Genomic DNA, 127,852 nt, shown 5'->3' with positions numbered 1-127,852 from the left:
GATGAGCTCGCCCCAGCCCTGCGGCACAAGGACACGAGAATGAGAGCTGCCCTTGCACTGGAGAAACACGTGGCGATTGCACTGTGGAAGCTGGCTACTCCAGACTGCTACTGATTAGTCGCTAACCAGTCTGGAATGGGAAAGTCAACCACTGGAGTTGTGTTGACGGAAGCGTGCAGGGCCATTAATCACATCCTGCTCCAAAAGACCGTGACTCTGGGCAATGTGCATGACCTTGTGGATGGCTTTGCACAAATTGGCTTTCCTACTGTGGAGGGGCGGTAGATGACACACATATTCCAATTCTGGCACCAGACCACCTAGCCACCAAGTACTTTAATTAGAAAAGGGTATTTCTCAATGGTTCTCCAGGCACTTGTGGATCACTGTGGGCATTTCATGGACATTAATGCAGGCTGCTCCGGAAAGGTGTATGACGTACATATCTTTTGGAACACTGGCCTTTTCAGGAAGCTGCAAGTCGGGACTTTCTTCCTGGACCAGATGATCACCATAGGGGAAGTTGAAATGCCCATTGTTCTCCTCGGAGACCCCGCCTACCCCTTAATGCCGTGGCTTATGAAACCATACACAGGGCACCTTCACAGCAGCAAGGAGTAGTTCAACAGGCTGAGCAAGTGCAGAATGACTGTTGAGTGTGCTTTTGGCTGTTTAAACGCCCACTGGCGCTGCCTATATGGGAAGCTGCACCTGGCCAATGACAATATTCCTGTGCTTATCACCGCGTGCTGTACGCTCCGTAACATTTGTGAAGGGAAGGGTGAAAGCTTCACTCAGGGCTGGACCACTGAGGCTCAGTGCCTGGAGGCTGAATTTGAACAGCCAGAGACCAGGGCTATTGGAGAGGGGGCAGCATGGGTCCAGAAGGATCAGAGATGCCTTGAGGCAGCAATTTGAAGTTGAAAGCCACTAATATTTGTTACTATGCACAGGAGTGCAGCGCTTGTAGTGCTAGGAGGTGATTGGGACTGGTGCAGATGATGCACTATGAAGGTTTAAGAAAACTGTTTGTTGCTCTGCAGGGTTTGCTTTCAAACCAACACAATTCTTTTGTTAAAAAACAACAACAACCGGAGGAGAGAGACAAACAAAAAAAACCACATCAGCACTGAAGGGGATGGGGGAAGGGAGGGTCCCAGGAGGAGGTGGGGTCCTGGGATGATTAAAGATTTGTGTATGTCCAGGTATCCTATGCAACCTTCTCCTTTGGAGTACAGTGTAGCGGGTACAGTATTTCAGCAGGGCTAAACTGCAGAGGGATGGGTTTGAGCATACTGAATTCTGGGAGTCTGCAGTGCTGGACTGTGATGGGGGAGGCGTGGAATGCCGTGGGTACAGACTGAAGCCAGGAGGTTGATAAGAGTGTGTTGGCGGGGTCTGGGGGACGCATGGGAAAGAGTTTTGTGACAGCAGCTGCAGGGTAGGGTGGGCGTGGAGCTGCTCGGTTTGAAGAGCTAGTCTGGAATCCGTCCGCTTGGTGCTTCATAACATTTAAGAGCTGCTCTGTGGCTTCGTTCTGGCACACCGCGTTCTCCTTTCGGTCCCTCTAGTCGCTGTCCCGCCACTCCTTCAATTCTTGTTTTTCGGCCGTGGAGTGCATCATAACATCCTGCAGAAAGTCCTCTTTAGTTCTTTGTGGATGCTTTCTAATTCTGTGCAGCCGTTCAGCCGGTGATTAAGAGGGAGGCTGGGCTCCCAAGGTCATATCTGTGAAGTTTAAACACAACATTTTACAGAAGCAGTATTGTTCGCAACACACAGACCACGGATTCAGTGATTTAAAACACAGCCACTATTCACTTACCTGTCACTAACTGGCTGACCCCAGGCAAGCACACATAAGCCACAAGACCCCCAAAATGGTGAGTAACTGCAGGAGAAATCAAGTGTTCCAGGACTGTACTGTACACTGGGCACTTGGCAAGAGCCAGCACTGGGGGGGGGGGGGAAAGCTTTATAATCATTACTGTCCCCACATTTTCCACCGGCAGTGTTCATTATGGAAGATATCTTGCTGCTGAGGGTGAGCAGGGAATCAAGGGAGGATCTTCTCCAAGACTGCAGCTTCCACCCTGGCACTTATGCAGCTCGGCTGTATCCAGCAATGGTCCCCCCCCGCTCCCAGGTGATGGCAGAGTGGCCCAGGAAAGTTACCCTTAATGGGGCAAGAAACAAAGCAGCTCTGCCAAAGAACCCGCAACAGCAGATTGCCCAGTATCTCCATGAAAGTTTCCTGGAGATCTCTGAGGGAGGTTCCTGTGAAGCGAAGGAGTCAAACACCCTGTTCTGCTGCTCAGCCTAGGCATAGTGTACGCGCATCATACAGACACAAGTCTGCTTTCCGCAAACCTCCTGCCCCCAACAAGTCGCTTCAGTGATTCCCAAAATCAAATACACTTACCAGGGGCCTCCTCTCCTGTTTCCACTTCGCCAATCTCCGACAGCTGCGACTGGCTAGCCTCCTCCTGGGTAGAGGAGAGCTCCTGGCTGCATGCATCTCTGACCTCTGAGTTCTCCTCTGCCTCTGGGTCCCCCTCCACATCCTCGTCCAAGATTTCCTCCTCCTGGCTTGGTCCACTCTTGAGTGGCAGACGAACCACCGAAGTATCCACATTGGCCTTCACAGTGGAGGTTGGGTCTCCATTGAGTATCGCGTCCAGCTCTTTGCAGAACTGGCGGTTTGCCTCCTGCACCTTGTGGTAGGCGTTCCGCAGCTCCTTCACTTTGACCCTGCACTGCAGTGTGTCCTGGTCACGGCCCCTTTCTGACATGCATCGTGAAATCTGTCTGTAGGTATCATAATTCCTACAGCTGGAGGGCAGCTGGAACTGGAAAGCCTCCTCTCCCCAAATGCTGACGAGGTCCAGCAGCCCAGTATTGCTCCAAGCGGGGGATCGCCTGGTGCATGGAGCAGGCCTGGCCACCAGGAAAGATGCACTGAGACCACTGCATGCGTCACCAAGCAAACAGGAAGGGGACTTTCAAAATTCCCAAGGAATTTAAGGGGTGGGGCTGACAGTTGGTCACCTGAGGGCAGGGCAGTAGAGTTCAAACCGACGACTAGAGAGGCAAGAACAGGCATTGTGGGACACCTCCTGGAGGCCAATTGCAGCGCTGTAATCAACCAGGGTGTCCACACTGGCACTGCGGCGCTGTACCCCTGGCACAGAAAGTCGTACATCTCTCATCGGGGTGCTCCCCTCGGGATTTACACCGCAGAAAGCTGCTTTACTGCGCAGAAACTTGCCAGCATAGACAGGGCCCTACAGGCGCCTTCTTCTACAACATCCAAAACATATTAGTGTATAGTAGACGACAGCCGTTCTCTGCTCTGGCTTAATTGCAACCATCTATGGAACACTGTCACAGACACGATAAGAAGAAAGGTGTCAACAAACTGGAAGGAATTCAGACAAGAGCAACAAAAGCAGCTCAGGACCTGGAACGACTTATGGAGAACAAATTGAAGACTTAAAATTGCTTTGATTAAAAAAAGGGGTTGGGACAGAGATTCATAGATTACAAAGCCAGAAGGAACCGTTGTGATCATGTGGTCTGACTTCCTGTATAACACAGGCCACAAAACTTCCCCAAAATAAGTTCCAGAGCAGATCTTTTAGAAAAATATCCAGTTTTATTTAACAATGGTTAGTGATGGAGAATCTGCCATGACCCATCTGCAATAGTGTAGGGGTACCGATACCAGGAGCAGAAGGGTATTACTGACAGTGGCAAAAGGGAGTGAATATCAGCATGAACATTGACTGCAAGTCCAGTGTCTAATTACTATGGGGTCTAGCTACCTGCATTCCTGTGAACCTCCCCACACTGCAGAGAAACCAGTCAAAGCCTTTAAGCCAGGCACAAACTTCAGCTTTTAAAAATTTTGGCAGTTTTTAATTAGAAGGTGACTTAAAACTAGTCACTATTTTGGCAGGCTCTGCCTTCCTTGACAGTTAAACAATGCAAGACGCTTCCTCAGTTGCTGTAGTTTATGAATTTTATTAGCACAGTCATGGCACCACTTAGCACTTAACAAGCTTTGTCCATGGGAGACTCTCTACCTGCATGAGGGATGTCTCAGCCCCAATTTACAAATGGGGAAATACAGGCAAGGGTGTTAAATGATTTACCCAAGGCCACAGAATGAAAGAGCCAGAATTAGAATGCACGATTTCCTGAATCCCACATTCCTGGTTTAGCCACTAGACCATGTAGCTGCCCTCTCAGACCCTTAGCCACGTGATGTTTGAATTAGCAGATTGTAGGAAACATGAATAACTTTACATCATGTGTGGGTAAGGTATAAAATACTAATGAAGAGCATGAGGCAGGTAAGAAGTGAACCTCTATGATTAAGTTCAGTGACATCGCCAAGGTGCTGTGTGTCATCTTTAATCCTCTTCCTTCCCATTATCATTGCTCCAACTACTAAGGGGCAGACAAGTGCGAGATGCAAGACTTATCCACTTGTGGCTGAAGTCTGGTCTACAGAGTTTCCATAGTGGTATAACTTTGTTGGTTGGGGGTGTGATTTTTAGTGATCGGTTTTACCAATATAACTAAGTAGGGGATGCAGTATTACTGGAATAAATGTGCTTATACTGGTATAGCGTATTCCCTTTCCCATACAGGTATAATTAAAGCAGAACAACTTGGGTGTAGACAAGGCTCAGATGTCTGGAGAAAAATAACTTCCAGACAAAGAAAAAATGTAATTGTAAACCAGGAATAATCCTTGAGAAAGTGTGTTTCCAGTAGGGTCCTGCAGGGAGTGGTTCTTGTCCCTACGCTATTTAACATTTTAAAACAATGACCTGGAAGGAAACAAAATCATCACTAATAAAGTTTGCAGATGACAAATATTGGAGAAGTGGTAAATAATGAAGACAGGTCACTGGTTCACAGTGATCCTGATCACTTGGTAAACGGGGCACAAGCAAATAACGTGCATTTCAATATATACACCTAGGAACAAAGAATGTCGGCCATACTTACAGGTTGGGGGACTCTATCCTGGGAAGCAGTGACTCTGAAAAAGATTTGGGGGTCATGGTGGGTAATCAGCTGAACATGAGCTCCCAGTGTGATGCTGTGGCCAAAAGAGCGAATGTGATCCTGGGATGCATAAACAGTGGACTCTTGAGTAGGGGGAGAAAGCTTATTTTACTCCTATATTTGGAAATGGTGCTACCACTGCTGGAATACTGTGTCCAGTACTCTCAGTTCAAGAAAGATGTTGACAAACTGGAGACGGGTTTCAGAGTAGCAGCCGTGTTAGTCTGTATTCGCAAAAAGAAAAGGAGTACCTGTGGCACCTTAGAGACTAACCAATTTATTTGCTCACGAAAGTTTATGCTCAAATAAATTGGTTAGTCTTTAAGGTGCCACAAGTACTCCTTTTCAAATTGGAGACTGTTCAGAGAAGAGCTACAAAAATGACTGAAGGTTTAAAAAACATGCCATATAGTGATAGAGCTCAAACTATTTAGCTTAACAAAGAGAAGGTTAAGGGATGACTTGATTACAGCTTAAGTACCTACATGGAGAACAAATATTTAATAATGAACTCTAGCAGAGAAAGGTTAACGCGATCCAAGGGCCGGAAGCTGAAGCTACACTAATTTGGACTAGAAATAAGGTTTTTAATGGTGTGAGTAATTAAGCACTGGAGCAATTTACCAAGACATCACTGACCATTTTTAACTCAAGATTGGATGTTTTTCTAAAAGATCTGCTCTAGGAATTATCTTGGGGCAGTTCTGTGGCCTGTGTTATACAGGAGGTCAGACTTTTGAACCTGTGATCTTTAACATAGCAAGCCTCTGAGTGCGACCCCCCCCTTATAAATTAAAAACACCCTTACAAATGCTTGAGGCAAAGCGGAGTTTGGGGTGGAGGCTACAGCTCATGACGCCCCCCCCCATGTAATAACCTCAGAACCCCAAGGGGTCCCGACCCCCCAGTTTGAGAACCCCTAGACTAGATCACAACGGTCCCTTCTGGCCTTGGAATTTATTCCATTTTCATCATCTCCCACAGGAAGTGATTGTGGTCCCATCACTTGCTGTGTTTAGAACGGCACTGGACAAAACAAGACCGTGCTCCGTAGGGACTTTCTTTCACTGCTGGCCTCTTAGGCCTTTTCCATCTCTAAGATTCTTCCATATCTAGCTTGCAGAGGCCACAGTCAAGGTTCAGTTTTTCCTCAGTGATACCAACACCCAAGCAGCCCCAAGCACCATTTCAGGAGTTTAATACCTCAGCGCCTCAAGTGTAGAACCCTGAACGGCAAGTGAAGAGGAAACCAATGTTCAAATGGACTCCTTTGTCATTCTGTTACTGCATGCTCTTAAACAGCTTTGGTTTTTAATGTAGAAAAGCTTATCTTACAATGACGGCTTCTGAGATGATCAAGACGTAGTGAATTAAGAAGTCTGCTCACCAGATACCTCGAGGGTCAGTACACCCTGATTTTGGTCAAGACATGGAAACCAGTCACTGCACTCTGGGGCAGTTTCTTTATCAGAAACGTCTTCATTATTGTCACAAATTTCAGAAGGGAAAAAAGTGTTTCCTTTCAAAACTAATAGACTTTGGCCCATTAGCCAAAGCTACATTCTAATTGTCCAGTTTGGCCTTTGTGATGATGTCACAGCCCAAATGTGCCTAGTTGTGACCTCATCACTGTAAAAAAAATGCTTATACCCATTCTGTTAAATGGGCTTGGTGAGCAGGGGAAGAGAATCTTTAACATGAGCTTTCATTTCTGGCCATGAATCTAAGTTTTTTTTTTCTTTTTTTAAAAGGATTAAGTTAAAGATCTAGACAAAATGTATGTCTGCGTTCTGATTGGCTCAGAGGTCATTTGTATAGGTGGCCTGACTTGTTCCTGTGAATACATGCTGCAGCCAATCAGAATGCAACATCTTGCTCACGTGCTTTACTTAGTTAAGATTCCATACTAAAGTAGTGCTCCGAGGAGGTCAAACAGAAATTTACCAACCTCCTACATGACTATTTTGAACCCATCATAAGCAATGATTTTTACAACAGTGTGAATTCCTGTTTAGTTTGTTACTTGTCAAAATGGAAATATTACAAGGAAATTACCTTCACTTAGGAAAGAAATAAGGATAAGATTTTGAAGCTGAGAGGCCAGTAGTAGAGGTCAATATATCGCAAAACAGAGAAAATGATCTTTGTATATTAATGCTGTAAACAAATTGACCAGACAACATTGTAATAAAACTTGTTTATTCTTTTTAAATATCAAATTGTTTTTTGCACATCAATTTTTTCCTGGAGAAACAGTCCCCCAATATTAAAAAAATCAAGTCAAATAAAAAAAGACTTATTACTGAGGGCAGAACGACATCCCATTACCGGATTAACGGATCTTCCCTCCTCAACACCCAGCTGCAAGAAAAACCACATATGTTCAGCCCAGAAGTGACACAAGTGCAACCAGCTTTAGGATTCCTGAGTACGGATTCCCTCAAGTGAGTTTGCAAATCCCTTAAGCTAAAAAGCATCAGTCAAATAGGAACCAAACAGCTTGACATGGAAGAGATGGAGAGCAGGGAACTTTTGCAAGTGGTGCCTGGTTGACAGCCCTGAAGAGCAAAGTTCCACTATCCACAGACAGTTCAGCATAGGCAGCAGCATTGCAGGATTCCCCCCCTCCCCTCTTCTGCACCATCCTCTTCTGCAGACAGGCACTGAAAACATTCAGATGTCGATAGCTTGGTAAGCCCTTGCCCCATTTCATAGAACACTGTGCATTCAGCTTTAAATATGGGAATGAGAGAATTCCTTCAATGGGAACAATGGTTACTGACAGAGGATTTCTTACACAAACTGGGATTTTTATTAAGAAGCTTCCGATTGTTCCTGTATTCCACATTAAAAAAATTTTCTGTGGAAAATTTATACATTTCACAGGGAGGTAGTAGGAAGGGGACTGATGGGTCACTGTGTTGATGGGTTTGCTTTGGAGTTGAGTATGGGGATGGAAGAGTAGGAACAGTCCTATTTACAACACAAGGCATATTATCATTTGGGTACTTTACCCAGTTGTTGATGTACTGAGCAGGGCCCCTGGGCAAAGCGCTGTGTAGTACCAAGGCCTAACAGCACCCCCATGTCTGCTTAAGGTGGTAAAACCCAGATTTTTCTTCAGAGGTTGTCCTCAGGCTGGAGCAGCCCAGGTTCTGTGGGTCAGGATTGAGAGGCATTGGCAGAGTTTGGGGTGTGGGGAAACAGATAAGAGAAATATTCCCGCTTGGGGTAACTGCTCTGAATGGGGAGAGGAGGATTGATGCTGGTCAAAGGGCACAAAGAGGCTCTAATCCAGATTGTTGTTTAGGAACAATGTTTGAACTCAACAGAGATGCTGCATTGGGTGTCAGTCCTGGGGCTGCCACATTAGCTCCCTTAAAGACAAACTGAAGTTATGACCTTTATCCAGCCCTCTAAGGAGAATGGTATTTAGGTTCTGGAGCCAGCAAGGTGAAGAGGAGGTTAAGAGAACATCCCAGGGATTGGCAGGTGCAAGGGAAGAAAACAAGAGGGCTCCAAATCTGAAAGGGAGCCAGGCTAAGATATGCATACCCCACCCCATGGTTTCTCTCTCTCTCTCAACAGGGATGCTGGGGTTGAGTGCTGGGAGGTCACAAGTAGATGTAGAAAGAGGATCCTAAGCCCACTGGATGTCCCCTCAAGCCCCTAGTTCTGTAAAACACCTAGCAGCATGCAGCACACCTTAGTCTAGAAAGAATACTCTTCAGTTACATCACCTCAGACCCAACGGGCTTTACAAACCCTTCCAACATCCTTGCTAAGTGAGAGAAATGCCATCCCATTATACATATGGAGAGGTTAAGTGATTTGCTAAAGGCTACCAAAGACTTCCTGGTATCTTGAGTAAGACACAGCTTCTCTGGGCCAGTTTTCTTATATGTAAAATAGGGAAAACGTTTCCCTCCCTCACCAGGGTGTCACAAGATTTAACTCAGTTATTTGCAGAGTTTTAAGACCCTTTGATTTAAGGCACTAAATAAATGCAGTGAATCTGGAAACATTCCCTTTCGATGCAGGGAGTAGTTTACAAGGCCCATTCAATCTTTGGTGCCTCTACTGAAACTATCAACAAGTGCTTAATTGCAATTTGGCAATGGATAAAGGCCAATGAACAACACTGAACACAGACTTTTGGAAAATACCAGCCCGAGATGGGTCCACTTCTTGGCAAGAATTAAGAGACAGTCAAAGGATTACCAGACAAAAAAGAAAATGCTCTCCAGCCTTGCCATTGCTCCTTTTCATCTTGCCTTCCACTCCAGCTCCCAGAACCAGCTAGTTCTCAGTATATTCATACCCATCCTCGTTAGCTTCTGATGAACTCAGATTTGATCATAAAGTTGACTGTACAGTTACACTGCAGTCATGTGTTCTGTCTGATGTATGCAATGTTAATTAGAAATGATGCTTCAATCCTCAAACAAAATACTTAATTTGTGCTATTTGGTTTCAACAGGGTGGATTCTAATCCCCTCTTCAAGAGTTTGGGGGAGGAAAGTCATCTGCATTGTAAAAAAATCAAGCCTGAACGCCACTGACCTCTTTTTTTTTTTTGGAGGGCGGGGGGGGGGGGGGGGGAAGAAGGGGAAAGAGGCAAAATCTCTCCTCTGAAGACAAAATATATGCAGTCTCTCCTATCACTGTCATCCAACAGTGATTCCACATCACTTTGTACAGAGGTAGAGTACTGCATTGCAAAAGGACAGGTGCTACACATTAAAACAGAAGACAACAGTTCTTAGGTAGCACTCTAAGGAAAAACAACCCTATGCTTTCTACTGGATTAAGAAGATTCAAGTAAATTGTTTTAGAATCAAACTTTTTTCAAGTTTTATAATTTTGTTTATTGAATCTTTTTCCTTGAGACAAAATTATTCAGTTCTGTTTATTCTCTAATTTAATCCAATTGCATAGCTCACTCAAAGCAGTTCCATATAATACAGACCTTAAACGCACCAGGTTTAGATGGATTTTAGGTAATATTTGCAGCTATTTTACAGTTTTGGGGTCACGCCTCTGTTTCCAGCCATTTAGAGAAAGTGACACAGGAAATTTTAGCAGTACTGATTTGCGTTTATTTTCTGTAAAGCATGGGCAGAGTTCAAAAACGTAAAAATTTAAAGACTAGGGTATATGACAGAAAAAATAAAACTATCAAAGCAAACTGGCTGATGCTCTAAAGTTTCATTAGCATAAATTGTGCAGGTGCAATCTGTAACTCACTATGGCCATAAAACTAGAACCTTCACCCGGCCTGTGCAAAGCAGCCATACCATCATTTAGCTATTAGCAATTGCTTCTAAAAAAGTTAACATGTAAATCGGACACGGGTATTGTAACATCAGATGACTAACATCTGGTGTTTTAAACAGTGGGCAGTAAATCAAGCTGTGTGCCAAGGGCAGCAAGTTCAGCTCTAAGGGCAGACCCTCGGCTTGCGTCTTCAACTGAGCTATGACAGCTTATACCAGCTAAGCATCTTCCCCAAGAAGCTCCCAATGAAGTCCATGGTGCTGCAAGAGCATACCTAGGAGCAGAGCCTGGCTGTTTGGACTGAGAACAGTCTAGATGGGAAAGAAAGGAGCTTTACTATTAGCTACTGTTTGTAGCGAGCTGAAGCAGAGGCAAATAGGGATAGCTTCATAGATTCCAAGGTCAGAAGGGACCATTGTGATCATCTGATCTGACCTCCTGTATGACACTGGCCATAGAACTTCCCCTCAAATTCCCACAGCAGTTCCATTTGACCAGAGATGTTCTAGGATATGATAGTACATCTCATTTCCAAAGGCCCTTTAGAAAGGGTTCTTATAAGTCAATTCTACAATAATGACCCAAGACACTACAGCTTACCACCCGGGTACTGCTCACTGTAGAATACTTCATAAGGTGCTTATTGCCACCACCTGCTTCTTATCAAGGCTTTAGTGCTTGGTAAAAATCCTGAAACACCAGTATTTCCTCAAGAAGCCTTGAGCAAGGTTTAAAAGAAATCATTTGATGTTTCCTAGGTTCTATGGTCACAATTCTTGTGAAAGCTCTATGGGGTGTTCACAGGACTCCTCAAAGCTATTCTTGACTACATTACCCACTGGAAAAAAAAAATCAAGTTATCCCTCACTGCCATCAGGGACTCCCACAAGTCTATATATCTGACTGAATATATGTGGTTTATAAATCACTCCCCTGAAAGCCCCCAAATGCACATAAGCAAATATTCTAAGCAAGAAAAAACAGGGACAAGTTCAGAGCCCCAGACAAACCCAATGTACATAATGTGCTGAGAAAATGGATTCTCAGTCACTGTGGACTCACGACTTCAGTTTATTTGTCTCAAGCAGGAAGTCAGAGATTACATTTTAGGTGAAGCCACTTCAGAGATTTGCAAATGGGACAGGATTAAGGTTTCTACTCACAATTTGGTATCACATTTTATCATGCTTTTCCCTCTTCCCCTCCTCAACAGTGTCATGAACCTCCATAAAGCAGAAGAAAGAGTCGTTCATTCCCATGAAAGCACCTGATTCCCTGGAATCAGGCTTTCCTGAGCACAGTCTCTGCAGGTCCTAAAAAGACAGTTCTTGATGAGAACCTCCTGAAAGGCTTCCATGGTTGTAATACAGAAGCCAGATCAGTGCCCTAGTTTCAAGTTGCTTTACGTGGAGTGTCTTCACCTATCACATGGTACTAAACTGCGATCCACTATGAGTTTTTGCAGTGAAGATTTCTGCAGTGAATATCATAGCCTTTGCGTTTTCATTTTAAAAAGGGCTGAGCGATTGATCACCCCCAATCATTGAGATAAACTAGTGCAAAGCAAATTTCTTCAATCCTTTAATTATACATCCCTACTCAGTGCATAGAGAATCCATTCTCTTAACAGTTACAGTATATACCTTTGTAGGGGACTGAAGCAAAAGGAGAAAAGCCATAGCAACAGATGCAATTAAGAAATTGTTTAACAAAACAAATTAAAAGGTATCTTCTTAAGAAGGCTTCCCCCCACCCCTCCCTTCTGTGTGGAGGAAGATATGGGCAAATCTATAAAGGGATCAAATATCCTTCATTAGGGGAAATGAAATAAAAGATTAACCCCAGGATATCTTTAGATTATTTGCCTTGTCTCTTATTTTTGGTAGCACCAAATTTTACCTCCCTCCTCCCCCTGCCCCACCATGTAAACTTTAACACGCTGGCCCAATAGCAGAATACATTTTGGGAATCTAGGCATCAGCTTTCAATGCACAAAAATGTGAAAGCTTTGAACATCCCTGCAAAACCTTTTTGGATCCGGAACCCTGTGAGCATTGACATACCTCTAGTAGCTGCTACAATTCTTCATCAGCATCAGATTAATATCAGATTATAAAGCACAGTAGTGTGATCACTGGTACAATTCCAAACAGCTTAATTGACAAACTTTGTTTCAGTTTGTACCATATTGAATTCATAGCTTGTGTGCCTCTCCTATAACAGCACATGCTCTGCACTGCCTTGGGGATGCATGTACATGCACATTCAGTTCATTTCGCAATCTGCTTTTACCTGAATGGGGTGGTGGTTTTCTCAATGGCTTCTGCTTTTTATTCATAATATCGGAGCTCATTCTAAAATCATACAATTAAATAAAAACAATTTTATTCCAGTATGCACCATCTTAAGGAAAATTCAAAGCTAATGTGTTTACACAATGCCAAGACTTTTCTTTTAAAAGGCCCAAATTTAACGCATGACACACACACACAAGAGATCATAAATTACTTTGGCTAAAAATAATTTTTTTTAAAAAATCTGACAACATTCGGCTTGCAGCTTACTCTATATAATTTAGATATGTTCTTTAAAAGGACGATGGAGCAGTCACGCCATCTTTTCCATGGTCATGTAGGAACTACAATATTCTTGGCTAATAAAAAGAGAAGAGCAAGGTTTGCATTTCCACCAGCTTGCTCCAAAGCTTCAAGAGCTTCCCGCACAGTAAAGCCAGCGCACAGAATCTGACTAATGTCGGCTGCAGGGAAAACAGGCAGCGGAGGAAGTCTGGAGTGCAGTTCCAGATCACTGACTGGAGGGCAGAGCAATGGCTCAACAAGTCCACAGGGTGGCCTTGGATCTTCAGGATTTGAGGAACTGTCAGTTATTTCAGACACTTCTGTTAACAGGCTCTGAGCATCCTTAGGAACATCTTCCTCCACCGTGAGCTCAGGTGAACGTGATCTGTCCAGCTCTAAAGTCTGACTGGCTGGAACTTGGTCATTTACTAAACGTTCAGGTAAAATTTCTGCCGGCTCAGTACTCTGTAGTTGATCAAATGTTGCAACCGAGCTCAGAATGACAGAATTACTCTTACTCGAGGACTTCTGTATCTCTAGAGCATCTTTTTCAACAATTGACTGGCTGCTAGTTAAAACCTTGATGCTAGCATTTTCTATTCCCATAGCATAAGATGGTGCCCCTGCTAGCCCCTCAGGGTTCGCATGTTCAGGCATCACCGTATGAAAGGAGCTATTTAGATCCCCACTCTCTGGATCCACACTTTCACGTTCATCATCAGAAAGCTCCTTGCATTCCATTTGCTCTTCAAGAATAGTTTCTGGCTGACCAGTGTCTTCTTCAGACATAAAAATGACAGAATTTCCTTTACTATTTATAACCAAAAGTTCATGAAGCTCCTTCAATGCTGCTGTTAAAGATAAACATGGCTCTTCAGTGGATGCTGCTGTATCACCGTTCACCTGATGAATGTCAGGTGAGGAAGAGCTATCTTCAGCTGATAAATTAGGTAACTCAGTACATATTGCAGTCATTTCAACATTGGTTTCAGGCTGCAGTAAATCACTAGTGGAAACTGGGTTACTCGAAAATACAGAGAAGGAGGAGTCATGCTTTGATGACTCTATTTGCATCAAAGAACAATCTACATTCAGACAAGATCCACCAATCTTCTTCGCTTGAGCGTTCTGTTTCCTTGACAAGTTATGCCCTGTGATTACAGACTGCTCAGCTACATCTGTTTCCATGAAGATTTCTGTATGTGTACAGCCACAGGATGCGGACATTGGGATATTGTCGTTTCTACACGATAGCTCTATCTTCTCCAGGCCACTTTCTCTTCTCTCAGCAAGAGAGTCAACGGGTGATTCCGGCTGGATGTTCGTAAGGCCTTGCTCCCCCACAGCAGGTAACTCAAGGCCACTGACATTACAAGGATATTCTGGCTCGATTGGTTCATTCTGTTTATCCAAACATCGTTCACTCACTGGTTCTTTGTATGTCTGAAGATCCAAAGGAAACTCATTCATTTGGTTCAGTTCCAGCGGTTCTGAAGGCAATGATACATCTAGAACCGCCTGCTGCCCACGCTTGCTGGTGGTGTCAGACAAACTGCTTTCTCTTGTCACTTCCATAGGAGATTCCAGACCATGGGCTAGTTCTTTAGCATTATATTTCTTTAGACTGTCAGCAGCCACTGTTTTTTCAAGTGTATTCTGTGAAGGTATAGTTGGACTATGACAGGCTACTGCTCCAGTCTGGATAGCATGGTCATTGTGTGCTGAATGAGCAGCATGATCAGAAAGATTCTGTAACAGAAGAGGGTCTGGAGCTAGCTGGCATTCAGCTGGTGACTCCAAAGACTTCACAGCTGTAGAATCAATTATCTCTGCTAGACTAGATTTGTGTGAGCAAATTGAAGCAGGGGCAGAGACGGAGCGATCAAGTAATTGATTTGTGGGATTACAGATCTTGGAACTTAGTCCTGAAGAATGGACTGGACTTTTAAATCCATCAGAAGATGGTAAAGATGGCATTTCCAGTGAGGTAGTTTCTTTATCACTATTCTCTATACATGGATAGAAAGAGAAAGAAGTAGTTAGAATTATAAGAGCTATTACATTTTCACGTAATATAACAATTTCAGAATACAGGCTGTAAGGACATTTTGTATATCAGTTTGGTATGCCATTTCAGTTTGGTAACTACACCTGAAGTGCCACTTTCTCATGAATATACTGTGACTAGATCAGATGTAACAGCCCTTCCACAGTTCTTTGAATAAATGCGAATTTGGTAATTAAATTACAGGGGCAGATACATTATTATGGGTGAGTATGAGAAAGACTGGATGAAACCAGGTTGACTTTCAGATCTCAGATCTAATTTGCTATGATCACAATTAGAAGAGACATTTTAACTAGTAAAGCCAGCAAGTATAATCTGAAGTAATTGAGAAAAAACAGAAAATCCTATGATTCCACATACAGAGTCACTTTTCAGAACAAAAACATGCTAAATTTAAAAAGTTAAGATCCCAACTTCTCTTCCACCCATCCCCTCAAACATTACATACAGCCCCTTTAACAGGAAAATGTCCAGGGTATTGTGTGTGGTTGGGGGGGTTAGCTTGTATAGCTACTTATTGGTTTGTTGAAGTTTAAAAGCAACTTCCATAGAAGTTTATCCTTTTCCATTTGGTAATACCTGCTCCCTTCCCCTAGTCTTGTTGTGCTTTGTAAGAAACAAGATGATCCTTTCTTTGTCTGGATATCAGCAAAGATGTGAGAACAACAGCAAAGAGAAATACCACAGAGTAATAGAAAGCCACTGTTTATTATTTGTTTTCATTTCTCAGAGTGGTGGATAAAAAGCAAGATATTTAGAGTTCAGAAAACATTCACCATCAGATTATAACAATTTTAGAGTAGAAAAATTGTGGACCTAAATTACTTGACAGCTTCTGTCTTCATTCAACATTTATTTTCTGTTCCAAGCTACTGATGTCTGCCATAATAGGAGGAGGCAGGTGGTTGCAAATTCACCTCTGAGCAAAGTCAATGAGTTCAAAATATCTATTTTCATGGTGATAAAATAAGCAACCTGTAAAGCTTTTTAATTACAGAACCCAAAAGGGCCTCTGAGAAATACTTGCAACAGTACAGAAAGGCTACATAGTAATACAAAAGATATTTAGCATTTAATCATGCAATTCAAATACAACATGCTGAATAACAACGTTCTCCCAAGGGAGTCTAAGTTTTCAAGGTGTAATAAAGTAGTATGTGTATGATCTAATTGTCCTCAAGACACTTCAGATTAGTCAGACAGCTTTGCATAATAAACTTACTGCAAGTGCTTAGGTACTGCTGGGCCTTTAAATAAAAATCAATTGCTATAAGATGGTCACGGCTTGTTTGTTAAACTCCGCACACACAGCCATTACAAGCTGAAGTCGTAGCCTTTCAGTTAGGTAGCTTAACATAACCATATATTTAACCAGGTTTCTTTATATTATTTATATCTTTATATCTGTTGTCAGATAAAGCCCAACCAACCAGGGGCCTATGGTTGTATATTGGTAACATGACTTGCTGTCAACACCAAATTAATTTCTTGCTTTAAAAATCCAAAATTAAGACAGATATGACCGTGCAGTGGCCTTTCACCTCAGGAGACCTGTGTCTGAATCTTAGCTGAGGACACCCATAAATATCAGTGTGATGGTGTCCTTCTAGTTCTTGTTTGTTACACTGCAAAGTCACCACGCTGTTCAATGTGACTAGCCATCTCTGCTCAAGAGTTTCAGGTTTATGCACCATGGGTGCTGTGGGTAAGAAATGGGTGCATTTGGAAAGTAGTGCAGGAAAGCTCATACACCTATTAGCCCCTCCTTTCCATGAACAAATGGTTTAAATAAATGTTTAAATGAGGAAAAAGAACACACTACAGGTTTGTTATATTTAGATAAAAGAGGTGGAATGTTTTCATCCTCTGAAAGGAACGAGCTGTCAGTTTCACATCACATAAGTTTCTCCACAATACTGTTTAAAGCAAGGTTAGCCCTGCTGCTGGCAGTGTGAAAGTTGTAGCGAAAGCTCATAAATGGGTAGCTATAAATACCTGGTCTGTGGCCCACTCCAGCTGCAGTACACACACACTACATGCATCAAGGCTTCTGATGTTCTGTTTGGATTAGGAAACACAACACACCAAACTTGTATTAGCAATTCAAAGCACACAACATGCATGGTTATAGTCTGTGACCTCTCTCTCTCCCCTCCCCCAGTTTCTTCCAATATATGGTTCTGAACAAGGGAGCTCCTTGTGGTCGCTGCCTTCCAGAAGTTCGGCTGGCCATTCCGATATAAGTCTGTTTAGGCACTTTGCCATGTTGAGTCAAAAAGGAACTGCTCTTCAATCAAGTTAAGGATTTTACCGTACCGTCATTTGATCAGTACGGAGTGCAGGAGAAGCTATGTATTCGATAAAAATACACAGCACAAGGCATGTTTAACGGCACGCTAGCTCACTGTGCACTGCTGAAAATACACAGCAGGCACGTTTCAGAGAAGTTGGAGCTGGGGACAGTGCAACAGTTCCTGGAATCTGCTGCCAGTTGTCAGTAACTTGCTCTGTGCCCCTGGGTACATCACTTACCCAGTATGTACCTGTATCCCCATTTTACACATGGGGATACTACCAGCCTCACAATGGGTGCGTGGCCTGAAGGTTATAAGATTTAAGATCCTTGGGTGAAAGGCACCAGAAAAGTGTGCAGTCTGAGCCAGCAATACTTTTTCAGAACACCACAGTGACTGAACAGATGTAGCCAAGGGTGAAATATGACTAACAGCAGCCTTCTTTGCGCAGCGGGGAGGATGTCTCACATCAGCTGTGGATTTGGTTATTAGTAACCTCAGACAACAATTTCTATTTATCAAGAAAGATGTATTACCAACAAGTTGCATTCATTTATTTTTGCTAAGATTCTGTGTAAACGTATCAGCTCTCAGGCGCTTGTCAAATTTCCAGCATGACCTTCAGTGTGACAGTGAGTGTCCCTACCCTAGATCACATTAGGATCTCTCTGTCCAAGTTTCCTATTTCCAATCAGCTATCCAAAACTTCCAGCTGCGCTGCCTGGTTTGTCGTCATCTGTCTCTCCCTGTGCACAGGTTCCAAAACTCAGTGGCCTTTAGCAGGACCAGCAGGACAACTGAAGTAATTAAGACACACTGAATTGCTTTCCTTCATTTAAATCTTCAAAAAGTCTTCCTCCTTTTAAATATATAATTGGACTGCGTTCTGCTGACTGAACATGCTCATGTTTGCACCTGGGATTTGCCAGAAAGTTTATTATGCCTGTCCTGTAAGAAGTCTGTTTTTGTCTCCTCGAGTAACTGTTTCCATTATTTTCCATTTAGATCAAGCTGGGACGTGGAGTCTCAAAAGAGGATACATTGGGCCACTCCTGTTCTACTGGTTGCACATCTGGTCTTAATGTAACTATGGCAACAATTTTGTCAAGTTGTGATTTTAAGAAAAAACATTTCTGTAAATCATTCAGCCTTCCACATTGTCACAGTCTTTCACAGGGGGAGCAGCGAGGCCTGTGCAACAGAATGATAGTGAAAAACAAGACTGGGATTTGTGTGTCTCCAATTAACACTACACTCAGACCCCCATCTGCACAGCCTGATTCTTTGAAAGGGGAAGGGGGACAGGGTCATCCCCTGGTGCAGTGGAAGGTGATTTTGTTGACAGGGAATCTGTAATAAGGGTCTAATTAGTCAGATACATCAGGGAGTTGTATCCATTTAGACAACAGAAGTAGCTGGTGTCCTGCCAGACACCTGAACATGGTTATCAAAGACCAAAGACATGGCAGAATCTGCAGAAGGATTTGTTTTCTAACTCCGTCAAGGAAATCAATACAATTAATAGGAATGTACTTGTCTCCAGATAAAATGCACCATATTTGATAGGGTTTTCCCTGTCCTGGAAAGAGTAAGGGCAACATACGTGATGGGACTGCCTGTATACATAGGCATTCTAGATGCAAGTACAGCTATATAAAGGGGCAGATTACTTCTCTATACCAGTGGTTCCTAAACTATGGGCTGGGTCTCCCAAGAGAGGCACGGGAATGTGTCAAGGGAGGCATGAGATGTGTGCTTTTTTAAAAAAAGAGCTCTGGCTGTCAGCCCTGGGCTGCTGGACTCGTGAGGAAGGGCCGTGCACACCCGGGAGGTGGGGGATGGGATAAAGGGGACAGCTGGAGCACCGCTGCCCTGGGGCTGACAGCTGGAGTATGCCACCCAAGATTGGGCTCTCTTCCTCCCCACCCCCCAAAACCTCAACAGGAGGTGGTGGTGGGGAACTCCTGCTCCCAGCCCTGGGGTGGCAGCAGCAGCAGCAGCGCAGAAGTAAGGGTGGCAGTGGGGCGCTAAGTCTCCTGTGACAAGTGATATTGACAAATGTCACTTTTCACATCTCTAGCCTCACTTCTGCACTGCTGCTGGCACAGCCCTGGCTTCAGAGCTGGGTGCCCAGCCAGCAGCCGCTGCTGCTGCTGCTGCTTTCTGCTCTGCCTTCAGAATATATGTACTTTGGGGGTAGGGTGGGGGGTTTGCATAAGTGATTACAGACACAAAGAAGGGGGGGCGTGAGCAAAGAAGTCTGAGAACCACTGCTATTGTTAGGTTTTGTTGTAGTTTTGCTGTCAATATCCTAAAAATCTCATTGATTACAGGGAGTTGGCATCATCTGAATCCAACAGGGGAGAAAGCATTGTGCATGGCTGGAAGAGTACAAATTCTTGAACAGAAATGGAGTTCACATGGAGAATCTGGTAATGAATAAATAGATATTGTCTATGCAGGACTAATACCAGGATGACACTGGCATCTAACTCCAAATTCCAAGCCTCTCCGAGGTGGGTCTGAAAGGGTCAAATAAGGCTCAGGACTAATTCAGGTGTGTTCAAATGGGAACTTTACTGACCTAATGATGTACAGTGTGATATCTGGCATATCATGAACCAAAAAGGAGTCAAAATTCAAACCACTATAAAAGTACACAGGAGGTCCTGCAGGAAGATGAGTCTTTTAGGGCTGAACTATATCCTCTCTCTCTTTCTCTCTCTCGGCTTTCTTGGTGCCATCTGCAAGCAGCTAATATTTTGGAAAGGAGGAGGATGATGCAAGAGTTAATATTCTGACAACTCAATATGTAGCTAACAATTGCCTAAAAATGTGAGGTTTGTCACATGTCTAAGACTCAGTAAAATCACTCAAAACAAAACCAACCTGAAGTAACATTTTATACATATATGTCAGAGTGTTCCAAAAGTGCTATGGAACAACTAGAGATGATCTGTTCTATTTTAAATCCCTCTGTTAAATCACTCAGCTTCCTTCAGAGCTGAAACGTTGTGTGTTTGGTCTCAACCCCCAAGGTGAGACTGTTGGCAAATGAACAAACAGCTGAGCATTTTTAATTATATTAGCACAAAAAATGCTTTCGATAGTAAGTTATAGTAACTCTTTTGCACTCAACTAACACCTTAATTTTAAAACCTCAAATTTTCCAGGTTGATTGTCCTCAGTTTTGAGGGTCAGATAAAATCGAACCTTTGATTTTGTGAAGTCACAATCTGACTGATGAGGCTTTGGAAAACCAACCTTGGTTTTACCTATCTCAAATATTCTAACGGGAGAAAAACTAATATTTATGGCTATTGATTAATCTCAGTTAACACATGTGATTAACTCAAAAAAATTAATTGCGATTAATCGCAGTTAAACGATAGAATATCAATTGGCATTTATTAAATATTTTTGGATGTTTTTCTACATTTTCAAATATATTGATTTCTGTTGCAACACAGAATACAAAGTGTAAATCTTTAGAGCCTACAAGTCCACTCAGTCCTACTTCTTGTAGTCAATCGCTAAGACAAAGAAGTTAGTTTACATTTACGGGAGATATTGCTGCCTGCTTCTTATTTACGTAACCTGAAAGTGAGAACAGGTGTTTGCATGGCACTGTTGTAGCCTGTGTTGCAAGGAATTTACATGCCAGATATGCTAAACATTTATATGCCCCTTCATGCTTCCGCCACCATTCCAGAGGACATGCTTCCGTGCTGATGATGCTCATTAAAAAAATAATGCATTAATTAAATTTCTGATTGAAATCCTTGGGGCAGAATTGTAGGTTTCCTTTTCTGTTTTACCCGCATTCTGCCATATATTTCATGTTATAGCAGTCTCAGATGATGATCCAGCACATGTTCGTTTAAGAACACTTTCACTGCAGATTTGACAAAACGGAAAGAAGGTACCAATGCGAGATTTCTAAAAATAGCTACAGCACTTGATCCAAGGTTTAAGAATCTGAAGTGCCATCCAAAATCTGATTGGAACAAGGTGTGGAGCATACTCAAAAGAGCAACACTCTGATGCGGAAACTACAAAACTCGAACCACCAAAAAAGAAAATCAACCTTCTGCTGATGGCATATGACTCGGATGATGAGAATGAACATGTGTCGGTCCGCTCTGCTTCGGATAGTTATCGAGCAGAACCCATCATCAGCATGGACGCATGTTCTCTGGAATGGTAGTTGAAGCATGAAGGGAAAATTATTCTTAAATGCATCTGGCATGTAAATATCTTGCAATGCCGGCTACAACAGTGCCATGAGGACACCTGTTCTCACTTCCAGGTGACACTGTAAACAAGAAGCAGGCAGCATTTTCTCCTGCAAATTGTAACCAAACTTGTTTGTCAGAACGATTGGCTGAACAAGAAGTAGGACTGCATGGACTTGTGGGCTCTAAAATTTTACATTGTTTTATTTTTGAATTAAGTTATTTTTTGTACATAATTCTAAATTTGTAAATTCAACTTTCATGATAAAGAGACTGCACTACAGTACTCGTATTAGGTGAACTGAAAAATACTATTTTGTTTTTTACAGTACAAATATTTGTAATAAAAAATAAAGTGTGCACTGTACACTTTGCATTCTGTGTTGTAACTGAAATCAATATATTTGAAAATGTAGAAAACATCAAAAAATATTAAATAAATGGTATTCTATTATCGTGTAATCATGATTAATTTTTTTAACCATACAATTAATCGCGATTAATTTTTTTTAAATTGCTTGACAGCCCTACTAATATTATTTTACATTTCCTGTTGAAGGTAATGAGACGAACCTGCGACACCAAGTCTGGCTCTAGAGTTTGCCAGGGTTTGGTGATGGCAAGGCTGGATCCAGCGTTATGATTTATGCCTCTCTCTACTTGTCTGTAGGCTAGGGGCATGTCTGCACTACAGGACTACCGGGGCGACAGCGGCACAGCTACAGGGCTGCAGATATGCCACTGTATCTCCATTACTTTAAGGTTGACCTGCACAAGGATTTTTTTTTTTAAAAAAAGCACAAATTCATTTTTCAATCGTAATCATGGATAAAGGACTGGAAGGTTTTTTCCTTTACCACCTTTGAAGAATCAAGAGTGCAAATTTTGGCCTTCCCGGATTTTGATCACAGACCACTGGGAGGTCCCAAGAGATACATATTTTGAGCTATTAACACCTTAATTGATTGGAGCGAGAATGCTGAATCCTTAAAGTTTTTTTCACTCATATCTTGTCTCATTGAAGTAAAAGATGCATTAACAAAAACAGAACTACAAAGTTTCCAACAGCCTGGCTAACTGCTCAGCCTTCTGCTTTCACACCATCACCATGGCCTGATGTATACCTAAAACGTTTGTTGACCTAGCTACATCACTCTGGGGTGTGAAACTCACTATCCCAGCCCCCCCACGAAAAACGTAGTTTGTAGGGTCTAAATGAGCTGTTACTATTCAAGAAAGATCTTGGAATCATTGTGGATAGTTCTTTGAAAACATCCGCTCAGTGGCAGTATGCGGTGGCAGTCAAAAAAGCTTAACAGAATGAAGGAATCATTAAGAGAGGGCTAGATAACAGGACAGTAAGTATCATAATGCCACTCTATAAATCCATGGTACGCCCACACCTTGAATACTGCACACAATCCTTGTTGCCCCATCTTAAAAAAAGGAAAGAGGTACAGAGAAAGGCAACAAAAATGATTAAGGGTATGAAACAACTTCAATCTGAGAAGAGATGAAAAACACTGGGACTGTTCAGGTTGGAAAAAAGATTTCACTTAACACAAGAACGAGGGGTCACCCAATGACATTAACAGGCAGCGGTTTAAAAACACACACAAGGAAGTACTTCTTTACACAGTGCACAGTCAACCTGTGGAACTCGTTTCCAGAAGATGTTGTGATGGCCAAAACTATAACTGGGTTCAAAAAAAGAGTAAGATCATTTCATGGAGGATTGGTCCATCAATGGCTATTGGTCAACATGGTCAGGACACAAACACATGCTCTGGGTGTCCCTAACCCTCTACCTGCCAGATGCTGGGAATACATAACAGGAGATGGATCACTTGGTAATTGCCTTGTTCTGTTCATTCCCTTTGAAGCATCTGGCATTGGCCACTGTTGGAAGACAGGATACTGGGCTAGATGGACCACTGGTCTGACCCAGTATGGCCATTCTTATAAGCTGACTTAAGCCCCAGTACAGACACCACTAGGTTGACACAAGAATTCTTCCATTGACCTAGCTACTGCGTGTCAAGGGGGTGAATTAGATCCAGCAATAGAAACACTCGTTTCATCACCGCAAGTATCTACGCTATAGTGACACAGCTGTAGCGTCACAGCTTTGACGCTATAGAGCATCTGCAGTGCAGACAAGTCCCGTTTCGCTAGTTCTCCAGTCATCAAGGCCTTCCAGCCTAGACAGGACCGGAACCTGAAAACTTTAAGGCTTCTCTTATGTTGTAAAGCAGTAAAAGAAGGGGCACAAGCTCATTATTTTTCCCCTTTGCAGATCACCTTTAACACCGAAGATGTAGGTTAGGATACAGTAACTCCTCATTTGAATAAACAGGAAATCAGATTTTCAGAGTTGCTGAGTAAAGTAATATTTCAGCTCCGAGATACCATCACTGCTATGGGTACCCGCGTGGCCCCACAGTATGCCAACATTTTTATGGCTGACTTAGAACAACGCTTCCTCAGCTCTCGTCCCCTAATGCCCCTACTCTACTTGCGCTACACTGATGACATCCTCATCATTTGGACCCATGGAAAGGAAGCCCTTGAGGAATTCCACCATGATTTCAACAATTTCCATACCACCATCAACCTCAGCCTGGACCAGTCCACACAAGAGATCCATTTCCTGGACATTACAGTGCTAATAAGCGATGGTCACATAACCACCACCCTATACCAGAAACCTACTGACTGCTATGCTTACCTACATGCCTCCAGCTTTCATCCAGACCACAGCACATGATCCATTGTCTACAGCCAAGCTCTTAGATACAACCGCATTTGCTCCAACCCCTCAGACAGAGACAAACACCTACAAGACCTCTATCAAGCGTTCTTATAACTACAATACCCACCTGGTGAAGCGAAGAAACAGATTGACAGAGCCAGAAGAGAACCCAGAAGTCACCTACTACAGGACAGGCTCAACAAAGAAAGTAACAGAACGCCACTAGCCATCACCTTCAGCCCCCATCTAAAACCTCTCCAGCGCAAAGATCTACAACCTATGCTGAAGGATGACCCATCACTCTCACAGATCTTGGGAGACAGGCCAGTCCTCACTTACAGACAGCCCCGCAACCTGAAGCAAATCCTCACCAGCAACCACACACCATACAACAAAAACACTAACCCAGGAACCTATCCTTGCAACAAAGCCCATTGCCAACTCTGTCCACATATCTATTTAAGGGACACCATCATAGGACCTAATCACATCAGCCACACTATCAGAGGCTCGTTCACCTGCACGTCTACCAACACGATATATGCCATCATGTGCCAGCAATGCCCCTCTGCCATGTACATTTACATAGAGACTGTCTGGTTTGGCCAAAGAAAAAATGGACACAAATCAGACGTCACGAATTATAACATTCAAAAACCAGTTGGAGAACACTTCAACCTCCCTGGACACTCAATTACAGACCTACAAGTCACAATTATTCAACAAAAAACCTTCAAAAACAGACTCCAACGAGAAACAGCAGAACTGGAATTAATCTGCAAACTGGACACCATTAAATTAGGCTTGAGTAAAGATTGGGAGTGGATGAGTCATCACACTAACTAAAAACTATTTCCCCATGCTAATTTTCCCCTTACTGTTAGTCACACCTTCTTGCCAGCTGTTTGAAATGGGCCATCCTGATTATCACTACAAACTTTTTTTTTCTCCTGCTGATAATAGCCACCTTAATCGATTGGTCTCGTTAAGAGTTGGTATGGCAACCCCCATTTTTTCATGTCCTCTGTATCTATCTATCTTCCTACTGTATTTTCCACTGCATGCATCTGATGAAGTGGGCTTTAGCTCACGAAAGCTTATGCTCAAATAAATTTGTTAGCCTTAAGGTGCCGCAAGTCCTCCTCGTTCTTTCTGAAGCAGTATAGGTATTTCTAAAAACAGTTTAGAAAATTCATATATTTATGTAGCTATAGCGCAAATAAATATCAATTGACAATTCTGTAACAGCTCACTACAATTTTTCTTTAGCATTTGTATAGACTGTGGGGATTAGAGCATGGCTCATGGCTGCTGCCACAAGTCCTCCTCCCCACCCCCCGATTAAAATGGCTAAAATATCACTTAACTGAAATTGTCCCCTCACTGTACATTAAAAACAACAAGATTAATGGACTACGGTGGCAGGGAGGAATGGGAGAGCTACTAGTCAACCACAAAGAAAGACCAAGTTAAAATGGCACAGCAACCCATCGGCCTGTATTGTCCATGAAGAGAGATTTGATTTAGATGTCCCAAGGAAAAGAGTGCAGCAATCAGGAGGCTCTGCAAGAGAGGGTAAAATCCCCCTGCTCATCACTGGCATTACATTCAGTAAGATGTGCTAGAACAGTTGAGAAAAGTGAGGAGCTTTCTAGTGACAGGAGACAGAGCTGACATGTTACTGATAGCACTCTGCAGATTGTTACTCTGATTTGGCTCCTTGTGGTACCTGCTTCCTCTACAGATTTCTGTAGAGCTTCTGCCAGTTCTTGGTCTGCAATCTCCTCCGGCCGCATGTCCTCCCGTCCTGGCCCATATGCCAGTCTTGCACACTCTGGGAGCTCCCCTTCCGGAAGGAAAGTTGTCTGAGATCCAGTGGTGCCAATCACTAGTACATTCTTTTTGAGATCAATGGAACACTGGGAAAAGAGTACACGTGCAATTGATGTCTTGGTAACGGTCAGTCATAACACAGGACCAGAATACATTAATGTGTCACTAATTTAACAATGCACTAGAAAAATGTCACTTCCAATTATTAAGGGGTTACATTAACTGGACGAAGAAGGGTTAAGAAGGTGCTAACAACTGGTAGATCTAAAAACATGTGCTGGGTAGAAATAGCTCAGCAGCCTGCCCCTTCAATATGCCAAGGGGCTTCTTACAGCGGCTCCTATTAGCCAGCTCTTGAATAGTTATGGTCCTTCTGCTCTTCAGCCCAACTAGGGTTACAGCTACAAGTGAGGACTTCCCAGAGTCTTTATTAAAACATTGCTCAGGTATAGACCTCCGAGGATTTTCAGGCACCAAGAGTTCAGAGCAAAGACCTTTAGGCTGGGACAAGATACAAAGTACTTACAACCTACAAGGTATAAGTGCTTCCCCCCCAAACTATGGGAAAACCATGTCGGCATCTCTCTTCAGAGCTTTTAATCCTAAAAAATTCATAAGGATGATAAAGATCTTACATTTAGCACTTACGAAAGAGCCAAGGATTGTTTGCAAAACAAGCACCAATTGATTCAATTACCTGATGTCTCTTAAGCATATCCAGTCCTAGAAGCATATCCATGGGCTGTTCTTCAAGGATAGAGAAAGAACACGGCAGAAAATCCCCTTCAATCTGAACCTGAGCTGAAGCACACAGAAAACACCATATTACCCACCCTCCAGCCTCAAGAAGTGCTCAAGCACTGCAGCACAAGGATTCCACTATAGGTATCTCTCTATCTAAGGGAAATTATACAAAGCCTCTGTGGGGAAGTTATGGAATCAGAGAACAATGTGCATAGACTTGGTTGTGGAAAAGTCTGCTCTAAGCCAGCCCTGGTGATTATCGGGAGTTTGCTAGCCCCCAGTGGCTAAATATTTCCCCCTCCATTATTTTAAAAGCTGACTGGATCTGCAGTGCAGTAGGAACTGATCAACTAACCCCTCAAGCTAGAGCTAAAGAGGCTGCATGCAGCTGCTCAGAGTGTGGAATTTTGTTTTGGTGCTTTAATTCATAGTCAATGTCTTAAACAATGAAGATAATATTTCCTTGTATGGCATTTTCTTCAGACAAACCTGTGCAAGAACACAGATATCTTGAAGTGCTCTCCTCACTGCGGAATGAGATACACTAAGCTGCACTGGAATTCTGCCCCAAACAATTCACACTGCCCATTATCCCCATCCTGATCCCTCATACCAAAGAATAAAGCTATTTATAACCCATCAGCACCAGGAATCAAGGTTTCCTCTGTATTTGTATGGGGACTCTAGACCTACCAGAATTAAAGTGTTAGGATAAGTGTATGAAAACATTTAACATGATGCAATCCTGGTTATTGTGTCTCTGGGTGAGCTTAATGTGATCTTGATAAACTCGTAAGCCACTCTACAGCAGTTCCCAAAGTTTACAGTATTAAAGTAGAGACTCTTTGGCGCCAAGAAGAGCCACAGCCATTACAGGTAAAGTTATCCCGTTGTATCACTACTTACCTAGGTGCACTCTGCCAATGATTTTCTGCGTGCCCACACCCTTAGCAATGCCTGCCCAGCGCCGGTCCACCAGTCTCATTATGTTACACCTTTCAGCACAAGCTTGGCTCATAATGGTCATTTGGGCACCTACCACCAGAGAAAAGAGGAGTTAGCAATATTTAAAAACAACCAAGGGCTAGTTTAAAAATCTAGTACAGAGATTTTAATCTAAGACTCAGTAGCAAGCAGGGAATTACATTATGGCACAAAGGCATTCGATTACACCATGGCTCTGTGTGTATACACATGTCCACCTACCACCACCTGAAGGTCATTATGGCTATGGAAGTTACAATAAAGCTGAATACTTACACTTTGAGATCTACAGATGAAAAGTGTTGTGTTATAAAGGAAAGGAAATCTCAGTTTTACAGCTAGGGAAACTGAGACACACAGGTAGAGTGACTTGTCCAAGGTTACACAGCTGGCCAGCAGCAAAGGCAAGATTAGAACCCAGGAATTCTGACTCCCAGTCATGTTTTAACCACAACACACATCTCAAATATTTTTAATTAGGCTGAATAATGACAGAAAGTACATTCAGATTTTAATTAGATCCTTTTAAATCTCGTAACACAATTCTTTACTGTGGGAAAGGAATGCTATAAACTGACCTATTGTGGGGTTCATGATTTCCTTTAAAGAGCCAGGAGAAGGGGGAGCAGGGAGAGCAGAAGAGCGTAAAGAGATTTAAAATGGGGATATGTGGTGGGGAATCACCTGAGTCAACAAAGGCTTTCACTGGATGTCCATTGACTTTGCAGTTAATATAGAGCATCACCACCTGGCCAAAGCTCTCTGGGGCCTCTTCCATAGCTATTGTCATGTTCTCTTCAATATTTTGTTGCCTGAATTAAAGGAAAACCAGAAACTGGAATCATGCCTTCCATGAGCAGAAACAGCATATTTATAAAGCCTCCCCCTTTACAAGGATTACAAACAGATTTGTCATCTTCCCTGTCCCCACTACCACCAGTCATGAAGAGCTTGTGAAAGGCGTACTTCAGCAGTTAAACATCAGCCTACTTAGCAGATGTTAGCAAAAGATCTCGCCTTAATCCAGAGGCATCAGGATGCTTGCAAGCAGGAAGGAAAGAATGTTCCTTGTAGCATCTTAAAGAGACCCAATGTAGCAGTCTGGAGTAAAGTGGTCAGATGCACTTTAGCACCTAGAGACCTGCAACTGACTCTGTTTACAACAAAAACCTGTCATTACAGAGTTAACAAAAAGAACTCAGGGGCAAAAGACTGCATATATTAGTCATTCTGCTACAAAACTAGGATCCCCAAAAGTTATGTTTCTAAATGCTTGCCATAACATTTCAGTAGCGTCTTCCCTTTTGCAAGTATCAGGGTTGGGACTAGTTACATGAAACTCTTGTGAGTGCAGTGACAACACCGCAAAGTCTCTCTACAAATTCAAGGCTACAAAAAGGAATGCAAGGTAGATAAAGCCAAATGAAATGTAGCTCCGTGTCTGCCATAACCTTGAGCACGTTGGGTATCTGCAGCTACCCTGCTGGAAATAGCTCATCTACCAGTATAAAAGGGTCTCTAGTTTAAAGAGATAGCTTCCCTTTTTTTCAGTAGGAGGGAAGATGTCTGCTCTTTTCCTACCGTATAGCAACCCTCCCTCCACCACAGGAGGGCTGACTGCAACTCCCTTTGGAGGCAGTCAGTGATATTCCATACACCTTCCAGAAGGGGACACTGGAGAGGAATATGCTGAGCTCTAAGACGTGGCTGCTTGGGAACTGAAGGTGGATTACTGCAAAGCAGCATATTGCACAGCCACTAGGCTGCCCTGGCTTTATTTACTCATAATATAGCTCAAACCAACACATATTGGGCTCTCTTACAGTATATAAGATTAAGTCAGTCAGGAGCAAGTAGTATGTGTGACTGGCAGATATTTAGTACCAGTCTGATTACAGCAACCACCGCTCTGGTTTCCTCCCCGCTCATTCAAAAAAAAAAAAAGATTAGAAAAGTGGCTCGGTAAAATGTGGCATTTATTATGCTGCACACAGCATCTGCTCCCAACCCATCTTTTCATGGGGACAAAATCGAATCGAGAGGGGCATGAGTCAGGTGATCAGAGACCAAAACTGAGAACTAGCAGCTCCCAGGTTCTAATCCCCACTGTCACTAAATGGCTGTCTAGCTGTGGGCAAATCACTCGCTTTCTCTGCCTCAGTTTCCCTTTATCTATAAAAGTGGGGATAACAACACAACTTAAATAGCTCATGGGGATGTTCTGCTGTTTAGTCAGTGTTTGAACAGCACTGTGAAATACTGAAAAATACTTAACACTTACATAGTGCAAAATGCTTTAGTAGTCATTACAATATAATAAATGATTATTTTCCCTTTTACTAATGCATGTGTTAGCACTGCCAACTCTGCACAACCAATATGAACCTATTATGAAGGCATTCTGCTTCATACATCAGCAAAACCGCTTACTGTGTTCCGATTCAAGAATTTATTGTCGATGATGTAAGAAACATAAGAATCAGAGCTCATCTCCCACAGGCAGCACCTAGCTGAGCCTGTAGCACTGGCAATGAGAGAAGCCTTGTTCGGACTTACAGACTCTGCAGTTACATACAAAAGATACAAAGGGGAAGTAAACCTGGGACAGCATGGTGCCATTTTTACAGAATCACTTTTCAGACAATGATTATGCTTGAAATCCGCAACTAACCAGAGAGTTGGGCTATGTCTGCACTACCAAACTTACAGCCGCCCAGGGGAGAGACAGCTTATACCGACAGGAGGAGTTTCTGTTGGTGTAGAAACACCACATCCCCAAATGTTAGCCATGCTGACAAGAAGCACTCTTCTGTCAGAAGCATCTACACTGGGAGCTATGGCAGAGTAAGTTTTAAGTGTAGACCAAGCCTCAATGGGTATGTCTTCACAGCAATTACACACCTGTGGCAGGCCTGTGCCTGCTGACCAGGGACTATGGGGCTCAGGCTGCATAGCCTGTTGTTTAGCTGTCCAGAATCGGGCTGGAGCTCGAGCTCTAGGACCCTGTGAAGTAAGCCCAGAAGCCTACACAGCAGTGAAACAGCCCTGCAGCCCAAGTCACGGTTTTTCTTTGTTGCGTAGACATACCCAAAATATAAAAAGAGATGGACTGCAACAAGAAGATGCAGCCTGCTTGGTAACAACATGTGATACTGCCCTGCAGGAGACATGGGTTAGGGGCTACGTTTGCAAGTCTGGTGCTCAGGTTTGAGGGGATCCAATATATCCCAGGCAGCTACTTGCAGGGTCTCCATAGAATTTTGGTTAAGCAGTTTCTATGCAGTGCTCTCTACTGGCAAGTTCATGTAGATGCACTGCAGAATTGGGAAAGGTCCCTGAGAAAGAACAAAGACTATGACTGGATTTGGGGAAAGTGCAGTCCCCGTGTCGAGAGAGATGACCAAGACTGCCTCTACTCCGATGGCTGTGGGGGTGAGACCACACCACCAAAAGAAGTGACAGAGTCAACAAATGGGAGACAATGCTGGATCTACCTGCCCCTCTTGATTCCAACTAGACCCCCAAAATGCATTTGCAACTGGAATAGGGTCCCACAAAGGGGTCCAGAGCTCTCCCTTGGACTTAGGTTTACTACCTTATGTCCTCTTCTATCTTTGCCTGAGCCTCAAGATCAAAAGGGTCAGCTGAAAACAGACGGATTCTCTCCTGCTCCCGGCGGGCTCGGTCCTGTTGCTGCTCCACCAGCACCCTGGTAAATTTCTCTGCAGTAACAAAAACAGATACAAACACCATAGTTAGATGCACAGACACCCTTTACTGGAAATTACTCTTACAAATGAAATGCTATTAAACTTGTAGCAAAACAGTGTCTTTTAAAGATATTGGCCACCGTTGAAAAGTAAAGTGACCAGTGCAATCAGCAGTGGGCTCTATTTCAGGGCTACTTGAAAAACCAGCCAGCACAGACAGAACTCACGGGCTTGAGCACGTAATCACTCGAGATTTCTCCCTTGCCTCCCATCTCCGTGGACTGAACTACTTCGCATTGGGCCTGATGCCCAACAGCCTATGTAGACATAACAGAGTTCTCAGCTTCTGAATGACCTGAAGTTACCCTACATTTATCTTTCCATTGTCTGCAAATGGATTTAATGTGCAGAGACACCATAACATTTAAATCAAAGAGCTGCTATTAAAGAATATTTTCATTGCTTTACTGCAGCAAGACCTACCCAGTGATATCATGCAAGAACATTTCCAAAAGCAGCAAATAAATTACACCGAGAATAGGAGTCAGAGATTCAACATTTGTATTCCAGCTTCTAGTTTAAATTATGCATTCGTATGTAGAACCATCTTTAGCCAAACATTTTTTCAATTAGGAGAAACGGACGTCACAGCGACCCTAACGCTTAGCATTCCTCCCACAGATCTCAAAGCGCCTTGCAGGAGTGGACGTCATTACCCATACTCATGTTTACATGAGGAAATGGAGGCACCAAGGTCAGCTGGTTTACACAACGTCACAGTGAGTCAGTGGCATAGCCAGGAATGTAACCCAGGTCTTCTGAATCCTAGTGTGCTGCTCTGTACATTGGACCACGTTGCCAACAAAATCAGATGTTCCACCAAAAAGACAGCAGCAGAACTTACTGGCAATAGATTAATTTTGCATCTGAGCAAAGTCAAAGTTCTATGACATTGCAGGCTCCAAACAACAGTCTTATTTCAAAACCAACATAGGCCAAGATTTACAAATCTGAGTTCTTACAGTTAGATGCCTAAATCTACACTGAATGGGAGTTAAGAAGTGATTACTTTTGAAAAAAATAAAATAAATTAGGTGCACAACTTCTAGATACCAAAATTTCAGCCATGGTTTTTCAAAGTTTGTACACAACAAAATTAATTCTTAACACCATTTGCATGCAGAAATCAAAACAGTTGTGTGTCAACAGTAGCTAGTGCTTTCACTTCAGGAAATGCAGTGGTTCCCAATACACCTGGCCTTGAAAACTTATTTACTCAGCAAGGAGTCCGATGCTTTGATTTCCATGGCTCCATGCTCTGTATAGCTGGTACCTTCTGATGTATTGTAATGCACCTAACACAATTACATATGCATTGAAGCTTGATGTATTTTGGACACTACTGTGAGAGCAGATCTGGATATCTGCCCAAATGCTGATGGCAAATTCTGACAGCATAACCTGATAATCCACCCTTCTGAATGCACAGTGCTGTACCAATTTTGAATTATGAGAGTTTACTGTACAGATTAGACAAGGAAAGTGGCAGATGAGCTAGTCCTGGGACCCTGCAGTTCGTGCTCTGCACCATTACCACTGAGAGCATCCTTGCACCATCAAGGGCGGCGAGCTCTAGAAGCAGTGCTCTCATCCTAGGATGGGAGGGAAGAACATCTCACGTGATTCTGTGACAAGCTCTCCGATACAGGGGACACACTGTGAGGCTCAAGAGAGGGCCAATAAAAGACACTTGTTATGGAAAGTAAAGGATTGTATGCTTTAGTAACATGGCATGCAGTATTGTACATTACTGTGTTCTCTCTCTCTTTGCAACTGTTCATATATATAAAATCAGTATAGAGAATTTTAAAAAAACCCAAACACATAGCTCTCTCCTCCAGCCTTCCTGTACTGGGAGAAGTCACCAGCCTGCAGTCTTTCAAGAGGAGAAAAACTAGGGGAGGCTCTTCTATAGAGTGCTTTTTCCTTCCATCATCTCTCCCAAACCTTCACACTAGTAACCAAGCTCCTGATAAACAGTTTTCTACAAATGGATCTCTAGTAAGGGTTTATAGCCATGCATTTTAATGTCTGCAAATGATCTGTTTTCATACTAAATGAGCTCTATGTTATTGCAAAAATAAATAAAGCTCAAATGAAACGAGGAGTGAGCAGCAAAGACCAAGTGTTCACCAGCAGAGTGTGGAGGGCATTATACTACTAAGTCTGCCAAGTGCACCACCATCTTAGATAGCACCCAGAAGGATTTTAACAATTTGTTTCTAAAAAAGCCAAATGTACAATTTTTTAAAAGACATTTAAGGAAACTCTTCAAAAGGAATAGTGAAACAAACACTGTTTACCGGTTCCCAGGGCGACCACAGGGCTGCCAGATTAGGTGTCTGCCACTGAGATACAAAGCCTCTCTTATTTAGGTTTTTTTTAAGTCCATGTCTGTAGTGACGAAATATTAATATCTTCCAGGCTTTTGCAAGGGAGGTAGGATGGGATTTAAAATGAGCTATTTTCTGTTTGGATCGTAGAGAACTAGGGATGGTAATACAGTTACCAGTAATTGGTACAGTTGATAGGATGCTCCGTACAGAGGCCAGGGATGGAACCGGTCCTAAAAACTGATCTCACCCCCCAGATTTGGTCCTTCCAAGAAAGGGGACAAGACACATCCGCAGGGTCGCACGGAGGAAGCTTACAAAGCTGTTGCTAGCGAGGGCTATTCCTGTTCTGGGGATAGGGGAATTCCACCTCCAGTGCAGTCCGCAGTAAACTCACTAAGAAGCCATTGTGAGCAATCCAACTGACTGAACACCCGTGACCACTTTGTACTCGGACTCGGCACAGACAGAAGTTACCGCGCAACAGCCTCAGACAAAGCAAGGAAGAACCAGTCGCCTCCAAATCCCAATTTACCAAGGTCTCCACTGAGCAGTGCCTCAGCCAGGGGCGGATTGCGTTCTTTCAGCAGGGACAGCTCGTGGGGATTGGCAAGCAACATGTCCCGTAACAACGTCGGATTGTCCAAGCCCTGCAGGGACGGTGGTGTACCCGGGGGCGATGGGCGAGGATGCTGCGCTGGCGGCTGTTGTGGCTGCAGCTGGGCCGATGTCCCAGGCACTGTAATGCTGCTGAAGTCTATCCTGGGCAGACCTTAAGGGAAAATGAGGTAACAGTTTGACCACTTCACCTTCTCAGCTGCTGTGGACAATGCAGTCAGAAGCGGTGGAATGGCTGAACATGCTACACGAGTATTTCATTTACACAGCAATTCATGTCTGAGCTCCACTGTGTCACCAACGTATTCAGGTTAGTGGATTAGGAATACCATTACATATTTATGTAATGGGTCTAGTCACATATCTGGCCCATTTTCCTGTGAAACTCACTTAACCCCCTCCGACACAATTTTTCAACTCTGAGATATGCATACCACCAATCTACCTCACAAGGGGGTTGTGAGGCTTAACAGCGCCTGTAAAGCACTTCTGAATTCCTCAGATGAAAGGAGATATGGTAGTGAAAAAATATTACCGAAGCCCTGCACTGCAGCCACCAATCTTCCAGCTGAGGCAGAGCTGGGACTTTACAGCCATTCCCCTGCTATAAGCTGCGGTCAACATTTCCTTTGTTAAGGGATACAATTATAACAGGAACTCTTAGGACTAAGAATTATAAGGGGGAAGTAGGACTCCAATTCCATACTATGGGGCTTGAGGAATCTTTTGAATAAATATTGCATCACATAATTGGTCTGCTAAGATTCAGCTTCTCTGTGCATAGTCACGAGATGTACTCGGAGCACACATTGCAACAGTCCTCTAATGTGTCGGAGCAGCACAGATTGCCTATTATTGCACCATTATACTGAATGGGAGGGAACAGGAAGCCCTATAAAAATCCACATGCATTCACAGAAGCTGCTTTTATGAACAAATTATTTTGGGCACTTTTCTCCCACCCCCAAACAGCAAACTAAATCATGCTTATCCATGGACTAAAGCATCACTGCAAGAAGTAAACCCTTTAAGTAACCAAAGCAAAGAAAAAGCCCACCCCCAAACAAAAACAGTTTTTCCTGATGAAGATGGCTATTGTGAAGTTTTTCAAGCACTTGTATGAAATGTGTTACACACATATAAAGTAGTGTTTTGGTGTATTTATTTACTAATGAACCAACTTTCTGCCCCAAGTAAATGTTCTATCACCAAGTTATTAACTCTCTGAAAAAGGGGACGTTTTAAATTTCATACATTAGTAGATCTTTGATAGGACAGCATTAGTTAAGTTTCATACACATCAATAAATAAAACTTCCAGAGCATTAAAAGGCTAAACAACTACAATTTAAAGGTAATCTTCTGGGTACAGCAAGGGGGGCTGCAAGCCAACAGCAGGTAGCCCAGCGAGCTAGTCTGAAGAGTTTCTCACCTGGAAACTGGACTGGAGGCCGTGGCTCCGCATTCTCCTTTTGCCGTAAAATCACCACATCCCCATCTTTCAAGCCATACGAGGCCAATGATCTGTGGTTGTCAGTTAGAGGCCTCTCCGCATAGACAATCTGTATATAGGGAGAGAGACAGCGTGACAGGAAACAAGCTTATACATGGCACAAAGTGGACTGACAGCAAGACCCTAAATGGTGATTTTACTTAGGAACATTAAATCTGATTCACTATAAATTTCAAGATGAATCCAAAAGAATTACCGGTAAGTGTGCAGTTCTCAAGAGACTGCTGCAAATCAAGTGCCCTGTGCACTAGGCAGATAGTTCCCAAGAGGAGTACTCAGTACTCCACAGAGAATTATTCTTACAGGAAACCAACATGGTTTCACAGTACATAGCATTTCTGAGAAGGGCTGGTTAAGGAATAAGAATGGAAGATTTTAGAGCAGCTTTGGATAAGGCCCCGATTTCTACATATTCCCATATAAACTTGGAATCACCTTCAGCCAAAACTCTGTCTGCCTGCTTCCTAAATTGTGATCTCCCATCATAAAAATGACAGCCGCAATAACTTTATGAATTTCAAGGCAGAAGTGTTGAATACCGGACAGGATAGGAGGACATGAGGTCTTCAGTGGAATTCTGATTTCAGCCTTGAATATGTAGCCATGACTCTCCATAACATCCAGTTTTACAGAACTTACATTACCATTAACTTATGTCAATGCACAACAAATTCTAAAGTCAGAAGGGACCAACAGATCATCCAGCCTGACCCCCTGTATATCACAGGCCACCAACACCATCCACACACTAAATCCAACAACTGAAATTAGACCAAAGCATTACAGCCCACTGGAGACTAGACTGTGTGCCACAGGCAGAGAATAAGAGGGACTAAGGGGCACCAGTGCCCAAGGCCCCTGCAATGGTAGGGAAATGAATAAATAAGATGTACCCAGATAATCCTAGCAAGTGACACACTCTCTCACGCCACAGAGAAAGGCAAAAATACCCTCTAGTCACTGTCAATCTAACCTGGAGGAAAATTCCTCCCCAACCCCAAATATGATAATCAGTTAGACTCTGAGCCATCTCTGACTGTTTGAGATATTTTCTAATAGCAATCGTGGAAAGGTCATGTGTCATAGTATGGAACCTCATCGTATCATCCCCTCCATAAACTTGAAACAAGTTAGGTTGCACTAACTACTCCCTTTGGAAGGGTCTTCTAGAACTTCACTCCTCTGATGGTTAGAAACCTTCATCTAATTTCAAGACTAAACTTGGTGAAGGCCAGTTGATATCCATTTGTTCTTGTGCCAGCATTGGCCCTAAATAACTCCTCTCCCACCCTAGTGTTTATCACTCTGATGTATTTATAGAGAGCAACCATCTCTCTCCAGAGCCTTCATTTTGTTAGGCTAAACAACCCAAGCTCCAAGTCTCCTCTCGTAAGGTAAGTTCTCTGTTTCTCTAATCATCCTAGCAGCCCTTCTCTGCACTTGTTCCAGTCTGAATTCATCTCTCAAATACAGGAGACCAGAATTGCAAGCAGTATTCCAGATGAGGTCCTCCAGTTAATATCAGAGAAATTAAAGTCTCCCATAATCACACAATTCCCAGTAGTATTTCTTTCATTGGTCTATCCATATCCAAATCAGATCCTGGGGGTCTGTAACAGATCCCAAGCACTGTTCCAGGGGAGTCTGTTTCCATTTTTCTCCAAAATGATTTTGACCCAAACATTCCATTCCGTCACTCTCAAGTTCTTTACAGTCTACCTCATCATTAACATACAGTGCTATTACACCATGTTTATCTTTATTTCTGCCTTTCCTGACCAGCACATACCTTTCAAAACCTGTACTCAAGTCATGACTACTATTCCACCACATTTCCATTAACCCTATAATATCTGGTTTCACCTCCTGCACCAGTAGTTCTAGTTCTTCCTGTTTACAACCCAGGCTCCTTGCATTGGAGTCCAGACATCTTAGCTGTTTCACTTGGCCTTACCCAGGTTCTTCATCTGATAAGGCACAATCATTTTACTGCCAGCATAGCCTACCTGCCAGTGCCAGTACCAATGACAGTAATAATCTTTCCTCTTGTTGTCCATTCTCCTCCTCTCTATCCGCTTACTTGATTTCCCTCCTGCTAAATATTATAATCAGGTGTGGGGATTATATGACCACCTCCAAAACATTTTTCCCAAATTCCTAATTTAAAGCTCATTTAATCAACTCTGCCAGCTTCCATCCCAGAAGTCTACTACCCTCTCTACTCAGGTGGAGTCCATCTCGTGAGAGCAGCTCTCTGTCCGTGAATGCTCCCAGTGGTCGAACATCCCAAAGCTCTCCTTGTAGCACCACTGCCTGAGCCATCTGATGATCATCATAATCTTGTCTTTCCTTTGCTCTCCTCCTCTATGGACACTGAAGATCTCCCACTGAAGATCACTTAAACCTCCATTTCTTAAGCATCTTCTCCAGCTTGGTGCAGTCTTCCTTGATGTGTCCCAGTGAGAATCTAGCAGCATCATTTGTTCCCATGTGAAAGACGATAAATGGTTTCTTTCCTGCTCCCCTTAGGATCCTCTTCAGTCTCACGTCCACATCTCATATCTTAGTCCTGGCAGACAGCACACCATCTGGTGACAGGCCTATCTGTTCTTCTTAGTAGGGAGTCCCCAGTTGTGTAGACTGTTTCTTCCTGGTGTTGGTGTGAGTCTCCAGTCCTCCCTCTTCTGTTCTTCCTGGCTGCAAGTCTTCTTGTCATCTGTTCTCACTTGCAATCTTCTGCAAGTCATACTCTATCGTCCTGGAGCTCTGAATTCTGGATCGCCTCTTGTAGGACTAGCTACTCTACTCGTCTTCCTTGCTCTTTTGTTACTGTCTGCCTCTCCCCTTCATTTTCTAACTGAGCAAAACCTGTCCTTCAGCTCTACTTCTCCCTTGCTAGCTAGTCTTCTCCTATGCCTTGTTTTTGTAGTCACATTCTTCCATGGGCCACTTTCTTCATCCAGCGGTCTACCCTCACAGTTCTCTTGGCCAGCAGGCATCTGCAAGCATTGAGTTTTCTCTTCAACCTCCTCTCTCCATCATCTTCTGAAATTCTGTCTAAACTCAACCATAATTTCTAGCTGCATCTCCAAACATGGGATCTTCTCTTCCATCAGTTCTATTGGGCAGCACATCATACAAATGAAGCTCTTTCAGGTACCCTCTACAGCAAGGATAGGCAACCTATGGCATGTGTGCCAAAGGCGGTAGGTGAGCTGATTTTCAGTGGCACTCACAATGCCCGGGTCCTGGCCACTGGTCCGGGGGGCTCTGCATTTTAAATGAAGCTTCTTAAACATTTTAAAAACCTTATTTATTTACGTACAACAATAGTTTAGTTATTTATTAAAGACTTATAGAAAGAGACCTTCTAAAAACGTTAAAATGTATCACTGGCACACGAAACCTTAAATTAGAGTGAATAAATGAAGACTCAGCACACCACTTCTGAAAGGTTGCCGATCCCTGCTCTACAGAGTAACGTACATCCTGCACCTTCCACAACCTGTTACCTGTAACGTTTTAAGTATAAACGAGCCCTTAGACAACTGGCCCCAAAGAGCCACCCCGTCAGCAGGGGTGTGAGGTGGCCTCTCCCGCCTTTGCAAGTCCAGGTAATGTCCATTCTGCACAGGTTGCTGCCACCCCCTCATTTACTCTCTCTCAAAGCTGAATGATGGGCAATCTAACTAAAAAAATCTAAGCATAAAAAAGCTCCAAAGGACAGAATGAAAGAAAAAACAATGAGGGACGAACCAAAGTCAACGCATCTGATCTGAGTTAAGGAGCTGCATGCTCATTGGGGTCACTCACCCTTTTACACCCTTGGAAGACTCAGGGATGGGAAGGAGTCAGTGACACCAAATAACTATACTCACAGCACAGTCATCTTGATCCCACAAGTGGCCATGTACAGAGGCTACTCAAAGAAGAATACAGGACCTTCTCATTCACTGTTAAATCTTTGCTGAGCAATGGGAAAGGCCATTAGGTCTTTTGTGCAAATCAGGATTAACCATTGCAAGTACCCAAGTTTCTCCTGTACTGTATTCTGGTTTATACTGCAGACTTGCAAGCTTACCTTAAAAATCATTTGCTTCTAAAGTACCAGAATTTGAATAGTGCTATTTCTAAAAACTGACTTTGCAGTCTCAGAATATTTCAGGCTCAGAAGATAAAAAACCTGGAGCTGAATTTGAAATAGGATTGTCCAAAACATGAAGTAGGTGCTGCCAAAACAGATGCGTGTTTCCAAAGCAGTTATTTTGTTAAACTATGAAAAGTTTTTCTTTTAAAAAATAAACCTGTTTAAAATTAAATCTGACTTTAATACAAAATATTTTAAATCCTAAATGTATTATAATCTCTTAAATCTTTTAAAGTAAAAAAGTATGCTGAATTCATATGCCTCTATCAAAAACTGAGTTAAAGGCTGCTTTGCTATGTAAAGAATCAGAGCAAACTCATCCATTTTGAGGTCAAGCTTTATAAATATGGCACAATAGGTCATATACTATTCTGTTTAATAAAAATATTTTACATGCTGTTGTGTGTGTTTAATTAAATTCCAGTTATCATCCTAATGCAGCTTGACATAATCATGAGCAAAAGGTTAATTTAGTAAATAAGCAGTATCAGTCACCATTTTCTAACATACTAAAAATGTGCAATTAATAAGAATCTAAAATATTAAGCTACATAATTGCTTAAATAAATGTATATAGTTATACTGTTGTATCCTTCTACATAGCAAAAAGTACCACCAAACCTACTGTAAAGGCTCTATTTAGTTGTAAATTAACATGTTTTAATGGTTATATCAGCAGAGAAGAAACAGTACAACAAACTCTTACTGGCATTATGAAACTTTGTTTGTGATGAGTTGATTTTCAAAGCAGCATCTCACATAACTAAACACACCCCAACCTGTGCTGCACCACTGTGAGTTAGTCATGCCACTGACAGGGGAAAAAAACAAGCTAGGAATAAACCTGACCTGCAGCTGTAAATCTTAAATGACAGTTTCTTCACATGGATATTCTGGGAGAAGCAACTTAATCAGTTTAAGACAGATTTAGCCTGTCTTCTTGCTTGGATTGGATTTTTAAACTTTCCACCTTAACAGCTCAAAGCATGAATTAAGCACACCGTAATTAACGCCATATCCCTCAGCAAAACAAATTAACACACTCTTAACCATCCTCCTTTACAGGCAAAATAAACTAATTTGATTTAGTTGCTTCTGCATGGTATGAAACATTACAAAAGCAAACGCTGATAGGACAGCCCAGTACTAAGTCACTAGCTTCTCTGAAGCTGGGCAGTGCCCAAGATCCCCCAGCATTATGAAGTGCTCTCATTTTGCAAAGAATGCCTGACCAGGAAGGCAGGTAGCTTTCTGCTGTTTGAATGACAATACAGCAGGAATGCCTTTCCTTTAAAAGCAAGAACAAAAGCAGTACAGATATTACAAACTCTACCAAACAAAACTATAACATTTGTAAGTTACTGATTCATGCTGCTGAGGTCTCATGCTAGAAGAGCACCACCTGTGGTCAGTTCTCGCACCTGTACTACAATCTGTTTAATGAGTCTCTCATCCATCAGCAGGTCGATGGCGCTGAAAGGTACTATATGCTCCCCTACCCTACCATATTGATGACATTCTGTGCTGGGCCCCTGTGTACCATCACTGACTGCTCTCCATTCAGCTATGCCTACTTTAGCCTGCCACAGACCTTCCACAGGTCTAGGGGTTGGGAGCTGCCAGGCTTCATAACAGGTTAAGCCCACACCCAACTGATAGGCCTGGTACAGTCACGGTCTTGGTCGAACACTGATACAGATCACCACCTAGCTCTTACACAGCACTTTTCGTCAGTAGATCTCAAAGTGTCTTACAAAGAGAGGTCAGTGACACTTCCTACTAGAGATCCCCAGGCAGCACATAAGTAAACCAAAATCTAGAATGAGAACTCTTACTCTAATTTTCAATAGGATATCAACCAGTTTTTGCCCCCCAAGTAACTGCAATCAAGAAAATCGATTAGCCATAAAAGTAGCATGCTTTAAAAATACTGAGAAGAATAGTGTCAGCAATGTAAAGAACTAGAGGTTGATGTAGTTATCTCAGCAGCACTGTACCGTGAGAAACAGAGTTCTGAGCTCCTGGGGCCACCCACATCAAGTAACTCGTGACTGGTACTCAGAGAACTGCTGATGGGTTCCAGACCTCCTTAGCTGAAGTGTTATGACAATGTGCAACTCAAGAGCAGGTCAGTAAATGGGGGTGGGTTAGTGGCTGAAGAAGGAAAGTAGATAAAATATTTGTGATCCCAGAAGACTCCAAAACAGGTTCCCGCAGCATATTTTGTTCAGATTTTCCTCCCTTTCCAAATCCCTTTATGGGACGGAAGGTGCAATCTGTTAGCCAGACCAAATTAAAAAAAAAAAAAATCACAAACTTGTTAGCAATCAAAAGGTGAATGGGAGACAAAAATCTCACTATTCCCTTCACCTCTCTTGCCTTCCACTCCCCTCCACATGTTCTACTCGCTGCCTGCTCCACTTGCCTCCCTGTTCCTAGTGTCTCCTTTCCTCACAAGCGTGTGTGTGTCATCCCTTTGGCTGGGAACTTTGCTGTGTGGCACAAAGTCATCAACCATCTCCATTAAATCGTTCCTCACAGTGCATCCTTTTTAGTCAAGACTTTCAGCCCTCACTTTTCCCTGAACAGTAGTAAAATGAATTTTCAGAGTTCAATAAAGCACACACACATAATAAGAACATCAGTTTCTCATCACAACCATTGGCGTTCCCCACTTCCTTGGTTTATTCCCCCGCTGTGTAATGTTTAATATGAATTGCACCTTCCTTGGGGCAGGAGCCTGACAATTTTGCTTTTAAAGCAACATGCCTCTGATCATTGCAAAAAGAGAGCTATGATAAAAATAATGCAAGAACAAGACCCTGAGTTAAAAAACTATTTGTCAGTTTAAGCAAGCACACTCCTTCCTTATTGGAAGCTGATTCTTGTCCTTAAGACAAGCTGATCTTCCAATAAGTAAAATACAAATGGTATTTATATAGTTTCTTCCTATGAAAGATTGCAAAATGCTGTACAGAAAGAGGGGCTGACTAGAAAGGATGTTATACAGATATAGGCCCAGCAAATACGTGGGCAGAAAGGGAAAATGATGGACAATAAAGGAGAGAATGGAAGGAAGCAGGAATTAGCAAGGGACAGGAGAAGCAGAGGCACTTCTGATGGTGTTTGGAGTCAACTGCAGGTTATTTGACCTAGATAACTGTGGAAGCTATTACATAAAAACTTTAAAATTATTGCTGAGAGGGGAAAAAATCCCAATGACGGAGCAGCACAAGCAAGAGAGTACACAACCAGACATCATCTTAAAAGAGAGTCAGTGTTGTCACGTTATCATTATGCAAGTAGCTGGAGGGACACAGCTGAAAGACTAGAGGTGTTTACACTACAGGCAGTACTTCAGGGGGGAGGGATAGCTCAGTGGTCTGAGCACTGCCCTGTTAAACCCAGGGTTGAGAGTTCAATCCTTGAGTGGACCATTTAGGGATCTGGGGCAAAAGTTAGGGATTGGTCCTGCTTTGAGCAGGGGGTTGGACTAGATGACCTCCTGAGGTCCCTTCCAACCCTGATATTCTATGATTCAGAAATTCAAGCCTCCAGTTGCAGGCATTTGTACATTCTCGCATGCAGAGAAGTTATGCTGGTCATTGGCAACAGGAAGAACAAGGGATATTCATGTTTTTGTAACCACAGCTTTCAGTGTTAACTGCTATTTATTGGTCATGGGTTCCTCTTCCCTTGCAGGCAAGGTGGAAGAACATGGACCAGGAGGGGCCTGGGACTCTGATTTTATCGTACCAGAACAAGTCTCATTTAAGAACATGTATCTGGTATTGATATTCATTCTCTGTATAAACATGGGTTGGCAGCAGCATAAAAAGAATGGGAATCTTTGCGATCCATCGTCTCTCGCTCCCCAGTGAGAAAAATGAAGAGTTTTCCTTAAGGAACTCCATGGGCCTTTGATTTTCTAATCTCATTTTAGACTGTGGTGGTTAGATCAGTGGACTAGATGACCTCCTGAGGTCCCCTCCAACCCAGATATTCTATGATTTGATTCTGCAGTTACGTGGCTTTCGAATAGGATGGTGTGCAGCATGCCTTGGGAAGCAGATAAGATATGGAGCTCTCCAGCACTAAGTAACTGGCATTAACTCACCCAAACCCAGAAGTAATCAAAAGTCAGCATTAAACCTTTATTGCAGGCATGGGAGCTGCGCACAATATTTTCATGTTGTTTTTTAGATGTCCTTTATTATTATTATTATATTATTCACATTTCTGTAGTGCTCGGATACCCAAATCAGGATCCCATTGCACTACACGGGCTGCATATAAAGATACGGTTCAGGTCCTGAAGAGCTAATGACTTGATCCCCTGGGATTTTTGCACATCTTAAAGTGTTGAACCAATTTCACTAAAACCTTGAGAGCAGTCAAGTTAAATACTGAGTTGTACAGGAAGCTAATAGAGAACAATAGCTCAGAAACAATAAGCAACATGAAGGCTCCGATCTAGTAGCTTTTAGTGAGAAGTCTTAATTCAACCAGAAATGGGGAGATTTCTTCTTTTCCCAAAATTACGAGACTATCTTGGGAGGCAAATTAAGTTTACAGCTGTGGCTTGATAGTGGCAACCACATTATTTAAATCTATCCATTAGCATGCACACACAGGTCTGACTATTTGGAAAAACAAAAGGACAGGAATATTAGCTCTCTTTTAAAACTGTATTTCCAGGCCTTTTCCCAATAAACATCCTGAAACTTTACCCTAAATAAAAATTGCAACAAACCAGCCCTAGTCGCCAATATATCTGGTGGCTGTTTGATGGCCTCCAGGAAATGAACTGAAGGCCCTAGTCTAGAACTCAGTGGACATGTGTCCACACCAGAGTGGATTAAAATCAATTAAAAAAATTAATAAATAAAAATCAGATTTTTTAATTTAAATCTGATTTTTTTGATAAAATGTTTTTTGAGGAAAAAACCTATCTAAAGATAGTTTTAATGAAGCTACATTATAGCTCAAAGATATCTCATCATGGAATAGGGATTATAAATTCTAATTCTATAGTATGAGACAATATATTCATGTAATGTTTAAGAAAAGTTTTGTAAATGAGTTCCAATAGTTCATGGATTAGGGACCCAAATTTATGGGGTTCCAGGGGCTTCTGTATAGATTATTTAGGTTAATCTTTCTATCTACTCAATGGGACTCAGTGCTCAGTCTAGAAGATATCATCAGAGATGCTTAGTTTTGCAGTTCCCAAACTGTGGATTTGTGTCTCCAGAGATAAATTGCTTGTTAACAGCAAAAATGGTTTTAAATAAATAAATAAATAAATAAATAAATAAATATACATACAGTGGTGAGAAATAAAAGACCTCAACCCTATTGTCCCTCTCCAAATTTGTGTACACGGAGTCAATCCCTTACCTCTCTCTAAAAGTGCAAAGTTTCAAAAAGTTCAATGAATAGAAGATTGTTGGGGGCGGAATAGATCTGGACAAGGAGAAGAAGTCTGGAGATAAATGTGAGAAGGGATGAACAGTAGGCAGAAACAAAAGTTAAACTGTTTGAGCAGCATATTCCTGAAGTCTCAAGGTCTTCCTGAGTGTAGCTCTCATTGATTTGAGAGCTACCAGACCATTCTCACTAGAAGGGAAAACCTATGATGGCAGCAGGCAGTAAAAGAGACCCAGTTTGAGAATAAGAACCATTCAAGACATATATGTTTTCTGATGTTTTAAAGAAAGTCACACCAGTGAACTGGAGGAAGTCACTTAAGCACTTCGATTCAGAGACTGTTGAAGTGATAATCTCACTTTTAACAGCAGTAGCTTCTTCTGCTGATGTAGAAAGAATATTTTCTTCCTTTGGACTAATTCATTCCAAATTGAGAAATCGTTTGGGACCTGAAAAAGCAGGAAAGCTTGTTTTTCTTTTCCAGATTACAAACAAACAGGAAAATGAAGGTGAAGACGACTGAGTTAGCTGCAGAAGCCAATATTTTAAGTTTCTCATGTTGACCTGGCTGACAGAGTCAATTTAATTTTTGTTTTTTTAAACATTTCATTTAACTATTTTAGTTAAAAAACAATTTTAACAAAAACCTGATTTTAAAAATCTTGAATGTTTAAATTCAAAAATTCATATGCTTGTTTCATTAAAATATTATATGTTTGCTGTTGAAGAAAAAAATCCAGAATACATAAAGTTGTTGTTTTAGTTAAATAAAACAATTTAAATGTCTGTCTGATGATGTTCTCCTCCTAATACATCAGGGCAAGAAAATCCTCCAAATATTAATGATTCACCTGTTGAATTGGAGATAGTTCACCTCCCAATGACTTCATAAATATCTGCTTCAATTACCTTTGGTAAATGAAATAACCAATCATTCATTTTCTGATACAGCTGTAAACCTAATCTGAAAAGTTTTAAAAATAAATCACTTAAAAAATGTACATAGTGTGTACCTTCTAAAAATGAAACCTACATCTATCTCCGAGTTGTGAAGAATATGTATTAAGGTTATAACAACCAACAAGAATGCACTTTTATGTAGAAATCCATAATTAAATCGAGTCTTCCTGACAAGTGATTTAAATAATGATTTAAATCAACTCAATTTACATCAAATCCACCCCGCCACACCACAAAACCATCCATCGTAACCAAGCTGCTTACCAGTTCTATAAAGTGGCATCTGAACTATACCTCCCAACCCAATCACAAGGGACTGGGTGTGGAGGTGTCTCACCCAGGGCTGAGATGAGTCAGAGAACTTGGGCACTGTGGGGGAAAACCTTATTATACTACTGCTGACCATATACTGAACCTGTTGCACAGAGAAACTGACATCAACCTCCAGGGCTGTCAGTCTAACACTCTTCACCAGCACTAATCTTCGAGCAGCCAGGTATGTGGTGCTGACTACAAAGCATCATGAGGGCTTCACACACTAGGGGTCTCCTGTGTCCTGGAACTGGAATTCTATGGATACAGGGTCCCATCGAGACCTAATGGGTGAACTGGGACAAGCTCTCAGAGAAAGGAACATACGCTATGGACTGTACCATTTTCTCAGAGTGGTTTAATCCTCTGTATTTACATGATCAAAAAAATGGCATCAAGACACAGAATTTTATCTTTTCAAAAACTATGCCAGAGCTTTATGATCTTGTTTTGAGGTATAAACCAGATCTGATTTGGTCAGATGGTGATTGGGAGGGTCCAAACACATATTGGAACTCTATCTCTTTCCTTGCCTGGCTTTATAATGATAGTCCTGTCAAGGATCCTGTTGTGATAAATGACTGTTGGTGCAACAACTGCTTCTGTCATCATGGAGGATACTATAACTGTGCCGATAAATACAAGCCGGGCACCCTGCCACAGCACAAGTGGGAGATGTGCACATCTACTGACAAAAGGTCTTGGGGCTATTAAAGCAACATGCAACTCAACGAGCTCATGGATGAATCAACTATTATCTCAGAACTAGTGCAGACTGTGAGTTTTGGAGGCAACGATCGTCTCAACGTGGGCCCCACAAAAGAATGGGTGATTGTTCCAATCTTTCAAGAAACGCTTCTGTCCCTTGGAAAATGGCCGCGTGTTAATGGGGAGGCAATTTATGCTTCTAAGCCATGGAGGGTGCAGATGGAGAACACCACAATCCATGCACGGTACACTTCTAAAGGATCTACTGTCTATGCCATCTTTCTGATCTGGCCAGAGGGTGTTGTGTTGAAACTGTCTTCACCTATTCCATCTCCAAGCACACAAGTGACTAATATGCACTTAAAATTTAAATTAAAGTTTTGGGCTGTATAAGCGTATTTTTGGAAAAAGACCAAAAAAGCAAAGGCAATAATCACAGAATGCTCCATGTGCTTTGACAGGTGTGTCAAGCCTCTGATTTGGTGTTATGAGAAAAGAGAGAGACAGAAGATCAGATGTGGACAGAAATGTCAAATGGACATCAGAGCTCAAATGCCAAATGGTGTGTAACCCTATCTTGGGTGGGTTGTATCCCTCCCTCTAACACACACCTAGCACTTGTTTTCTTCTTGTGTTTTGGCAACACTTGTATAGCTTGTCATGTCAGCAAAGCCTTACCAAATTTGAACTGGATTGAGGTGTACTCTATGAAAGTCCTAGACACCAGTTTTCATTTCAGCTGCCTCTCACGCCCAAAAGGAAAAAAGTGAAAACCTCATTCTCACACACCCCAAACTGGTATTTCAGGCTTAACAAGGGGCGGGGACCAAGTCAACCTGATGTACTAAGTGTTAGAGGAAATCTAAGAGAATTCTCATCCTAAAATGCTACCCCATTTCCTTAGCAGAATGAGGGAAAGGATGTTAATCAATTTCTTAGGTGGGCTGAAGTACATATGCTTCCTAGTAGCAACTCTGAGACGTTTCCCTAGGCAGGCAGCTGGGAGGCCGGCCTCTTCACCCCAAAACTCTCACAGTCCTCATCACTCTTAAAGGGCAGAGAAATCCTTGTTCCCCTTTCTCATCAGGGACTCAGATGGTTCTTGGAAACTAGATGGGGAGTCTCACCTGGCTTGCAGGTTTAAAATGGGGCAGTGGGAGACAGGGACACTGAAGAGACTGGTGTCTGGAAAAGACTGTTCTAGCAATGAAGTGGATTTGGTGGGTCTGAAGACTTTCCCCAATGGAAGAAAAGGGTGTAAATGTTGCTGTCAGTGGATCCAAGACCACACCACTCAAGAACAGAATAGAGGGGTTTCTACTATGAGGGAGAGAGTCTCCAGGCTTTGCATCTCTGGGTGTGGGATGGTGAGGTGGAAAAGAGACTCTGGCTCCACTGATTGGAAGATGTGTCCTGAAGATAGGTGGAGGGAGCCTATGAATGCGGTGGAGAGTCACTTCTTGGGGAGATGAGGTCCCCTGCCTTTTGGCTACCACGAGCCAGAGTGGAAGGGGTCACTCCCTAGATGAGATCCCATGCCAGTCCTAAGAGAGAGGGGATGAAACCTAAGGTCCCCCCCAGCTGTTGGGTGGAAGAATGGAGGGCTAACAAGGCATGGCTGTCCCTTTTCAAGGGAGGGGCCCCAGGTCCCCCAAAGACTGGAGATGGAGAGAGACCTACTCTCCAGGTTCCTTAATTCCACAACTGTCTCTCTGTCACAGAAACACTGGGGAGAGCCCCCTCCCAGAGGCTCCTTCGGCTCTTAGCCACGTGGATCCTGGGGTGAGCCGAGCTCCCCCAGCGCCTCATCTGACCCTGCTGCGGGGGTGCCAGGGAGGGGCAGAGACTAGGACACAGGGTCTCGCTCTCCCCGGGTCACTCCGTCCCTGAGAGGCTGGGAGAGGAGATGGGGCCCAGTCACTTTCCCCAGTATCTGTGGGTTTCTCTCTGCAAGTCCTCTCCAGGGCTGGGAGATAACTGTGGAGTCTCCCAAGCCTGGGGGGATGAGTGGGACGGGACTGGAGAGGGGGTCTCCCCAGGCTAGGGGGATGGGGGAAGCAGGGGCCCAGATAGGGGGATGAGTGGGGCCTCCCAGCAGCAAGGGGCGAGTGGGCACAGTGGGAGAAGGGGGGGGGGGGGATGAGAGAACGCAGTGGGAAAAAGAGGACGGAGTGGGAGGGGGAGATGAGGGGGCTGGGAAAGGGGAAGGAGGGATGAGGGGGTCTCCCCAGGCTGGGGGGAGGAGGGAAACAGAGCAGAGTGGGAACCACGCAGGGGAATGAGGGGGCCCGGTGGAAAAAGGGGGGGAATGAGGGGGGTCTCCCCAGGCTGAGGGAAGGTGGGGACCCCGCGGAGGATGAGGGGGGGTCTCCCCAGGCTGGGCGGAGAGGGGGTCTCCTCACCTGGCTCTCGGCCGCGGGGATGCCGGACTCCAGCTCGCAGAGCGCCCGGAAGTTCTGCAGCTCGAAGTCGGCGTCCACCTGCAGGGAGAAGGTGAGCTCGGAGCGGTCCCGGCGCAGGCAGAACACGGTGAGCAGCATGGCCGGGCCGGGCCGGGCTCCGCCACCAGCCGCGCCGCCGCCCCGCGCCCGCTGCCGTAAAAGCCCCGCCCGGCCGGCAACTGTCGCGCCGCGGCCGGAAGTGACTCGGGCGGGGTCAGCTCAGTGCCCCCGCGCGGCGCCGCCCCGAGGAGCCCCCGGGACCCCGCACCCTGGGCGCGGAGCCGCTGCCGCCCGCTCGCCGGCCCCGGCCCCCTTGTCACTCGCCGGCCCGGGGGGGGGCCTCTGGCTGTCTCGCCCCGCACCGGCCCCCTTGTCACTCGCCGGCCCGGGGGGGGGGGCCTCTGGCTGTCTCGCCCCGCACCGGCCCCCTTGTCACTCGCCGGCCCGGGGGGGGGCCTCTGGCTGTCTCGCCCCGCACCGGCCCCCTTGTCACTCGCCGGCCCGGGGGGGAGGGGGGGCTCTGGCTGTCTCGCCCCGCACCGGCCCCCTTGTCACTCGCCGGCCCGGGGGGGGGGGGGGCGGACTCTGGCTGTCTCGCCCCGCACCGGCCCCCTTGTCACTCGCCGGCGGGGGGGCTCTGGCTGTCTCGCCCCGCACCGGCCCCCTTGTCACTCGCCGGCCTGGGGGCGGGGCGCTCTGACTGTCTCGCCCCCCACCGGCCCACTTGTCACTCGCCGGCCCGGGGGGGGCCTCTGGCTGTCTCGCCCCGCACCGGCCCCCTTGTCACTCGCTGGCCCGGGGGGGGGGGGCCTCTGGCTGTCTCGCCCCGCACCGGCCCCCTTGTCACTCGCCGGCCCGGGGGGGAGGGGGGGGCTCTGGCTGTCTCGCCCCACACCGGCCCACTTGTCACTCGCCGGCCCGGGGGGGGCCTCTGGCTGTCTCGCCCCGCACCGGCCCCCTTGTCACTCGCCGGCCCGGGGCGGGGGACTCTGGCTGTCTCGCCCCGCACCGGCCCCCTTGTCACTCGCCGGCGGGGGGGCTCTGGCTGTCTCGCCCCGCACCGGCCCCCTTGTCACTCGCCGGCCTGGGGGCGGGGCGCTCTGACTGTCTCGCCCCCCCACCGGCCCACTTGTCACTCGCCGGCCCGGGGGGGGGGGCCTCTGGCTGTCTCGCCCCACACCGGCCCACTTGTCACTCGCCGGCCCGGGGCGGGGGCCTCTGGCTGTCTCGCCCCGCACCGGCCCCCTTGTCACTCGCCGGCCCGGGGCGGGGGACTCTGGCTGTCTCGCCCCGCACCGGCCCCCTTGTCACTCGCCGGCGGGGGGGCTCTGGCTGTCTCGCCCCGCACCGGCCCCCTTGTCACTCGCCGGCCTGGGGGCGGGGCGCTCTGACTGTCTCGCCCCCCCACCGGCCCACTTGTCACTCGCCGGCCCGGGGGGGGGGGGCCTCTGGCTGTCTCGCCCCACACCGGCCCCCTTGTCACTCGGCGGCCTGGGGCGGGGGCCTCTGGCTGTCTCGCCCCGCACCGGCCCCCTTGTCACTCGGCGGCCCGAGGCGGGGGCCTCTGGCTGTCTCGCCCCGCACCGGCCCCCTTGTCACTCGGCGGCCCGGGGCGGGGGACTCTGGCTGTCTCGCCCCGCACCGGCCCCCTTGTCACTCGCCGGCCCGGGGCGGGGGGCTCTGGCTGTCTCGCCCCACACCGGCCCCCTTGTCACTCGCCGGCCCGGGGCGGGGGACTCTGGCTGTCTCGCCCCACACCGGCCCCCTTGTCACTCGCCGGCCCGGGGGGGGGGGGGCGCGGACTCTGGCTGTCTCGCCCCCGCACCGGCCCCCTTGTCACTCGCCGGCCTGGGGGCGGAGCGCTCTGACTGTCTCGCCCCCCACCGGCCCACTTGTCACTCGCCGGCCCGGGGGGGGGGCGCTCTGACTGTCTCGCCCCCCACTGGCCCACTTGTCACTCGCCGGCCCGGGGGGGGGGGGCGGACTCTGGCTGTCTTGCCCCGCACCGGCCCCCTTGTCACTCGCCGGCCCGGGGGGGGGGCGCTCTGACTGTCTCGCCCCGCACCGGCCCCCTTATCACTCGCCGGCCGGGCGCAGCGCTCCTGCTCCCTGCCCGTGGGAGTAGTGGGGTCTTCCCAGCCCCTCACCTTCCATGGCAAGGCCCGTCCAGCACCTCGTCAGCCTCCATTTTTCTCCTTGGGGCAGCGGGGGCAAGCCCATCCTGCTCCAGAGGTTTTTAATTCCTCGCTTGGCTTGAGTTTTACAGTATTTACAAGCTGGGCCGGAGGAGTGACCTTATACAAACCAAACCAAAGCCCAACACAAAATAAATACAATTCCTGGCCCGCCTCCCCATCTGTTGGTTTGTGGTTTCCAGCCCTTCCCCCAAACAGAAGTAAACTTGCTTATTCCTACCTTTCTTTGCTAGGTTAAAGAGCCCTTTAGTATCTCAGCCTTGTAACAGGAACCTCACTACAACCTTAACTCTTGAGATAGGGCCATCTCCCTACAATATGGCAAGATCCGTGTTTTATTTAATCTGGAAAAGAGAAGACCAAGGGCAGACATCAAAACAGTTTTCAAGTACATAAAGGATTATTACAAGGAGGAGGGAGAAAAAATTGTTTTTCTTAACCTCTGAGGATAGGAAAAAAAGCAATGGGTTTAAATTGCAGCAAGGGAGGTTTAGGTTTGACATTAGGAAAAACTTAATGGTCAGGGTGGTTAAGCACTGGAATAAATTGCCGAGGGAGGTTGTGGAGTCTCCATCACTGGAGATTTTTAACAGCAGGTTAGACAAACACCTGTCAGGGATAGTCTAGAGATCATACTTAGCTCTGCCACGACTGCAGGGGACTAAACTAAATGACTTCTCAAGGTCCCTTTCAGTTCTATGATTCTATTTCATTGTCCCGTCTCAAATAGTTTCCCAAACACTCACAAGGTGTTTAGCTTCTGATATAGAGTTCATATGGCCAATTTAGAACCAGCCCTAGATTTATTGTATGTAAAAAATGTGTTCCTCTCTAAGAAACCTCACATGACTGTAGTAGGAAGAGAGCCTGAGACATAAGCCCCTGTATCAGGCCTGGTATGAGGCAGGACCTGCTCACACAATCTGGCAAGAACAGGGCTATTGCAGAAATACACATTCCTAAGAAGTGCTAGGCACAGAGTACTTATGCAAACATCCTGATATCAAGTGGCACCAGAACATCCCGATATCAAGGATGGAACAAAAATATTCCGCAAGGATAACAGGAACATACTGACCCCCTCCTAAAAGAGAAGGTCAGGATGACAGTATGCAATAAAAATGTTTTGATCAAGCCAACATGTACAAGGTGATGGGTGATAACTACCCATGTCTGGGGGCAGTAACTAACTATGTCAGAGGCAGTATTAACTTGTTTGTATCAGGGTATAACTGTGTATCAGAGGCAGTATCTTTGTCCAGCCAAGGGGGGGGAACATGGAAGGTCCTGCCATTCACTGAGCTGCGTCCATTGTCACGGGCATACAGGTCTTAGTATCCCTGTAGAGTATGCCAGGTGCTATTATGATGCTTTGTCAACAAACCTGGCCTGGTGCCTTCGTACCTTAATGGATCTTGTGGTCATTGGGTGGTTTGCTCGAGGTCTGCTATGCCAGCTGTCTGCGCAGAGCTGAGGCAGCACACACTGAGAACACACACATGCAGCTGAACGTCTAACCACAATGACAAGTCAGAAACTTCAGCAGAAGGTGAGAGGAACAAATCTTTATTCTGGAAATGAACAATCTTGAGGCAAAAGCCTTTCTGAGAAGGGGTGGAAATAATAAAATTGTTTTACTTTTCTTTTTCTCCTCATGAAACACCAATATTGGAATTGCCATTGCACTGCCAAACATTTTGATCTCTTGTGGACATCAGTGGCTTCCTCTCAGACAAAAGTTTTCAATTTTTCTCCCACTAGTCACTCTTATCTTAAAAACCCCCATAGCTCATCTGGCTCCTACCAGCTGAGGATTCCAGTCCCCAAACATTTATAATCTGTGCCCTGAGTGCTGCCAGTCTCCACATGGAGCCAATGTCTTGGATGAGGGCTCTTCCTCCGGCTGAGATGATATCTCAGTCAGATTTCTCCTTCTCCTTCATGTGCAAGAAGACGATGCTGAACATGAAGAGGCCTATCATCATGGAGAAGGCACTGGCATAATATGGATACGCTGAGGGGATAAAACGCTCATACTGTGTGTGCTGGAGGGGACGCACAGACACCTGGGAGAGAAAAGAACACAAGACCAGGGTCACAGGAGATGAGGTCATTTAGTCCTCTGTGTGGCAGGACTATCTCAGCTCTAGATGTGTTATTTAATTTAATGCCCATTCTGACAATGCCCCACTCAGATGACTGTAGAACCAGATTACCTTACTGGAAAGATACATGTATGAGAGCTCCTAGAAGTCGTTCAATTATATCTCTTGTTTTTAAACGAGAGTTTTAAGCTCCAAATCCTCAACTTCTGTAAAAGCATGTTGGCAAACCTTAAGCGTCAGTGCAGGCAGTGCTGGCGAGGGTCCAACACTGCCTTGAGACAAGAATGTGTTTAAGGAGGGTAAAACGCTCTCTACAGAGGCTTATTTCCAGACCTTCCTAAATATAACTGAAGATGGTCACAGAGTAAGATAGCTTTCAAATCCATTTCACGCACAAAGGAAGACTGGATGCAACTTCATGGTCATTAAGATTAATAGCTCATGTGGTATCCACTCAAAACATTTGCAAAGTTTAAAATCCTGACTTGAAATCTCAACCAATACTCTTACATTTCCTACCACACAGACAAGATAATTCAAACTATTTACCTGTGTAGAGGAGTACAGGTGGGTGTATCCCAGCCTGTTATAATCCACTTTAAACTGAAACACTCCATAGACATCCGGCAGCTTGAACTGCACACTATATCTGCCACCTAGGGGAGAGGCAGGACCATTTAAATTACACAGTAAATAGAACAAGAGCATTAGGAGTTAAGATCCCTCATTGGAAGTTCTTTCCTCACCTCCTTCCATTTGTAATGGCCCTTTGTCTCCCCCAAACCCACTTTGTGGAGCTTTTCATTCAGATTGAAAACTAGCCTCTGGAACCCAAAGCTGCTCCACTGGAAGAAGGAGCTGTAGGAGAGCTGTGTGAAGTGCACCCTTCCTCTTAACAGTGGAGCATGCTTCCCATAGAGATTCTATACACTACCTGCTCAGAAGAACCGTAGCGTTCCAAGTCAATACATACGAGCAAGGTGAGTTTCAGTGGTGGGGGAAGAAGTCAACACCCAGTGTTATTGTTAACAAAGCCATAGGGCAGAAAACATTAAATTGTCTGATAGGAGCCCTACCATTTTTCTTCAGGAAAGTCCTTACAAATGGATCAATGCGGACAAACTCCAGCTGAATATCATCGCCATCAAAGGGGACCCACCTCCCTTCAGAGAGCTTTTCAATCACAATGCTGTACTCCTGTAACATACAAATGCACGCTGCATTAACAGAGGCATAAAGGAAGAGGACACATTGTTAATGAGTAGGGCCCTACCAAAGTCACAGCTGTGAAAAACATGTCATGGACCATGAAAGCAGACCTCCCCTGTGAAATGTAGTTATTGGAGGGGAGGGGCAGGGGACACCCCAGCCGAGGGCTCCTACCATTCACTGGGCTCAAGCTGGGGAGGGACAGGACTTCCTTTTCCCCTGAACGGCCATTCTTGGGGGGCGGGGGACCAGACTCAGCTCCAGCTATCTCCCCCAGCTGTAGGAAGCTCTGCAGCTGCGCACAGCCCTGAAGGCAGCAGAGAAGTGAGGGTGGCAATTTTGTGACCCCCCCCCCCGCACACGCCCCCCCCTTTTGGATCAGGACCCCCCACCTGAAAAAACATGAACACCTAAAAATGCGAAATTGACTAAAATGGACCCTGAATTTGGTAGGGCCCTATCAGTAGTTAAGAGTGACACCTGAAATCCATTCAATAGAAATCTCAGTCCTAAACTATGAACTCCACTTTCCATGAACTCAAGGGGGACAATGGGGAATTTTCCAATAACTGCTATTTCCAGCGTAAGAGTCCATGTGAGCTTCCACGCTTGGAAATACAGTTGAGCTACCATGCACTGAAAATCAAGCCAATATTCAGTAGAAAATCAGTGAGTGAGCATATCAATGTAGAATTGATTTGAATTTGAGAGTGCTATACTTAAAAACTCTCTAGGCACACTAAGCTGTCCCCCAGTATATAGCTGCAATTTCTATTTAAAGCAACATGGTATTTCAGGCTTGCCAATGTACTCTTTTTGTATAATGAAGCTTGGCATCACGAGTCTGAGTGAAATGGAGGTAACAGGGAAGACAAAATTCCAGCATATGCTTTCGATCAGGCTCAGATACCTGTTTATCAAGAAGGTTCATGACTGAAGAGAAACTATTTGCAAGGATAACCAACTCCCCTCAACTTAAGCATTAAGTAAGTTTACTAACAGAACAGACTTCTCCAGAGCTGGCTGCTGCTGCCACTTAATATTGTATGATACTCAAGTATGAGCCATGAGCAGTCTGAAATTTAGTATTAAGTGAAAGTTACATGTAGGAACTAAAGGTTAGGTAGACTGCCTTCACATTAGTGGAGAAACACTGTCAAGAAGAAAAGGAGTACTTGTGGCACCTTAGAGACTAACCAATTTATTTGAGCATGAGCTTTCGTGAGCTACAGCTCACTTCATCAGATGCATACCGTGGAAACTGCAGCAGACTTTATATATACACAGAGAATATGAAACAAAGTCTGCTGCAGTTTCCACGGTATGCATCTGATGAAGTGAGCTGTAGCTCACGAAAGTCTGCTGCAGTTTCCACGGTATGCATCTGATGAAGTGAGCTGTAGCTCACGAAAGCTCATGCTCAAATAAATTGGTTAGTCTCTAAGGTGCCACAAGTACTCCTTTTCTTTTTGCGAATACAGACTAACACGGCTGTTACTCTGAAAACTGTCAAGAAGGGGACAGTTCCTACAATTATGAGGAAGAAAAACCCCACTGGGTTATATATCCTCATGCCCTCTGAAATTTCACACCTTGGCTGGTGAAGCCCTGGGTGCCAGCCATCACCTTTCCAACCAATAAAGAGGAGATAAATCTGCTTCCACAACACTTCTAGCCCAACGAACAAGAGTACAGTCTCTCTGCACAAGTCTATTTGACTCATTTTCCTAAAGTCAGTCTTACCACGAGGTCAGTGACAGTGTAGGCATTAGGTGGTAATGTCTCCCCTACACGATGGTGAGATACCTCTCCAACCCGCAGCACACCCTCTTCCTTGAATACCCAATGGGACAAGGCAACAGCCAGCTCGTAGTTACCAGTCTGAGAGTACCTAGAGATGGTGAGAGAACAGAAGCACAGTGGGAGACACTGCATTGGAGGACATTCATAGGACTGAGCATTTTTTTGGTCAGGTATACTATGAAGTTTCCCCAAGAACTAAATGCCAGGTCAGAAAGTCAGCACCCATTTTAAACGATCACATTACTTGAAAGTTTTCCTGTAAGACTGCTTGATCTTTAAATCCCAACTGTCTGCTAGGTCTTCTAGGTAGTTGTTTAAAGTACAGCAAAACATATTTTAACAGATCAGCACTGAAAGGAATTCAGTGCCAAGGTTTCCAACCTGCACACTGAACTGATACATATCAATGCTCAGAGTATAATATTCTATGTCAAAATTTCCAAGTAAGAGCTGTGCCCAGATTATGAACTGTGTTCACAGCATCTCTGAATACAATGGATGCAGAAACTGCTTCTTACACACCTAATATCAGGGTTTCTATAAGGACAGGAGACAGCTATATGGGTTAGCCAGCTTGACAATTTGCACTGCACTTAAAGGAAGTTTCATCTTTTTCTTAAGCTTTAATATAACCTAAACAGTGTAGATTTTACAGTAGCACGGCTGAACAGTTATGATAGTATTCAGTATATTCCCATCAGTCATCTTTGACACAATTAGTTCTCATCACCTGCTAGGGATCCTTGATCAAAGAGGTACCCAAACCACTTGGGCAGAAGAACCCAAATACCCCACCCTACCTACAGAAGGCCATGTTAAGCTAGTCACCTCTGAGAGCCAGGTGTAGCTTTCTGCACAGCAGAGTTGAAGAAAGCATCACTGAAGAAATCCAAGGAGCCACTGAAAATGACACGGGCATTGTTCCTGGCCTGGAGACCAGCAATCAAAAGGGTATTCTTCCCAACAGCATGAGGGTACTGAAATTGGATGAGAACAGATTTAAATCAGCACTAATGATTTGTATTATAGTAGCACCTTGAAGCCCCAACTGAGATAAGGACCCCAATGGGCTGGATACTGTACAGACAAGACACATAGTAAGCCTGGATTCTTATTTGCTAAACAAATACCGCAAACAAACAGCATGAAGAGAAATAAAGGCACAGAGATAATGTGCTCAAGATCACATGGCAAGTAAAAGTAACCAGAAACCCATGTTTAATTTTATTTATATATATATTATATGGAAAGAAGGCATCAGGGCTTTAAGCTGCTTTTTTAGGCAAGTACGGAAACTAGCCATGCAGTATTATCCATTAGGTTTAAATAGTTAATAGCAGCAGGGAAATGTCTGAGAATTAAATGATATTGGATGATCTTTAACTTTGCTGCTAGGTCTGGCTGGGCTAAACAAGTACAATCCAAGTTATTATTGTCTTGTCAGAACTCTTGTCAAACCTCACAGACCTAATTAAAGGGAATGTTTAAACCACTCATCTGCCTGTTCAAATACCCATTATGGAAGAGCATGTTAAGCAGACATAAGTTGAACACGTTTGCTGTCAGTTAAGTCCCACTCATGCCAGCTCCCAGCTATTATTTTTCCTCTACATTTTCATTTCATCATGTCAATAAGACATGGCACACAATGCATTTTTGCGGATTACTGCACTACTCAAGTGGAGAAGCAGGAGGCTTCAACACAACTGAGACACTAATCTTCCAGAATCAGCCAACTGCACCTTTTTTAGCCCCTTGCCAGCTACAGAGCCTCAAAACTAAACAGAGGAACCCCTCCATTTCACACTGGTCACAGTCCCGCTGGAAGATGGCAATAGCTTTCAATTACTAACAACTTAGCCCAAATTCTACCAGCATCTTAGAGGAAAAAGGCTTCAAATTCTATTGCCTGCCACAGTAGCATGGGATTGAGAGCCTTTTGCTTCTATATCACCAGTTTGAATTCAGCCCCTTTGATACAGCAAAACAGTATCAAAGTTAAGAGCCGATATTCCTTCCAATGCAGTCTTGTTAGGCTTTTTCCATTTGGATCCAATGAAACTGCAAGAAAGATTTCCATGATAATATTAGAAAATATATAGTACTAAGAGACCGTGGAAGGGAGCTTTCAAAAAACCCATAAGTATTTGACACAGACTATAATAAGCACTTGAGTTAAGTCTCTTGATCCATTTTTAAACTGTTGAAAGAGAGGTAATTAATTCCACAGGATTAGAAGCAAAAGAGGACAAATATAATTGTGCGTACCTGTGTGATGGGCTTATCTGGGAAGAAGGAGTAAGATGTAGAGGAGCCAGTCAAGATATCTAGTACCAGAGGGTTATCAGGATCAGCCACCATCCTGTGGCGAGAGAGACAATCAAAGTACCAGGAAGATACCTGAAAGCTGGTCAAACCTGAGATACCTGCCCAAGAAGATTCGTGTGCACTAAAATCTGCTAACAAATATGAAATTCACAGAGGTTGAGAACCATGGGACTGACTCAGCTCCCCCCGAAATTAGTGGCAAAAACACACACTGAAGTCAATCAGGCCCAATTAATTTTATATCAGCTGTTGACTTTAAAACATCATTTCTTTAAACAACTGTGAATAGTTATGCTATCACATCAAAAGCTGAAGCTTCTTTAAGAACAACCCTTTACAAAACTTGACAACAACAGAAGTGCTTCTATGTTCTAAATTCCAATTCAAATAGTTTAAAAAACATGACTACATGAGAACAGGGAAGTGAATGGATTACTTTCATTGTCCAAGTAAAGCAAAACAGAGTAAGCAGCAAGAAGTAAAATATTAAAAGTTTTCTGTTTCAAGGGAGTTTATAATTAGATTGAGAGATGAGGAATAGCCTTTGGCTACCCAACCAGCAAGAAGTCTGCACTGTTCTTGCCTGCCCTCAGCCCCCCTCCCTCCACTTCCATCCTGTGAAAGGACCAAATGCCTGTTGCATCTCAATTGAAGAAACCAAAACCCAACCTATGATGCTTTGTTTATAATAGTGCCTACCCCAGCCCTAGGCTTATAACCTATAGGGAGGGAAGATAGTGGCAAGAAACCCATCCCAACAGAGACCTCTTGTTCTCAGTTACAGCCCCACTTGCCAGCCTTGCCTCGTAGTTCACTTACCCGACTCCTCGGAAGAGAACAGGGTTTAATGGAGTTTTCCCCACAATTGTGGGAGCCTTCAGTAGATTTTCAGAGTCTGCAACAATGAGCGTATGCTTCAGGGAGGAAACATAAGAGACCTTTGGTAAGCTTTCACAAGCTACTGGACAATGTAATTAATGCACAGGCAACTTGTTAATATGTGTGTCTGCTTGCCACCCTATGGCTAGTGATCTGCACAACACAGCACCTCATGTTCTACAGCTGCCCTTCCAGAGCTTTGAAGTAGCATTAATTGGCTCTGCATAGTCTCACCTGGCCTCTTGGTAGGAAGAAGAATTGTAACACTGAGCAAGGGGACGGAGGAGGTAAGAGCAGGAGAAGAAATCAGGCACATGCTTAGAAGCCCTCAGGGAAAAGACAACAGCCCCTGCTTGTTACAGTTTAGAGCAGGTTTTCTGTCTTGTGAGTTGCATATTAGGAAGCTTAAATCAGAAGGAAGGTAAATCCCAGGGCAACAAATGCAGATCTCTTGCAGGAACATGTGTTTATCAGTTCCTATTTGTTCTGATTGCTGCCACGAGCTAATGTGAACACTGTAGAAGGGATTTCAGCATAGCGGAAAAAGCGTGTCAAGAAAGTACAACACAGAAAAATCTGCATTCCAAAGTGCCAGAAGATACTGGGGGACAGCTGCTGCCTAAAGCCTCAGTCCGTGACACTTACACAGCCCATCCTAGAGCACTTTGGTTTCTCTTGGCCTGCAGGGCCTTGCTCTAGGACACAAGATGTTCTTAAGTAAGGAATAGTTTCATTAAGCTTACAGCGTGTTGTCAAGAGCTGCCATAATTAAATGGTGATGTAACTTACAGTCACTCAGAAGAATTATCTCTAAGGGACAGTTGTGTATCCAGAAGGGTAGTTACTGTGCTTATTGTACTGAGTTTTAGTTAGGTTCTTCCACTGAAAGAATTTTTTGTTTCAATCAGGAAGTATTCAGCTATTACAACATACTAGAAGAGGTACCAATTCAAGAACTAGGCATATTAAGAGAGAGTCTAAATAACAGCACCTTAGTGAAATCAAAGGCCTCATGAACCTATAGAGCCATGGTTTCCACCCTCAGACTATGTCTAAGGGGTCCACGAAAGGCTGTTGTTACCATAGAACAGGGGTGTTCAACCTGGGGTCTGCAGACTATGTCTAAAATTTCCAAAGGGGTTCACACCACCATTTGAAATTTTTTAGGGGTCTGCAATTAAAAAAAGGTTGAAAACCACTGTTATACTTATTCCTTCAATGATATTGGATAGGCCTTCAACTACCTACTGTCTGGGAAGAACCCGTATTTAGCTACAAATTATGAATCTTCAAGTCCTACTATAAGTTCCGTAAGATTGATTTGATAGCGAGCAGAAGATGGTATGGTAGAAAAGGAAAGTTTGCAAAATCTACACAACTAATAAGTTACATAGGCATCCCAAAGCAATGGTGATTCCCCCATCCATCGGGGATTGTGTGCGCCCCACATATTTTACGAAAAAGCTCTGTTCCAATAATGTTTGAGAGTTATGAACATTGTGACATCTTTCTCTCTCCTGTAAAGACAGATATTTCAGAACCATGCGTCCAACCAGACAGACCATGCAAGGACAGAAATATGAAGATATCACATACATTTGAAGAACTTCTACAGAGTTTTCTATATTGATCTCTCTTTGTCCCTGTGTCCCTTGAGCTAGAGTTTACCTTTTTTATATGTCTGGCTACTAAGCATGACATTCTATCTCCTGACCCATCATGGATAAAAGGAAGTGGTAGACTGTCCTCAGTGGTAGCAGATGATAGAACAAGAAATAATGGTCTCAAGTTGCAGTGAGGGAGGTTTAGTTGGATATTAGGAAAAACTTTTTCACTAGGAGGGTGGTGAAGCACTGGAATGTGTTACCTAGGGAGGTGGTGGAATCTCCTTCCTTGGAGGTTTTTAAGGTCAGGCTTGACAAAGCCCTGGCTGGGATGATTTAGTTGGGGACTGGTCCTGCTTTGAGCAGGGGGTTGGACTAGATGACCTCCTGAGGTCCCTTCCAACCCTGATATTCTATGATTCTATGAAGTGCCATATTTCACTAGAAAGGGAATTCCTATCTCCTACCCCCGAGTGGTTCAAGGTCCAATACAGTGAACCCCTGACTATTCCAGATGGTGGTTTTTAACTGCTCAGTGTGACTGGATTGTTAGAAATTGTCAAAGGTGCATGATAAATTGCAATCTCACATTAAAGAGAAGAGCAATAGTAAAAGCAGCATGTCATTCAATAAGATTCACAGCTGCTACTCAAAACAATTTTTGGAATGAGCAAGGGTAGGAGGGGAAAGAAGAGGCAAAGGAAGAAGACAGACAAGTTTTGTCTCCAGCCCTTACAGCCAACTGCTAAAAAATAAAATTCCTTCCCAGAAGCAATGTACTAGCTAAGATGAGTTTCCTCAAGCCCCGGATATACCCAAAGAATTCAGTGTCTAGACTTTTACCTGGCCTGGGTCTGAGATATCATAGTTGTGATGGTCAATGACTGCTGTCCTTTCCTCATCAAACTCTATTCCACACTCACTGCCTAGCTCTCGCAGAGGATCACCTAAAGGATAGAGAAGTGGATTCCCAATTTACAGTTTGTACAAGACACAAAAGCAACTAAATAATCAAAATAAAAACAAAGGACAACCCTGATTTGTGCGCTAATGATTTATCTGCTAACCAGGCTGCTGGGTGCACTCAGTACACAACTCTTGGCTGAACTCAACTTTCTTTGGAAAGTGAAATTAAGACATTCCTTTTTTCTTTACCACCAATTCCTTTGGAGCATTGTGAAGATTAAGATTTGTAGCATGTTTTAAGATAGAGTATTGTACAGTTTTAGCTTTTGAAGTTCCCCTTTAAAAAAAGGTTGCAGCCAGAGTTCTAAGAGCTCCCATGACAAGGAAGACACCTTCCCCTACAGGACTGATTTGTGCTCTCTATATCCAGTAAACTCTTATTATGCAGCAATAAAACGAAAAGCCAACATTTGCACCCTTTTTTTTTTTTTTTGACACGCAGGTTTTACTGACCAATGTCAGAACTGGCAGCCACAAGGACACTTCCGCCTCCATCAATGAAAGCAGTAATTGTCTCCACATTGATGTTTCCGCCAAAATCTGAAAAGATGCACCAGACATTAGTGATTCAAAAAGCTGACAGCAAACTATTTTACCAGTGCTTCGGTGCAAAGGTGGAGAGGGAAATACAAGGGTGATGAGGACAATTAATAGAGAAGCTGTGTCAGCGTAGTAGGCATAGGAGGTGCCCAAGCAGGGTCCTGAAGCCACATACATCTATGGCCAACATAGATTAAAAGGGCGGATTAAGGGAGGATTAATTCCTTCAGAAGGAAGACAAAGATAGCCATAAAATCCAGCCTTTAAAGGCATAGAACTAGCCATTCAATCTCAGTTGCAGAGAAATAAACCTTAACAAAATTCATTGACTATTATTATTATTTGTTTGGGCATATTTAAAGACATACTTTTCTTTTGATTACATGTAGTTAATTTGCTTCTTCCTCACCTCACCCCAAGATAAAATTCTTATCTGTTTGCAGGTAGAAATTCTACATTTTAAAGCTAGTGAGAGACCTCTGCATTGAGACAGAGAGAGAGAGATTGAGAGATCTGTCAACAAGAGTAAATATTAATTATTCCTTCTTGTGGAAGTTGAATTACAACTGGCTCCAGTGCAAGCATTCCCGGAAAATGATGAGGAATCTCTCACTCATTCCATTCTTTAACAAAATCAAATTTAATTAAACTTCAGTATAGCTACAATAACCAATATATAAAGAGAAAGCAAAAGGATTTAGAGAAACATGCATCTCTGCAAGATGAAAGAGGTACAGCCAAAACTTTACTCTCACTTCCTTAATTAAGATATTGTAAAAAGAAAACAGAACATCGAGAGAATGTCAGAAGTGGAGTAAGTTAGAGGTTAAGAACAGGTCACATGAGGAAGACACTGTATGCCACACTCTAAAATTTAGCTCTGAAGTAGTTAAAAAAGGGTTCCTACATATCATGAGGCATTAGCTTCTTCTTGCACAGCTCTGTAGTTAGTTCTCCTAAGGATCTGATTCCAATATCCCAGTCCTAGTAGTAATGTTCAAAATTAAAGTTACCTGACACTTTCTCTGAGGCTCACCTGAAGTTAAGTGTGCTATAACCTGGGGCTACAGATTATACTATTCAGTTCACTATTCATTCACACACAATCAGCTAGCTCTCCACTCTTGCTAAGTGACAGTGTTCCTTTTGGAACATCTTTTTTGGCTCTCTCATCACACCAATATCACCTGATCTCTCACTTTCTTGAAGGGCTGTATTTCAAAAAGGTTGCTATTAATGATCCCGCATCAAGTCTCATTCAGGCTGTTAATAGTGGTAGAGAGAGAAACCAGACATTTTGGTATGACAAATTGCCTAATAATGAGTGAAGAATACACCTGTCAGTCTACATCTCAGGGACAGGCCCCAAAAACCACCTCGAGGTCAAAAATGAAGCAAGTCAGAAGAATATGTTGATCAGTTTTATCAAACCTAAGAAAAGCATTCTCATGGTTAGAGCAGGAGACTGGGAGTTAAGACTAGGCCTCGCTTTGCCACCACTCATTGTTTTACGCTGGGTAAGTCTCTTGCCTCCCCATTTGGAAAACTGGAATAGTAAAAGACCCGCCTCAAATGAGTGTTGTGAAGAAGGTTAGCTAATATCTGCAAGGCACTTTACAGATCTAGTGTGTCTTCTCCAAGGGTCTCAAAGTATTATACAACTTAATTTCTGAGTCTTTTCCTTTATGCAAAAGGATCTCTTACCTTCTACAGATGGGGAGAAAATAATCAAGTTGTCATACAGAAATTCTCCATATTTTATGAGGGACAGGCCAGGGTCATCAGCAGTCCTGAAAGTGAGGTCAAAGCCTCTATCTGCATCCAGAAAACAAAGAGCATAGCCATGAGTACTTTTATCTCATTTAACTTACACTCTTTTAAAATTAAAGTTGTGTCAGACAGCCCTTAACTCAGTATTACCCATTACAATCTAACCATGTGGTTGCCATATTTTTTAAGGTGTCATGCGTCTGAAGAAGTGGCTTTTTTGCCCACGAAAGCTTATGCCCAAATAAATCTGTTAGTCTTTAGGGTGCCACCATACTCCTCGATACTTTTAAAGTTGCTACATAGACGTCTAAGTCAAGCATTTTACTCTTCCACGGTACACTTATTTTCTCAGTACTCCAGTGAGCACTGTCCGCAGAATTGTTCCTGTCAGCCTCCAAGCAGTGACACTTCTTGGTACTTATAATCTAGTCCACAGTGCTCAGGGAACATAGAGACTTTTTGGATAAACCAAATTAAAAACAAACAAGAACCTCTGTATTCTCCATAGCATTTTCATGCATGTCTTTGATGTAAATCAAACCCTGGTAAAACTTGTGGATGACATGAACACCAGAAAGGGAAACACACACAGGAAAGAACCAAAGGCTCTAGTGAGATCTGGGCAGCAGGGACTACAGCCAATACTGGGAGATGGGTTTCAGAGTAGCAGCCGTGTTAGTCTGTATCCGCAAAACAAACAAGAGGACTTGTGGCACCTTAGAGACTAACAAACTTATTAGAGCATAAGCTTTCGTGAGCTACACCTCACTTCATCGGATGCAAGCAGCGGAAAATACAGTGGGGAGATTTTATATATACAGAGAACATGAAACAATAGATGTTACCACACAGACTGTAACGAGATTTATCAGGCAAGGTGAGCTATTACCAGCAGGAGAGCGGGGGGTGGGGGGTAGCAGGGGTGAGAGAAGGGAAGCTTTTGTAGTGATAATCAAGGTGGGTCATTTCCAGCGGTTGACAAGAACGTGTGAGGAACACTGGCGGGGGGGGGGGGGAGAATAATGTTTATTTTCCCCCACACACAGTTATGCTCAATTAAATTTCATAGAATCATAGAATATCAGGGTTGGAAGGGACCCCTGAAGGTCATCTAGTCCAACCCCCTGCTCGAAGCAGGACCAATTCCCAGTTAAATCATCCCAGCCAGGGCTTTGTCAAGCCTGACCTTAAAAACTTCCAAGGAAGGAGATTCCACCACCTCCCTAGGCAACGCATTCCAGTGTTTCACCACCCTCTTAGTGAAAAAGTTTTTCCTAATATCCAATCTAAACCTCCCCCACTGCAACTTGAGACCATTACTCCTCGTTCTGTCATCTGCTACCATTGAGAACAGTCTAGAGCCATCCTCTTTGGAACCCCCTTTCAGGTAGTTGAAAGCAGCTATCAAATCCCCCCTCATTCTTCTCTTCTGCAGGCTAAACAATCCCAGCTCCCTCAGCCTCTCCTCATAAGTCATGTGTTCTAGACCCCTAATCATTTTTGTTGCCCTTCGCTGGACTCTCTCCAATTTATCCACATCCTTCTTGTAGTGTGGGGCCCAAAACTGGACACAGTACTCCAGATGAGGCCTCACCAATGTCGAATAGAGGGGGACGATCACGTCCCTCGATCTGCTCGCTATGCCCCTACTTATACATCCCAAAATGCCATTGGCCTTCTTGGCAACAAGGGCACACTGCTGACTCATATCCAGCTTCTCGTCCACTGTCACCCCTAGGTCCTTTTCCGCAGAACTGCTGCCTAGCCATTCGGTCCCTAGTCTGTAGCGGTGCATTGGATTCTTCCGTCCTCAGTGCAGGACCCTGCACTTATCCTTATTGAACCTCATCAGATTTCTTTTGGCCCAATCCTCCAATTTGTCTAGGTCCTTCTGTATCCTATCCCTCCCCTCCAGCGTATCTACTACTCCTCCCAGTTTAGTATCGTCCGCAAATTTGCTGAGAGTGCAATCCACACCATCCTCCAGATCATTTATGAAGATATTGAACAAAACCGGCCCCAGGACCGACCCCTGGGGCACTCCACTTGACACCGGCTGCCAACTAGACATGGAGCCATTGATCACTACCCGTTGAGCCCGACAATCTAGCCAGCTTTCTACCCACCTTATAGTGCATTCATCCAGCCCATACTTCCTTAACTTGCTGACAAGAATACTGTGGGAGACCGTGTCAAAAGCTTTGCTAAAGTCAAGAAACAATACATCCACTGCTTTCCCTTCATCCACAGAACCAGTAATCTCATGATAAAAGGCGATTAGATTAGTCAGGCATGACCTTCCCTTGGTGAATCCATGCTGGCTGTTCCTGATCACTTTCCTTTCATGCAAGTACTTCAAGATTGATTCTTTGAGGACCTGCTCCATGATTTTTCCAGGGACTGAGGTGAGGCTGACTGGCCTGTAGTTCCCAGGATCCTCCTTCTTCCCTTTTTTAAAGATTGGCACTACATTAGCCTTTTTCCAGTCATCCGGGACTTCCCCGGTTCGCCAGGAGTTTTCAAAGATAATGGCCAATGGCTCTGCAATCACAGCCGCCAATTCCTTCAGCACTCTCGGATGCAACTCGTCCGGCCCCATGGACTTGTGCACGTCCAGCTTTTCTAAATAGTCCCTAACCACCTCTATCTCCACAGAGGGCTGGCCATCTCTTCCACATTTTGTGATGCCCAGCGCAGCAGTCTGGGAGCTGACCTTGTTAGTGAAAACAGAGGCAAAAAAAGCATTGAGTACATTAGCTTTTTCCACATCCTCTGTCACTAGGTTGCCTCCCTCATTCAGTAAGGGGCCCACACTTTCCTTGGCTTTCTTCTTGTTGCCAACATACCTGAAGAAACCCTTCTTGTTACGCTTGACATCTCTCACTAGCTGCAGCTCCAGGTGCGATTTGGCCCTCCTGATTTCATTCCTACATGCCCGAGCAATATTTTTATACTCTTCCCTGGTCATATGTCCAACCTTCCACTTCTTGTAAGCTTCTTTTTTATGTTTAAGATCCGCTAGGATTTCACCGTTAAGCCAAGCTGGTCGCCTGCCATATTTACTATTCTTTCGACTCATTGGGATGGTCTGTCCCTGTAACCTCAACAGGGATTCCTTGAAATACAGCCAGCTCTCCTGGACTCCTTTCCCCTGCAAGTTAGTCCCCCAGGGGATCCTGGCCAGCCGTTCCCTGAGGGAGTCGAAGTCTGCTTTCCTGAAGTCCAGGGTCCGTATCCTGCTGCTTACCTTTCTTCCCTGCGTCAGGATCCTGAACTCAACCAACTCATGGTCACTGCCTCCCAGATTCCCATCCACTTTTGCTTCCCCCACTAATTCTACCCGGTTTGTGAGCAAAATTTGTTTACTAAACTAAATTTACAAAACTAAATTTGTTAGTTCTCCTTTTCTTAATACCGGGAAATGTGAGTCTAACCAACGTGACGCCCATCAGCAGAGCGACAACAAGCAACCCAGGTACGGAGCAGGGCAGCATCCCCCCACACACTCTGACTGACACACGCTGCACTTCCGAGTGACCGAGCCCCACCGCCACCGCCGTATGGGGCAGGCGGGGTCAGCGTGGCACCCGGACCTAACCCGACCGCCAGCGGATTCCGATCGCCTCAGCCACCCCTGGCAGGTGCAGCCCGGATGGGGAGACGGAGGGGGGCCGCGAGGCGGCACCGTGACAGACCCAGGCTCCTCTCGAGCCTGGCCGCTCCCCTCATCCCCATCACCCCAGACCATGATCCCGCCTTCCCCTGGGACTCCCCCGGGGCGCCGCGCCGCCGCCGCCCTCACCCGCCAGGCTCCGGAAGAAGAGCGAGTGCGTGTCCCGCAGGTTGATGTTCTCCAGCAGCACCAGGGTGCGGGGCCCCGCGTCCGCCCGGACCAGGCCCAGCCCGACCAGCAGCAGCAGGAACCGCCCTGAAGGGAGAGCGGCCGCTGCCTCCATCTTCCTCATGGGGGAGGGCAAGCTCACCCGGAACCGATCCTCTCGACGCGGCCAATCGCCGACCCACTTTGCCCGTAGATGCAGGACACGCAAAGCCACCTCAATCCGTGACCCGGAAGCGATCGGCAACTCGGCACACGCCCCCTCCCTCGCGGGGCCCGAGGACGAGATCTGAAGGCCCGCCTCCTCCAGAGCGGAGCCCAATCAGAGACAGACAACTCCACACAGCGGGCCGCGCTCAGCACCCTTTCCTCAGAGCGCTCGCTGAGCCCCGCCCATGCGCGCTAAAACCGCCTCCGAGCCAGCGCCCCCTGCGGCCCATCAAAGGGATGGTAGCGGTCCCAGCCCAGCCCGGGCTGATCCTGCACCCCGCTTCCGTGGATGCTGCTGGGCCTGCGCCTTGGCGGTGCAGCACGCCTCCCCCTTTCAGGCCTTGCGGGACGGGATAGGGGGTCACCTTGCCTGGTTTCCTTCATGCCCCAGGCTTACTGCAGTATCCACTCCCAAGCAGGAGCCACCCCCCATCATAACATTGATTCAAAAGTCATGATATTTTTAAACATGCCACTTTAGGTTTCGTGGGCTGCAGCCCAACCCCTCAGGAATCCCATTGGGATGTTTTTACTGTTGATGTTGCCAACTCATGATTTTGTCATGAGTGTCATGATAATTATTGTTTTCCTGAAAGCCCCAGCTCCTGGAGTCACGTGGCTATGTGATGATTTCAGCCTTCATTCTTAAAAGGAAGTTTCTATCCCTCATGGCTGTGGAGAAAGCTTCATAATGTGACCCCGGTGCACACTAAAGGTTCAAAATGCAGAAAGCCAATAAAAAGGACACCCAATCTATTATTTTTACATAATCTCATGATATGAAAGCCAATCTCATGATTTTTGAACATTTGGGGTTAGCAATGCTGCTGCCACTGTGAGGGTCAGAAACTTACTTGTTAAAATAAAGCTGAGTCCCATGTAATCACATGACTCCAGGAGCTTTATGGAAAGCACCAGATACTGCAAGATTTGCAATAAAATCATGAGAGTAGGCAACACTGTTACTGTCCGAACAGGGCTGTAAACTGTGCTCTATTGCCCACCACAGGGAGCTTATTTCCTGCTGGCACTGCTCGTACCCACGCTGCAGCATGTGTCCCTTTCCTCTTCCCTCAGCTGTGCTCTGTCATTTGGGTCGCCTCTCACTGTCTAGGAGAGCTAGGGTTGGCAGTGTCTTTTGCTGATCAACGGCAGAATATGAAGCAAAAGCTGATGGGCAAGGCACTCCCCACCCCGTGTTTTACAGCTAGAGGGATAGTGGCCAATGTATGCAACATCTGGCAAAATGCAAAGGAACGTGAACTCTAAATATAACAGCAGTCAGATTGAGTTTGTCATTAAAAGGCAATGTATTGTGATCATTAACCAGATGTCCTGCACATAAGATAAATGACTAAAATATAAACAGTCAACATACAGTTTACAAAACTCTAACATCTTGAACACAAGGACAGGAGCGATTATTTCCACTGTCTCACTGAACTGCAGTTTCTGATCTGATCTAGAGGAGTCAGGGAATAAATGTGCAAACTGTATTTTCTTGGAGAACAGAGTCTGTGCCTCATAAATGATGTCAGTTTCAGACTCTTTCTCAAGAGAAGAGAAAGCAGAAATGGCTGTGATATGGTAGCGATACTGCCAGAACCTCTACACTGTCTTATTGCAATGAGGAATAAGACTGGAGAAGTCTGTATGGGACATGAGCTCAAGTTGTGGCTGTGACATCCAAAAGGAAATAAGTAAGTGCTGTCTAGGAAACTTGCATTGGGAAATACGGAAAGTGATTTTAAAGCTTTTTTTGAGGAATTTCCTCACATCACCTAAAGATTTTAGTCCAAATACAGAGGTTTGACTTCCCACCACCTGCTGGGGGCGGCAGTGACCTGAATGGAAGACTAAATGTGCAGCGCTTGTGGCAGGGAAGCAGGTCATGGAGGAATGTGCCAGCCCCAGCTTGAACCTGGAGTTGTCACTACAGACTTTAAAACCCCTGGAAGCAGCATTTGTCTCCACTGACCCTAAACTCAAAGGAAAGTCAAACTGTCCCTTCCAAAAGCCGCTGTGATAAGAGGATTGTGCCACCAAATGCTACATTGTTAAGAGGGTAACTGCCAAGGTAGGTTGCTGCAATCTGAGCAGACACTGCCACCAGGGGCCACAGGGGACTGGAGTCCATGAAGGCCACTACAATCAGAAGGATCCGTATTCACCTGAGGCCACTTCACTCAGAAGGGGTCGCTGCTGAAGCTGTTTTTGCCCTTCTTCCGCTTTGTTTTGGAGGATGGTGTGGTGAAGTCAAGCGACTCAAGGCGGAAAGGACGTGGCTGGGGCATCTCCACAGTCTGTGAAGGAGAGACTGGTGCCATGCTGGAGGTGGTGTTGTTCAGGGGAGCATTCAGCACAGGAGGGGAGTTATGATGGGCTGCAGAGTAAAGGAACAGGACATACCGACATGTTTGGTCTGTTAAGACTCAGCAATGCTTTTCCAAGTTCCCAGCTGCAGTAAAACCTTATCCATGAATTTTATTGAAGGCAGTCAGGAAATTTACAGATTTTTGCATGTAATTTACTCATATTAAGGAACTGGAGTTGACCATTTCATTGGTTGGTTATCTGAATATGCAATGTATCTGGAGAGTGAAACACCCCATGCCTGGTGGCTGAGCTTTCTCAGTGGACTGTCCCCACATTTGGGATTTGATGCCCACATCCCCTTGAAAGTGCATCACAGCCAGAGTTTAATGACTTTCATGACACAATGCGTGGTTGAATTGTTGATTATGTCTTTGTTTTGTTCTGGCTTTCTGCTTATTCTCTGTAATTGAAGTGCCCAGCTGCTACCGTGACAGGCACCTCAGAGACTACCAGTAATAGGGTTCATTCACAGAAGAGGAAGTAATTGGATACATTTCTCCATGCTGCCTCATCAATGTGCCTCAGTGCTGTCCTCATGAGACCATTTCTAAAGGTAAGATAGGAGTGTCTGTAGCCCATCCAGTCTCTGCTAGCAAGGATACCAATTAGCACCAACTGTGGTGATGGGTTTTGTTATACAGACAGCTCTTCAACAGGAATTAGACTGAAACCCCACAAAAATCTGTTTCACTCAGGCTACCACAGGGTGGTTATCTTTTGTTAGACCTATCTAGTCTACTTTGGAACCAGTGACCTGAAGATGAAAAGCTCTGTGACCGTTCATCCACAGCTGCATTTATTTCTGTGTGCTGGCTCAGAGACTGCAGAGCTCTGCAGCGCAGTACATTGTTTGTTTTTAATTAATTTTGGAACAAAGAACCAAAACCAAAAAACAGAGGGCCTCATCAGCAAGAGACTCCTATTGAATTCAATGGGAGTTCTGTGCACAGATGGGCCCATGCTGTACATTTACAGAGCTTAGCTATCCCTAAAACAAATTGAGTCAGACACATAAAGGGCACTTGTCATCAAGGACTAAGTCCATGGCAAATTTAAAAAGGAATCACTAGCACCACTGAATGACACACAGGCTAAGGCTGCTGCTTCTGCACCTCCAGCCCGTGCTGCTTTATTTCCTCAAAAACTAGGATGATTGGCAACCCTATGGAGGGACAAAAGACAGCAAGTGTTGGTCAGGATGACATTCTGAAAGTGAATTACCTCCAAGTTACAAGCACTGGAAGCAAATCATTCAAATCACTACAGGTAGGTTTATCAACATCTGGTCTGCTAGAGCAACTCTAGGGAACCATTGTCAGAGGGGAAAATGGCTATCACCACCAGAAAAGGAATGGGTTGCATTGTCCATTAAAGAGGCTGTTTGACTGGGGAACAACAAATCCCTCTAGACTAACATGCCAGGAACGGAACCCTCACTGGAGGAGATACCAGCACACGGAGGAAAGGAAAGGAGAGTTTTGGGATATTTACCAAGACTCTTCATAGGATCAGCACTGAGGATCTGGCTGGCTCGCTTGGACCGGAAATAGTTACTGGCAATATTCTCACTGTCACTCCTGCTCAGCATCAGTTTGTAGCGGTCTTCTTCCTGCTGGGATCACAAAAAGCTGTGAGCAGTACTCCCCTCAGCTCCAGCTCTTAAGCAGCCAAGCACCATTCCATTAGCTAGGGCCAGAGACTCAGAGATAATATGAAGTGATTGAACACATGATTCAATCTGGGTAACAACAGTAACACTACAGAATACATGTTCTTGGGCATAGTCTGGACAGGCATCGGGGCTACATCCTGCCACCCTCTCCAATACCTGTAAGCAAAGTCCAACATGTAATGATACAGGTGCAATTCCACTACACTGGAGATTGTTGGGTGTGGGTGGGAGGTTTTTCTTTTGGGGGTCGGAGTGGGATTGTTAGGAAGCCTCCCCCATGCAGACCCTGGCTGACCCCAAGTCTCTCCCATTCAGTCAGGCACGTCTGCCCATGTCCCCGCACCCCTCATCCCCATGGTTCTCTGCAGTCCCTGTCCCCAGGCTCAATGCTGTCACCCCATTAGCTCCTGAGCCCATTCTCCAGTGTGTCCTCCACCACTAGTCATTCTGAACCCCAATCTGTGACTCTCTAGCAGCCCTGTGTGCTCCACTCTGTCCTAACCTGGCTCCGCGGGCAGGGTGCTGTGATGAACTCTATTCTGGGGGGGAATTCTGGGCATAGAATTTTGTATTTTCCTGCATACAAAAAATATTGCCCCAGAAGTGCAGCAGTTCCGCCTTTTGCCCACCAGAGGCCGCTGTGGCGCTAGAACAGCCGGCATGAACGCAGCCGGCTGTTCTGGCGCCACAAAGGCCTCTGGTGGTTAAAAGGCGGAACTGCAGCACTTCTTGGGCAGAATGTTTTTTATGCAGGAAAATACAAAATTATGTGAGACAAAGGCATTCTGCGTGTCCAGAGATGTGCAGAATTCCCTCAGGAGTAAGAATCTGATGCAACCAATTAACTAGAACTTGAGCCCAGCTCCCCACAGAGAACAGCCAATGCACTATCCTTCTAGTCTTGGAATTGCTCTAAGGCTCCACCTCAATCATTCTGGCCTGGGTTATCTCTCCTCTTTAGAGGCTGGATTCCCAGCATTCCCAGCCCCTGCTGGCCAGGGTCCTACACTCCACTGATTGACCACTGGACTGTGAGGCCAGCTCACTGCTTCACTATTTACTCTGCTTTACACACACCTCTGAGCCCTGCCAGTCTTATTCTAATGGCCAGTGATGGCTGGGCATGAGTTCCTCTGGAGCCACTCAGTCCTCTGCCTGTTTCCTCCAGAAGGAACAGCTGCGTAGCAACATAGACTCTTCTCAGAAGGCTCCCTCAGGGTCCCGGGAGGAGAAGTGCAGCTTACCATCATCAGCTCTCCGTTCTCGCCTGAGAAGCTCTTCCTGGCTGGCTTAGTCTGTGGCAATGATGGAACTGCTATGAGAGAACAAAGGCATTACTTAAAGGACCAGCAGCACTGAATCAGTTTCAGATTTTCCTGACTCTCCCCCTTGTTCCCCATTGCTGCTTACAGACACCCCAGATCACTGTTTACTGAGCTATAGGGGGATTAGAAGGACCCTCGCACTACACTTTTTATCCAGTAGATGGCACATGTTATGCACCTACCAATAAGAACATAGGAACGGCCATACTGGATCAGATCAAAAACCCAACTAGTCCAGTATCCTCTCTTCCGACAATGTCCAATGCCAGGTGCTCCAGAGGGAATGAATAGAACAGGTAATCATGAAGTGATCCATACCACATCACCCATTCCCAGTTTCTGGCAAACACAGGCTAGGGACACCATCCCTGCCCTTCCTGGCCAACAGCCAGTGATGGACCTATCCTCCATGAATTTATCTAGGGTTTTTTTTTGAACCCTGTTAACAGCCTTGGCCTTCACAACAGCCTCTGGCCAGGAGTTCCACAAATTGACTGTGTGCTGTGTGAAGAAATATTTCCTTTTGTTTGTTTTAAACCTGCTGCCTATTAATTTCATTTGGTGACCCCTAGTTCTTGTGTTATGAGAAGGAGTAAATAACTCTTCCTTGTTTACTTTCTCCACACCAGTCATGATTTATAGACCTCCATCATACCCCGCTTAGTTATCTCTTTTCCAAGCTGCGAAGTCCCAGTCTTACTAATCTCTCCTCATACAGAAATTATTCCATACCCCTAATCATTTTTGTTGTCCTTTTCTGTACCTTTTCCAATTTCAGTATATCTTTTTTTGAGATGGGGCAACCCAGATTTGCGAGCAATATTCAAGATGTGGATGTACCATGGATTTATACAGAGGCAATATGATATTTTCTGTCCTATTATCTATCCCTTTACTAATGATCCCCAACATTCTGTTAAGCTTTTTTGACTGCCGCTGCACATTGAGCGGATGTTTTCAGAGAATTATCCACAATGACTCCAAGATGTTTCTTGAGTGGTAACAGCTAATTTAGACCCCATAATTTTATATGTATAGTTGGGATGATGTTTTCCAATGTACATTACTTTGCATTTATCAACATTGAATTTCATCTGCCATTTTGTTGCCCAGTCACCCAGTTTTGTGAGATCCCTTTGTAACTCTTCACAGTCTGCTTTGGACTTAACTATCTTGAGTAGTTTTGTATCATCTGCAAATTTTGCCACCTCACTGTTTCCCCTTTTTCTAGATCATTTATGAATATGTTGAACAGTACTCATCCCAGTACAGACCCCTGGGGGACACCACTATTTACCTGTCTCCATTCTAAAAACTAACCATTTATTCTTACCCTTTGTTTCCTATCTTTTAACCAGTTACTGATCCATGAGTAGGGTCCTACCAAATTCACGGCCATGAAAAACGCATCACGGACCATGAAATCTGGTCTCCCCCCATGAAATCTGGTCTTTTGTGTGCTTTTACTTTATACTATACAGATTTCATAGGGGAGACCAGTGTTTCCCAAAAGGGAATTACAGGGGGGTCGCAATGTTATTGTAGAGGGGTTGTGGTATTGCCACCCTTACTTCTGCGCTGCCCTCGGAGCTGGAGAGCAGTGACTGCTGGCCGAGGGCCCAGCTCTCCAGGCAGCAGTGCAGAAGTAAGGGTGGCAACACCATATCAGGCCATCCTTACTTCTGTGCTGCTGCTGGCGGTGGCTCTGCCTTCAGAGCTGGGCTCCTGGCCAGCAGCCCCTGCTCTCCAGCTCTGAAGGCAGTGCCACCAGCAGCAGTAGCACAGAAGTAAGGGTAGCACTAACGCAATCCCCACTACAATAACCTTGCGACCCCACCACAACTCCTTTTTGGGTCAGGACCCCTACAAATACAACACTGTGATATCTCAGATTTAAATAGCTGAAATAATGAAATTTATGATTTTTAAAATCCTATGACCGTGAAATTGACCAAAATGGACCATGAATTTGGTAGGGCCCTATCCACGAGAGGACCTTCCCTCTTATCCCATGACAACTTACATTGCTTAAGAGCCTTTGGTGAGGGACCTTATTTTTTATTACTCACCTTATTATTATTTGGTGAGGGACCAGTGTACTTACATTTTCAGAAAGAGGGCTTTCTGAAAATGTAAGTACACTGTATCCACTGAATCACCCTTGTCCACATGCTTGTTGACCCCCTTTACAAAAAACATGTTGACTCTTCCCCATCAGATCACGTTCATCTATGTGTCTGATAATTCTGTTCTTTACTGTTGTTTCAGCCACTTTGCCCAGTACTGAAATTAGGTTTATCGGCCTGTAATTTCCAGGATCGCCTCTGGAGCCTTTTTTAAAAATTGGCATCACATTAGCTATCCTCCAGTCATTGGGCACAGAAGCTGATTTAAATGACAGGTTACATACCATAGTGCAACTACATGTGGGGTCTGCAGGTCTGTGCAGTGAATATTACAACCTTGTAGGGAAAATGGTTCACCTCTTGGGCTAAGGCAGCTAATACACAGAAGGGAATGAAATAAAAAGCACAGGACTGGGGATCAGGGATCCTGGGTTCCAGCACCCACTCTAGTACCAAAACAACAAAGAGTCTAGTGACACCTTAAAGACTAACAGATTTATTTGGGCATAAGCTTTCGTGGGTAAAACACCACTTCTTCAGATACCCCCTGATACTTGACACGCTACTACAGACTCACTATGGCACATTGGAAAGTCATGTCCTCCTTCTGTGCCTCAGTTTTCCCCCTTTTAAAACCAGTCTAAGAATACCTACCTGATGAGGGTTTGTGAAGTCTAATTCATTAATCTCATAAAGTGCTTCAAGGTCCTTGAAGGAAAAGAATGGGGAGAAGGGCAACATTTTTATGTTAAGCACCAGTTACCAGTTCACTCTCCACTAAAGGCCCAGAGACGCTTATGATATTTAATCAGATACGGGTTATACTGTTGTGTGGTTTAACACAAGATTCCATACTATTACTCAAATCAGTGACATCTCGTTCAAAATAAATAGGAAGTTCCAGGAAGAGATGCTTTTGTCCTCATTTAGCTAGATTGTCATCCAGGCTCCCACAGAAAGATAACAGTCTATTCTGTACAAGTGAGCCAAACCAAGGTTTTATAAGCAAATACTATCCAAATGCGATACACATGGCCATGCTAGTGAGCAGAGATAAGCTGCGTGGATGGAGGACAATGCAGATACCTTTCTTACCTGCAGGGAGGCTGGTTTTTTGAATGACAAGCTCTGGGAGTTTCCAGCAGCTGCTGTCCTCATCCCAGATGGACTCACATCTGATCTTATCTAGGTTGCTATAGTTACAGTCACGCCGTATGAGGGGCTGCACCTGATCCAGAAGCTGCTGAAAGAGCAAGCAGTCCCGCTCCTGCCGGCGGATGGTGGCAAGATAATCAATCTTCTCTAACTCAAACTCTGACTGTAAGTCTTTGATTTCAGTCTCTGCAGCTTGCAGCTAGGTCACCAAAAGGAAAGGGTTAATTGTGATGAGAACAGAGAAAACTCTAGATGAGTGGCACAACAAGAATGATTAGGGGGAAGATATGAAGAAGGAAGATAGATATGAGGAGAGTTTGAAAAGATTTGGACTGTTTACTTTAGAGAGGAGACTAACAAAGAGAGGGTACGATCACCCTGTATATGAATGGTTCAGAGAAAGTGGACTGTGAACTTCTATTCTCTCTGCCTCATAACCCAATAACAAGAGGACATTCAATGAAACTGAAAGGTGGCAAATTCAAAACTGGTAAAAGGAAACTCTTCTTCACACAGTGTGGAATTAGAATGTGGAACTCACTGCCAAATGAAGTTGTGGGAATAAATAACACTGAATTTTGCTATGAGGAGCTGGAACTTATAGGGACAACAAGAATATTCAGAATCACACTAGCATTTACTAAAAAAATGGGAAAAGATGTAAAACCTCAGGCTTCAAGTTTCAAGCAAATCTCTGACTGACTATTAGGGATTAGGATGAACTCCTCTAGGGTCAGATTCTTCCAAGTCTGTCTACTCCAGAGTTTTATTGCCCCTTCCCCTGAAGTATCTGGTGTTGGCCCCTATTGTAGACAGGTTACTGGACTAGATGGACCTTGGGTCTGTTCCAGTCTTGAAAGTCCTGTATTCCTGTGATATCTCCACGTATTTAGGAGCTTCCAACTCAGTGGTACATTCCCACAGGGCTTCCAAAATGCATATGCAAAACAGGGCCTTACACGTGTAAACATTGGCCTGCATGTGCACACAGGCCCACCAACAGCGTGAGGCAAAGGGGTCAACTGCCCAGGGGCCCAGGCGATTTAAAAGGGCCCGTGGGCCCCCGGCCGCTGCCGGCAGTGCAGAGGGGCTGAGGTAGGCTTCCTGCCCACCCTCCACACCGCTACCAGAAACAGCCAGTACATCCCTGCAGCCCCTGGGGAGGAGGTCTTCACGCCTTGCCCCCACCCTGAGTGCCGACTCCGCAGGTCCCATTGGCCGGGAACTGTGGCTAGTGGGAGCTGCAGGGGCGGTGCCTGTGGGCAGCGGTGCGGGAAAACCCCTTGGCCCCCTGCCTAGAAGCCACTGCCAGAGGGGTGTGCCGGTCACTTTCGGAAGCCGCCCGAGGTAAGCAGCTGACCCCCTGATCTCCTGCACCCCAACCTCCTGCCTCAGCCTGGAGTCTGCACCCTGCACCCAAACTCCCTTCCAGAGCCTGCACCCCATACCCCCTCCAGCACCCCAACTGCTGGCCCCAGCCTGGTGGAACTGTGTGAGGGTAGGGGAGAGTGAACAACGGAGGGAGGGGGGGTGATGCAGGGGGCGGGGCTTTGGATAAGGGGCATGGCATGGGCATGGTCTCAGGGAAGGGGCAGAGGGCGGGGCAAGGGTCTTTGGGTTTGCACGATTAGACAGTTGACAACCCTACCGGGCAGGCATGTGGAAACCCTGGCCGTGCCGGAAGAGCGCGCCCAGCAGCGGATCCGGCAGCTCGCTGGGCACCAGCAGTGCAGCCAGCAGGTCACTGGGCACCAGCCAGCACAGGCGCAGCACCGCCGAAATGTCAGGCGGACCGTGTCCATGCAGGCGCAGCTTGTGCGTGCATGCCCATTAACTGTTCTGCCCTGAGGCCTGGAATTGCTGTCAGCGGGCCTGCGTGCACACATGTTTTTGGAGGCCCTTTGGTAGTTAAGCACTGTATCTTTAAAGCTGCATGTTGTCAGAGGGTCTGATTTTCAGAATGGCCTCACTTTGATGGGCACAATTTTGCATTTACAATGATTTTTGGGTGCAATTCGTACTGCTTATATGTCTTCTGATTCATAGCTATAATGAACCACAGTCAAATGAAGACAGATACCTAATTCCTTCAGCATCAAAAGCATGTGCCGCTCCCACTTCAGCTGTGAGAATGTAAGAAGCTGTGCCACTAGAGAGAATAATGAGCTCTCTCTCTCTCTTTCACACACACGCGCACACATAGCCAATTTATTAGTTGGGTTGCAGGTCAAAGCAGGACAAAGCTGGAGATGGGCAAACACTCACCATGACCATTCTCAATGATGCCAAGTCCTGCCCACTCTGCCCATGTTATAGATATGTGTGAGTAACTGTACAAATCGTAATAACTCTGAACTCCTGGATAGCTCTTTCCTCTGCAGCTCTCAAAAGATCTTTACAAAGGTGAGTGAAAATCTTTGTTCTCAGTTATAGATGGGGAAACAACTTGCCCACATGAGTCAACAGCAGAGCCAAGTAGAGAATTCAGGTCTCCTGAATCTCTGTCTGTCGTTCTATCCAGGCTGGCTCAAAGCATGTCATATATAGCTATCAAAAGTAGGCCATTTGATTTACAGCTTCTATTTTGTGTTATGTTGAGGTGGAATAAAATAGTGGCAATTTTGGGCTCCCCCCAAGCAAAAAATCTTATTCTTATTTTTAGAAATTGTGAGGCTTTGATGTGAGCGAGGATAATTTAATATTTAAGATTATCAAGGGGCTAAAATAATCAAAATCCCTGTCTAACGTGTCTTGTCAGTTACCTAGGATCAGTTTGAGAGACACGGAGATGCCAGAGTCATTCCAGAAAGATGCTGACTGGAGTGTCTCATTACGATAACAAAAGGACGAAGGTGAAGAAGGAAAGGCAGATGAGGGGATAGGGGGATAAGAGTAAGGGGCACCTCCAAGAGTAATCTCATGGATGCTCCCCAAATCTTAACTCTATACAAGAGTTAATTGCTTCTTAGGAGTTACCTTCTTCTGCATCTTCTCCAGCAGCTTGCTCTTGGCTCGCACTTCCTCTTGGATGGAGTCATAGACATTGAGCAGGACCCAGTCACTGCTGTCCTCATCAATTTTCTGCAGAGCTGCCACCAGCTGCTTCTTCCGTTCATCTGCATATTTTTTCCGGCATTTGTGCTTTTCCTTCAGGTCCTTGTTTTTGGCCTGTTCTCCTCCAACCACCTGTTGTTCCAGCAAGTGCAGCCTAGAAGAGTTGGACACATTTCTTAGATCTTTAGCATAAAGGAACACTGGCACATATGCAAATAATACACTTCCATGGCAACTTCCTGGAGACATTTTAAAAGATACAATAAACAGACAATGATTTCTGTTGAAGTGAGTATTCAGATTTGTTGACCTAAGAGGTGAGTGATGATCGGGAGCCTCTGTTTTAAGATTTACTTTGTGTCGTGATGTTCACCAAAGCATGAGCTCAGTGTATGTATCTTTACACATATCCTGAATGTATTCACCATCAGGTATATCTAGAAATCTTGACATTTATGGCCCTGTATTTATGAAGTAAAAGAGATTTTTTTAAAATGAACATCCTGATCCTTAATCTTTGTTTTGAAACCTGCTGTTTAGCCCCAAGACTGATACAGCAGGGGCTGACATTAGGATACAGACCATCCGAAAATTATTTGTAATTTATTTTCAGTGGATGGAATGAGGCAGATGTAGTAAAGGGAGCAATTTCCATATGCAGGGGCTGCCACATCAAAGGCTTGGTCTCTTGCTGACCTCAGGTCAATAGTGAAGCTCCTGAAAGGCAGGGAAATATCTGCCATGACGATAAGACAAATACCCTTCTGTGAATCACACAACAAATTGATGCCCGTGCATCATGAGGGAATATGTACCTGCACTGAATTACTGAATATTTTGTGCACAGGAGGAAAAAAACCTGTTCCCCTAACAACCCTCCAACAGATCATTTAAGGTGATAGCCCCCTTGGGAATGTTAATATTTTTTCTACAATCCCTTGCCTATGCTGAGGATTTCAGACATTGGTTGCCAGCCCCTCATGTAATTACACTGGTGTAGAGAGGGTAAACTGCTCTAAGTCACTATTCACACTGGTGGAGTTTATCCCTGGTTGAACATGGCGTAAGCTGTACTTACAGCCATTCACTTTTTCTACACTGGGGTTTGCACTGATGCTGCTTTATCAGATGTTGGCCACTGGGGGCCAGTAAGGAGAGAATGCCAGAGTAGACATGACCTGCGATGATACTATCTTCTTAACTGTCTTTTCTTCTATCAGAGCATGCAAACCCATTCCTAAAGAACTCAAGTTTCCTCAAGAGGAAACTGGCTCTTTCTGCTCCACTGGACCTCCTGTCTCAATTGCTTGGGTTTGATATGAAACAGTTTAGCCCTCAGCAGCTTTTGTTTAATGCACAATTGAATCCTGCTTTGCTAAACAGTAGTAGAAAGTCTGCAGACATCCTGAACTGTGAAGTCTTTCCAAAGAGGCTTTGAAAATCCCATCTCCAAGGAACCCTGCCTTGCCTGATATGCAAAGAACTCTGATGTTTAACAATGTAATTGTAGGAGTGAGTTTCTTTTCCTTGTGTGTTAAGGAAACTAAGTTCTGCAAGGGAATGTTGAGATTTGACACAATCAATCAGAATAGTTTCTTTGGAGCTGTCTCAGCCGAACAGGCGAATAGTTTATAATTTACAAATTGCACTACCTTGTATATTTTAATAGCCTATTTGAGCCTAAGCGATGCCCAGCAGGAAAATGTGCAGCAGAGAAGCCCTTGGGAAACCTTCTGGAGAAGCAGTTACAGTACAAGGCCATTTTCAGAATGAAGCAGCATTCAACACTTTAGAGTTTAATATAGGGGCACACAATTGCCTCAAAAACCAGTGGAACCCACGAAGAGTGAATCAGGATATAATGAAACTCCACTACTGAGGAACAGACAGCAAGTCCCATACTGTTTCAATGCGCTGTCATTCTGGTTAAAGGGACTTTCCAGACAGATCCTCTCCAGGGTAGAGTAACAACTGTGCCGTCCGGAAACTAGTTTGGATTCAAGATGGGCCAAAAGTTGAACCTTGAATCTGAAGCTCTTCATACTCCAAGGGTCAAGTTTGGGTTCAAGGCTCTGAGTCTCGTTCCACAGCAGATCCAAGCCAGAAGGGACCGATTTGCCAGTTCTCGTTCAGATGTGATTCTTGCAAGAACAGCTGATTTCATTTTCACCATTTTGGGGGCAAATATCTTACAATAACAACAACCAATGTATTTTTCAAGGTGAGTTTTTCACAGCAGACTGAGAGCCCTAAAGAGGAAAGTCTCATTTATCCAGCTACACCATGGGCAGCAACAAGGCGAGATTCCTCTACACCTCACCCCACCACCGGGGCTCCAATGTCCTGGAGAAACCCCCTCTGGGGTTGAAAAAGGAGTTGTCTCCGTGGTCTGTTTAGTTCCAAACCTTACCAACAGCAAGTAGATGGAAATGCATCAGTTCAAAGATAGGCCTACCAAAAGCCCCAAGAAAGCTGAGTTAGGCAGCATGTGATCTGGTAACCCAGAAGCAAAACACTTGCTGTCCCATTTGCAATCTCCTCAGATGGCCTGTTCCCCAGTATTTCACTCTTATAATTTCTGTATTTTGGCAACATCTAATGCCAGATCTGCTGGCTCTTTGTGTCTGAACAAAACTGGAACTTCCTTGTGGGCAAGAGACACATCTTCTGTTTTGTACACAGTAAGCACACTGTCCGAGCTTAATAATAATAATACAGTGCAATAGTCTGGTTGTTCTGTCCGTGTATGTCACATGCAATGCACAGAAGGCATTCTGCTGGATCAGAGGCACAGTTACTGACCTGGCAAGCACTTGCTGCTGGTCCACAGCCACTGGAAGCTCCTCAGCAGCAATGCCCACTTCTGCTCCAGGACTCTCTCTGGTCACACTCCCAACGTACTGGGCTATCTGAGGCTCTGCTGTGTCCTGAGGGCAAAAGGCAACTAAAGACAGCTGTTCTGAAAACATGCAGCATGTGTACTAGGAAACACGATGAAGCAGGAAGCTGTCTCTCTCATGGAGCAAAGAGTAAGGAATGTCATTTTGCTGCTTCCCCCTGCAGCACAAGCCACCAAAATTGTCACATTACCTTTAGGGATATGGTACTGCTTGGAGTGAAGTTTTGGCATTGGGAAATCTAAATTTTCCTTGCATTTTCAATTGGCTGTGGGATTCTTTTTCATTTAATTTCCTAGTAGTGTTGCTGTGCACTCTTAAACAGCTGCCACATTCCACCCCAGAAGCAGCTGCACTGTAGCTAGATAAATACGCTCTTTGATGAGTATCCATGAACCTCACAGACACAGGGGACAGGCAGCTAGATTTGTTCCATTTGTCTGATAAGGAGCATTAGCCTGATGGGTACCTTGGTGGACACCTGTTCTGTTTCTGTGATGGCGACAACAGGGCCAGGGTCAGGGAGGGTTTCAACCCTCAGGACAGCATCTGGAAAATACAAGAAAAAATACCCAGAACTATTAGCTACAAGCTCTGCACCACTAGAGCATCACTCTATGAAAATATCACCCAAAATTTGCACCGACCACGTGTCTGTGAGCAAAACAGCTGCCAATTGCCACCCCACCCTGTTTGGGGAAAATCAGAGCGACACAGAGAGCATCCTGCATGAATACAGTAGTTTTCACAATGGATGGTAAAACTTTGGAGGTTCACATGAGAATGCTCAGTCTGTCTCTGAGGGTGGGGGTTTACGTTCAAAGAAAAATCACCATTTTGTGTTAGAAAATGTCTGAGCCAAACTCTTGACAACACAGGTCATAGAACTACTATAGATTATCAGCTCTTTGGGGCACAGACCATCTTTCTGGTCTGCGTTTGTTCAGTAACTAGCTCAACTGGCTCCTAGGCAACACTGCAAAACAAATAAGGATAATACTATAGCATGGCTGGCAGCAAGTCACAATTGTCTCAGGAATCCCCAAACTTTGCCAAGTCGACAGGCCATATTGGCTACTCACCAGGCATTGAAGGGGCACACCTAATTCACATATAATGGAGAAGTTTGAAGCTACCACCTTCATATTGTGCATAGAAGTGTGGCTTGTGCCAAGCCAACTGGCTTAAGGTACAACAATGCATGATGGGACCTGTCATCTCTGCAGTTCAAATCTTTTATTCAAACTAAGTGCTGTTGTGGGCCAAGCTAAAAAGTTCTTTTGTCTGCAGTTGCTAGTCCCCAGGTCTACATCCTCCCTGCTCTATGGTTCCCCCAAAAGCTAGCACTTCTCTAGATCTTCCCCGTTCCCACCTGCTTCTTTCCTGAGGTTTTCCTCCAGAGTGGACAGCTTGAGGTTGTAGGAAGTCCGCATGGTATTGATGTCCTCCTGAAGTCGGGCGCGGGACTCTTGCTCGGCTTCATAATCTGCCTTCAGCTGGGCCAGCTTCGCCTCATACTCCTGAAAGGCACAAGGGCACTGTGGACAGCCTGGCATGGCACATACCAGTGGTCTACTCCTGACAATCCCCACCCATTCTGGGCTGCTCGTCACTTCCCTAGCAATATACTAAATACAGAGCTGTATTCACAGCCATTTTCCATTCTACGTTTTAAATGAACACAGCGGCTGCTCAAAGGTGATTGGCTGACAGCCCTGGAGGCTGCAATTCTCCATTTCTCCACAAGATAGGAATAGCTGATGCAACAAGGATGCCAGCATGCCTCAACCCTGCCCTGGAGGGATCTCCCTTAAGAATGAGAGGGGAGTTCACTCCCCCTAGCACTTTCACCTCTGAGCTCTCTCTGAATTTTCTGATCCTTTCTGATGGTGGATTCTGTGAATCTTGACCCACACAGACAAGCTTGGACAAATCCAAAATTGTAATTAAATAGGAATTTTCCACATTAGATAAGTGTTGGTTCATAGGAAATCTAGAATTTAAGCTTCTGTGTATTTGAAATTGGTCATTATGATTTTTTGGGACAAATGAAGCAGCTTTGTGTCATACTAACCACATCTCAAATGCTATCAGATTGGAACAAATTTTTGTCCCTCCCAATATGGCCAAATTAGAGCCACCAACGGAACCAAAAGGTTCTATATCTCATTAACAATCACCTAAGCAACCAGCAGCACTGAAGTCATTGGGAGTTTAGTCTAAGTAAGGAGCAAGAAGGAGGCTCAGAATTTGGCCCAATAGTTGGTCAGATCAGATTCGCTGAACCCCTTGCTGACAGGAGATTCCACACTGGAATAGCAGGAAGTGCTGAAAGCTAAGGCACTTCTATAATGCAAAATGACCCATGCTGGGAACCCAGTTCCATCTCATCTCCAAAGCAAAATGGAACAATGTTGGGAAAGAGTGCTATTGTAACAGGGTCTCCAACAACACAGGTTTTGTCTACAGTACAAGACCAAAGATTGAGGTGCATGGGCAGAGGTGTACCAAGAAGATCACACAGTACCCCCTTGCGCTACAGTTGTGCTGAGGATTACAGAAGTGGACAACCCCCAGCAGGAAACAACTTGGGGGTCACGCTCCCTGGCTTACTTCTCTGATCAGCTGCTTCTCTGCCTCGACATCTGGCTGGGGTTCAGGTAGGAGAGCTGGCTTCACTTCCAGGTGAGCAGTCTCAGCAGGTAACAGACCTGCTAAGGAAAGGAGAAATATTACTCACACATACAACAGAGGATTGTCCACAGATCATTTGGCAACTAACCAACAGAAAGAGGCTAACAGATGATAAGGAATGGGTCAGCCTAGACATTACTTTAAATTGTGCTAATATGATACAGTGCATGCTGATAGAGAATGCTCTGTGCTGGGGCCGCACCTGAGAGACGGTCATTGCTGGGTGGAAGGACAGAGTTTTAAACAGCTTGGTTCCAGGTATGTAAAAGGCTGAAGATAATTCTAGTCTAGTCTAGTCTATAATTCTAGTCTAGTCTAGTCTAGATAGGTTCTTGCTATTATTTTCCAGGATGTAACTGAGGGCTACAATGGTATGACCTTTGCCTATGGCCAGACTAGCAGTGGGAAATAGTTTACAACGTAGGCCACTCTAAACCTTTCAACACAGAAAGGCATCGTTCCCTGGACACTGGATCACATTTCTGAAAGCAGTACAGGTATGCAGTGATGTGAAAGGGCTATGCCAGTAAATGCAAGAGTGAGAGATGCTTGGAATACAGTGCTAATTGGAGTCTTCCTGTCCATGGTTTTCATCTAGCTATTCACTCAGGGAGGTGGATCATTCTCACCCCCATTTTACAGATGGGGATATTGAGACACACATGTTATGCAGCTTGCCCTAGGTCAGATAGAGAATTAGCATCAGAGCTGAGAACAGAACCTAAGAGTCCTGATGCCTAGTCCTCTGCTCTAACTGCTGGAGAACGCTGCCTCTTAACCCCAACCTAAAGCTACAGGGATGTAGGCAAGATGTCTGGTTGAATGCAGCAGTGATCTTGTGAACTTGTGGTTCTCAAGCTTCATAGCCCCTATGCAGCTCCTTTCTCTTACTTATCCTCAGAGAGAAAAGGCAGGAGTACCCATGTGATAGCAAAGGAAATGAGGCCACTTAATGTGGCCATCTAACATAACCTCAGGCCCCGGGGGAGGATCAACAGTAGGGAGGCAAAGGGGGCATGGAGATTGCCTGCTCTCTTGAAGGCTGCTTCTGGCTAGGGAATGCCATAGAGTCTTAGCCCCTACATGATAGGCTGCTGCTATCCAGGAGTATGGAGGATGGGTAATAGAGGCTACTCCCCTCCCTAAAGTCTCCCCGCATCTGAAAACAGACTGCCCCCATCCTAACCCTTACCCTCCCACCTAACTTGAAGGCCAAAACTGCTGGTGTTGGGCTGAAGAGAGCCTTCCCCAATAGGTAGGAGGGAGGTTGGGGAGAAGTGCCAATATGCACTATGTATGTTTAAGGTGTAATTTTCTGGCCAGTGATAAAGCAACTCTGGAGCAGTTCAAGGGCATCATACCTGACAAGTTATTTGTGTTCATCTGTTCAGCCAAAACGGCCTTCAGCTTCCTGATCTCGTCCTGATACTCCCTCAGCAGGGCATCTTTGGGATCCTCATTGATACGGGGCTTGTTCTTGATGTTCTTTGCCCGGTTGGCGTAGCGCAAAGTGCTGAGGCTCTCATCGTAGTTGTTATCAGCAGGAGACAGGCAGGCCACCATGAGGGTCTTGGTGTTTCCCCCGAGGGAGTCCTGCAGCAACCGGGTCAGCTTTGAGTCTCGATAGGGGATGTGTTTGCACCTGCCATCTACCAGGGCTGAGATGACATTGCCCAGAGCTGAGAGAGAGAGGTTAATTTTGGTGGCCTCTTTGAGACGCTCCCCTGTGGCTCCAGTTTTGGACTGCCTCTCGCTTCCAGCCAGATCCACCAGGTTGAGTTTTGCAGCCCTCAGGTGCTCCTGCCCTCTCTCATCTACAAGAAAACAATGTGAGATCGGGTTCTTTTAAGAAGAAGCAACTTCACCAGACAAGGACCAAGCCTCTTGCCCTTAGGCATCACATTTCAATTTGAGCCACAGACTTTGTATGTACATAGGCCCCAATTCAGCAGAGCACATATACACATTCATAACTTCAAACACAGGCGTAAGACCCATTGAAATCATGTGCCTACCTATTTTGCTGAATCAGGGCCTTGGTTCCCAGAATACCCAGCAAAACTTCTTGAGCTGATTTAGGTTCAGATCCCATGAGCACTCTCAACTCCCATAGGCTTCAGGGGAAGATGAGGGTACTCAGCACCTTGCAGGATCAGACCCTTACCTTGTATAGGTTATTTCATACAAACTATGTCCTGCATGATGTTTCATGGAGTTAAATTATAACTGCCAGGCAGAGAGAGAGAAATGAAAGGGGTGGAGATATGGGAGAATGGAAATGAGAGTCAAGAGTCCATGGGGTAGGAACTCAGCAAGGCCGGAAGAAACACGTGGCAGTACAAGCAGCAGAGGATGTGAATGGCCAGAGAGGAGGATCAGTTCAATTGGACTACAGTGAAAGGCTTGGGGGATTCAGGAAGCCTGGAAGCGATATTTAGTTCAATTTCCAGCCTACGGCTTCTCTCTAGGCCTGAATCAAAGCTACCTCAGCGTATGGTGATGCTCATAGGGCTGCCTGTGGTGCACAGATACAAGTTTGTTTCCCCTCATGTCATAAATATAAAGGGAAGGGTAAACCCCTTTGAAATCCCTCCTGGCCAGGGGAAAGCTCCTCTCACCTGTAAAGGGTTAAGAAGCTAAAGGTAACCTCGCTGGCACCTGACCAAAATGACCAATGAGGAGACAAGATACTTTCAAAAGCTGGGAGGAGGGAGAGAAACAAAGGGTCTGTGTGTCTGTCTATATGCTGGTTTCTGCCGGGGATAGACCAGGAATGGAGTCTTAGAACCTTTAGTAAGTAATCTAGCTAGGTATGTGTTAGATTATGATTTCTTTAAATGGCTGAGAAAAGAATTGTGCTGAATAGAATAACTATTTCTGTCTGTGTATCTTTTTTGTAACTTAAGGTTTTGCCTAGAGGGGTTCTCTATGTTTTGAATCTAATTACCCTGTAAGGTATCTACCATCCTGAATTTACAGGGGGGATTTCTTTATTTCTGTTTACTTCTATTTCTATTAAAAGTCTTCTTGTAAGAAAACTGAATGCTTTTTCATTGTTCTCAGATCCAAGGGTTTGGGTCTGTGGTCACCTATGCAAATTGGTGAGGCTTTTTATCCAACATTTTCCTGGAAAGGGGGGGTGCAAGTGTTGGGAGGATTGTTCATTGTTCTTAAGATCCAAGGGTCTGGGTCTGTAGTCACCTAGGCAAATTGGTGAGGCTTTTTACCAAACCTTGTCCAGAAAGTGGGGTGCAAGGTTTTGGGAAGTAATTTGGGGGGAAAGACGTGTCCAAACAGCTCTTCCCCAGTAACCAGTATTTGTTTGGTGGTGGTAGCGGCCAATCCAAGGACAAAGGGTGGAATATTTTGTACCTTGGGGAAGTTTTGACCTAAGCTGGAAAAGAGAAGCTTAGGAGGTTTTTCATGCAGGTCCCCACATCTGTACCCTAGCGTTCAGAGTGGGGAAGGAACCTTGACATTGGACTACAGTGAAAGGCTTGGGGGATTCAGGAAGCCTGGAAGCGATATTTAGTTCAATTTCCAGCCTACGGCTTCTCTCTAGGCCTGAATCAAAGCTACCTCAGTGTATGGTGATGCTCATAGGGCTGCCTGTGGTGCACAGATATAAGTTTGTTTCCCCTCACCAGGGAAATAAACCCTATCAAGAAGTCACCATGTGGGTTCCTGGCATCCCAAGAGGGGCTGCAAACACTCTCCAAGGTTCAGGTCTTACTGCCTAGAAGCTGGTGAAATGACTCAGCAGGAGGAGAGATGGGCACTGTCAGTGTCTGCTCTTCCTCAATGGACAATGGGGAATAGAAGCAGAAAACAAGAAAACTCCCCAGATTGGGATTCAGCTCAGCCCCCTGAGCCTGGGTGAGGAGCCTGACCTTCCTAAAAGGATTCTGCCCCTTTGCCTCTGAAGCAACCAATTTACAGCTCTCCCCCTGAGTACCACTGCATGAGAAAGCCAAGAGATGAGCTTGTTTACCAGGGACCAGGAAGAGACGCTCCCCTCTGTAACATTTCCTTCCTGCCCTTCACCCCACGATAATGCTAAGTGTTATGGGCTCAGGAAGGAATTCCCCCCACGTCCATGTATTCTGAGTTTTTTTTGACGGGGGTCTCCTTCCTCTAAAGCTTCAGAAATGTCCATGGCTAGAGGTGGGACAGTGGACAGGGTGGGCCAGGCTCTGAGGTGGCACCGAGCATTCTCTCTCAGGTGCATGGCCGGCCAGTTTTTGTCACCTGCTCAGGGTCTAACTGATCACCATATGTGGGGTTGGGAGGGAATTTCCCCCCGGGTGAGACTGGCAGTAACCTAGGTGTTCCTTTGCATTATGTGGGTGCGGGTCATTTGCCAGCATTATCTGGGTATATCTCACTTAATCATTTCCCTGCCATTGCAGGGCTTCAGGCACTGGTGTAGCTCAGTGCCTCCTAATCTCTGCCTGTGGCACAGTACAGGCCAGTCTCCTGTGGCTGTAATAATTTGGTCTAATTTCAGTTGATGGGTTTAGTGTGCTGGTGCCAAGTGGTGTTGAGGGCCTGTGATATACAGTTCAGAGGAGATGATCTGGTGATCCTTTCTGGCCTTAAACTCTAGGACTATCCTCATGACTGAGAAAAACGGCAAGCAGTTCCTGGCTTTGCTGCCAGTCTGGCCAGGGGGATTTCTCTCCAATGTGAGCTGCTCCTTCCCCATCCAGGGAGCAGGCATGCTGCCCACCCCTGCTAACTAAGGACTGAAAGATAAATGTCAGGGTGAAAACCTGGCCCCAAGGACTTCCGTGGAGCCACAATTTCACCCCAAAACTCCAAGGTGCTCTGATTCATTAGGGGTGCATTGAACCATTTGACTCTCATTCTCTCAGCACCTTCATAAATTACCCCACTCTCGGGGGTATACAGAGCACTCTGAGCCAGAAGGAAGGTGTTTTTAAAGGTATGCATTTGTCCCTTTTTCAAGTGGCTCACTAGGTGGAAAACAACTGACCTAGTCCCTCCCTAAGCCCCAGTCTACCAGTCAGCATCTGAGGTGCTAGACAAGTAGCAAATGCTCATTCAGTGAACTAAGGAAAATAAAATAAAAGGAAAGTGATTCTCCAGTGAATAAAAAGTAGGCTACAAAGTCAGACTTTGCAAACTCTACCTATGGTAGACAATGTGGCCCCCATTATCACAATATCTCAGCACCTCACGATCTTTCATGGATTCATCTTCACACCCATGAAGCTGAGCAGGGCTAGTATCCCCACTGTAGAGATGGGGAACTGTGGCCCAGAGAGACTAAGTGACCTGTCAAAGGTCACATACAGAGTCTGTGATGGAGCTGACAATTGAATCCAGGTCTCCCATGTGCCAGGAACCACTCTAAGTGTTGGATCATTCTTCATTTCAAACATCCCATTCCCTGCTATTCCCAGCCATCACAAACCCAGGTTTACGAGTAAAACTGGCCACAAGCCTCTAGAACAGCATGAGGCTGACAATGGAGTGTATCAAGGGTTCGACAGGGTGAGCACTATTCTGATGGCCCCATCAATATCTGCAAAATCTAAACTTTTTCTAGCCATTATGGTTGTGAAGAAAACCTTCCAAATGTCAACGAAGCATAAACTGATGCACTCTGTGAAAGCTGAGTTCTCAGCGAGATAGACAGAAACAATAACTCCAAGTTAACTGCCTATTCATCACAATGGGGTGTTGACACTGAACCCTAATGATTATGACAAAGCACTGCTAGCTATTTAATCACTGATCATTCTAGCAGAAACATCTGGCAGCTCAGGGATTGTGGATGGAGAAAATGGGTGGAGTTTGAATATAGTACCACCCCTTCTTACTGTCCTTTCTGAGCCCTGGGGCAAATGGACACTCTGAAGAGTGGGGGTTTTCCAGCTTAGGTAAGTAGCAACTGGCAATTAAAATTTAAGTAGTTGTTTTGGCTCCTGCCAGTAATTGTACCAAAGGAGCTTGTTTGTTTCAATCAATACAACTACTGGGTTAGTTTCCATGGTGTAATAAGTCCCCAGACGCTTGCTAAAATGCCTGCAAGCAGGTTGGAAAGTCAGGCTGCAACTGTCTAATTCTCTTCTAGTCCATCAACTAATTCTGGCAGCAGAAGCATGAGACAAGTCTAAAACTTCTTTCCTCCTACAAAATCAAGGGGGAAAACACCTGTTCCTCTGAATGCTCAGAGAGGACCAATGGGAAGGGACCTGTGTATTTCATAAATCTGCAGCCACAGAATTTGCCACTGAATCTACTATTTGCTGCATATTTGCACTCTGGAATCTAAATGTGCATTAAAAAGTCTTTGTGGACCTCATGGTTGTGAAGGGAATCTTAAAAATATGAACTGTAAGTAAGTGATGCTGTGTTTCTTCCCAAGACTGCAGATAGCTTGATCTTCCCCATTCATCTTAACGGGGTGTCCAATCTGAAACCTGAAGATGACAGTTAAAATGTCAACTTTGTTAACTATTTGACTGATGGTCATTTTAGTAGAAACATCCAGCTAATGTGCTTATTCTACAATCCCAAACTTGCTCCAACACCTCCCCAAATGCCCCAAACTCAGACTCTCCAATATTGAGCTGCCAAAACATCATTTTTCACCCCCCCGCCACCTCCTCCATCTTCTGCTATGCAGCTCTGGATTGTAAATAACAAATCTTGAGGCATAAAAACTGAAAACATGAGCAAAGTGTAAAACAAATTTAATTTAATTTCAAAATAAATAGCAGAGGCCACTGTACTGTTTGGAATATGACTGTCATGTTAAAGCCAGTAAAAACATCCAATCTCAAATGTCAATGAAACTGATGCAGAATTTCCAGTCTGCTGCACTACAGCACTGCAAAATCCAGAGACACTGAAACAGAATTTAGGCCCAGCTTGTCATGGAACGCATGGGGCTTCCCCAATAAGTTAATGAAATGACAGCCATTCTCACCCTGCTCATTTGGGCTACAAAAACAGAGGTGCTACTTTTTGAAAGCCTCTAAACAAGACAAATAATTCCAATTTAGACTGAAACCCAAGCCCTACCTGGTACACAAGAGGAGTGTAAGCATTTACTTTTGATTCTTAGGCTAACATCAGGATTTGAGGGTCCCACATTATAGAAGCTGGTGAAGCAGGACCTAGTTCAGCAAATCAAAGCACGATTAACACCCGTGTTATCAGCTAATTGGGTTATTCTGAGGGTCACTCCTCATTCCCCCATTTTTAGTAAATGTTTGGTGAGTAAATTCTCTATTCATGGAAGTGAGGGACTACCAGCAGCATCTGTGATTACAGTTGGAAGACATTGTGCAAGTTTCCCATGAATGGAGAACAGATAAATGAAATAAAACCAGACTTTTAGCACTCTCAGCAGAGGCCAAGGACTGAATGGAGCATGGGAGACTGAACTCCACTCTCACTCCTAGAGGTGACCCTTCCAAGTCCAGGTTCAGACACACTGGCATGGTGATATCTGGGGGCAACTTGCCCTGTTGCTAGCCATACTTTATTGAGTAAAGAAAGTCCAGTGGCTAGAAGCTGAAATCGTGAAAATCCAAACTGTAAATAAAATGCACATTTTGTGGACAGTGAAAGTAATTCACCACTGGACTAGATTACCTAGAGATTCTCTTTCCCTGGGATCTTTAACTGAGATTAGATACCTGTCTAAAATATATGCTGTAGTTCAATCAAAATTTAGTAGGTTCAATGCAGGAATCACTGGATGAAGTTCTCTGGCCTCTGTTAAGCAGCAGGTCAGACTAGTTAGAGGTGTGCAGGAATACAGCAGTGGAGTACCCATAAGGACAAACCATCTCAAAGAACTCAAGTCACAGAAAGGTAAGTAACTTCTCCTCCATGTCCAGTAAAGGCAGGACAAGAAGAATCAGATTAATCTGTCGCAAAGGAGATTAGATTAGATATTAGGAAAAAACTTTCTAACTATAAGGATAGTTAAGTACTGGAACAGGCTTCCAAAGCAGATTGTGGAATTCCCATCAAGGGAGGTTTTTAAGAACAGGTTGGACAAACACCTGTCAGGGATGGTCTACGTTTTTTTGGTCTTGCCTCAGGACAGGGAGCTGGACTTGATGACCTCTCGAGGTCCTGTCCAACCCTACATTTCTATGATTCTGATTCTATGATAATAATGGTCCCTTCCAGTCTTACAATCTATGAATTTCAAGTGCAAGTGTGGCCTTCAGGCACCAGAGCTGTCAGCCCGGCACCTTTCAACAGCATCAAATAAGGATTTTAGAAGACAAAGAAAAACAGAGGGAAATACGCTCCCAAACAATGTGTAGGACACTTGTCCCCCTCACCCCATGGGTGAGCAAGGGAAAAGATGTTTAAAAAATACTCAGTCACGCTGCACTGCCGTGAATGCTGGTGCCCAGGCACAGCTCTCATTCTAGACCTAAAATCATTCAAGACCAGAACTGGGCAAAATATTTTCAGCAAATAGTAGATTTGTAGATTCACCGGAAAATGTATTTTTCAAGGGCTCTGAAACCGTTTGCAAATTTTGGTCCAATTTAACAAATAGTTTTGGCTGGAAAAAAACAGACAACAAAATTTTTGAAAATGTCAAAATATCTTAGAGAAAATCAAAACAAAATGTTTTGAAAACGTCCATTTGAACAGACTTTCAAAACATTTGGACCCACCTGGAATGTTTTCAGTTTTTGTTTTGGCGAGAAAAACCAAAAAACATTCAGTTTCGTTTAGAAACAAACCAATGTTTTCCCCACCGATATTGTAGTTCAGCAATAGAATAGAAAATCTATTATTTGCTCAGCTGTATTCAAGAGCCAGTTTTTATTCTGGGATTATCCACCAGATTGCACAGGCTGGTTCTATGCTCAGTCTCCCAAAGGCCTGACCCAGGAATCTGGCACCTACCTACAGCATAGATCTCCATGTTGATGGTGAAGATGGAGTGGGAGCGGGAAGAATCCTTGTTCATCAGGGTGTAGCCCACCGCTCGGTTTCTCCAACCCGTCTCCATGATGCGCTCACACTGGGCCACGCTGTGCACGGTGTGCAGCGAGAGTCCTTTCACATACACCCCTTTCTCTGAGTGCTCCTTCAGCTGCAAGCAGGAGGAGCACAACACAATGATCAGAATGGTCCCTTAAGAACATAAGAACAGCCCTACTGGGTCAGACCAAAGGTCCATCTAGCCCTGTATCCTGTCTTTCAACAGTGGCCAGTGCCAGGTGCCGAGAGGGAATGAACAGAACAGGTAATCATCAAGTGATCCATCCCCTGTCGCTCATTCCCAGCTTCTGGCAAACAAAGGGTCACCATTCCTGCCCAACCTTTCTGGCCTTAAAATCTATGAATCCATGAACACAGGTTACAGCAGGACCACTAGACTCTGAAACACCACAGACCACTCTGGAAACTTTCCAGGACCCCAAGGGCTGCACGTGCTTTGCATGTGAAAGGAAGAAAAGGCAGTTATGTGCATAATGGGACACTACAGCAAAAATCTCATTGCCAGCTACAGAACAGCACACTGAAGCAACTCCTGAGGGGTGCTGTGCACCTGCTGAGCACCCACATCTCCCATCAACTTGGAGGGGAGCCACAGGTGCACCATGCTCAGTAGGTGCTCAGCTATTCTCAGGTTTCAGAGTAACAGCCGTGTTAGTCTGTCTTTGCAAAAAGAAAAGGAGTACTTGTGGCACCTTAGAGACTAACCAATTTGTTTGAGCATGAGCTTTCGTGAGCTCCAGCTCACTTCATCGGATGCATACCGTGGAAACTGCAGTAGACATTATATACACACAGAGACCATGAAACAATACCCCACCCCACTGTCCTGCTGGTAATAGCTTATCTAAAGTGATCATCAAGTTGGGCTGTTCTCAGGCTTTGGCCCACCCCACTACACAGCTGTAATGCAACAGGCAGCTGTATTTGTTTGTAACTAGGAAACAAATTATTTCTGAAGTATGAATAAAAGTACAAAAACATTTCATGGTTCTATATACAACAGAAACTAAAGTCAAGAGTTTATTGCTTAGCTCAGGCATCTCCAGTGTCACATGGTGCCCTGCTCCCCTACTCTGAGCTGCCCCATAGCTGCGTCTTCACCTTCAAACATTAAAAAGATATGTAAAGTTTTTCATCTGCCCTAGCTAATCGCTCTTGTGTCTCTGGTTATAGGGAGTTTACTACATCGAGGGTTTGTCTTCACTACCGTGCTGCAGCGGTGCGATGTAGCACATCTGGTAAAGATGCATTATGTTGACAGGAGAGTACTTTCCCATCGACGTAATTACTCCATCTCAACGAGAGGCAGAAGCTATGTCGGTGGGAGAGCGTCTCACGGTGACATAGCGCAGTGTACATACAAATTTAAGTCAATGTAACTTACGTTGCTCAGGGGGGAGAAGGGGGTTCACACCCCTAAGCGACATAACTTACATTGACGTAAGTGGTAGTGTAGACAAGCCCTGAGCCGCAGTAGTGAGGGATACTGATATTAGGTGCTTTACTGATCCCCTCTGCACCACATGGGCATCTCCATGGTACTGGCTAAACTCTCAAAGTCCTGCCCATCATGCTCAGGACAAGTATAAAATCTCGGGGTCAGTTTTTTCTTTGGTGACTCCAAAGTCCTGTTCTGGAGAAAGATATCACCACACGTTAAATCTCTAATAGACTCCTCCCAGTAATTCAAATTCCCACAGAGGGGACTTTTAATAAAAGTTATTAATAAAGTACATGGTTTTTCTTTTATAGCCTTGAGTGATCCATCAAAACCATCACAGCAAAAAGTGATCAGGATAGCCCACCAGGATCACAAACACCACTTAGGCTCCATCCTCATTGGGACTTCAAAATGTATTTGAAATCATTTGCAAACAGTTATGGCCAACATCATTTGTGTTGACAACTAGGACCCTATCCACACTTCAAAATAACTGAGTCAGGGGGACCAAGCTACAACATGGTTGTCCTGATGTGATTTCAAACATGTGACAGATGTTAATCACCTTGCTTAATGCACTGCTGGAAACCACTCTGACACTACTGTGATAAATGCACTACAAGAACCTATCTAGAATAGAACAGAATCAGGTTATGGGAGAGTTAAAAGTTGTAGTGCAGATAGGACCTTAGTCATGTTCCCTAACCAAGCTAAAGCCTTGGGCTGCCCCGGGTTAATCCAGTTACAGGATCAGGGTTAGGTCAATCTATACTATAGCTTTTAACTGAGACATATGATAAGCAGGTGACTGGGATGGTTCAAGTTAGGAGTGCTGTGGAGGCTTAGTCCCTGGCGAAGACTTCTCCAATGTCCATCTCCGATCAACTGAAGGAATGGCACTGCCTTACATGAGAGGAAGCAGTACTTAGCCACTAGGGTGGAAAAAGGACATTTCACTCACTTCAACTGAGTGTGATGTCTTCTTAGCAGAGCTCAGTGAGGCCCGTTCTCTGCAGGGCTTTATTTAATGGCAAGTGACTGTGAGTCCCTAGTGTGCAGGGATGGCCAGGAGTCACCGACATTAAAAGCAAACAAATACAATTAATAATACTAATGGGATTGCAGAAGAGGAACATGTAGGGCTGCAGGGGGCAAAAGATCTGCCTAGACTTTGTGTCTCCACAGGACACTGACTCGCTTAATTACTCTGTAGAAGCAGCTACAGCCAGCAGCTGTCGCTAGTGGTGACTGAGTTACCATGGAAACAGTTCTGCCCAACTGCTGCCGAGCCTGTGCCAACTGCAGTCATCATGGAAACCAATGTCATTATTGATGTGGAACAAAAAGCAGGAATGTTCAGGAGGCTCTTTCTAAAATAGTGAACTCTCAAAACACACACACGCTCTCTGCAGAGCGAGGAAATGGGGACCCATCATGGACTTCACCTCTGCAGGGCCAGGCACATGCTAAAGTTCTGTCACTGTTTCAACATTTCTGTGCAGCAGATTGCACTAGTACCTTGGTTTTCCTTATACTGACAATCTTGCTGGCATGTAAATTAGAAGAGAAGACATGCAGCTCCCCACAAGAATGCATGGGAAGGGCAGAGATTTGCAAAGCTATTGTAAGGCAAATTCTTTGATTGTAAAACAACAATCAATAGAATTATTAATTGTATTAATTTTACCATACTATATCTTTGAAACTTTCTGCCTTTCCCAGGCATTCCAATGGGGAGTTGTACCTCTGCAGTATCCTGTCAATAAAGGATCAGCCATTCTTAGAGATAATGAGATCATCCACAGTCCTATTAGATCAGATTAAAAATGGATAAGGGACAGAAACCCTCCTGCTTCAGTGCATAAACCAGATACTAACTTATGGGCATCAGGAAGAAACTTCCCCTATGGGCAGGCTATTCCATAATGGTCCATTGAGGACTTCTTGCACCTTCCTCTGAAGCATCTGGAACTGGCCAATGTCAGATAGGACTTGCCACATGACATTGGACAAGATCAATGGTCCATCCAGTTAGGTGTCCGATGTCCCTAACTAGTCATAACCTTCCAGGCCCCTCCAAATCCCATCTCTGGCTCCCCTCTCCTTCCACGTTGAACAATTCAGCCTCCCTTTCAGGGTTTTGCACAATCCCTCTCATCCTTACATTTCTGCTTTCATTACATCTTTCCCCTTCCCTTCCCTATGATCTTGTGTATCCTCTCTCCTGACCCCTTCTTTCCATGCTTCCACTTTCAGCATCCTAACTCCTTTCATGCCTCCCTGTAAGTTGAGGCAGATTCCCATCTCCTGGCCCAAAGCTGGGACCTTGGGTCCAGTCCTGCAGCCCTTACACATACTGGCTAATTGACAGACCTCAGCAAGTTCTTCTAAATGGGGACTCATCATGCAATTGGAGCCTTTCTCATGGGCTTCACACAGAGATCTGTTCTTGGTCCAACGCTAGTCAATATCTTTATCAATGAAATGGAAGAAAAAATCACTGCTGGTAAAGTTTGCACACAAAAATTGGTGGAATGACAAATAATGATAAGGTCAGTTCTACAGAGCGATTTTTTAAACCCAGGACCAGGAGCTGCCACTCCACCATGGCTCTGGCCAAGTCCAGTGGCTACCAGCCAGGACTCCACCTAAAGCATCCCCTTTAAAAAGGAAAATGCATGCGTGCATGCACACACCCCTTCCAGAGCCTGGGCTCAGATTTTGTGTGTGTGTGTTGGAAAGGGGATACCATGGTGGTTTTGTAATTAATTTTAAATTGATACCAAAGGTGCCGGGGCGGGGGGGGGGAAACGTAGGGATCTGGGGCAAAAATTGGGGACTGGTCCTGCTTTGAGCAGGGGGTTGGACTAGATGCTCTCCTGAGGTCCCTTCCAACCCTGAGATTCTATGAACCAGTCATAGGCATTCTTTTGTGCATGTTCAGTTAAATTCAAATACATACATAAAACAACAGAAGTAAGTTTGGTCTCGTGAGTTGCATATTCTAACAGCCACCATCAAGAATGAGGAACTTTGAAATCAACTGTGGAGAGCAGCTAAGTCTAACCTTTCATCAGGGTAAACACACATTGATGATAACTTTCAGCATTGATTTGAAGCACACTACTTTCATGTACAATAATGTATTCAAACCTGGGTCTCAAACAACAAAGGAAAGTATGAGATTTGGGGAAATGGGACCAGACTGTAGATAAAACTCACTAAACATAATAAGAACAATTTTTGTCACATCCCAAATGCTTCATGTTTCAGTTTCTGCAAAAACTTTCTGCTGGGTTCTCCCATTTCTATTAGGCACGCGTGATAACAGCAGTCAGAGCAAATTCAAGCATATCCTCATTGAGCCATAATGACTTTATGATCTCCTCACCTCCAACTTTTGCTTGGTGTCGGCTCCCAGCAAATCTCTTATGTCTTCATTGTAGATCTCCAGGTAAGAGACTCTCACCAAGAACTTGGTGTTTTCAGCACACTGTACAAAACCAAGAGATTGGATTTTAGGGGAAGTTTTTCAAAAGTGCCTAAGGGAGTTAGACACCTAAACGCCAATTGACTGTCAGTGACAGTTGGGTGCCTGACCCTCCTTGACATATTTGAAAATACTTAGTCTGCAGATTAACTATTTAGTTCACATTATACGGGACCTTTCAGATTGTACATACTGCTGTACAATACACAGACACTGAGAAGTGTAGACCTAGTGTGGTGGGCTGGTTTACACTGCTAAATACCCAGCATCGAGATGAATATAAACCACTGTATTAAGTAATGTGCGTTAAGACCTTTTAATATTCAGCTTGGAGTAAAAGTATCTTACCCTTCTCTAGCACCTTTCAGCAGAGGGCTTCATAGCACTTTATAAACATTAATAACTTAAGCCTCACAACTTCCTAAGATTTAGGCATTATCCTAGTTTTACTGATACGGAAACTGAGGCCGAGAGAGAAACACTAATTTGCCAAAAGTCACACAGTAAATGTGGTAGAGCTGTAAACAGTACCTAAGCCCCAAATCTCAGGGACTCTGTTGGCCTATTCATATGCCCGCTACTGAATCATACATAGCCAATCAGAACTGCATTCAGTGCTCATGTACTCATCATGTGAAGTTCTTGGCAAGTTGACAGGAGGTCTTGTGCTATCTTCCCACCCACAAATTATCAGTAGGAATGGTCTTGTGGCTAAAGCACTGAGGAGGAACTCAAGAGATCAGAGTTCTATCCCAGCTCAGCGGCAGCCTTCCTTTGTGATCTTGGGGAAGTCATTTCCCTGCTCTGTGCCTCAGTTTCCCCATCTGTAAAATGGGGGAATAATACTTCCTTACCTTGCCATAAAGTTGTGTGGCTAAATACATTAATGTTGTGGGGCTCAGATACTATGGTGGTGAGTACTGTAGAAAAACCTATTAATAAATAGCTTATAACATATCGACCCAGAGCCTCAAAGATATTTAGGCACCTAACTCCCATTGGAATCAATGAGAATTAGGCACCTAAATACCTTTGAGGATCTGGGCCATAGTCCCTGCTACAGCAGCCATTTCACTTCACTACATACCTGTACGCTCTCAAAAACGTGTTCAAATGCTCTGGGAATTATGCCTTTCTGTGTAGGAGGGTCCACAATGCCCTGCATGGTAAATGACTTCCCACTGCCAGTCTGGCCATAGGCAAAAATGGTGCCATTGTAGCCCTCAGTAACACCCTAGAAATTCAAGAAAAACATAAAGATAATAGCCATTATCTTCATCCTTCACATGTTTTGAATCAAGCTACTAAGATTCTATTCTATCACCTTGTCATAAATATAAAGGGAAGGGTAAACCCCTTTGAAATCCCTCCTGGCCAGGGGAAAGCTCCTCTCACCTGTAAAGGGTTAAGAAGCTAAAGGTAACCTCGCTGGCACCTGACCAAAATGACCAATGAGGAGACAAGATACTTTCAAAAGCTGGGAGGAGGGAGAGAAACAAAGGGTCTGTGTTTCTGTCTATATGCTGGTTTCTACTGGGGATAGACCAGGAATGGAGTCTTAGAACTTTTAGTAAGTAATCTAGCTAGGTATGTGTTAGATTATGATTTCTTTAAATGGCTGAGAAAAGAATTGTGCTGAATAGAATAACTATTTCTGTCTGTGTATCTTTTTTGTAACTTAAGGTTTTGCCTAGAGGGGTTCTCTATGTTTTTGAATCTAATTACCCTGTAAGATATCTACCATCCTGATTTTACAGGGGGGATTTCTTTATTTCTATTTACTTCTATTTTTATTAAAAGTCTTCTTGTAAGAAAACTGAATGCTTTTTCATTGTTCTCAGATCCAAGGGTTTGGGTCTGTAGTCACCTAGGCAAATTGATGAGGCTTTTTACCAAACCTTGTCCAGGAAGTGGGGTGCAAGGTTTTGGGAAGTAATTTGGGGGGAAAGACGCGTCCAAACAGCTCTTCCCCAGTAACCAGTATTAGTTTGGTGGTGGTAGCGGCCAATCCAAGGACGACAGGTGGAATATTTTGTACCTTGGGGAAGTTTTGACCTAAGCTGGTAAAGATAAGCTTAGAAGGTTTTTCATGCCTAACAGTGATTTTATGGGGAAGAAGAGAAACTGCAGGGTGAGCAAAGAAATTGCTACGCCATCTGTAGGTGGATGGAACGCAAGCACCTGAGCGGGAATTTTGAATTTCTTCTGGAAAGTCCCATGGGATCTTTAATCTCTACAAACCAAGGACTTGGTTTTACAGCTCATCCAAAACCCAAAAAAATAAAAAGAATGGAAAACCTGAAGCGGAAGAAAAGTAGGGGCAAAAGACAAGCTTCTTAGCTCAGGCCATAGACTAAGAGAATAAAATAAAATACATTTCACTCCTGTATAAATGCGCTGGTTTCTCTCAAACCCCAGGGGCTGACAGAACACAGAAGGTCAAAACAGGAAGGGCCAATTGATTATAGGATAGAAAATTAGGATACTTTTGCTGTAGGTCAGAAGATACTCTGAGGACTGGAGAGACAAATGGAACTCCAACTGATTATAAAGTGGCTAAAAGGGAAGTCTTAATCCTAGAATAATGATAAGAATGTTATTTCTCATCTACTCACTCAAAGTCATCCTTTGCAAAGCTGGCTAAAGGAGGGAGTCACCTTTCCTTCCTTCCTTCATTCCCATCTCAGCAAAACATGAAATAGATATAACTTTACGAATCACCCCTTGGGTGATGGATTTTCTGATTTTTAAAAAAACTGAATGCAAGATTCCCCAGATGTGATGGCAATAATAACTAAAGCAGAGAGTTTGAAAAATATGAACCATATACCAGTTCACAAGAGACTGAAATATGGTTAGGGAGAGAGGCTGTGAAGAGCTGTAAATGAGGTATGTGGCAAAGCCCTGGTGAATTGCTCAGCCCCCTGCTGATTGAGGTCATTCCCTCCTTTGGCAGCTTCAGAGATGCCTTTGAGTGAGCAGAGGAGAAATACCATGCTAATGTTCTTCGGTTTATTGTAGTGGTTTCCCTGCAATCATTTGAAGTCCTGGTTGTCCCGTCTTCTTCCACTGTTGGGAAGGGGGAAGAGTATTGGACTTTCTACCCAGGTGTTGTAACTGGACACTGCTCAGAGGCTCCATCTTTCATATCGGCCTTTGGCTAGTAGGTGTTTGATACATGTAAAAGTACCATGCTCTCAGCAAATTTGCAGATGATACTAAACTAGGAGGAGTGGTAGATACGCTGGAGAGCAGGGATAGGATACAGAGGGACCTAGACAAATTGGAGGATTGGGCCAAAAGAAATCTGATGAGATTCAACAAGGATAAGTGCAGGGTCCTGCACTTAGGACGGAAGAACCCAATGCACTACTACAGACTAGGGACCAAATGGCTAGGCAGCAGTTCTGCGGAAAAGGACCTAGGGGTGACAGTGGACGAGAAGCTGGATATGAGTCAACAGTGTGCCCTTGTTGCCAAGAAGGCCAATGGCATTTTGGGATGTATAAGTAGGGGCATAGCCAGCAGATCGAGGGACGTGATCATTCCCCTCTATTCGACATTGGTGAGGCCTCATCTGGAGTACTGTGTCCAGTTTTGGGCCGTGCACTACAAGGAGGATGTGGAAAAATTGGAGAGAGTCTAGCGAAGGGCAACAAAAATGATTAGGGGTCTGGAACACATGACTTATGAGGAGAGGTTGAGGGAACTGGGATTGTTTAGTCTGCAGAAGAGAAGAATGAGGGGGGATTTGATAGCTGCTTTCAACTAACTGAGAGATAGATCCAAAGAGGATGGTTCTAGACTATTCTCAGTGGTGGAAGAGGACAGGACAAGGAGTAATGGTCTCAAGTTGCAGTGGGGGAGGTTTAGGTTGGATATTAGGAAAAACTTTTTCACTAGGAGCGTGGTGAAACACTGGAATGCGTTACCTAGGGAGGTGGTAGAATCTCCTTCCTTAGAGGTTTTTAAGGTCAGGCTTGACAGAGCTCTGGCTGGGATGATTTAGTTGGGGATTGGTCCTGCTTTGAGCAGGGGGTTGGACTAGATGACCTCCTGAGGTCCCTTCCAACCCTGATATTCTATGATTCTATGACAATTTTCAAATCAAGATTGAATTTTTTTCTAAAAAATCTGCTATAGAAATTATTTTGGGGAAGTTTCATGGCCTTTGTTATACAGGAGGTCAGACTAGATGACCCCAATGGTCCCTTCTGGCTTTCAACTCTATGAATCAAGGAGGCATTGCTGCATGAGGTCACATTCAGCGGGTTTTCTTCATAACCATAAAGATTAAAACTTTGTAGGATTTTTTTAAAGGAAGTTTAAACTCTGCAGTAATTGATGAAAAGGCCTTTCTTGCCATTGCCATTGCCAATCTCCCAAGTCACCCATTCTCCATGGAGAGCCTCTGTGGCTCATAGATTACTTTTGGCCTCACCTCCACCTTTTCACTCACCTCCACCAGCGGATAGGCAATTTCATTGTAGATCTGTTCAGTGTTGTGGCCCTCATAATATGCCCCATCAAAGGTGAACTGCTTTGGGGGCTCATCAGTGGCCCCAGGGTTCTGGATGAAGCACTGGCCCCGGGTGCTGTCCATGCTGACCACGGCCTTGCAGCTGAGCGCCTTCTCTCGCTCATTCATGGGCCGGCAGCGCACAATGACCTTCACCGCCTCCGAGGCCATGTCTGAACTCATGGTACAACTCTGCCACCTGCAGAGGAGCTTTCAATGGTGCTGGACGGTTGGAGCGAGCCTGGTTCAGGGGCCACGATCCCAGCTCACCCCAGTGGGGAGGCAGGGACTGGGGGAGGCAGCATCAGAAGGGCAGGGGCAGCTTCGTATGGTGCTGGAGAGACCCTGGCATGGGGGGAAAACACTCATTCACGCCAGTGGGGTGGCAGGGACTGTGTGAGGCAGTGGCAGGAGTGTGGGAAGGGCAGGGGCAGTTTTTATGGCATAGGAGAGCTGGGGCAAGCCTGGCACTGCGGTGGGGGGTGTTATCCCTACTCACACGCGTGGGTGGCAGGGACTATGTGAGGCAGTGTGTCAAGGGCAGGGGCAGTTTCTATGGCGCTGGAGAGCTGGGGCGAGCCTGGCACGGGGGGGGGGCGGTTGGCAGGGACCGTGTGAGGCAGCGGCAGGAGTGGGGAAGGGGGGGCAGTTTCTATGGCGCTGGAGAGCTGGGGCGAGCAGGGAGGCGAGGCAGTGGCAGGAGGGGGCGAGCCTGGCTCCCCGGCCCCACGCCGGCTCGAAGGGCGCCAAGCAGCGGGCGGGCAGGGGCAGCTGTCCACCCTGGCTGGGGCCCCGCCCGCTAGGGGGTGCGAGGCGGCTGCGGCGGCGCCGGGCTGGGGGGCGGGACTGCCCGCAGCGGGGGCGAGCCGGGCGGAGCCGACCTGGACCAGGCCAGAGCCGGGCCGCCGGGCAGGGCAGCAGCGCCGAGCTCCGCTCCCAGCCCCCGCCGCGGCGTTCGCCGTTACCAAGGGGACCAGGGAGCGTCGCGCAACGGTGCCCCGAACTCTCTGCCGCAAGAGGCCGGGCGAGGGAGCGTCACCCAATTCCCATCCCCGCTCTCTGCCGAAATACCGCTGCAGGCCCCTGGTCTGGCTGAGCGGAGCCGCCCCCCGGCCTCTGTGGGGGCGGGGGCGGAGTGAGGGGCTTCTCCAGGGAATGTCGCAGCCTCTTGCTGTGGGGTGCAGGGCACAGGGAGGCCCAGTGCAGGGAGCTGGGTGGCAGTGGCCAGCATAAGGGGCAGGTGCTGCAGGTGGAAGGGCGCTGCACCCCCTCAGGGTGGTGGGTGAAGTCTGGCTTGTCTAGGCTATTTGTGGGCTAGGAGGCCACAACTCCAATTAAAGAGCTGCAGGGACAGCCCAGGCCACTTCCCTCCTGCCCTGCTGGGAGCAGTCAGCACTCCAGCGCCCTGGGAGCGAGCACCCCCCTGTACCAGCGATGGCCTGGCCAGGGCAAGCTGTCATATGGGGAGGACTAGCTTTAGCCACACTCCTGTTGTGATGGCATAGAGGAACTTTCCTTCTATATGCTGAAGGGCACGTGGTGCAGAGCCAACTCTGGATTTTGCAGAGGAAACTCTCAGGAACTGAGGGGAGGACTTGGTGGAATACAGATGTTCCCCTGCTCTAATCCAGATTCTGCCATTTGAATGCTGCAGATCAGAGATGGGAGGCTTGAAGGTTCTGGGGGAGCACATTGCAAAGCCATCACATGCTGCTGCAGCTTCAGAGACATTGCCTTTCTCCCCTGCGCCTTCCAATGGTGGAAAGAATCTGACCCTTGGATTGGAGTTTCTGCCTAGGTCCTACATTCCTACATGTAACACCTCGGGACCTGGTTGTCCTTGATATGTTATTCTGAGCCTGGTGAGAACTCATCCCGGACTACAGCAGCAATGGCTGCAGAGGCTCAGGATGCCGCTTCCCAGAATGCCTTTTTGCCACAGATCTGCCCCTCCTCTTACTCCTGAGGCTCTGCCCCCCCAGGCCAGGGCGGAAGCAGAAGCTGGAGCCTGGCCTGGGGTAAGAGTGGCCCAGGGAGCCTGGGCAGCTGTGGGGAGCCATGAACCCTCCACCTCTCTGAGCAGCGGGTCCGGGGGGGGGTGGAGACATGGCCTGGAGTGGCTGCTCTTGGGGGCCCCCTGCCCCAGGCAGATGGAGGGGCCTGGGCTCCCCTTCCTGGCTCCAGCTTCTGGGGGGCGGGGCCTCAGTGGGAACAGGCGGGGCCATGGAGGGGACAGGGCCTCGTGGCTCCCCCACTATTAGAAAGACTCTGTCACCCCTGCCCGGAGCGCAGGGCAGAGACAGAACACGCTGGAAGCTACTGCCACAGCCAATCAGAAGCCAGAACTCAGAGACAAAGAGTTTGGCTACATTTGGAGAAGCATTGCAACCTGGGAGGTGCCCCTTCAACTTCCCATTGTTCCCCAAGGGAGACTGCGATCCCTGTTGGTGGCTACTGAGTCACTGACGTGTGTCAGCCCAGCACAGACCAGCAGCCTAGAGACAGAGGAGCGACTTCTGGTCCGGCTACTGAGCCAGCCGAATTGTCCATTGGACTCCAGAGCAGGGAGCCTCAGCACCATCCTACCCTTTTACAGTGAAGACCTTGTGAGAAACCCCATGCTTGTTTGTTTTGCTTGTGAATTTTAAGATGGCCAACAAGTACAGCGTGGCATCACCCACGGGTGAAAGTAACTTAAAAATCTTACTGATATGGGGGCCTGGCTCTCGGCCCCTAGAAGGGGGCAGGGCCTTGGGCAGAAAGGGGTGGCGCTGGGGGTCAGGCTCCCCCAGCCAGCCCTTCAGCGCTGCCTGGCACATGCCGCCCGGGGCTCCGGCGGCGATTTAAAGGGCCCGGGGCTTTGGCCACTGCTGCGGTAGCGGTGGCTATAAGCCCCGGGCCCTTTTAAATCACCAGATCCCGGAGCAGCTGTCCCTTCCCCCACCTCGGCAGGCCTGGGGGTGGGGTGGGGGCAAAAGGGGCAGCAGTAGCGCTTTAACGTCGGCTGAGTACGGACCTGTCCCGGCAGCCACTTCTTACCGGTACACCGTACCAGCCCACTTTCACCTCTGGCATCACCCCACGCAGAACTGATCTCAATTCCCATTCTGCCTAGGCAGGGGCTGGGAGGAAGCTAGGGGGATTGGGCCCCTCAGAAAAGCTGGGAGAGGGAGGATTTAAGGTAAGGTTGATGGTTTAGTGTTATAATTTTTCCTGGTCTTCCCATAGTCTCTATCCTTTGTTCCCTGTACTTAATAAATCTCCCCTCCTTCTTGTATTGCTACTTTGGGGATTGTGATAGTGATGCTATCCCTTGGGTACTGTACTACACTCCTAGCAAACTATTTTGTAGTAAACATCTCCCAAGGGACAGCACCCCTTGTATCCCAGGTACTAGCAGAGGTCCTCCTTGGCTGGAGACATGAGATGCCAAGAGAAAGAATCCAGGACCCAGACCCCTGGGGGAGAGGCCACTCCAAGCAGCAGGCAAAAGGGAGAAGGCTTGAGCCACAGCTTGGGTGAAGGACTATGTGCAGTAACACATCTTTGCACAGTGCAATGCTGGGGTGCACTGGAGATGTCTTGCAAGATTCTCTGCTTCTGCTGGGAGGCCATCCTGCTATTAGCAGTGTATTGTGCTCATGAACTAATCTCACTCAACAGTATTACTCTTTTAGAATTCCTTTCAGAGTGGATGCTGCATGTGGTGACCCATCCTACCGTCCACAGGGCCTTGGCCTAGGGAACTCCCAAGAGTTGGGTTCCTCAACCACAGGCCAGGGAGGGGAGGGCAGCCTAGAGCTGTAGCAACCTATTGTAGTGGGAGAGGGGGCTGTACCAGTGAGATGGCCTGCATCTTGGAAGTAGGGGAGGGATTAGCCTCTGGGCTGGAGAGCAGCTGAGCTTCCGGGGGATGGGGGTGCCATTCAGACTCCAAAATGGCAAATAACATGAAGAGAAGGTTGTTTGACAAGGCTTTTTCCCCATAAAGCCTTGTTGACTGGTATTAGTTCCCATCCTTTCATTCTTTATCAGTTGAATCCCATGTCTGCTCTTCCACTGTTTTGCTCAGGCCCGATGTCAAGATAACTGGCCCACAGTTAGCTGGGTTATTCAATTAATGGTGGGGGCGGGAAGGGGAATTTCAGGGTCTGCAACATTCTGTCTCGCTCTGAACCTTTCTGTATCTCTCTCAGTCTTTCTTCCCAAACAGATAAAAGTTCATCTGTATTCTGTCCATCTCAGCCTCTACGGATCCCTCCTCCTGGCTTCTGACAGATATGCCTGACTCCATGTGTCTGCCAATACCAACTATCTACCTGGGCAATACTTGATGTGTATGCTATACCTCTGCAGACATTATCATCTGCTGTAAACACTTTTGTGCACTGCATAATGGCTTTCTCCAAATGCTTTTGAGAAATTTATGGTCAGATTGTATGTCCCGTAAAGGGATTGGTGATATTTTTCCAGTCCAAGAGTATTGCTAACTATTCTTTTTACATTTGAGCAGATCTCTTCTCCAGCATGGACAATGTTCTCCTTGCAGATGCAACAGGTTTTCCCCTAGACCCATCTTGGATGCACCACATTGCAGCTGCAGGGGTTCCCTTGGGTTGTAATATTTCAGAATGGGAGCGTTTCCAATATCTCTTTTACTTTCCAGAATGTTTGCTCATGTTGGTCTGTCCACTCCCATAAGGAGTCTTGATGTGTCAGCTGTCTCAGGATCATGAATCTCTCAGAGAGATGGTTGCAAAATGTAGCTAAATAACTGACTATTCCCAGAAATCTCTGGACTCCTTTAACATCCCTGGGTTTTGGTATTTCTCTAATTGCCCTCACTTTTCCTGGGTCTACTTTCAGGCTTTTGGTGGTCAACAAATGTCCGAAGTATGGCAACTTGGTTACTCTCAACCGGAGCTTCCCTAAGTTCAATTTAATGTTTCTCTGCTTCTCTGTAAAAATCATCATAATTTGTTGTCATTATCTTGTTATGCTTGTTCTGGATCGTCACCCTCTCCCACTGTCAGCACATTGTCTGCTATTGTCCAGAGTCCCATTAGGCCCTTCAATGCTTGGGTTGATCTGCTCTGGAATACCTCTGGTACCAGACAGATTCCCATTGGCATCCTTAAGCATCAGTACATCCCAAATGTAGTTGCAAAGGTTGTCATGTAAGTGGATTCTTCATCCAGTTTAATGTTCCAGAATCCATTTTTTACATCACATATTGAAAAAAGTCTCACTTTAGACAGATCTGGTAATATGTTCACAGTTGTAAGCAGAGGGAAATGGTTCCATTCTAAAGCTTTGTTTAAAGGCTTTGAATCTATAAATATTCTTACTTTTCCAGATGGCTTTCTTACCACTACACGTCTTCTTATCCAGTTGGTTCTCTTCTCTACAGACTATATACTTCCATGATTCTGTGGGTTCCACTGTTCATCATTTAGTGCCTGTAGTAATGCAACGGGTACTTTTCTTTATGGCAATTTAACTGACTTCACACTGGTGTCAATCTATATTTTATAATCACTGTCTACCCACCCATCACCCTGAAACACGTCTCTCTATACTTCCTCTGTATCATCTTCTGGACCCAGGTAATGCCATCCAAGGTATCTTCAGTCACTCTACTATCCACTTTCATTAGTTCTGGAAATGTGCTTTTATCAAGTTCATGGCTTGGGTGGCCTAGATTCCCAGAAGAGGTACTGCTGTCTCATAGTCTGTGACCACAGTTTCTGGTGCTTCCTACAGTCTTTTTGCTCTGTGTTTGCTAGCAGTTTGGTCACCCACATAATTGTTCTCATACTCACTGCTGCTCTTTTCAGTTACTGTGTGTACCTTGGGTTTGATTTTCTTCTCTCTGCACAAACAGTTGGCTGCAAAATGATTCAAATTGGCACAGATACGGCATTTTTCCCCCATAAGCCAGACACTTCTCTTTCTGTTTTACATGTTTTCTCTTACATTATTTGCATGTGTCTATACTGTTGTCATCTGCTGCTGATGTATCTGGTTTTGTTTTCCCTTTCTTATATATTGCATGGGTAGTTTCTGCTGACTGCCCTACAAGGGTTCTAATCTTCTCTTTGGATAGCTCTGCTGCCCTGCTTATCACCAAGGTTTTCCTCAAAGTTAAGTCAGCTTCCATCAGCAACTGTTCTTATACCCAAAAAGAAAAGGAGTACTTGTGGCACCTTAGAGACTAACCAATTTATTTGAGCATAAGCTTTCGTGAGCTACAGCTCACTTCATCGGATGCATACCATGGAAACTGCAGAAGACATTATATACACACAGAGACCATGAAACAATACCTCCTCCCACCCCACTGTCCTGCTGGTAATAGCTTATCTAAAGTGATCATCAAGTTGGGCCATTTCCAGCACAAATCCAGGTTTTCCCCCCCCCGCCCCCCCCACAAACTAACTCTCCTGCTGGTAATAGCCCATCCAAAGTGACCACTCTCTTCACAATGTGTATGATAATCAAGGTGGGCTATTTCCTGCACAAATCCAGGTTCTCTCACTCCCTCACCCCCCTCCAAAAACCACACACACAAACTCACTCTCCTGCTGGTAATAGCTTATCCAAAGTGACCACTCTCCCTACAATGTGCATGATAATCAAGGTGGGCCATTTCCAGCACAAATCCAGGTTTTCTCACCCCTCCCCACCCCCATACACACACAAACTCACTCTCCTGCTGGTAATAGCTTATCTAAAGTGATCATCAAGTTGGGCCATTTCCAGCACAAATCCAGGTTTTCTCACCCTCCGCCCCCCCACCCAAACTCACTCTCCTGCTGGTAATAGCCCATCCAAAGTGACCACTCTCTTCACAATGTGTATGATAATCAAGGTGGGCCATTTCCTGCACAAATCCAGGTTCTCTCACCCCCTCACCCCTCTCCAAAAACCACACACACAAACTCACTCTCCTGCTGGTAATAGCTTGTGTCTATGAGGGTGTATGAGGGTGGGGGGGTGAGAAAACCTGGATTTGTGATGGAAATGGCCCACCTTGATTATCATGCACATTGTAGGGAAAGTGGTCACTTTGGATAAGCTATTACCAGCAGGAGAGTGAGTTTGTGTGTGTGGTTTTTGGAGAGGGGTGAGGGGGTGAGAGAACCTGGATTTGTGCAGGAAATGGCCCACCTTGATTATCATACACATTGTGAAGAGAGTGGTCACTTTGGATGGGCTATTACCAGCAGGAGAGTGAGTTGGGGGCGGGGCGGAGGGTGAGAAAACCTGGATTTGTGCTGGAAATGGCCCAACTTGATGATCACTTTAGATAAGCTATTACCAGCAGGACAGTGGGGTGGGAGGAGGTATTGTTTCATGGTCTCTGTGTGTATATAATGTCTTCTGCAGTTTCCACGGTATGCATCCGATGAAGTGAGCTGCAGCTCACGAAAGCTCATGCTCAAATAAATTGGTTAGTCTCTAAGGTGCCACAAGTACTCCTTTTCTTTTTGCGAATACAGACTAACACGGCTGTTACTCTGAAACTTGTTCTTATACCCGTGATTCTCATATCGTGCATGCTATCTAGTCTCTTATAATTGAATTTTAACATTTCCAAAACTGCAGCTGGCTGCTAGCACTTTTCAGTTGGTGCTGTACTTGTCTACACCCTCCGCAGCTGCTTGATCCCAAGTAAAGAAATTACATCTTTCCCTTCTTTCATTCTTCCTGGAGTTACAGGAGTATCAAAACAGGCCATTACTGTTTCTAAGGTGCATTGAGCTTGGAGAATTTCCATGCACACAGTCTCACTTATCTCTCTCCAGCTTTCTCCAGTCAGGTAGCATTGAGGTAAAATTCCTCTTTCCAGCTCTTCCATGCCTGAATTAAAGTCTTAGCTTGCAGGATTAATGTCCCTGGAGGCTTCAGCCCCTCTATCTTCTGTTACCACAGCCTTGTCTTGTGAAACAAAACATGTGCTCGCAGAAGTATTCTGCTCTGTGCAGTGCAGCTCTGAATGGTCTGTCCTGCTGTCCAGGATTTTATTACGACTGCCACCAAGTGTAAAGCTTTGCTGTGGCTGGATCATCTGCCATATACCATGTCCCTCTGACACCAGGATAACTAACAAACTCCAGCTTTATTGTGGCTGCCTGCAACATGGCTTCTTGAGCCTCATGGCTTCTCTGACATTCCCCCATTTAGAGTCCTTCCAACCAGCTTCCCCCAGGAAGCAGTATGCTGCCTGCAAGTCTCTGCTAGCACATTTGCAGTGTTACCATGGGCAAGCTGTGATCTGAAACTGATAAAATAAGGGAGAGAAGGAGAGGAGCGGCTTAGACAAATTAACATAGGCGCTGACTTTTATTTTATTTTTCCCTGGGGGTGCTCCACCCCTGCTTGGCCGAGGGCCCCACCTCCACTTTGCCCCTCCTCCGAGGCCCAGCCCTTTCTCTGCTCCTCGCCCAAGGCCCTGCTCTCGCTCTGCTTCTTCCTGCCCCCACTCCACCCCATCCCCCGAGGTCCCACCCTTGCTCTGCCTCTTCCCGCTTCTGCTCTGCCCCCTCCCTGAGGCCCCCACCCGCCTGCTGCTTGCTGCTGTCTGCCCTCCCCAAACCCCTCCCCAAGCTACCAAACAACTGTGCTGGCGGGTGCTGAGCACCCGCTATTTTTTTTCCTGTGGGTGTTCCAGCCCCGGAGCACCCACAGAGTCGGTGTCTATGGGAATGAACACTCAAATATTAGTTTAGCAGCAGTATCCTGTACACACCCTAAGCCAAGCTGGCAGGTGGTGGCAGGGGCAGAAACACAGTCTCTAGCCCTCAGCCTTTGTCAGTTGCATGGGATACTGCCACTCAACCTGAACTTTATTGTCAAGTCAGCTGAGCTGCTGCTCTTCTCTTCACTGTTTTATTAGGTTTACAACAACAATTCTCTGGCTGCAGACCAAATGGGCACTGGTCACATCAGGTACAACAGTTTTCCCTGCACAAAGGCAACAGATCTTGCCTGAGCCAGGCACAGCGTGAAGGGAGCAAAAGTGCAAGTCTCCAGCCCAACTCCTATTTCCACTCAGCCAATATAGCTGTAGATCTGAAGCAGCCCCTGCTATTCCAGCTTGGATCAAATCAGTTAAATGCCCTGAGCTCAGAAGGACAGTGGATGGCTGTTCTCTGGGGCAAGAGTCCTGACTGGTTTCCTGCTGGTAGCCATCCAAAGCCAATAAAACCATGTCTTTGGGTGTGGCACCAAGAGCACTTTCTCCTGGGTGAATCTCAGCCTCATACAAGAGCAGGTAAGTATCAGATCCCATTTTACAGGTGGCTGCTGAGCCACAGTGATGGGGAATGAGTTGCCCAAGAGCCCACAAGTCAATAATGAAACCAGTCATGGAACCTAGGAGTGCTGACTCCAATCCCCTGCTCCAGGCACTACGGCAGATCTCACCGCCTCTCTAAGCCAGGAGGAGAGGGAGTAAGGGCCTGGTTGCAATTCCCAGGTCTGGGAGGCAGTCTACTGTTAGTGGTTAGTGCAGGGACCTGGAAAGTAGGACTTCTGGTTCCATCCCTGGCTCTCTCACTGACTCCTCTGGTGACCCTGAGCCAGTGACATCTCCGGCCCAGACCACAATTTCCTATCAGAGGGCCTGGGTCCCCATTCCCTACAGCCCAGAGGTTGGGAGGCTTCAGGAATGTGTGTAAAGTGCTGAGGTTCATGAGATGGGGGGGTGTCACTCCTCCTGCCTCCACATACATGGGGTCAGCGTTCTGGCACTGTGCTGCTGGCCTGAATTTACCTGTCCCATGGCAATAAGCCCTGATCTGTGTTCACTGACATTGTCATCTGCCCAGTGTCTGCACCCCACCCTGCTGGCCAGGGAGTGTAAAGCCCCATGGCAGCGCCCCCTCCAGCCCGCACTGGGGTTGGAGAGCGAGGAGAAGGGAGAGGGGCAGAGAGTGCATCAGAACATCAGCCCCCAGCACTCCATCTCCTGCAGCAAGTGAGTGCCATTCAGCCTGTCCTTCAGAGCCGGTGCTAGCCCATTGTGGGCCCTAAGCAGGAATGTTCCCCCCCATACTAAAACAGGTAAATTCTTATAATAAAAAGCAAATGGGGGGCCCCTTGAGCTGCTTGGGGCCCTAACCAATTGCTTAGTCTGCTTAGGCCTAGCACCAGCTCTTGTTTCCTTAATCACTTCCCCTTTCTGACCAGGGAGGGGCAGAAATGGGAGGGGGCATCCCCCAATGAGAGAGTGGTTTGCAAGCACAGCCCCCTGGAGCCCTTCGCTGGGGGCGTGGGCAGCACATTCCCACAGAGTATTCTCCAGAGCCAGCTCCAGTATGTTTGGAAACGTCCATGCTATAGGCCAGCCCTTCCCTTGTAGGAGACTGTTCCCCAGGCTGGGAGCCTCTGGGAGGGGCTGAAATCAGTGGGAACCCAGACATTCCACAGCCCATGGTTGTGACCTTCTGAATCTGAGCCAGGGAAATTTCCCAGGGGAAGCCCAGACTCCTGGGTTCTATTCCTTCTCAGGCTTGTGGGGATGGAGGAGTGTGGCCTGGGGCCGGAGGAGGGAGCTGCTTGTTCTGAATAACTGCAGGTCTCAGTCCCTGACCCTGCTGCTCTGAACGGATGTGACTCCCCTGCTGTCCCAGCACCATGGATGGTGTGGGGGAGTTTTGGGAGCAGCTTATCCTATGTGCTGCTGCTATGTGTGCAGATCCCAGTCCAAGTGCCCACCAGGAGGGCAGACAGGCCCATTGGGAAGAGGCTGCATTGTCCCAGACTCACAGCTGCTCCCTGCTTGGTTCCAGGATGGACGTGCTAAGGTGGATGTTGAGGAGGAAGGCTCTGCAGGTGGCCCTGGAGCCAGAGGGAGGCAGCTGCAAGTGGTTCCAGGAGGAGAGTGGCCCCCTCGTCCCCCCCGATGGGGAAGCAGCTCCTAGCCAGCTCAGGAGGTGGACATACCCGGCCTTCCTGAGCAGCAGGAGACCAGCTCTTGGAGCAGGGAATGAAGTGGGAGGGAGGAGGCATCCACACAGAGATAGAGGTGGCCTAAGTTCTGGCTGGCAGACAGCACCCAGCCCACGACAGGAGCCGGGCAACACATCTCTGGGTTTGCTTCTGCTTCAAGGCCAGCCCCCAGGAGCCCAGCCCCAGTGGGCTAGCAGGAGGCATTACTCTGCCCACTCCCTGGACACCTCCCCGCTTCCCCAGGGCAGCAGAGTGGTTGCTCCCAATGGGACAGCTGCAGCTCCCTGACTGCAGGCTGCTGCAGGTGAGCAGAGCCCTGGGCATGGGGAGAAGTAAGAGACTGTTCACACCCTGTGCCTTATTGCTCTGTCAGAGTTGTTGGGGGATCCCAGCCAAGGGGTCTGGCCTGAGCCATGCGACCCTACTGATGCCAGTGGCAGTTGCATAGCTGCCCTCTGCAGCAGGGCATGGGCGGGGCTGCTGGCAAGTGGGTGGTGGCATCTCCTAGGGAGGACAGGAGAGTGCAGAGCCCTTTGTGGAAGAGGTCTGGGGCGGAGGTGTCTGAGGGAGGAGCAGTGTGAGGCCCTCTCTACCATGGGGCCCATACATGGGAGCGGGGAACATTAACTCTTCTCTCTCTGCCGTGCCCTGCCCTTTCTCTTCCTTCCCACAGCAGCAGGAGTGTCTCCCTTCTCTCCCTGATGCAGTGATCCCCAGAGACCAGTTGGAGGAGTTGGATGCAGAGGAGGAGGAGGATCTGGCCCCAGAGGATTACAATGATTTGACCACGGCAGAAGCTGGTTGGAAGATCGTCATGGAGCATCTCCAAGGTGGAGACAAGATACAAACATTGCCCAGCAGAGTGGAAACCGAGTCCTTCCTCCCCCTCGTCCCATCCCAGCTCACTGCGGCGGGGCTTATCTCAGATGATCCACAGCCCCTAATGGGAATGGTTATCCCCTAGGATCTGGACCCCCCAGAAGGATGTGTTCATCCCATACAATCTGGGGTCCCCTCCCCCTACTGGCCTTGTCCTGGTTCCTGACCCTGCCTGTGCTAGAGGAGGAGCTGGTTATGGGAGCCAACCCCCTCATGTGCTTCACCGCACAGAAGAGGGGGCAGGACAACCTGGAGCTGCCCAGCTCCAAAGCCGCCCTGGCAGAGGATTGCGGTGAGTGAAACACTGCTCCGGGCACCTGGCGGGAAGGCAGGAGACATGGAATGAGAAGGAGTCTTCCGTGGGCTGTAGGGCAGATTGGTGGGGCTAGAGGAGGCAGAAGAGGGCAGGGACTGCCTGGCTGAGGACTGGGCATCAGCGAAGGGAAATTCGGGGCATAATCACTAGGGGCAGGTGGGGAATCGTGGGGCTGGCGGACAGCTGAAGGAGAAGGTGGAGGTGTGGGGAGGTTGGGAGAGGGTAAGTTTGACAGGAGGGAGGGAATTGGGAGGACAGGGCCCAGCTGTGCTGGGGGGATCCTGCTGGCTGTGTTGGGGTGCTGGCACCCTCCTCTCTGGGGAGTGCCTGGGGGTCAGTGGGGCCTGAATCTCACACGATGCTTTGGGTTTCACAGGAGCTGATTGAGGTGCTGCCCTTGGACTCTGTGCCCAGCTCCATCCTCTCCAGCTCCATGGTGGCCATGTGCAACCTCAGATACCAGGACCTCCCGCCCAGCTCCCCCCACCCCAGTCCAGCTCACACCCAGAGCCAGGAGTCACTGCACCTCCCAGGTCACCTCCCAGCTGTGGCAGTTCCCTCCTTTGGTGGTGAGTGTATGTGGAGGGGACAGTCACTCTCTCCTGGCTAGACTGGGAATTTCACTGACCCCAGCCAGGTCACACCTGTGCTTGATGCCCCAGTTTCCATTCTTGCCAACCAGTGCATAGATCCTCACAGTTTCATGCCCCATGTTAGTGCCAGTCCCAGCTCTTCCCTGGAAAGTCTAATACCAGCTCCTCTCTCCTACCAGCAAACTGCAGCCAGCCCAGGATCCAGAGCTGGAGTCTCACCTCCTGCAAGCCACCAAGCACAGTATGTCACCATGACCATGGACAAGGACCCCCACATCCAGGTAGATCCTTACCCTACTTCTCCATGCCAGGGGCAGGAGTGACCTCTGGTCCATGCTCCCTCAATTCGCTGGAACTGCTGAATTGGGGGAGGGAAGAGATGGGAAGAGGCTGGGGGGGTAACAGAGGGCTGGGGAGGCTCTTCCTCCATGGGAGATTCCTTTACCCTCCATCAGGAATCCTTTCCTTCCTACCACGTTTTGTGCTTTGGAGCCTGGAGTCTGTCCGCAAACCTAGCTCCCATCCATGGCAGCTTGGCTGTGCCACGTCCTGCTGTGTGCCATGCCCGGGGAAGAGAATTACTAAGAACCAGGATTGAGGAGCCAGCTGTCATCCTGCCATGAACACTTGTGAACTGTGCAGTGAGGGATTGGGATCGGGGAAGCCAGGCTGAGTGTGGGGTCTCCCCAGGGCTCCCTCTAGAACCCTTGTACCCATCCTGTGGCAAGTGTACCCTGGGTTCCATGACCCTGACCCACATCTCTCTCCCCCCTTTGCAGGCACTGCACAAGACCTTGGCGGAGAACATGGATATAATGCTGAGGAGCCTGCTGGCAGCGTCCCACAACACAGAGCTCCAGCACATCTTAGAGATGATCATGGTGGGGATGGGCCAGGGAATTCTGCTAACCCCGTTCAGGGCTGCAAAGGAGAGACTGGAAGATCCATGTTTCCATCGTGTCCCCTTAGCTGGAATTCCATGGGGCCACCTTGGCCAGGACACTCTGCCATGCAATGCTGTCCTCCTTCTGGGAATAGCAGGAAGGAGCTGTGCCTTCAAGCCTGGCTCTGCAGTGCCTCCTTTTGGCTGGATTTGGTGTAGCCATTCACAGTATACCAGGCTGGCTTGGGGAGCAAGAGCCTCAACCCTAGTGAGACTCAGGGGATGGTCCTGAGAGAAGAGTCACTGGCTTCTCCCTAAGAAGACCCTGAGATACAGGAAGATCCTCGGGGAATTGGCCTTTCTCTCCCAGGGACATTGAGACCCTGGGAGGATTGTCCTCACCACCACTTACTCTGTCCCTCTGAGGGCTTCAGAACAGGGAGGGTGGCAGGGGTCTGACTTCTGCCTGATGAGCTGTTCATGAGTCAGGGGAGCAGAGAGGATGGGACCAGCCCCAAGACCAAATATTGTCCCAATCTACTGTGACTGGCAAGTCACAAGCAGTGTCCTGGGTGCAGCAAATCCCTTCTAAAGCTCTGAGATCAGTGAGTCGGCCAATTCCACCAAGCACAAAGTCTTCAGCTGCTGGAGGTCTCATTTGTACAGCATGTGGGCCTTCCCTTTCACCATGGCCTGCCTCCTCCTCTCACAGCACATCGGCTTCTGCATCCACTCCAGAGTCACCCAGAAGAGAGCCAGGGCTCTAAAGACCAGCACCGCCCTGCTATGATATGCCAGCCACCTCCCAGGATTTGACCCAAGTGACCTTTGACCCTGAGTGTAGGCAGGGCTGGCTCTGGCAAGGCTGTGGGATCTAGGGGCTCTGGGCTGGGATGCAGTCAGAGCTGGCAATCAAATGATCATTTGGCAAGTTCTTCTTCTCCTGGCTAAGTGGTGCTCCCTGTGTCTGTAGGCAACTGTTCCACAGCTGCTCCAGCCTGACTGTGCCTTGCCTTGGTTCGTTCTTCTTATCCTGGAGCTGCTAGGGGGTGTGAGTTCTCATGCAGGGCCCTGCCCTAGTCCCTCTGCTCCAGGCTCTATTTGGGGCAGAGGAAATTAGGGCTCTGGGAAGGGCAAGACTCCTGGCCTGGGAGAGACTGGGAGCTGAAGGTGAAACGCTAATGGATTCACCCTCCTCTTTCTTCTACTAGAACTCCTCCAAGTTCCCCCACACAATTAACCCTTTACTTTTGGTGATCCAGCTGCAAGCTGCTGAGACTGAAATCAAAGACTTGCAGTCAGCGTTTGAGCTGGAGAAGATTGATTATCTCACCATTGTTCACTGAAGGAATGGGACTGCTTCCTCTTTCAGCAGCTTCTGGATCAGGTGCAGCCCCTCATGCCATGTGACAGTAACTATAGCAACCTAGACAAGATCAGACACGAGTTGGTCTGGGATGAGGAGATGAGGACAGCAGCTGCTGAAAACTCCTGAAGCCCGTCATTCAAAAAACCAGCCCCGCTGCAGGTAAGAAAGGTATCTTCGTTGTACTCCCATCCACACAGCATATCCTTGGCTCACTAGCATGGCCAAGTGTGTTGCATTCGGATAGTACTCACGTATAACACAGTTGTTGGTTCACATGTACAGAATAGGCTGTAATCTTTCTGTGGGAGCCTGGATGATAATCTAGCTAAATGAGGACAAAAACATCTCTTACTGGGACTACCTGACTATTTTGAAGGGGTGTCATTGATTTGAGTGATAGCAGGGAATCTTGTGCTAAACCTAACAGAATAACCAGTATGTGATTATATACCACAAGCATCTCTGGGCCAATTCTTTTCCATCAAGGACCTTGAAGCACTTTGAGATTAATGAATTTAGGCTTCACAAACCCTCATCAGGTACATATTATTAGACTGGTTATAAAAAGGGGGACACTGCAGGTCCCCTTGGCAGGAGTTTTGGACAGTGGATTTGCATGGTTTGCAAACCTGCTGGCCATGTACCTATTGCAGCCTTGCAGAGGGTTGCCAGAAAGCCATGCTGTGCAGCACATAGAGTCCGCCCCCCACTCCAGTGTAGCAGAATTGCACCTGTATCATTACATTTTGGACTTTGCTTCCAGCTATTGGAGGTGGTGGCAGGATGTAGCCCGATGCCTGTCCAGACTATGCCCAAGAATGTATGTTCTGCAGGGTTACTGTTGCCCAGATTGGATTATATGTTCGATCACTTCATATTATCTCTAAGTCTCTGGCCCTAGCTCATGGAATGGTGCTTGGCTGCTCAAGAGCTGGAGCTGAGGGGAGTGCTGCTCACAGCTTTTTGTGATCCCAGCAGGAAGAGGACCGCTACAAACTGATGCTGAGGAGGAGTGACAGTGAGAAAATTACCAGTAACTATTTCCTGTCCAAGCGAGCCAGCCAGATCCTCAGTGCTGATCCTACAGAGTCTTCATAAATATCTGACACTCCTCCTTTCCTTTTGTCCATTTGCCTGTATCTCCTCCAGTAGGGTGCCATTCCATCTGTCAAGCTCGGCACCTCTCATACCCACTTGAGATGGTTGAATGATATGAAAGACACAAACAGCCGACTGATGCGCTGGTACCTATTTCTCCAGCCCTATGCATTCCAAGTTCCGGATAGGGAAGGCAAAGCTCCCCAGAACACTGACTTTGCTCCCCCGCATTCCCTGGAGAAAATGTGATGGCCCCAGCTCTACTAGCTCCATCTTGGGGGGGGTGTGATTGGGTGCACAAACCCCACACTGAGCAACAAGGAGCTAAGGAAATACTCTGGCCTAGCCAGCCCCACCGCATCCTTGGCAAATGCACCAACTGGAGGAGGGGGTAAAAGGCAGGTGAGCAGCTCATTTTGTAGCAGACCAGGAAGGAGATCAGACATGCTACTGGCAGCTCCAGGAGAGACGAGCTGAGAGACGTCAGAAACTCCCCCTAAACAACTGCCAAAAGGTCCCTCCCTGAGGAAAGGGAAGACCTGCTGCAGGGACAGCCTGAGAGAGAAGCACTTCCCTCACCCTGTCATATGAACTCTGGACTTGATTTATTTGCTGTTTGGACTACCCCAACAGGGGAAAGTCCTTGGACTGAGCTGGCCCCAGGAGACTGGGCCATACCCCAGGAGGAGGCAGTTGCCACCCGAGAGAAGAGAATGACCTCACTACATGCAGCCACCAGACGGTGCCGTGGGGTGAACAGACAACCCTCACACTGCTTTACCCCAGACAGTGACCTTGGGACAGTTGCAGGGAGGTGGTAGGAAGTGGCCTTAAGCATCCTGAGCTGTCAGAGTCCTGATAGCCATGGGTGCTCCGGAGCTCACGCACTCATGGATAAAAATACGGGGTGCTCAGCATGCACCAGCCACACTGGTTCAGGCCTAGGCTGGCTGCCAGCAGACCGGCTAGCCGGAGGTGCTCAGGGGAGGGGTGGAGCAGGGGTAAGAAGAGGTGGAGCAAGGGCAGGGCCTTGGGCGAATGGGGCAGGGCCTAGGGGCAGAGTGGGAGTGGAGCATCCACTGGGGAAAAAAACGTCAGCACCTGTGCTGATAGCCCACAAAGAGCCATGGGTCAGAGCCCAGTGGAGTAGGAGGGCCTGGGATCCCCTCACAACAACCCCTCTGAATGTCACAGGCCTGAGCCCTGACCAGTAGATGGTGCTCCCCTCCCAACCCGGAGCGAGGGCCGTCACGTTCTCCCAGTAGGATTGCCACGGATCCCAGGTTTTCAGGGAATAAAGCACCATGGGCTAGAGGTTCTGCAGAAGCAGCGCCCTTAGTCTGTGTATCACTCAGAGGCGCTGGTGATTCTTTAATGGACACCAGTCCCCCTGGGGGCCTTCATGGGCAGTGTCCGCAAAGATTGCAGCGGCCTCCCTTGGCAGTTACCCTCTTAACAATGTAGCGTTTGGTGGCATAATCCTCTTATCACAGCGGCTTTTGGAAGGGACAGTTTGACTTTCCTTTGAGTTTAGGGTCAGTGGAGACAAATGCTGCTTCCAGGGGTTTTAAAGTCTGTAGTGACAACTCCTGGTTCAAGCTGGGGCTGGCACATTCCTCCATGACCTGCTTCCCTGCCACATGTGTTCAGCAAGCGCTGCACATTTAGTCTTCCATTCAGGTCACTGCCGCCCCCAGCAGGTGGTGGGAAGTCAAACCTCTGTATTTGGACTAAAATCTTTAGGTGATGTGAGGAAATTCCTCAAAAAAAGCCTTAAAATCACTTTCCATATTTCCCAATGCAAGTTTCCTAGACACCACTTACTTATTTCCTTGTGGATGTCACAGCCACAACTTGAGCTCATGTCCCATACAGACTTCTCCACTCTTATTCCTCATTGCAGTACCATATCACAGCCATTTCTGCTTTCTCTTCTCTTGAGAAAGAGTCTGAAACTGACATCATTTATGAGGCACAGACTCTGTTCTCCAAGAAAATACAGTTTACACATTTATTCCCTGACTCCTCTAGATCAGATCAGAAACTGCAGTTCAGTGAGACAGTGGACATGATCGCTCCTGTCCTTGTGTTCAAGATGTTAGAGTTTTGTAAACTGTATGTTGACTGTTTATATTTTAGTCATTTATCTTATGTGCAGGACATCTGGTTAATGATCACAATACATTGCCTTTTAATGACAAACTCAATCTGACTGCTGTTATATTTAGAGTTCATGTTCCTTTGCATTTTTGCCAGACATTGCATACATTGGCCACTATCCCTCTAGCTGTAAAACACTGGGTGGGGAGTGCCTTGCCCATCAGCTTTTGCTTCGTATTCTGCTGTTGATCAGCAAAAGACACCGCCTACCATAGCTCTCCTAGACCGTGAGAGGTGACCCAAATGGCAGGGCATAGCTTGGAGAAGAGGAAAGGGACACATGCTGCAGCATGGGTACGAGCAGTGGCAGTGGGAAATAAGCCCCCTGTGGTGGGCAATAGAGCACAGTTTGTAGCACTGCTCGGACAGTAACAGTGTTGCCTACTCTCATGATTTTATTGAAAATCTTGCAATTTTTGGTGCTTTCCATTAAGCCTCAGCTCTTGGAGTCATGTGATTACTTGGGACTCTCAGCTTTATTTTAACAAGTAAGTTTCTAGCCCTCGCAGTGACAGTGAAAAACATGCCAATGTGATTACCGAAGCGCACAGCTCCAGAAGACAAAGACCCCAAAGTTATTTTTGTTAAATATGACTTTTGAGCCAATGTTATGATGGGTGTGTGGCTCCTGATATGAATGCTTGGGGGTGGATACTGCAGTAAGCCTGGCCCAGGTACAGCCTCTGGGGCAGGGAGGGAGGCCTGTTCTTCAGCCCAAGTTCATGGCAGAGTTGAAGACTGCAAAGGAAATCAGGCAGTTAGTAGAGACTAAGAACCTTTTCAAGGATAAAACCTATCGCTGCACATGAGGAAGAATTTTTCTGCAGAAAGGACCTAGGGGTTACAGTGGACGAGAAGCTGGATATGAGTCAACAGTGTGCCCTTGTTGCTAAGAAGACCAATGGCATTTTGGATGTATAAGTAGGGGCATTGCATAGATCGTTCCCCTCTATTCAACATTGGTGAGGCCTCATCCGGAGTACTGTGTCCAGTTTTGGGCCCCACACTTCAAGAAGGATGTGGAAAAATTGGAAAACGTCCAGTGGAGGGCAACAAAAATGATTAAGGGACTGGAACACATGACTTATGAGGGGAGGCTGAGGGAACTGGGGATGTTTAGTCTACAGAAGAGAAGAATGAGGGGGGATTTGATAGGTGCTTTCAACTACTTGAAAGGGGGTTCCAAAGAGGATGGCTCTAGACTGTTCTCAGTGGTAGCAGATGACAGAACAAGGAGTAATGGTCTCAAGTTACAGTGGGGGAGATTTAGGTTGGATATTAGGAAAAACTTTTTCACTAGGAGCGTGGTGAAACACTGGAATGCGTTACCTAGGGAGGTGGTGGAATCTCCTTCCTTAGAAGTTTTTAAGGTCAGGCTTGACAAAGCCCTGGTTGGGATGATTTAATTGGGGATTGGTCCTGGTTTGAGCAGGGGGTTGGACTAGATGACCTCCTGAGGTCCCTTCCAACCCTGATATTCTATGATTCTATGAGGCCTGGTTGGATCATGCTGTTCAGGTGGAACAGGAATGGGCATGCTGCAAAAGGGAAAAAAGAAAGAGACTAGTGGAAAGTCTGCAAAGACCTGCTCCTGAATCTATCAGGGTACTCAGGGCCAGTAATCCAGAGGCAACTGCTGCTGAATACCTCTCACCTTTGGAGGGCTTTGAAAGCACTGAAAATGGAGAGCATGCTATATTAAAATTCCAGACTGCCCATCAGGAACTTGGAGCAAAGCTACCTCAATATCTGGCACAGATGGAATGACTCCTGCAGAGAGCCCACTGTAAGATAGGAATAGGCAGGGAGTGATTTGGATTGTCTCAGACTGGAGCAAGGGTTAACGGGTGCTACCCATACTGGATTGATGTTGTTCCCGTTGCGATTAAAGGACAGAAAGAGGAATCCCCCATCTTTTGCCACACAGATGAGAGAGGTCAGGGAGTGGGAAACAGGATTGTGAAGATAACCCTTCCTGAAGGACTGAAATGAGAGTGTGTACTATGGAAGCCACTCAGTATAACTCCACTCCAGAAAGTGACCTTGTGATGAGACAGATCACTGAGTTGCAAGAGAAAGTAGCTGTCCTGACAGTGAAACAGCACTTTGTAGTGTCTCTCCAACAAATGACCGGAGGTAAAGTGTCTCGACTCCCAGAGGCAAATGCAAGATGGACAGCTATACCAGATAGGCAAGGGTCAAGAAAATGATAGGGCCTGGTGGACCGCCCACCTCTTGGACCCCATGCGTTTGTTATTGGAGTGGAGAAGATGGTCATTATGTATGAGGATGTCCAAATCCTGTAAACCCTGGGAGAGCTGAAGAATGATTTAAGGCCCTCTACATCAGTAAGACAGCGGGACACTTTGGAGGGACCAGGTAAGGGAGCACCATGGGTCCTGTAACCACCTTTGCTTCTCCCCAACTCAAAGACACGAAGACTGAGTCTTTGCCTCCAACTATGCCAGGCTTGCCTGTAGAACTGTGTGGACCAAAGTCTGAGGTTGGGGTTACTATTGAGGGAATAGAGTGTACAGCTGTTCTAGATAGTGGCTCTCAGGTCACTGTCATCTTCAAATCCTTTTACTGGCAACATCTGACCCATCTGCCCTGCAACCGCTAACCAGGTTGGCTGTCTGGGGGTTAGCTGACGAGTAGCAATACCTAGGATATGTGCTAGTGAAATTAAAATTCCCAAAGGATGTGGTTGGAATTGAGAAAGAGAGAGACACTCTTGCTTTGATCTGTCCGTCCACTGGATATCCAAAACAGATGCCTTGTATAGTAGGAACACATGCAGCCATGGCTCAGCTATTCAAAGAGTTTTCTGGACCTAAGTACGCGCAAAGCCTGGAGATCCACGCACTGTGTTTAGAAGCATATCAAGCTAAAGGAGGAGAGCGAGCTCAGTGTAGATTTCAAGGACTGGTGGGAATGGTCAAATTAAAGATCTGGGCCTCTAGTTACTATTCCTGCTAGGACAACCCATCTAGCGGATGGAATTGCTCAAGTGGATCAGATGGACACCAATCAGTTAAGCCTGAGTGAAGCTTCAGATACAGATGTGCTGCTGGGCAGATTGATGGTGAAGAGAGGCATAGCTAAAACCTCATCTTGTACAAAAGTGTCAGAAAAGCTACCAGTGGCTAACGAAACTGATCACCCAATCACTATCCCCCGGGGAACTGCAGTAGCTCACATATACTTGGCTGCCACAGTGGCCTATGCTGCTCAAAGATTATACCCATATTTGACCCAGAGAAGTGGAACTTTGGAAACTCCCCAATTCCTCCAGCGTGGAAAGAGAGACTGAAATGGAAACTAACACAAAGGCCCCAAGCGTTCACCACTTGTGGAATGTATCAAGGGAGTTGAACATCACATTGGGTTGAATGATGATAGGCCTTTCCCTGAACGATTGAGAACACTAGCACCTGCAGATGTGGCAGATGTTTGGAAGTCTGCAGAAATCATCAGGAACTCTAGAAGTTGTTATGCCTCCCCAATTGTTGTGACCAGAAAAAATAATGGGGATGTACACATGTGCATAGATGACTGTACTTTGAATATCTGTATAATCCCCGACCACCCCAAAAGTGGATGATGTCTTAGACTGCCTAACAGGAAGGTGTTGGTTTTCCATTTTGGATCTGAGAAGTGGACACTATCAGGTACCCATGGGACCAGCTAATAGGGAAAAGACAGGCATCATCTGTTCATTTAGATTCTACAAATTTCTGAGAATACTCCAGGGAATATCTGCGGCCCTGGCCACATTCCAGAGATGAATGGAGCAGACCGACGGTGACATGAACCTTCTGGAAGTCCTGGTATATCTGGATGACTTGATAATGTTCAATCACACTTTGGAAGAGCATGAAGAATGCTTGTTGAAAGTGCTGGACTGCCTGCAGGAACAAGGATTGAAACTATCTTTAGACAAATGCCAGTTCTGTCAGGAAAAAATAAAGTACATAGGCATATAATCTCTTGAGATGGAGCTGCTGCAGATCCAGATAAGCTGGAAGTCTTGAGGGCATGGCCAAGACCCAAAACCTTGAAAGAATTGTAGAGTTTCTTGGGATTCTGCAATTATTATAGGCAATTTGTAGAAGGAATTTCTGACCTTTGTTGACCCTTAAATGAACTCACCACTGGGGTATTCCCCCATAGTAAAAGGCCAGGCTCTACATCCAGATGCCAACTGCTACCAAGTCAATGAACCCTTTGGTGACTGGTGGACTCTGAATTGTGAGAATGCTTTTCAGATGTTAATAGATACAGTAGCGTGCGTCAGTGCGTTAGTTTGGGCAA

General features: G+C 46.0%; 3 protein-coding genes and 1 pseudogene across 6 annotated transcripts; 1 reads left to right on the top strand and 3 right to left on the bottom strand.

Annotated features, from left to right (window-relative positions):
• Positions 1–12,719: 12,719 nt before the first annotated feature.
• DDI2 (DDI proteasomal shuttling factor 2) lies at positions 12,720–50,236 on the bottom strand. Of its 4 annotated transcripts, XM_077837098.1 has the most exons (10): positions 50,038–50,236; positions 35,998–36,127; positions 34,484–34,720; positions 31,441–31,567; positions 28,530–28,657; positions 27,768–27,896; positions 26,815–26,918; positions 26,014–26,203; positions 16,999–17,061; positions 14,807–14,944 (listed from the first exon to the last, which is right to left on the bottom strand). In XM_077837098.1, the coding sequence occupies exons 1-9, from the start codon at positions 50,173–50,175 to the stop codon at positions 17,045–17,047; spliced, it is 1,200 nt and encodes a 399-aa protein (XP_077693224.1). In that variant the 5' UTR covers positions 50,176–50,236; the 3' UTR covers positions 14,807–14,944; positions 16,999–17,044. The 4 variants fall into 4 exon arrangements, with proteins under 4 accessions (XP_077693220.1, XP_077693221.1, XP_077693224.1 ...); XM_077837094.1 differs by lacking the exon at positions 16,999–17,061 and having other exon boundaries at positions 12,720–14,944; XM_077837096.1 differs by lacking the exons at positions 14,807–14,944; positions 16,999–17,061 and adding an exon at positions 17,069–20,051.
• Positions 41,693–48,028, top strand: LOC144276913 (tissue alpha-L-fucosidase pseudogene; annotated as a pseudogene).
• Positions 50,237–53,816: 3,580 nt separating the features above from the next.
• On the bottom strand, positions 53,817–69,483 carry DDOST (dolichyl-diphosphooligosaccharide--protein glycosyltransferase non-catalytic subunit). The gene is made up of 11 exons (XM_077837247.1): positions 69,278–69,483; positions 65,410–65,520; positions 63,619–63,705; positions 63,043–63,146; positions 60,536–60,630; positions 59,657–59,750; positions 58,217–58,365; positions 57,329–57,476; positions 55,453–55,573; positions 54,926–55,032; positions 53,817–54,337 (listed from the first exon to the last, which is right to left on the bottom strand). Exons 1-11 carry the CDS (start codon positions 69,438–69,440, stop codon positions 54,188–54,190), a joined length of 1,329 nt encoding a protein of 442 aa, XP_077693373.1. The 5' UTR covers positions 69,441–69,483; the 3' UTR covers positions 53,817–54,187.
• Positions 69,484–71,709: 2,226 nt separating this feature from the next.
• KIF17 (kinesin family member 17) lies at positions 71,710–105,467 on the bottom strand. Its single transcript, XM_077837286.1, has 14 exons — positions 105,225–105,467; positions 101,853–101,999; positions 100,667–100,768; positions 95,736–95,925; positions 88,184–88,636; positions 86,742–86,842; positions 85,501–85,648; positions 84,598–84,677; positions 84,034–84,158; positions 81,154–81,385; positions 78,118–78,376; positions 74,816–74,886; positions 73,391–73,511; positions 71,710–71,906 (listed from the first exon to the last, which is right to left on the bottom strand). Exons 1-14 carry the CDS (start codon positions 105,465–105,467, stop codon positions 71,710–71,712), a joined length of 2,469 nt encoding a protein of 822 aa, XP_077693412.1.
• Between the last annotated feature and the right edge of the window lie 22,385 nt (positions 105,468–127,852).

Source organism: Eretmochelys imbricata, chromosome 18 (assembly GCF_965152235.1).
Source record: "Eretmochelys imbricata isolate rEreImb1 chromosome 18, rEreImb1.hap1, whole genome shotgun sequence".
Classification (NCBI taxonomy): Eukaryota; Metazoa; Chordata; order Testudines; family Cheloniidae; genus Eretmochelys; species Eretmochelys imbricata.
Note: the sequence above shows the minus strand (reverse complement) of the source record. Positions and strands in the feature narration are given on the sequence as shown.

Bases quoted from the DNA above. Each gene is read 5' to 3' on its own strand.
- DDI2 (XM_077837094.1), bottom strand. From the start codon at position 50,175: ATGCTGCTCACCGTGTTCTGCCTGCGCCGGGACCGCTCCGAGCTCACC. The intron at 31,568-34,483 runs GTAAATTGGGAT...TTGTTACTGCAG, and splicing joins ACTGCTCAGTGGAGACCTTG to AGAAATTTACCAGGGTGCTG. The intron at 27,897-28,529 runs GTGATTCCCCAC...CTCTGGTGGTAG, and splicing joins GAAAGCCTTTGTTGACTCAG to GTGCCCAAATGACCATTATG.
- DDOST (XM_077837247.1), bottom strand. From the start codon at position 69,440: ATGAGGAAGATGGAGGCAGCGGCCGCTCTCCCTTCAGGGCGGTTCCTG. The intron at 58,366-59,656 runs GTACGCACAATT...ATCCAATTTCAG, and splicing joins CAGATAAGCCCATCACACAG to TACCCTCATGCTGTTGGGAA. The intron at 55,574-57,328 runs GTAAGACTGACT...TGTATGTTACAG, and splicing joins ACACTGTCACTGACCTCGTG to GAGTACAGCATTGTGATTGA.
- KIF17 (XM_077837286.1), bottom strand. From the start codon at position 105,467: ATGAGTTCAGACATGGCCTCGGAGGCGGTGAAGGTCATTGTGCGCTGC. The intron at 84,159-84,597 runs GTACCCATCAGG...TTTTGCCCTCAG, and splicing joins CAGAACAGGTGTCCACCAAG to GACACAGCAGAGCCTCAGAT. The intron at 78,377-81,153 runs GTAACTCCTAAG...TTGGTGACCTAG, and splicing joins TGGAGAAGATGCAGAAGAAG to CTGCAAGCTGCAGAGACTGA.